This window comes from Nuphar pumila, chromosome 4 (assembly GCF_984573655.1).
Source record: "Nuphar pumila chromosome 4, dmNupPumi1.hap1.1, whole genome shotgun sequence".
Lineage (NCBI taxonomy): Eukaryota > Viridiplantae > Streptophyta > Magnoliopsida > Nymphaeales > Nymphaeaceae > Nuphar > Nuphar pumila.
In genome coordinates, this window is record NC_143252.1 from 36,744,937 (window position 1) to 36,889,115 (window position 144,179).

At 36.9% G+C, this 144,179-nt stretch overlaps 3 protein-coding genes and 1 pseudogene across 6 annotated transcripts; 2 read left to right on the forward strand and 2 right to left on the reverse strand.

Moving 5' to 3' along the window:
- Positions 1 to 24,317: 24,317 nt before the first annotated feature.
- Positions 24,318 to 26,078, reverse strand: LOC149840007 (cytochrome P450 86A22 pseudogene; annotated as a pseudogene).
- Positions 26,079 to 33,931: 7,853 nt separating this feature from the next.
- On the reverse strand, positions 33,932 to 90,844 carry LOC149840008 (sodium-dependent phosphate transport protein 1, chloroplastic-like). 4 transcript variants are annotated; one of them, XM_090002969.1, is made up of 12 exons: positions 90,670 to 90,844; positions 89,232 to 89,731; positions 88,655 to 88,762; positions 58,445 to 58,600; positions 55,520 to 55,735; positions 53,705 to 53,914; positions 50,267 to 50,404; positions 47,736 to 47,837; positions 47,490 to 47,555; positions 37,690 to 37,774; positions 37,435 to 37,609; positions 33,932 to 34,266 (listed from the first exon to the last, which is right to left on the reverse strand). In XM_090002969.1, the coding sequence occupies exons 1-11, from the start codon at positions 90,725 to 90,727 to the stop codon at positions 37,512 to 37,514; spliced, it is 1,737 nt and encodes a 578-aa protein (XP_089859095.1). In that variant the 5' UTR covers positions 90,728 to 90,844; the 3' UTR covers positions 33,932 to 34,266; positions 37,435 to 37,511. The 4 variants fall into 4 exon arrangements, with proteins under 4 accessions (XP_089859095.1, XP_089859096.1, XP_089859098.1 ...); XM_090002970.1 differs by having other exon boundaries at positions 33,932 to 34,361; XM_090002971.1 differs by lacking the exon at positions 33,932 to 34,266 and adding an exon at positions 34,467 to 34,724.
- Positions 90,845 to 127,795: 36,951 nt separating this feature from the next.
- LOC149840009 (putative small nuclear ribonucleoprotein F) lies at positions 127,796 to 134,719 on the forward strand. The gene is made up of 5 exons (XM_090004315.1): positions 127,796 to 127,894; positions 129,317 to 129,404; positions 129,517 to 129,554; positions 129,672 to 129,736; positions 134,413 to 134,719. The coding sequence occupies exons 1-5, from the start codon at positions 127,892 to 127,894 to the stop codon at positions 134,480 to 134,482; spliced, it is 264 nt and encodes an 87-aa protein (XP_089860441.1). The 5' UTR covers positions 127,796 to 127,891; the 3' UTR covers positions 134,483 to 134,719.
- Positions 134,720 to 141,359: 6,640 nt separating this feature from the next.
- On the forward strand, positions 141,360 to 142,692 carry LOC149840010 (uncharacterized). The gene has a single exon (XM_090004316.1). The coding sequence runs from the start codon at positions 141,451 to 141,453 to the stop codon at positions 142,531 to 142,533; it is 1,083 nt and encodes a 360-aa protein (XP_089860442.1). The 5' UTR covers positions 141,360 to 141,450; the 3' UTR covers positions 142,534 to 142,692.
- The last annotated feature ends 1,487 nt before the right edge of the window (positions 142,693 to 144,179 follow it).

A 144,179-nucleotide genomic window follows, 5' to 3' on the forward strand; every position in this document is an offset into this window, starting at 1 on the left:
CGCGCAAGGGCGCTTGAGGCGCAATGTGGCGTTTTGATGGCGCACTTTGCACTTCGCACACTCGCAGCGGTGCGAGGTGAATATGAGGCGCAAATGTCCATTTTGATTTTCGATTTTGAGATATCTGGCCGTTTGAAAGGTTTTAATAACATTTATATTGAGTTTAAGGCGCTTTGTGACTGTTTGACAGTTTTGAAGGCCTTTGATTGACAGTCAAAGGTGGGTGACCATTCAGGTACCTTTTCGTCCTATTTTCAAACTGTCAGATTTATAGCCATTAATCTCATTTATCGCAAAACATTTTGGCCTCTCTAAAAGTCTATAAATATCTTCTATTTTCGTCTTTTGAAAACATCAGAATTTCTGACTCTCCAGTTTTCTCCTTTCTTTCTTCTCGGTTTGGCTTGCAGAGTTCATGTGTGGGAGAGGTCATCAGTTCTTGCGAAACAGTGACTCTCTTGAGGTTCAAGACTTGTTGTATCCTGGGAACTCAGTCGTAACAAAACCCTTTTTCGCATCTTCGGAATTCCCGAAGTGGGGCGATTGAAGTTCTAAAAATAGTGATCTTAAGAACGTGCCTCTAGGCTTGAAGTCTCTTTTCTGAAATCCTTTTTTCACAAGGCTGAAATAACACTCATGTGATTCAAAATCACACTCATGATAATGTGATTTGGAATCACATAAAAAGTAAATAAAATGTCTCCAAATATGACTTCCCCATTTTCTCATGTTTGGTTGCATGTAAGCAATAAGGCAAATGAGAATCTTTCTCTCACAACCTAGAGATAATGATTCTCATTTAAATCAAGCAAACATGCCCTTAGTTATCTTATCTAACTGCGATCTCCATGACTTTACGATGGAAGAGGGAAAGACAGGAGACAGATAATGTCGAGTTAATGGTTAACCTACCTACAACTCAGGCTCCAAGGACTAAGGCGAATATTGTAGAGGGAGAGAAGAAAGAGATCCCCCGCCTGGTATTGGCAACCACAGATTTCTATCCCTAAGAGCTGTTATGAGCAACTCCTAGAGTCACTCAAGTGACTGCAATCGTTGGTTTTTCTGGAGGATTGGGAGACAGAAGCAACTCATACAAATATATGTTCGATGGTCTGCAAGCTCAATGGCCTCCAATGCCCGGCTTGGCTCTATTAACTCTGAAAGACTGCCTCTTTCTCATATCTGTTAAGACTGAAGAACACCATAGAATCATTTTCAGCAAAGGCCCTTGGCGCTTTGCTAGGAAGACCTTGGTCACGAACAGATGGAGACCAGGAGCATCGATTCGCCTAGAGGTAAACTCCACTCTGCCTCTGTGGATTCAATTTCCGGGCCTTTCCCTGGAATTGTGGTCGGAGGATATCTTTGAGAGCATCACAGAGGCTATTGGGGGCGATTATGTTGCTGTTGATGTCTATACCAGGACAAAAGAGAGAAGGCACTATGCCAGAGTCAGAGTGGAGGTGCCTCTTGATTTTTTGCCACAACCTAAGGTAGAAATCAAAATTGAAGGTGTCTCTTAGTGATGGAAATAGTGTATGAAAACAGTATGAAATATTGTTCAAAGTGTTGTTCTATCACACATTTTGCTGATCGTTGTAGTGCACAACCGAAGATAGAAGATAGCCAGGAAAAAACCCCACAACAGGGGTGGTCTCAGGTGTGGGTCTCCCGCTAAATTTGAAAAAAGACAAAGGAGGTGACTCTGAAGGGTATATCTGCAATAGAATAGAACACAAAAACAACAACCAAAAAATAAAACTAATGAAAATGAAATTGTGACAGATTTTTACTTTTTAACTCTCTTTCATCAACAACTACTCCACTAGCTACTCACAGCTAGGGGTGGCAATTTCTGACCTGACCCACCAACCTGCTTCTTAGCTGGGTTCGGGTTTGGCTTAAACGGGTTCGTGTAATAAACGGGTCGACCCGCCTAACCCGTTTATTAAATGGGTCGGTTTCGTGTTAGGGGTATGCCAACCCGTTTAATAAATGGGTTAGGCGGGTCGGGTCAACCCGTTTACCCGAACCCGACCCGCCAACCCGCCCGCTAATCCGCCAACCCACCAACCTGTAAACTTTTCAATGTAAAACCCTGAATCTGACCCGCCAACCCGCCCGCTAACCCGTCAACCCGTTTACCCGACACGACTCGTTTATTAAACGAGTTAACCATGTCGTGTTGGGTTACCCGTTTAATAAACGGGTCGGGTTCGTGTTTGCCACAGCCGACCCGTTTAATAAACGGGTTGGGTTCGTGTTGAGGTATGCTGACCCGCCAACCCGACCCGATTGCCACCCCTACTCACAACACCACTACATTCATCTTTTTTAACTCCACTAAAAACAAACCCCTACTTTTGAGGACTCTAACTTGACATGAACATAGGATGCTTTCATCTACTACGTCCATTACTTGAACATTAACCAACATTTCTCCTCCTTAATGTGAAAGTCCCTGCATACCTACGGATTCTCTAAACACCATAAATTTTGAGGATGACAGGGCTTTTGAGAGACCATCAGCAACTTGTTCATTTGTGGAGCATTGCTTCAGCACCACTTCACCTTTTTCAACTGCATCTCTTATGAAATAATATTTAAGCTCGATGTGCTTTGTTCAATCATAAAAGGCAAGATTTTTTGCAATAGAAATAGTAGATTTATTATCACAGTAAAGCTTAGTTGGAAATTTTTGTTCCACATGCAGATCATTCAAAACACGCCCCATCCAAATCACTTGACAAGTAGCAGTTGTGGCAGCAATATATTCTGCTTCTGAAGATGATAAAGCTATTGAATTTTGCTTCTTTGAACACCATGATACAACGCCTGAACCAAATTCGAACATAAAACCACTTATGCTTTTTCGATTGTCCACCAGAACCTGCTCAATCATTGTCAGTATATCCGGTTAAATTAAAATTACTTATAAAAAATTTCATAGTTGGTTGTTGCCCGAATATAACAAAGAATCCTTTTTGCTGCACCTAGATGTTGCACAATGAATTGTGCATAAATCTTGAGATTAAGCTTACTGAAAACACAATGTCTCGTCAAGTATGCGTTAAATACATCAATCCATCGTCCAAGCTTCTAAAATACCTTTCATTTGCTCTTGTCATTTCTATCTTCTAAACTCAATTTTTTATTAGAATGCATAGGAGTTGTACAAACTTTGCAATTCAACATTTTAGATTTTTTGAGAAGATCCAATGCATACCTCTCTTGAGAGATAAAAATTCCTTCATCAGTTTGCACAACATGGAGGCCAAGAAAGAAATACAATAACCCCAAATCCGATATTTCAAACTCCTTCAGCATACTATTTTTAAATTTTGCAATAAGTTTAGGGGAAGAACCAGTGTCGATAATATCATCTACTTAAACACTGACTACAAGCAACTCTTTCTCATTCACTTTGACATAGAGTGTAGGTTTACTGTCACTCCTTTGAAAATTATTTTGATAAAAGAATTTATCAAGGCGACTATATGATCATGTATACATTTTGCACTTTTATTCATCTTATTTTATGCATAACTCATGTTAAAATCGCTTAACAAACCCATTTTTATCGTTAGTTTGAAAAACTGCATCGAAATTGAATTTATTGAAAAATTCACGTATTTCGAAGCTTTCCCTGCATTTGCTTTAGTGATTTTATTAGTTTAGGATTTTTCTTAATGATATTTTAATTAGATTAGGTTATAAGCCCTTACCTGAATGGAAAGTTGAAAATACTCCTCTCTTCCCCAAAGAGGTGTTTGCAAAACGGAACTTTCGAAGAGAAATTAAGTTTTCGTCAAAACTCTCTATCTCTAGGCTTCTCTTATGGAAAGGCGGACGAAAAACAAAGTTGAGAAAGTATCACAGATGAACGAGTCCATCACACTCTCCCTAGAAGAGGGTCCTCTGTGAAGGGGTTGGCCAAAGATGAGAAAAAATGGGGGCCACAAAAAGAAACGAGCTTCTATCGAAGCTCTCCCTAGAAAAAGGGTTCTTTTATGTAAAGTTGATTGTTGTTTTGCAAACTGTTCGCGAAGAAAATGAGTCCCTTCAAATTCTTCCTGGAAGAGGGTTAGGAATTTGATTTAGTAAAACACAATTTTTTCAAAAAAAGACTTCTTTTAGAAATTGCTAAAATCTTGGGACTTGTTTTGAAAATTTTATTTTAACCTAATATTGTATTATAAATAGTATAGCTCGGAAAAGAGGAGACGTTTTTTTCTTTTTGGAGTTGACGCCCCCTATTCTTGCCCCTTCTCTCTCTCTCTCTCTCTCTCTCTCTCTCTCTCTCTCTCTCTCTCTCTCTCTCTCTCTCTCTCTCCACCGGTTTGCCATCTTCATCTTCTTTTCTTCTTCTTCTTGCATCTCTCTTCGCTGGTGTCTTCTCTTTCGTCGAGAGGTGTTGCACAAAAGGAAAAGCCATATCTCTTCTCAACCAGTCCGTCGGAAGCAGAAAAAAATTCTTCTTCTTCCCTTTTCTCTTTACGGGTTAATCTTTTGTTTTTGCTGAAAAAAATATATATATCCTAAGTTCTGCGTTTTTGTTTTAGGGTTAACGTATGGGTCATAGTTAGATAGAGTTTGATTCTGGTTTTTTGAATCTATGCAATAGCATTAGTTTTATTTCTAAAGTTAACTTGTTTCTTTTGAAGCTTGTTTTAGTTTTTTTTTTTTTACAGCATTTATTAGTGTTCAGTTATTTTTTTTCTTGTGTTTGTTTCTGCATACAGCGTCTTCAGTTGATTTGTTCGTCAACGTTTTCTTGTATTAGCATTTTTAGAATTATTGTGTATCATTTTTTTCTGTAGTAGCGTCTGTTTGTAATTCCAGCAATTTCTAGTTCATTGCCTAGATTAATTTAGGTATAACGTTGTTTTTGGTTCACCCGATTTGACGTCCGTTCGATTATCGCACTCATACTTATTGAATATAGTTGACGTTGCTGAGCAAAATGTAAAATCTGTACTCGGTTCTTAATCCATTTAATCTGCTGTGATTTATTCTTTATGCATGATGAGGATGCTAAGTTTCTTTTCACATCAACTTGCACTTTAGAGTTAACTTAATATTCAATGTTGATAGTCGAGCTACGATAAGTGCGCCTGTCCATATTTTGTTTCTTTGTTTCTATTTTTTTTCAAGTAGATTAGGTTAGGCAGTTTATTGTTTCAACGTCTGGTAGTTAGCTTAGTGGAAATGTCGTACAGCATGTGTTCTTCTTGGCCCATTGTTTTCCAGAGTTATCAATTTTTACATTTGGTTTAATAAATAGCTTTGATTGACTCGGGTAACCTTAGATTAATTGATTTAGGTTTTAATGTTTTGTTGGTTATTAATTAGGTAATATGTGTTAATGTATTTTATTTGGTAGATGTCAGATTAGTGAGTTGTAGTTATTTAATTGGCCAGCCTGGCTTAGGTCTTTAGTGTAATTTAGACCTACCGTATGAGTCTTTGAATCAATTTAAACATTTGGTTTTAGATTAAATAGCTTGTTCCAATTAGCTAGCCATATTTCACCTTGCAAATCTTTTATCCATTATCATTTGGCCAATTTAACATTAGGTGAGTAGAATTGTAAAATCAAGTGTTTTGTTTCCTTTGGTAATTTAGTTAATTTAAGATTCACTCTTGGTTTCTTGTGGTTAATTAGTTGTTACATGTTATTTTATTTTTTTGGTTCAAGTGTTTAAGTAGTTAGTATACATTCACGTTTTCTTGTTCAAGCATTAGTTAGCTTATTTTAATTATTTCAAGTAATTTGTTAGAGACAAACTTTAGTTAGTTATTTCATAGTTTGATTCATTAGTTAATGTGATTGAATTTGTTTCAATTATTTAGTTTGTTCCGCTATTTTGTCTTTTAGTGTTTAAGTTAGTTTGTCATTAGTTCTTGGCTTTTAGTTAGATTATTAGTTAGTTTGTTGCAACTTTGGTTCTTGAATTCTTGTTAGTTAGGTAGTTTTGCTATTTTGTCAATTAGTGTAGGTTGTTACAAGTTGATTTCTTGAAATAGTTAGTTCATGTTTTGTTTTGTTTTGTTTTAGTTAATTCAAATTTGGTTTTTGATAAAAAAATTTAGTCATTAATTAGTAAATTTTTGTTAGTTTTTCTCGTACTGCTCTATTTTGTGTTTTTGTGTTTTGCAGGGAAGCATTGGAACGTGCGGTAGAACCTTTTTCGTGCCCTCAAAGTACCATCTGAGGTCCCCTTAAGCCCTCAGAAGTACCCTCAGGGAGCCCTCAGAAAAGCAAAAGTTCAAAAAAATATACATTACCTCAAGAAGCGGCTACTAAAGACAAAGAGCATTGAAGACCTTTTCTTTTATTTTTAGAATAGGCTTTATTTTATTCAATTCATATGGGGTATGTAATAAGTCATTTTATCATTTGTTTAAGCCCTCTGCGTAGGGCAGTACTCTTTTAGTATTCTTTTATTTAATTAATTCTTTTTATTTTGGCAATAAAGCATAGTTAGATTGTGTGTTGAATATAAAGTATTTTCCGTTCTCTAGATTGACCCGGACTCCACCACTCGTGTGATCCGGTTTTTATAATTTTGATGTATGGCTTTCACATTGTTTTTATATAAAATATCATTTTTAAAAGCGCTTTCATAAAAGTCGCATCACTATACCAAGCATGAGGGGCTTGTTTTAGCCCATATAGGGCATTTTTTAATTTATAAACTTTTTCTTCTTTTCTTTTAACAATAAACCAAGGTGGCTGCTCAACATACACGTATTCATTCAGAAAACCATTTAAGAATACAACTTTAACATCAAATTGATAAACCTTTTATTTAAGTTGAGCCGCAATTGCAAGAACTATTTTAACTATTTCAAATCTTGAAACAGGTGAAAAAGTTTCAGTAAAATCAATTCCATATTTTTGGACAAATCCTCTAGCAACTAACCTTGCTTTTTACTTTCTGACATTTCCATCAGCATCATATTTTACCTTATAGGCCAATTTTACTCCAATTGATTCCTTTTTGGGTGGTAAATTGGAAAGCTCCTATGTGCCATTCTTCTCAATGACTTCCATTTCTTCTCTCATTATATTTATCCAAATTTTATCTGCACATGCTTCATCATACGATGATGGTTCTACTACAACAAAGAGAAAGTACATTTATAGATATCTTTCAAGGAGTGTACCTTTTTGGGAGGAGTCTCATCATCAAGTGTGCACTCAATGTTTTCTATGTTTTGGTCTTTTGAAAATTCATCTTCCATGCTTAATGCTTTTAAAAGTGATGTTGCATTAGCAATAAAATGATTTGATTGTGTTGCAACTTCATCAATTTGCAACTTCAAAGTTTCATTCTTAGCCCATTCCCAACAAGCTTTCTCATAAAAAATGACATCCCACCTTATAATCATTTTTTTTAGTAGTAGGATTCTAAAAATGATACCCTTTAGTCTCACTACTATAGCCAACAAAAATATATTTTTTACTTTTTTTATCTAACTTGGTTCCATCAGAAGAATCAATCAAGGCATATGCTACATATCCAAACACTTTCAACATACTTACATTTAGTTTCTGATTCTACCAAGCCTCATATGGAGTTTTGTTTTGAACCGCCCTTATTGGCGAAATATTGAGAATATGCACTGATATGTTGATGGCTTCTCTCTAAAATTTGTTAGGAAACTATTTTTCATGTAACATGTTGTGTGCCATTTTCACCACTGTATAATTTTTTTCTTTCAGCCACTCTATTTTGTTGTGGGGTCTTTCTTACTGTTAACTGCCTACGAATACCATCACTACAAGAAAAATGTGGATTAACGTCAGACATTTGCGATGGATTTTTTCTGTCGCAAATGTGTGATGGATTAGCGAGAGAAAACTATACATCGCTAACATTCAAAATATTTGCAAAATTAGCGATGAAAATATCTCTCTCGTAATTCCATCGCTAATGAGCGACGAATTAGCGATGGCATTTTTCCATCGCCAAACACTACAACAAAATTTCTTAATTAGCGAGGAAATTATTTCCTCGCTAATCCCTCGCTAATTTTTTATTTAAACCATCCCATTTGAGGCACAAAATTTTCCCTCTCTCCTCGTTCGAAATTTTTTTATTTAAACTGTCTCCCACCACTCCCTTGTGAGGTCCTCCGCTCCTTCAAGGAGCTCCGCCGGCTCTTCATCGAGCTCTCCGACGACAAGCTCGGCGTCGACGACGGCGCCCTCCTCAAGTGGCAGGCTGAGTTCAGGAGCTCACTCGAGAGTTGTGCCATCCTCGCCGCCCCCTCCTTCCGCCAGTGGCTCGCTGCTGGCTACGATCTCCCCATCGATCCCGCCATTGAAGCTGACAGAGATCCGGCATCCCGGAGTCATTTTACATGAACGGCGGACTGAAGTTGTGCATCGTCTGGACGATCACCTTGTTGATCGCCACCTCCGTCGGAGAGCGCGCCAGAGAGCACGCCGAAGAGCATGTCGATTCTGTGTAAAAGACCCCGCAGTGGCGGGCCAGGCCGCTCGGGTGCAATGCATGTGTGGTGCGGTACAAGTTCGGCCTATTGCTGCTGGAATACTGCCTGGCAGGGAGCAATTTTTTTTTTATATTTTTTTAAAAATTTAGCAATAGATTAGCGATGGATTTTTTTTATCGCTAATTTAAAATAGTGACGGACTCACGACGGATAATATTCGTCTCTAATTTAAAATAATGACGTACTCACAACAGATCATGTTCGTCGCTAATCTGTCGCAAATTAGCGACAGACGTAGCGACGGATAAGTTCTATCGCTAATTAGCGACTAGGATTATGTGACGGACGCTATCCATTGTTAATCTGTCGTCAATTCGTCGCTAAACTGTTTAGCGACGGATTAGCGACGAATAGTATTCGTCGCTAATCCACATTTTTCTTGTAGTGCATGGTCTCTACAAAATAAACCAAACTCATCAGATAAAAATCCCTTCCCCCCCCCCCTTCTATCTGTATGCAATATTTTTATAGTTTTTCTTCTTTCATTTTCCACAAGGGACTTGAACTCCTTAAATCTATCAATTGCATGAGATTTATAAGTAAGAAAGTACACCCAACTCATTCTAGTAAAATCGTCAGTGAAAAACAAAAAATATTTGTTATTATTTAATAAAGGGGCTCTCATGGGGCCACAAATGTCAACATGAACTAATTCAAGAGGTTTCTTAGCTCTTCATGCCTTCCTAACTGAGAATGATGATTGGTGTTGTTTACCATAAACACACCCTTCACACACCTCATTTGTGCAATCAATGGCTAGTAAACCAAATACCATATTTTTCTGATGTAAAAGTCATAAAGGTATAGTCATTTATCTTGATTGTTTTAAGTGAAAACATTTTATTTTGGACCATGTTAATTTTTACAAGAACTATACTATTCTTAAATTTAACTTCACAGACATTATTTTCAAATAAAAGAGTATAGCCTTTTTTAACCAATTGCCCCACACTAAGTAAATTATGGGTTAAACTAGGAACATAGTATACATATTGGATGAGTCGTTCTATACCTGATTTTGTTTTGATAGTAACTGCTCATTTGCCATTGACATCCACTTTATTATTGTCCCCGAGCCACACATTCAGTTTCACGGTCTCATCAATACTTTTGAAAAGACTCCTATCACCAGTCATATGGTTACTGCAACTACTGTCTGCTAACCACATTTCACATTTGCAACTATTAACATTCATACATGCAAGAAACAAATTTTAATTTTTATCTGCAAAATTTGTTTGTTGCTTTGCCTTTTTAAAATATTTGGCGTCAATATAACAAAACTTCTTACAAAAATAACATTGCTTTCCTCTAAAATTCTGATTTTGATTACCTTTTTTTGTTGTATCACTCTTTTGAAATGTATCTTCCTCGACCTCTACCCCGTCCATGAATAGTTCCTCTAAAACCTCCTCATCCTCGACCTCTTCCTTCACTCCTTTGATCACCATTGCTATTCTTTTCTTTTAAAATTTCTACCTTAGTTTGAAAACTCTGCTCCTTCATTTTTTTTTATGACCTATTTATGCATTGTTCATGGGCTAGAAGAGACCCCATTAGTTCATCAATAGAGTACCCAGACAAGTCCTTGGACTCTTTAATCGCAATAACATGGTCAAATTTAGAAGGGAGACACCTCAAAACTTTTTCAACTACCTTTTGATCATTTATGACTTCACCAAAAGTCTTCATTTAATTCACAATAGTAGAGAGCCTAGAAAAAAATTTGAATAGACTCACTGATTTTCATAAAAAATGTCTCAAACTCCCTTCGTAAAGTTTGAAGTTTAATCTGTGTGATCTTACACTACAAGAAACCCGTGGATTAGCGACGACCTAAATCCGTCGCTAAACAGCTTAGCAACAGATTAGCGTCAGATTAGAGACAGATAACTTCCATCGTGAATTTTTCGATGCTAATTCACGACGAAATATATTTGTCGTCCATTTTGTCGCTAAGTAGTGACAGAATGTATCTGTCGCCAGTTCCGTTGCTAAGTTGCGACGAAATAATGAATGCCAAAATCCGTGGCAAGGTCATCGTTACTATACGACAACTTTGGTTTTGCGACAGATTTATAGTCATCGCTAATCCGTCGATACATTCAACGGTAATAGTAATTAGCAACGGATAAATCTGTTGCTAATTCATCGCAAACAAGGAAAAAAAATTTAAAAAAAATATTTGAAAATTAAATGTCGAGAAAAATTTTCTCGTGATACAATTTATATTTCTTGTACAATTTATATTTCCTGTGAATAAAAAACAAAGTACACATCAAAATACATATAAAAAAAAACTAAAACAATTAATCAATCCACTGTAAAATTTGCAAGTTTGAATTATTTACAAATCAACATTTACATTTTTGAAACAAAAAGAAGGTAGAACAAATTCAACACATTAATCTAATCATCGCCAAGATTTTGTGCATCCTCTTGTTCATTGTCTTGATCTGTCCCTTCAGCTCCACTATGCTGATTATCGTCAGCAACCTACACAAGAAAAGAAAGGTCAGTATTGATAAACAGAATATATTGAAATAAATTATACTCTATATGTGATTCTATCATCCTCATATGTGTTCTAAGGCAGTAAAAAAACTGTATATGTGATTCTATCATGCTCATATATGTTCTAAGGCAGTAAAAAAAATGTACATGTGATTCTATCATACTCATATATGTTCTTAAGGCAGTAAAAAAAACTTATATGTGATTCAATCATGCTCATATGTGCTCTAAGGCAGTCAAAAAAATGTATATGTGATTCTACCATGCTCATATGTGTTCTAAGGCAGTAAAAAAACTTTATATGTGATTCAATCATGCTCATATGTGTTCTAAGGCAGTAAAAAAATTATATATGTGATTCTATCATGCTCATATGTGTTCTTAAGGCAGTAAAAAAACTTATATGTGATTCAATCATGCTCATATGTGCTCTAAGGCAGTCAAAAAAACCGTATATGTGATTCTATCATGCTCATATGTGCTCTAAGGCAGTCAAAAAACTTTATATGTGATTCTATCATGCTAATATGTGTTCTAAGGCAGACAAAAAACTATATGTGTGATTATATCATGCTCATATGTATTCTAAGGCAGTCCAAAAAACTCTATATGTGATTCTACCATGCTCATATGTGTTCTAAGGCAGTAAAAAAACTTTATATGTGATTCTATTATGCTCATATGTGCTCTAAGGCAGTAAAAAAACTATATATGTGATTCTACCATGCTCATATGTGCTCTAAGGCAGTCAAAAAGTTGTATATGTGATTCTACAATGCTCATATGTGTTCTAAGGCAGGCAAAAAATTGTATATGTGATTTTATTGTACTCATATGTGCTCTAAGGCAGTCAAAAAACTGTATATATAATTCTACCATGCTCATAAGTGCTCTAAGGCAGTCAAAAAACTGTATATGTGATTCTACCATGCTCATATGTGTTCTAAGGCAGTAAAAAACTGTATATGTGATTCTATCATGCTCATATGTGTTCAAAGGCAGTAAAAAAATTGTATATGTGATTCTATCATGCTCATATTGTTCTAAGGCAGTAAAAAAACTGTATATGTGATTCTATTGTTCTCATATGTGTGCAAAGGCAGTAAAAATATTATACTGAAATATTATATAAAAGGTCAGTATTGATAAACAAAATATACTGAAATAAATTATATCCAATGCACTTAAGTTAAGGCAATCAAAGTTATATGAAATCTAATGCATACCTAAGAGGCACCTGCAATCGAAGTTCTTCTATTCTGCAAAAAAACTGTTGAACTCATCTCGGAGAATGCCGGCAATTATTTCATGGACGTAGTCACACATTATGTCCTTAACGATCTGACATACATCATCACTGAAAAAAATAGGATGCTTGGAGCTGATGTTGACGGGAGAAGTCTGTGAGCCATGACTGGAGGAAGCAACGACTAGTGAGGTGTTCATATTACTCCTAAACCCGAACACACGACCCTTTTTTGGTTCACCTGCTGCAGTCACCCATGCTGCAGGATCAAATGATGGATGCTGAGTAGAGTCATTGCCATATCGCTCTACCATCTGTTGCTTATATGCCTCCTACAAAATAATGTTTATAGTATGCATTAATAATTAAGAATTACAATGTTTATGATAACTTGTATATTACAATGATTATTAATACAATAAATGCATACTGTTGTCGTTCTCGCCTTCTCTGATACGAACTCTTCCATGGTCTTATGTTTATGTGTTTCAACAAACACATCCTTGTATGGCATAATGTCTCCTTTTTCTGCTTTCTGCGAAGTGAAATGATAAAAGATTTAGTTAACAGGTTTGCAACAATACTTATAAAATTGACAATATATATATATATATATATATATATATATATATATATATATATATATATATATATATATATATATATATATATATATATATATTAATGAGTTACCATTTTCTTCAGGTGGCTCCCAAAAATCCTAGATCCACCTGTGTGTAGATGGGCTTCAGGCATTTTTGCAAGATTTTGTGCAACCTTCGCTGAGCGGTTTCGAAATGCATCTCCCGCCCACTTGTCGCACATTCCCTCCTAATAATCTCTCATAACAGTAATAGGGTCATGGCCCTTCCACTGTAGTGGATCATCTATTCCACCAGATGTTCTTTTTGTTGCAGTCTTCATATTGTGCAACATGTCTGCAAATCGATTGGCAGCCACCTTCTGCCACACCTTCCTTGCATCATGTTTCTCGTCGTAGTCGCGAAGCGATTCGAAGCGTATATATATTTTCAGAAAGTTAGTAGACATGACTATAACAAAAAATTAAATATGAAACACATTAACTATGACAAACAACTGTATACCATGAATAAGGACCACAATATGTCTATCACCTCTTTTGGATACTCTTTCCATTGAGCGACTGGTTCTGGTAAATATTGAAGTAGTGAATTCCTAATATTGTGTACTACTTCTTGTGGCTCAAACCTCGTGTTGCACATGAATTGGTACATAGTAAATATCAATATATAATATTTATAAGATATGCAATAAGTGAAAATGAAATACTTACGGTCGATTATCGATATACACTATTCGAATGAGTCTTCTTGTGCCACACTGAGAAGACTCAGCATCCTGTGTTGGCTCCTGACTTGTATGATCAACTGGTGTAGGTCGGTCATGTACAGGCGAAACATCATCTGTAAAAAAATACGTTAGAAATTCTCAGAATGCGCATTTCAACTAATCAAGCATCTAATTAGTCAAATGATATACCTATCAAAGGAGCCCGTGAAGATGAAGGCTGAGTCTGGCTACTACTGGATGAACGACCACTGTAAGCTCCACGAACCATACTCTAACAAATAAAAAATGTCATGCAATACATTCAAATTGTTTTAAAGCATTCACATCATTTCAATACATTCAAATAATTCAAATCAAGTATTGCAATACATTCAAATCATTCAAATCATTGGAATACCAGCAAATCATTCACATCATTGCAATACATTCAAATCATTCACATCAAGTATTACAATACATTCAAATCATTCACATCAAGTATTGCAATACATTCAAATAATTCAAATCATTCACATCAAGTATTGCAATATATTCAAATCATTCACATCAAGTATTGCAATACATTCAAATAATTCAAATCATTCACATCAAGTATTACAATACATTCAAATCATTCAAATCATTGAAATACCTGCAAATCATTCACATCATTACAATATATTCAAATCATTCACATCAAGTATTGCAATACATTCAAATCATTCACATCAAGTATTGCAATACATTTAAATAGAGGTTTGTATTATAAGATTTTGCTCACTAACTTGAGAATTCTTCCTCATCACTTGTTTGACTTTCATATTCTTCTTCTTCTTCTTCTTCTTCTTTATTATTTGCCCATCCACTTGGTATATCATTTGGATCACATTCTTCTATGAATGTTTCATCGACCAATGGAGATATGACATGCATATCATGCGCAACATCGTGATCATAAGAGAAGTCATAGATATTATTTGATTGATAGTAATCACTCTCTTCAGTTAACTTGTTCTCCTGTAATTGATCATACTCAGGGTATAGTTTGGACTTCACCTTGTAAACTGTCCACCATTCATTTCTATCTAACTTTTTTGTACTCGGATATGAAGTATAATAAACTTGTTGAGCTTGCGAGGCTAATATGAATGGTATATATGTTCCAAACCTTGATTTATGATCCACCTCCACAATGCCTGAGGCATTATCGACTCTTGTTGCAGTTGGATCAAACCAATGACACTTGAATAAAGTTACCTATTATTTCCATTATTTCCTCTATAACACCGTAGTAATCATGTTCATTTTCACCGTAGCTGCTACCCTTGACACACACGCCACTATTCATCGTTGATTTGTTTATACCATAATCTTTTGTATGGAATCGATAACTATTTACGATGTACATGTTGTAACATTGCACAACTTTGGTCGGACCATTTTGTAAATCGCATATTCCTTGATCTTTAACATCACCATGGTGGACCTACACACAAGCATAAACAATGATTGTGATCACGATCAATTAAGTAACTTAGTGTTGTTTACAAGTACACAATTTATGTGAGCGTCCTTACCAACTCTTTCAACCACTCCACAAACTTAGTTTCACATTCTTTTTGTACTTTTGCATCAGTGAGATGTGAAACTTCTCTTCGCAACTTCAGATCAAATCGTCTGCAAACCACAAATACTTATATTATTGAACCATATATGCACATATAGAACATAAAAGGATTTACAATTGTATTGCGTCTACATATACTTACTCGATGTATGGGTCGATCGCTGAGCAATTAAAAAAAATATAGATGTGTGTTGCATCTTGCTCTCAATCTGCCAAGAGTCTTGATCGGCAACTACCAAATGCATGCCCAAGTGGTTGAAATATCGACAGTTTGTCAACTATAGTTACTTGTTCTCCATCATCGTTACAAGGCGGACATGTGTAACGTGTTGGAATGTGAGGTTCAAAGTATATAGATGAGAAATTTGAAATATCTTCTAAAGTGTACGCCTCACAAATAGAGTCTTCTACTCTTGCTTTTTTACGAACCTTTTTTTTGAAGTCAAACATGCATCTGTCAAAAAAATACATTTCAAATTTGAAATATCTGTCATTGAAGAGACAAATATAAGAAAACATATACCTTTCAAAAGGGTACATCCACTAATATTGCACAGGACCACCAACCCTTAGTTCATACGAAAAATGTATGATCAAATGTTTTATAACATTGAAAAATGTTGGCGAAAAAATCTTTTCTAACAGACAAACAATAGTGATGACAGAGTCCTCGAGATTCTTTACACCAGATACTACGACTTCTGATACGCACAATGTTCTAAAAAAATCCACTCAACTCAGACAATACCCCCCACATAGGTTTGTCTAACATATCATGGAATGTTAGGGGTATCAATCGTTGCATAAAGATATGACAATCATGGCTCTTCAACTCATATAACTGTCCATCGTCAATCTTCATAGCCCGAGCAATGTTAGAGACATATCCATCTGAAAATCTCAATTGTCTCAATCATTGACATACCTGCTTTATTTGATCAGGTCCAAGCATGTACCTTGCCTTTGGTCTCAGTACTTTGTCATTATACTCTTTGAGTTTCAAGTTTGGTCTTTTACATATTACTTTGAAATTCATACGGGCCTTCGGATTATCCTTTGTTTTTCCTTTAACATTCATTACTGTATTGAATACATTATCAAATATATTTTTCTCCACATGCATCACATCCAAATTATGTCGTATCAATAGGGTCGACCAATATGGTAGTTCCCAAAAAATAGATTTTTTTGTCCAATTGTGATCCTTTCAAAATCCAAGAAAGGGTGTCGGACTACGGGCATCTGGAAAGTATCGTAATCTTCTTAAAATCTCTATGCCAGACAATCTTATGGGTGGACCTTCCATTTCAGTTGTGCCTGCTCGAAATGCATTTCTTTATCATCGGAACGGATGGACGCTCGGTAGAAATTGACAATGACACTTAAATCAGCAAGGCCTCCTTCCATGCGTCAATCTAAAAGTTGTTTTTATCCTCCATGCAGTACGGACATGCCAACCTTCCATGTGTGCTTCAACCAGATAACATACCATATGTAGGGAAGTCATTGATTATCCATAGAACAGCGACCTTCATATTAAAATTTTATTTTTTTTGGGCATCATACGTAGTAACACTGTCATCCCACAATACTTTTAGTTCATCAATCAATGGCCTTAAATATACATCAAGATTGTGTCCATGTGAAGTCAGACCAGGGATCAATAGAGATAAGAAAATATTTGGATGCTTCATACACAAGCTTGGTGGAAGGTTGTATGGAGTTATAAATACTGGCCAGCATGAGTATGGAGTTGATCTACCCCCAAATGGATTAAATCCATCTGTACATAGACCGAGTCTAACATTTCTCACTTTCATTGCGAAGTTCTGATAAGTACGATCAAAGTGCTTCCAAGCTTCCGCGTCAACAAGATGCGTGATATTGTCTTCATCATGTCAAACTTTATTTGCATGACATCTCATGTGTTTAGCTATCCTTGAAGACATATACAATCGTTGCAATTTAGGAGTGATAGGAAAGTAGCAGAGCGACTTATATGAAACTTCTTTTGATCTTGTGCTACCATTGTCTCTTGTCTTTAGCTTGAACCGAGGATGCCCACATGATGGGCATGATATGTTATTTTCTTGATCCTTGAAATACAACATGCAGTGATTTGGATAAGCATCTATCTTTTTATACCTCATACCTAGAGCGTTGACTATAACCTTCGCACGATAGAAATTTTATGGCAATTTCTTATCTTTGGGCAACATACTCTTCACAATCATGCACAAACGGTCAAAACATGATTGACTCAAGTTATACTTAGACTTCAAACTCATTAGTTGAAGAACTACAGACAAGATAGTGTGACTCTCGCAACCGTTCCAAAGTGGCTCATCAGCATCTCTAAGTAAATCATAAAATCTACTAGCTGCATCGTTTGGTGATTCTTTATCCACTGCAGTTGTTACATTACTAAGACCCATAGCAAAACCGAGTTCTGTTCCTACGGCATCAAATATCAAATCCATATATGGATTATCGTGTACCATATTCACCCATGCATCAAAATTGTTTCTAAATTCTTCACTATGAAACATCCAATTCTGATAATTGCTCACAAAACCCTTCCTGTATAGGTGATGTCTAACGCCATGAGGTTCTACAAATCGATTGTTCTTACAAATCTTGTAGGGACACCTAATCCAACTTGTATGATCCACTGTACTGACACTTGCCGTTGCAAATTCAATAAAACTTTCAACACTATCCATATATTCATGCGATAACTCATTGTCAACTATCCTACGGTATATTCATTCACGGTTTGTAGTCATTTTGTCGTATGATATTACGAATAGTATCCTAACCAGTTAAAAGAGAATCATCAGAATGTTATGATGAAGAAAATATCAAATTTATCATGCAATATATGATGTCATACAATCACAAGATTTATGATGTATGCATTGATAACTTAATATTTTCATGTGCAAACTATTCATAACATGATACATTCATTTGAAGCATGCTTTTATTATACAATTTCACATGTAAGTCATAATCAAATTGAAAGTAACTACATGCAAGCATGGATACAATTACATCAAACATTGCAATACATCAAAAATATTCATATCAAAAAAATGTCAAACATGTACCTGCGACAAACACACTTCAATATACTGCTAACTACTACCATGCCTAGCATGGAATCCGTACTCCAAAAATAAGAACACTTCTATTCTCATACATTAAAATTGTGCTCAACATGATCTTCAAACTCCAACAAAGCATTCCTAGATATCAACAACTAAGTGAGTGTGTGAACAGTAAAGTGTTGCATCCAATAAATTACATAACATGTGATGCGCTTGCATCACTTACTCACCATGGGTATTTACCCGATTTGCATTATTTTTGTCACTTACTTAGCACGGGTGGCGGGGCACAAGCGGGATCCGTTGAGAAATCTGCAAGAGACACTGTGTTAAAATGAAGTCACCATCTGACAAAAGGAAAAAAATTAAAATAAATATCGAAGTCAGACGAGATTCCAGCGAAGCGGAACGCCTCCCAGGCGTCGACCACCTCTCCATTCGACCAAACAGGTTTTCGAGTTCGGTCGGCCAGTCAGTAGGCCAGCGATCTACGACAACGGCACGAGGTCTTCGAAGACAGTGATCGTCCCCCAGAGCGGCAGGCACGAGGTGATGTCGTGGTTTAGGAACCTAGCGATCGTCGAGAGCCACTTGGCCTGTCGCCCCCCCTGCCGAAAAAAAAATGAGGCATGAGAGGCGACCCCCTGCCAGAAAAAAAAAATGAGGCAAGGAGTCGCCCACCTGCCTGAAAAAAAAAAAAAGCAGGGGCGACCCCTTGCCCGAATAAAAAAATGAGGCAAGGGGAGTGACCCCCTGCCGAAAAAAAAAAGAGGCAGGAGGTCGCCCACCCCCTGTCGAAAAAAAAAGAGGCAGGGGAGCGACCCCCTGCCGAAAAAAAAAATGAGGCAAAGGGCGACCCCCTGCCAGAAAAAAAAATGAGGCAGGGGATCGACCCCCCCTGCAAAAAAAAAGAGGTTGGGGCGACCACCTGCCGAAAAAGCAGGGGGGCGACCCCCCTGTCGGAAATAAAAAATGAGGCAGGGGGCGACCCCCTGCCAGAAATAAAAAATGAGGCAGGTGTCCCCCCTACCGAAAAAAAATGAGGCAGAGAGTCGCCCACCTGCCCAAAAAAAAAGAGGCAGGGAGGCGACCCCTTGCCCGAATAAAAAAATGAGGCAAGGGGGGTCACCCCCTGCCAGAAAAAAAAAAAGAGGTAGGGGGTCGCCCACCCCCTGCCGAAAAAAAAAAAAGAGGCAGTGGGGCGACCCCCTCCCGGAAATAAAAAATGAGGTAGAGGGGCGACCCCCTGCCGAAGGCAGAGGGTCCCCCCCCCCCCCTGCCGAAAAAAAAAAGAGGCCGGGGGGTGACCCCCCCTGCCGGAAATAAAAAATGAGGCAGGGGGCGCCCCCCTGCCAGAAAAAAAATGAGGCAGGAGGGGCGACCCCCTGTCGGAAAAAAAATGAGACAGAGGGTCGCCTCCCTGCCCAAAAAAAAACCAGGGGGGCGATCCCCTGCCAGAAAAGCAGGGGGGGCGACCCCTGTCCGAATAAAAAAATGAGGCAAGGGGGGCGACCCCCTGCCGGAAAAAAAAAAAACAGAGGCAGGGGGTCGCCACCCCCCCCTCTGCCGGATTCTTCGAGCAAAAATAAAAAAACACAGACAAAGAGAGTTTTACCTCAGGGGTCGCGACGGCGGTGGTGACAGTCAACGGAAATCAGGAGAGGGTCCCAAATCCAAAGTAGCCGGAGAGAGGGATGGGGCGGTCGACGGAGAGCGGGAGGGGTGCGGTCGTCGATAGCCGGAGAGAGGGATGGGGCGGTCGACGGAGAGCGGGAGGGGGGCGGTCGCCGGTAGCCGGAGAGAGGGAGGTGTTGGTTGCGGAGAGCGGACAAAAATCGGCACGATGCGGGAGAGAGAGAGAGAGAGAGGCGCGGGTGAGAGTAAAAAAAAATTGATTTCGTGCCCTAGGGGGGGGGGGGTTACATCAACATTTAGCGACGGATGGGCGACAGAAATATTTCGTCGCTACTCCGTAGCTAAGTAGAATCGGCATTTAGCGACGGAATATTTTTGTCGCCCACTCTGTTGCTAAGTAGCGACGGGAAAACTTCCATCGCTACATCTGTCGCTAATGGCGACTGGTTTTGCGACAAAAACTTATGTCGTCAATCCGTCGCGACTTAGCGACGGAGTGAGAGATGAAAATATTTTTGTCGTTGTTTTCGTAAAAAATTCGCAAGTTAGCGACGACTGCTCTTCTCTCGCTAATCCGTCTCAACTTTGCGACGGATTTTTTTCGTCGCAAAGTTCCGTCGCTAACTAACATTTTTCTTGTAGTGTTATCTCCATAATTTTTTTTGCTTCAAGAGTAATCAGGCTTTTTTTGACTTTGTAACACCAATAATTGTTGAAAAGATGGTCTTGGACACAGCCTGCTGTAATACTAACAATGCCTTCACGTCTTTCCTTCAAGCTTTTTTTTCATCAGTTTTTTTGTCAATTTTTTTGTTGCCTTAGTTCCTTCAACATCTGAATAACCATTCTTAACCAACTCTCAAAGGTCTTGTAAGATAAAAAAAATCTTCATTTTAATATTCCAAAATTCATAGTTCTTATCATTAAAAATCGACACTAATAATTGGAATACGTTGAGGGTATTGGAGTTATTTGTCATACTAGTTTGGAGCCTTATTTTACTTAGAGATTATCCTTCCAAACTCTAAGTCTACATGAACTCCTTGCTTTAGCAATGTTCTCTCACTACATTTTGTAACGCCCAACTTTGATTGCAACCTGGCTCTGATACAACAATTTGAAGGGTATATCTGCAATAGAACAGAACACAAAAACAACTAGAGAACACAACATCATTGAAAATGAAATTGCAACAGATTTTTACTTTTTAACTCTCTTTCATTTACATCTGATAATGCAGGTCAAACATATTTTAAAAAACATAGCATAAAGGTATGAACAACAACTACTCCACTACCCACTCACAAAACTATTACATTCATTTTTTTTAAATTTCACTAAAAACAAACCCCTACTTTTGAGGACTCTAACTGGATGTGAGCATAGGATGCTCTCATCCACTACGTCCATTACTTGAACATTAACCAACAGACTCAGCGTCCCCGAGGCTACCAATTTGAGGTGCTTCAGGTTAAGGTGAAGTTGAACTTGAGAGTGAGAAGAAGCTCTAAGTAACCCTCGACAGCTAGAGACGAGTGTTACAACAGGAAATCCTGGAAGAGACAATAGAGGAGGTGAGGACAGTGAGCAATGTTCGCAGAAACAGAAAAGGTATACTCCAGTAGGCACCACCAACAAAAGATAGAGTTGAAAAGCAGGCAAAGAAGTGAGAGAAGCCATCTCTAGCCGGCTAGAACCTTAGAACACAGTCTCATCGAGAGGATGGTCTAGAGATGCAAGATGCCGACATGGAGATGGACACGGTGAACCTGGACTTGGAAAACATTTATGGTGCAAGTACTCAAACATGACGTGGAGACTAGAAGGACAAGGAGCTTTAGCAACAACATTTGTGGCTGCTATTAGTAAAAATGTCATTGTTATTGACTAAATGCGACATTTTTGGCTACATATACCTGACTTTTGTTGCTCTTTATTTGCCAGAAAATTGGGTCATTACTATTGATAGCACTATTAGTAGCCACTTTCCCAGAGTGTCTGTTATTGATTCAGCCAACAACAACCACCCCAATTAACAGCGACATCCTAAGTAGTCACGTGGACTTTAGAAGTGGTTGTTATAGTTAGCAATAGTAGTGACTTTACAAGTGGTTGTCATTATTAGCAATAGCAAGCAGTTTTTATGTGGTTGCTATTGTTAGCAATAGCAGCTATGTCACATGGGTGCGGGTGCGGGTGCGATTGCGGGTGCGGGGATTCGGCACTTCCAAAAAACCCGGGTGCGGGGGTGCGGCAAGGGCAAAAATGTAATATATATATATATATATATATATATATATATATATATATATATATATATATATATATATATATATATATATATATATATATATATATAAAGGGGGTCAGCTGCTGCAGCTGACAGCTGCTGTCAGCATTACTTTTTTTTTTTAAAAAATCGCAGCCCATTTGGGCAATTTTTTTTAAAAAAAAAAATCCAAAACAAGAATGGACCTAAATGATCCTGGGTGCGGTCAATGCATCCAGGATAGGGTTGACCGCACCCGGTGCCGCACACGCACCCGCGTCGAGTCGCGTCGACGCGGGTGCGGCACCCTGCTAGCTGAATCCCTGTGACATAGAATAGCAGAGACAAAAGTGTCGTTGCTATTAATCTATAAGGGTCATGGTTATCTATAAGGGTCATGGTTAAAGTGGCTGCTATAACAACAACAGCCATGTTAATGTGGCTGCTATAAAGTAATAGCAGGGATAAAAGTGTCATCCCTATTGCTCTCTAGAACAGCCATAGCAGAAGTGGCTGTTATTGTTATTAGCAATAAGTGCTATAGCAATAGCAACCATTCGGATGTGGCAGTTATTGTTAGCAATAGCAGCCAGGCAAAAATGTTGCTACTATTGCTTATATACATAAAAATTTGCATTTTTACAGGTGCAGTGCAGGCATCACCCTACTTTCAAAACTTTTTTCTTCAAACCTAATTTGTGTAAAAAATCAGCTAATAATTCTTAAAATTGCATGCTCGAGAAATGTGTTAACGAATATTAGAGGATGTAATGTAACATTTGATAGACAACAATTTCAGCAATCAAGTTTTAACAGTGTATTGAAAGCAAAGCTAACTTTGTAACCTTAGACAAAGACTATTAGACAACCTTCCAAAAACATAGTTGGCAATCTACTTCTCATCCTCTTATATACACAATTTGTTGGGATGTCTCAATTATTGTCTTGTAATTAGTTATGCATTTTATATCCTTACATAAGAGTATTACTAAAATTAAAGACTTGCAAACACAAGATACTATATTCAGATTACATCATCTGCTTAGAATTTTTGTAAATATGTAAGCATAAAAAATTACATTTCTTGTTCCGATTACAATGATCCATTAGTCGATTCCAAGCAAATGGATCACACGGAATGCATATGCAGGGTTAGATTTGCAAAAGAAAACTATGAAAATCTTGGTTCGTACCAGTTTTCATATTTTGTTAGTTTCCATGTTACAGTTTTTCTAGATTCAAGGGTAACTAAAATATGATTTGCATAGTTTTTTTTTCTAAAATTTTACCATATAAATGCGATCTAGATGCATGGTTTTATAGAAACAAACTCCTGGATCATCCAATTAGGATCTTTTAAAGCTTGAAAATCAATGGCTTAAATTTTCATAAATATGCAAGCATAAAATGATACATGCTTCAAGTAAGAGAGAACAATCAAATAATGATATGTCCCCAAGAGGAGTCAGCGTAGTGGGTGGGGTCTTGGCCGCTAGACAGGCAGTCAAGGTTAGATTTTCACGAGTGTTAATCTTTTTTGTGTAAGTGGATGTCCATCGTAGGTGGAGATGGGGGTCATAGCTTTGAAGTTTTACGCCACTGGTATGATGACCATAGGTATAGCAGGCTCAAGCAGGTTTTCCTGCCAGTTGCAGTTTCTTGTTATAAAAATAAATACTAATAATATGTATACATATTCTTTTCACTACCTAAAACATATAGTAAATCCTTCCAAGAATTCCATGTCAGGAAAACATAAAGACCATACACTTTTGAGTATATTTTGGTCAAAAGGGTAGTTCAACAAGCCTAGGCAACAAGGATTTGTTTTACATCTGAACAACCAAGACTAGGTCAAGCTGACCTAGCCTTACTAATTCACCCTGCTGCAAGAAGGTCAGCTTTATCAGCCTGATCCACAAGGTCTGAAACAATTACCAGATCATAAAGATAGGATGCACAAACAACAGAGTTCCTTCTTAATCAACAAACCATCATTTTCATTAGATATCATCCTGCCAAGAAATCCTAATGCATACACAATAATGAGCCCCCTCACGTACATATTGCAACATTCTAATAAATTTTCATGCATATACACATAGAGACAACAAAGTTTTTTTTAATGACAAGGAAGCCTCGCCGAAGCTAGAGAAAACCTCGGGTGAGGCCCACGACCACCCTGAAAGCTAGAAAGCAACATTTATCAGGAACACAAATCATTGCAAGAGGACCCCCCCGGAGGGTAACGGCAACAGTAAAGCAACCAACCAATCAGCATGCAAGCTTCCTAGGGCTTACGTGTACCTTCAGACCATGTTTCATGAAGAGAGTGAGTGACATCTTCTGCACCACCTGGTGGCCGGGGACCAAAGAGAGTCGGTGGCGGAGCAAGACTGCAGCAGCTATCGATTTCATCTGCAGGTAGGCGAGCTCCTTGCCGAGGCAGATCCTCGGCCCGCCATTGAACGACACGAACTTGAACGGGTCCTGCGGCGGCTCGTACTTGTCACCGTTCTTCGATAGCCACCGTTCCGGCCGGAATTCCAGGCAATCCTCCCCCCAAATCCACTCCATCCTCCCCACTGAGTATATCGAGTACGTGACAGACGATCCGGCCGGAACCATCGTTCCGTCAGGCAACACGTCGTCGTTGAGCACGTACTTGAAGTCCTGTGGCACCGATGGGTATAGCCGGAGCGTCTCCGATAATGCAGCTTTCAGGTACACCAACCGGTCGACTTCATCGAAGGTGAGCGGCTCCTTCGTCCACTCGGCCAGATCCTTCCCCCGTGTCTGAGAGAGCACACCGGAGATCTCGGCGATAATCTTGTCTTCAACCCTTGGATTCTGCATGACAAGGTAGAAGAACCAGCTGAGCGCCACCGAGGAAGTGTCCCGACCTGCAAGGACGAAATTCAGTGCTATCTGCCGGAGAGCTGCATTTGAGTAAGCCTTGCCGTAGCCGTCCTTCTTCTTCATGAACCGCGAGAGGAGATCATCGTGTGCGGCCGCCCCGGTCCCTTTCTGAGCCACAATGGATTCCTTCCTTTCTGCAATTATTTCCGAGAGATAGGTCTCCACGATCTTAACGCTCTCCTTCAACGTTACCTCAGTGCCTATTCCCAGGCTCTTCTTCACCTTCCATATGAACTCGGGGAAGAGAAAGCGTTGCAGAGCGGCTTCGGTGGCGCGGTCGAAGGCAGCGCAGAAGGGATTCTCCGGAAGTTCCAGCGATAACGTCTGCGGATCCTTGCCGAAGGCAAGACCGCATATGTTATCAAAGGTTAAACGGAGCAGAATGTCCTGGACATCAACTGCACTTTTCCTGCACTGTGCAGATTCGAGGATGCACCACAGCCGGTGCTTTATAGATCGGCTCACCCACCTAGCCATGGCCTGCCGGAGAGTCCGGGTGGTGAACTCGAGCGCGGCCGTCTTCCGCTGCACCAGCCACGTCTCGCCGTCGCTGTTGAAGATCCCCTCCCCGAGAAGATCGTGGAACGCCACCTGCCATGTCGGGCCCTTCGGGTAGTTGTCGAACCGGAGCTTGAGTATGTGCTCCAAGTTCTTGGGGTTGCAGGTGACTGTTACCAGGCCTTGCTTCCGAGCTAAGAACGGCACCGCACATATGCAGGTCTGGTAGGTAGCGAAGCTCGTCTTCTTCAGGTTATCGGCGATCCAGTCGTGCATGCGCGACGCGTTCCGGATTAGCCCCGGCAAGCTCCCGACTAGCGGCCACACCCGGGGGCCGGAAAGCATCCGGTTCAGAGAAATGAACCAGAGGAAGTAGGAAGAGATGGCTATCATGATCAAGGGGACCACTGTCAACACCTCCATCGCTGCCCAACTGTTGCCTTATACCTATCTCTCTAGTGTATCATGAAGTGTGTAAATGAACACTTGCAGGAGGAAGGAAAGAGGTAGTTTGTTTTGAGAATTTGGGTGATGGTGATGTGGGGGGTCGGGTTGGGAGGTATATAAGAGAGGTGAGAGGAGTGGGGGAGTACTGTGTGTTATCTTCCGTATGTTGGTGACGATTCTTCTGCAGGGAGATTGAGTGAAGGTTTTCAGCTTTGAGGTTTCTCCTTTTGTGAAATGTAGAGAGGGTGGTTGGGAAATTATAGATGGTTGGCCCTCACGATGGTCGTCGTTCGGTTGAACGCACAAATGTGAACCAACGATACGGGTTTCTTGACGTGAAACAAAAAAAGAAAAGAAAAGATAGTCTGATAGGTATCCTTTTCTTGAAACTTTTACTCATCTGTGAGCAAGCATTATTGTTACAAACCACCAGCTAAGCTCGAGTCGGTTTAGGGAATGAACCGAAAAGTGGTTTATAAAGGCCTACATGTCTCAGTTTCGTTCAACATGCTCTACCTCGGGTTGGTCATCAAAGATGAAACATGACCAAGTTCACGAACTCAGCCGTTTCCAACTGGCAGTAAAAGCATCGGATTGGAGTTCATGATCTCGGTCGCACTTCCACTGATGCTGCCCAAACATACTTTAGCAAAAGTCGGGTCAAAATTGCCAGTATTGATAGTTGGCCCCTTCATGAACGGCTTAGAATGGTGAGGTATCTTTTTGTCAAATTGTGACAGGAGACGGTCTCAATCAAGTATGCATTTATCTTTTGAATAACATTATCAACCAACGAAACTCATAGCTTGGACTTCCAACCAGGTGGGTCGAATCGGTTTTGGGTCCTGATCTGTCTTTTTAATATAAGGAGATCTCTGGAGAGAGAGAGAGAGATGAGGTAGGTGGTTAGAAACGGGTAATCTGCCGAATTTCTGTACGCTACTCGCCGGACACGTTTTTTTCTTTTCTAGGGGCGGGTGTCAGAGCGTCCTCTGAAAGTACTACACTTTCAGGCTATAGATACCCAAGAAACATTGATTTCTAGATAGGAAAAGAGTCGTTCTTTTATATATCTCTGTTTTTTTTTTTTTGGGTGGGGGTGGGGGGGGGGGGGTGCGTCTTGGAGCAGAACCATAAATCCATGATCATGTCGTTGTCTTGTCTCACGCAAGAATAACCAAACTACTTGTGAACTTTGGAGAGGGGCTCTTATTATTTCAGTAATGATTCTGCCACATAGCTAGCTGGAATCATGTTGTGGAGAGGCCATTGCACATTGCCATCGCTATCACGTTATTACGTGCTGGACCCACCACGATATCAACATCATCGTGTGGTAACTATATACACTGTCATCACTATATAGAATCATCATCACAGTAAACCAGGGTCCATCATCATGTGAATCATGTGACCATGTGCCAACCACAACACCACATTATTTATGTCCTGCCATCACACCCACCACATCTCCATTAATGAATGTCCATCATATGAGTCCACAACCACGAGGACCATCATCATATCACACCACCATCTGCCGCAATGACAAAGATCACGAGAAATTAACTGAAAGTTAAAACGGAATTTTTTCACTATATAGTCAAAATATCACAATTTTTTTGCAAAACACAAAGATCGCAATTTAAAGTCAATATTTACATTTTTAATGGCTATTTATCATGAAAAAAACATGTTTTTTTTTATTTTTAAACATTTTATTTATATTTTCTTATGAAAATTATTTTTACACATTTTTTATTGCCCAGATTTTGCCAAGAAAATGAGAGATTTTAAAAAAAAAACAAAATCTCATGAGTTTTTTTACTACCGAAAAAATGAGTTTTTAACTTTTGTCACTATGTCATCGGCACCATTTATCAAACTGTTCTTGCCAATATTCATTAATGTGTCATATGCTACATAAACCTCAAGGACCACCAACATCATCATAATCATAATCATCATGCATGGCCACCATGTTAACACATACAATCAACACCTTTATTAAAGTAAAACTCAACACATTCATCACTATGGAAGAGTTAATAGTCCTCTAGTATAAGTGCACTTCAAAATTAGATGGTAAAAATGTCTGAATACATCTCTTGAACAACCATCATGTTTAGTCAATGTTATATAAAGACAATATTTACTTAGTTGCTAGTAAAATTACATGAATTGACAATGTATGTAAAATTAAACAAGTTGAGGATGCATAGTTAAACATTAAGTAAGAATCTTGATGTACAATAATGAAATGATGAAAATTTTGTGGATAATGTACATCAATATCAACCACCAGTTATTGATCTCATTCCTCTAACGAACATCTCATCATTCTCAATAGTTAATGATTGTGAGGATTATTGCAAACGATATGAAACCACTTAGACAAACCAGTGTTGTTGATCTTCATCGCAGAATATTGTATGACACTCAACCTTCTAATGCAGATGACAAATCTGGGTAAAGTATGAAGCTCTTTATAATTTATGCTTGAATTGGAGGTGTTATTTTTTTTTGTTAATCTTAAGAGTTGAAAATGCAGAAATGTTGAATTTTTTAAAGCAAAGAGAGTCATAGATACAGCGTGTTTTGATTTACTATGTGCAATCGATCAATCATTTTGTACTTGCATCTATAGCGATGATTATGAATATACCATGTTCATTGAGTCAGACTCAGAAACGATAGGGATGACCAAATTAATAATGAATTAGAACAAGTATTGGTGAGTGAGAACGATACGCTAATGACATTGAGAAGCCAAACCATTGATTTTTAATGAACGAGTTCTCATTTAACGAAGAGCAATTGAAAATAATTGATGCAGAGGCTTCTCAATTGTATGATGAGTTACACAACAAAAAACTTAATGAATGAAAACATTTTCAATACCTATCAACACAGTCAAGCGATAACGAAATTGTGAAATTGCTTGCAATAAAAGGTTTACTAATCTTAAGTAGTGTAGTAAGTTTTTGAGAGATCGCGTGGTTAGGAATAACCTTAAAACAAAATTTGTGAGGAATTGTATTAACAGAATCGCACTCATATGTATGAAAAAGAACCTAAGAACTATGGTAGATTGCCCCTAGAAGATCCACTACACAAAGATGTGCGAAGCAACGTTCTTTAAAGTGAAGATATATCAAAGCAAGCATACATGTGGTGGATCAGTGAGCAACCTTATTGCAAGAAAAAAGAATTTGAAGTAGATTTCACGTGTTATTCATGGATGCTTACACGTTAACCTGAAGAAGACTTCAAGAGAAATTATGAACAACCTTAGTCGCGATGTAGGTATGGAGGTTTCTTACAAGCAAGCATGGCCTAGACGTGAATTGACTATGCTGGTGCAATATGGTTCATCCGAGGAGTCCTTCATGATGCTTCCTGCTTATTGTCATCATTTGATGATGGCTAACCCTGGATCAGTAGCGTTTATTGAGACTGATATGGACAATAGATTTATATACATGTTTCTATACTTCTGACCATGCATCGAGGGGTTTGTCAAAGGATGCCCTTCACTTCTTATGGTAGACGGCATCTTCCTAAAAGAAAAATGCATGGGTATTTTGTTGTCTATCAACACTATCGATGCTTATTGTAATATATTTCTTTTAGCATTTGAAGTAGTAAATAAGGAGTTGAAAAAGTCATAAAATGTTTTTTTAAGGTATTTGAAGAACTAAATAAATATCTATGATGATAATAAGCTTAAAATTAAATAATAGTTGACAATTATCTTAGATAGGTAAAAAGGACTTTCGTATATTGTTTCTCGCACATGGTGTAACTATCATTATAGATATTGCATAAAGCACTTGACTGAGAACTTTTTGAAAAAATTTGGTGCACTACTTAGTGCATATTGATGGTGCACCGCCAAAACACCCATGAGACGATAGTATCATTTTTATATTTCAAAGATCTGTGAGCAAAGTGAAGAAACATTCAAATATGTTGCTGATAAGATAAAATAGATACATTAGGCTAACATATATTTTTTCGCTAGAAGGTATGGGTGTTTAACCTCTAATGTAGCAGAGTACTTTAATTTGTGCATTCTCTCTATACGTGATAACACTACAAGAAAAATGTTAATTAGCGACGGAAATTTGTGACGGATTTTTTTCGTCGCAAATTTACGACAAATTAGCTAGAAAAAACTTTCATCCTGAATCCGTCGCTAAGTAGCGACGGATTAGCGATGCAAAAATGTTATCGCTAATCCGTCACTACTTAGAGACGGAATAGCGACTCCAATTTTTCATCGCTACTTGTCAATAGAAGAAAAACAAATTAGCGACGAATTCCCTCGCTAAATCCGTCGCTAATTTTTTATTTAAACCGCCCATCAAGAGCGTGAAATTTGCCCTCTCTCCCCGTTCGATATTTAAACCGACCGAGTGATTTAAACCGACTTCCGAACGAATGATATTGAAGTACGGCGACGAGGCAGAGCAGACGGTTGCTGGAGAATGGCAATGCCGGAGAGTGTGCTGGTTCACGGAGGATGACGACGAGGCAGAGGGGCCGGTTGCTGGAGGATGACAACGTCGAAGAGCGCATCGGTTCACAGAGGACGGTGACGAGGCAGACTGTTCGGTTGCTAGAGGACGACGACGACGGAGAGTGTGCCGGTTCACAGAGGACGGCGACGAGGCAGAGTGTTCGGTTGCTAGAGAACAACGACACCGGAGAGTGTGCCGGTTCACAGATGATGACGATGAGGCAGAGCGTCCAATTGTTGGAGGACGGCGACGCCGAAGAGCGCGCCGATTCACAGAGGATAGTGATGCCGAAGAGCGCACCGATTCACGAAGGACGGCATTGCAGATATCGAAGGACGGGCAGTCCCTTTGTAATGCCTGTCGGGTGCGATACAAGTCTGGCTTATTGCTACCGAAATACCGCCCGACAGGGAGCACTTTTTTTTATTTTTTTTTAAAATTTGGCGACGGATACTGTCTGTCACTAATCTATCGCAAATTAACGACGGAAGTAATGACAGATAATTTTGGCGCTAATTAGCGAGCAAAAATTTGCGATGAACGATATCTATCGTTAATCCGTCACCAATCCATCGCTAAACAGTTTAGCGACGGATTAGCGATGGATATCGTCCATCGCTAATCCACGACTTTCTTGTAGTGTAAGCCCTTAATCTCACTTATTGAGAAGTTGCATCTAATGTTGTTAAAACTTTACGAGAAAAAGACTAATCGAGAGAAAATGACTGACATTGTAGTGCCTAAGGTAATTATAAAGATTAAAGAGCGTCAAATAAAAGCATAAAAGCTACGCATGGTAGTAGTGCATTGCCTCCACCATCGTTACGAAGCCCATGAGTGAAAGCACGACTACTATATTGATCTTGAGAGTATGTAATGCTCTCGTAAAGAATGGTAGGTTAGCAAGATTCCTCGTGAGCATGCCATTGCATGCATTTTGTACGAGGGAAATCTTCTAAATAATTACTACGACAAATTCTATACAATTGAATCAAATCGAGTTGCATATGGTACTTATCAATTTTATCTGATAGCTGATAATGTCCCACACATCACTCCTCCAACCCTTATTTTGTCTTACCACCAATGTCAATTAAGAAAGCAGAGCTACCAAAAGTGAAGAGATGGAGAGCGGAACACAAGGAGTGGTGTCATACATGTGCATTGTATGTTACGAGCTTGGCCATATCAAGCGAAAACATGATTAAAAATTAATATATGAGTATTTAATGCACTTACTTAATAGTATATGACATGTTTTTTTGTAGTTTACATAATATTTTTTCAATATTATGCTTCTTTTATTCAATTACTTATTTAGTTTAATGTTGTATTACAAGTTAGTTTGTGGCAACGAAGAGTCTAAGCCGAAGGATGCACATGCGATTGTGGATAAAAGTCGATGAAGGCGACCATTGCGCTTGCGGCAAAGAAAATTAAAGTTTGCTTTTTGTTTTTTGAGGAGAATGAATTGTGTATATGTAATAAAGAATAAAGTTGTTTGATTCTTGCTTTTTTAGTAGGATAAATTATTTATATAAAAGAAGAATAAATTATGTATATAACAGAGAATAAAGTTTTTTTATCATGTTTTTTGTTTGATATGTATTTTTATGTAACAAGTGATTGATTTGTTTATTAGAATCAATTGTATATAATATGTATATAATATGGAATGAACATGTTATGTAAGTGATGATTTTCGTATCAAGAAGGAATTTCATAAGGTATATGCAAATTTCAGTTTACTTTTTTAAAATTAGAAAAAAAAATTGCTTCGATATTGTGAAATTTCTTAATCACATCATGTTGGTATTGCAAAAATCTTTTTTTTTTACGAAATCTCAAAATTCTTTTTACAGAAGATTCACTAAAAAAAATGTTGAAGTGGGCCAAAATTCAGGGTTTGCGAAAACAAGGCATCAGGATGCAAAAAAAGGGTTGAGAAATGAAGCATGCACTTTAAAAAATGAAGTCGCTCATACATTGCATTCATTTCATTTTTCACAAAATAAAGTCGCTTATATATTGCATTGATCTCATTCTTTCACAAAATGAAGTTATTCATATATTGTATTTATTTCATTCTTTTACAAAATGAAGTTGTTCATACATCGCATTCATTTCAATCTTTCACAAAATGAAGTCGCTTATACATTGCATTCATTTCATTCTTTCACAAGAATGTTGGTTCTCACTGCATCTTTGATTAGAAGAAAACAAAGTATTCCACCCATACCACATGATCAAACATTGACTGTGTGATACATCAACTTTGTGTTGATAGGGAGAAAACATATCTATTTAACTATCATAGTTTATTAGAACGGATAGCCTCAAGAATGTTGGATATCTCACCCATACTACGTGATCAAACACTGACTGTGGATTTGATTTTCTATCTCACCCATACCATAAGATACCCTTATCGAAAAAACTCGACATCAATGATTTTTTGCTGATAAAATGTCGCCAATGCTTGGCCATGAAAAAATGACCACAAATTGTTACTGATTGAGGACCACATAAAACCTAGTTTTTGTAAAACCCTAGCTTTGCTTTTATACTATGCGTAGAGAATTTCACAACAAAAAGGAATTTCACAATACCAGTGTGATAATTGTTCTAAATTTCATAAGATACGAACTTTCACAACACTAGAAAGGATTTTTGAAACATGCATTGTGAAACTCGTGACAAGTTTCGCAAATTGTTTGAAATTTCACAGTCTTTTTTAAATTTTGCAACCTCAAATATGATTTTTTGAGGAGTTTCGTGGGTGTATTATTTGAGTGTCAGGATGTGTTAAAATCAGAAATTTGCACCTACGAGGAGTAAAAGCGATAAAAAAAAATAAGAACCTGCAATATTGTCTATTCGACGGATTTGGTAAATTGTGGAGCATTTTCATAAACATGTTATTTTTGTCGTACAGTGCAGTCATTTTCCATTGGGACAATTCAAAAGAGCAAAACTGAAATCCTAAATGAATTGCGGTCAACCTGCATTTTAAGAACTTCTAGAACATCCATGTACCACGCCACTCATGATCAATTTGAAAATAAAAAGGGATATAATCTGGTTTAGAAAATGAACAGATAATCATCAGGGAAAGAAAGCAAGTGATGGCATGAAGCCACAATCATTGTCTTTAATATAATACATGCACTCTTATAGAAAGCTTCCATTGACTCGAAAAGAACTTGCCACTAGCATATTCAGGCCCAACCCACTTGCTTAAGGATTAAACTTAATAACAACAGGCTAGCAGAAAAAGCAATAACCAACCAGAGCTCTTTGATGTGGTATGAGAATAATAAAATTGATATACAATAATACACAAAAATAGCAAAAATAAATTAATACAATATTACATGAGCACCAACAGCAGAAGGGCCTGATTCTAAAATCCCAGAATTATGTTCTTTTACGTAGAATCAGTTGAAAATTTTGCGAAAAGAACGCAGCTTGTACTTGTGATATATGGGGCAAACAGCTAAATATATACCTTGTAACATTCACAAGATCTTACAGTGGATGACTTTACCCTGCTGATTGACCTCACCCTCAAGCACCCCAGATGATAAAAAATTCCAGGTCTTGAGGCCTATCTGTCTGCTGGTTGTGCCACAGAGCAATGACTGCAAGAGCCCATTTCATATTTAGTAGGCCAAGAAAAACCATATTCACATTCTGAGTTAACACCACAAACATCTTTTTGATCTTTAACATGCAACTGCCATAAACAAAATCCAAAAACCTCACCATCAGCATCAAGTGCTATCCCAACTACATGGGGTCTGGTAAACAAAATGCAAAATCTACCGAAGGAAATATTCACAGAGTTTAAATTGAAAGCATTAGATATGGCATGATCCAGATTATGTTCTTTCAAGAATACAGTAGATGTACCCAGATGCTCACACAGACAGATCACAACTCAAAATTCAAAGAGGTGTCCTGATCATAATTAATCTGTACGACAATGGAATCATTTTCTCTTAATGTCCACAAACATTAGTACAAGAACTAATCCAGTTTCTTCATTATTACATTTCAACTAGTACTTCATCATTGGATCCTCAAATGTGGTGCTATACTGCATTGCCAACAACACAGAGATTACTTTTCCATTTATATTTACACATTGAACCCAAGTAAAACTATATCAGATTCCCATTGTCGATTAAAGTGTTTCAGTTTGGAGCACTAATCATGGTTTTACTGTATCATCAATGAACCCAACCTTTTATGACCACCCCAACCATAAGGGCATTAATTATCAAATTGCCTAGAAAACTCTTCCAAAGCCAACCAGTCAATCTTAAGCATGCTTTCATCAATAGAAAATAGTGATGTGCATAGAATGCCATGAATCTATACAAGCTGCAAGCTTCACATGTTTAGAAAATTAAGCATAAAAATTTGTCCATCACCAATAAAAAGTACAACAGTAGCAACTTGTTGGTTGTAGCGTATTGATGGTGAAGTCATAAAATTTTCACTTAAGTGATGATGTTTTAACACTTTGAATTACATAGTGACATTTTTGTTTCTCTTCAACATTATCCATGTCAGTATTTTATTTGTGAAAATCTTGGATAGATAAAGGATTCATCTTTCAGTATTTATGGGACAGCCTATAAGGGTGAATACAAAAGGAAGTTATATTACTTTTCAGTTCTCGTGTTATTTAGTTTGGAATCGTCTCCTTTGTGAAATAAAAAGCCTCAGCTTGCCTATCAAAAAAAAAAAAAAAGAAAGAAAAAACCTAGCCTTTCTTGCATCTTGATGTCTGTTCAGCTTGAAGAATGGAAGTGAGCTTCATTTTGGTTTATCCATGTTTTCTTATAGCAGCATCTGCAGTTAACCTGCCCCCATCCATGAACCATAACCACCAAGACCACATCTCCACAATCACACTGGTTTCCCCAGAAAACTTCATGGACCAACACAGTTTCATGGACCCCAGAAAACCTCAAGAACCAAATGCAGAGGAAATGGTGCAATGGCTGACAGTTATGCGATCAATGGCTGATAAGGTCATTGTTGGACAAATTGAATACTCAAAATCCTATTAAACTCAAAAAATCTGTCCCATACAGACGTGGGTACAGGACATGATACAAATATGGTTTGTACGACACGAGTTTTGTGAAGCTAGGATGCAGGGGACACAACCATACCATATATATATATATATATATATATATATATATATATATATATATATATATATATATATATATTAGGGGTGTCAACGGGTCTGGTTTACCCCGACCCGACCCGAACGAAACCCTATAGGGTCTGGGTATGGTGATAAATAAGAAGACCCGATTAAGACCCAGGCCCGGACCCGAAGGTCCGATTAATACATGGACCAGGGTATAGTTTGTGAAATTTTATACCAGACCGGACCCGACCCGAGTTCTGATTAAGACCCACAATATAGTTTTACCAGGTATGGTCCGGGTTTGTTCATGTAGTTCTTATCGGGTCTGGGTATGGTTTTTCTTATAGTGGACCCGATTAGACCTGGGTCTGGACCTGATACCATACCCAAAAATCTGGTCCACTTGGGTCCAAACCAAACCCGACCCAATGACACCCCTAATATATATATATATATATATATATATAGGGAGAGAGAGAGAAGGTGGTAGCTGCTAAACCACTTTTCTAGCTAACCGGGCTTTTGAAGGGTTTTTCTCATTTTTTTCCTAAATCTGACCGTACACGTGCTCTACATGCTTGATTTTATAGGAATTGGCTCTTGGATCATCTGATTCCGATACACAGGTAGGTTTTTATAAGGTTCAAAGATCAATGGTCTAAGATTTTTATACATATTCACGGCTTACAAAATCATGTTTTTTATCTAAAAAACATGATCCAAATGTCATTTCCTAGTAAACTGACCATGTCAAAAACATCTGTACTGTCAAGTTTGAGGAAAACATGGAAAAAACCCAGTTAGCTAGAGAAGTGGTTAGCACTACCACCGTGTGTGTGTGTGTGTGTGTGTGTGTGTATATATATATATATATATATAATTTATTTAATGTGTATAATTATGTAATTCAAAATCCTTAATCTAAAGTGATAAAACACGAATATCATCTTAAGTGCAAATTCTTGAATACAATTCTGAATCAATAATGATTAAAAATATTAAATGATAAATCCAAACTGAAATTGAAGTAAACTGTAATCAGCAAATTTGTAAAGAAAAGAAGCACACAAGTAAATATAAAATAAACAAAAAATATCATAAAAAGGCATAGATAAAGTTAAGGTAATGACATTGACCTTGTCACCATTAAGTGTTCAGGTCTATGGTATCATGTCCGGTGCTATGATATGCCGACATGGGATATGCATGCCAAATGAAGTGTTTGTGGAACATAGCAAAAACAAATATTAAGAATCCAAATTTGCTTCCTTAACAAGTTGATCAGTTCAAACTGAAAATTTTATTATTCTTAAGGTGACACCAGGACACATCCTTAGTTTCTTTTTGGAGTACAACACCACAGAATTTGTTTCTTAATGTAGGCAGTATTCTAAAGAAGTTGATTTAGTTGGAGCAGTATGCAACAATCAATTTGCATGTCCTTACACAAATGTCCATGAGAACAAGTTGGTTAGTCCAGAAAAAAAGCTACCATCTTTCTGCCATGTATCAATCACCATCTTACTTACATGTCAGAAGCCAACCATGCATAATATCAAGATCATCATCTTTGTGACTTTGGAATAAATCTTGACAAGAACTTCAAGGCAATAGAATGGGCTGTTGGATAACTTACATTTTCCATTCCTTCTCTTCTATATAATTTTCTTCGTTCTGATGTTAGGTACATAAAGTGATCCTATGATGTCTGTATCAATCAAGGATCTTTTCCCCAGTAGAGAAGAGATTCCAGACAACTGTGCCAACAAGATACAGACATACTGATATGTTGAACACATCATCCCATGATCCTGAAAAAACTGATCTGTTAAAAAGAAAAAGCTAATAGTAACTAGCTTTCAATTCCATTTATCACTAAGATGAATCTAACCATTTTGAAGAATGTAGCCTGTTGCTGCTGTCCCAAAGACACCGGCTAGCACACCAGCAGTGTTCGATAAACCTAAAAGTACACCCTGTTCAAAAATATAAACATCTAGAATTAGATAGGACATTTGCAAAAAAAAAAATTAACTGGCATGTTCAAAGACACTCCCATGGCATATAAAAAAGGACATGCACACACATACACATGACAGAGAGAGTTAACTCAGTCCTTTGCATTCATATAATGTTTTTTGTACTATAAGTATGAAGTCTTATACATGAGTAAACTGAAGGAGAAAAGAGGAAGCCGAAAGAAAAGGATGATAAGATAGGTGCCATGATGCATTTCTGTCAGAAAGATCTTGCTGGAAACCATGCATGTTGAGCATCTGTTCTGAACAGAATTTACTGTATGCGTAGGCTTCAACAATTTTCCTTTTTTCTTTCTGTTTTTTTAACCATTATGTATCTAGCTCAGTACGTTAAAAGATGGATACAGGTCTACAAAGTTTCCTTTTTGTTTTTGAAGGAAAGGTCCACAGAGTTTTATAAATACATCACATATATGTATATACTATATAATTATGTGCATGTGTGTAATATGTATATGCAACTAGTAAAAAATTGTTAGAGGACAAACCTTTAGACTTTATACAATTATACTGTGATTACCTGATGCTTCACCAAGAACTTGCTCCCCACATCGAAACTTGATTCCGTGCAAGTTATTGCAGTACCTAGTTTTTCAAATATGCTTCTCATTGTTGGCTATTTCTTCCCTGATGTGACACTTTGATATGCTTCTAATTCCTTCATAAGCTTCCAAAATTTTATGTTTCAACACATCTAACTTCCCATATTCATTTCCCAATATCTAAACAATGCTTCAAGTTCAAAGTGCAAATAAACACCTTCAAATGCAGTTGAACATGTTCTATTTTGCAGGCTAGTTGGACTCTTAATCAGCATGCAAAAGACCATATCATGAATCATGAATTATGAACCATGAACCACGAGTGATGAAAATTTTTCCAGCCAAACCCATGAGATATTATATCTTGCAAATTTTGCTTTCGAGCCTGGCAGATAGGCATTTGCACGAATTACCTATCATGATTCATGTTTAAATATTGTTACATGCAAAGACATTATACAAAATCATCTTCTGATTTCTGACTGACCGTATACAACCTACAAAGTATTCCTGCTATTATCAACTCTTATGGTGTTCAGCCCAAGGTTTGGACTTTTGAGTTTGAGACTTGATTGTCCAATTGTATTTGAAATATGGAACTATGATTTTTGAACTAAACCAATCCCAAAAGCTCTGCAATTATATGAACTAAACAGATTCCAAAATCTCCACATACATGTTTTAGCTTTGAAAAGCTGAAAAAGAAGGTCAGCAGTTCACCTCAATGTGATATGAGATGTGTGCTGGACATTGTGAGCTACATCTTTTGTCACATTTCCTCCATTTGGCTTTGCCTCCAAGGGGGCATTTGATTGCAAAGATTTTCTGTGTTGTGGGATTTTCCTCCAATTTCTGAGTGGGTCCCACGTGTGCATCAAACACACACAATTTATTATCCCTGGTTTTCAAGGGACTTTAACTCAAAAATTGGGGTGTGGGTGGGGGGGGGGGGGTAGAGAGAGAGAGAGAGTCATGGATCCCATCCCGTGGCTATTTCTCAGGGTGAAACTTTCACCCATTTCTCCCTTAAAAAAAACAACAGCCTGGGGAATTTGAGCAGTCAAACACCAAGCACCCCCATCTCCATCATTGACCTGGCAGTAGAGTTCAAGAAAGGAGGAGGTGAGGAAGAGGAGGCCATCACCGGATGATGACAAGAATGCCCCTATGTTACGGACCCACCTGAGCACCGGGTCCGTCCAGCTGGATCCATCCCATCCAAACCTGCCCAGCCGCGGACTCCAGCTAGGGATTGAGCAGAAGAGAGAAAGAGAGCTTCCCAGGACTCTCTCAGAGTGGGACACCCCCTGGAGAATCCCACTTCCTCCAGGACTCCCACTTACCCCAGGACTCTCTAAGAGAGTGGGACGCCCCCTTGGAATCCCATCCAGGGAGGGACTGTGGATGTACAGTTTACCCTAATCTTCCTTTTTGTTCTATAAATAGGCATGTATAATTCATTTTTTCTTTAATGAGATTTATTGAATTCAACTTCTAAGTTTTATTCTGATAATCATATATGAGTTCTCCTTGAGGGAAAGACTCTGCTCCGTCACCTCTAAGTTTCATTCTCCCCTTCCAACCGTGCCCTCGCTTCTACCTCGATTTTCGTTCCCACCAGGTGTAGGTCCTTTTCAGGTTCTGAATCATGCTTTGCAAGGTTGAAACCGATAGAGTCGATCATCTGGGAATCGGGTTCTATCAATTGGTATCAGAGTTGTTCGTCCTACGAACCACACCAACCAAAAGATTGCCTCGATTGATGCAACAAGGACCCATGTCCTTCCTGTTTTCGTTCAGGTACGATTCGACGTGCATATTAAATTCTAAGTTAAAATTTTCAAATCCGTTGTGTCGGATTTTTATCGTGTGGAGTGTTAGGTCAGCTCTACGCTAATGTAGCCCGGATCCGAAGGATTCAGTCACATTCCCCATACCCCGACATGTCTTTGGGTTTTCGTATAGCCGAACGACATTTTTGGCAGCTTCGTAGTCGTGTGAATGATTTTTTCTAGTCTGTACCAAGCCAGATACGTATTTTGGTTCAACGTAGACACTTTTGGGGGTGTCTGATCAACCGTTATGCCGGAGACGTCTGTCTTGTGTGTGGGAGCCCCACGTCTACTCGACCGTGTGCACACTCAGTGCAACCGATACCATTCTGTGACTCTATTTTGTATCCATATCCTACGCAGTAAGGGCTCATACCCTTCTTGATTCCACAATCTGGAAATCCGCGACATGACGAGGTCCCAAGAGTTAGTAGGGGAACTACGTACCGTATTTGATGCTCGGACCGTCAAAGTGGATGGTCAAATTGCCGATGAGTCAGAACGTGAGTGCTCTTAGAGAGACTATGGTAGTGCTCAACGGGAAAGTGGATGAGCGATACCAACAGTAACTCATTATCGTAGAGGATATCCGAAACCAGTTGAATGGACAACACGATCGTCACGGGGAATCCAACTCGAGCGGTCAGTCCTCGGGTTCCTCAAATGGACCCTACTAGGCTCGACAACCAAAGCTAGAGTTCCCTAAGTTTGCCGGAGATGACCCTATGAGTTAGCTATTTCGGGTTGAGCGATATTTTCATATTGTTAGGACGCTCGATGAGGATCGGGTAGCCTTCGTCTCGATTTGCCTCGAGGAAGATGCCATATGCTGGTATCATTGGTTGGTGTCCTAGTTGGAGACACCTACTTGGGAGGGCTTTTCCAAAGCCCTAGTGATATGATTTGGCCCCTCTGCCTACATCAATCACCATGTCTCATTGTCCAAGATACGCCAACAAGGCAACATTATCGACCACCAGGCAGAGTTCGAGAGGTTGAGTAATCTCGTCACCGGGTGGTCTCAAGAGTCGATGATTGTGACCTTTATTGTGGGCCTTAAATCGAACCTACAAATTGATGTTTAGGTTGTGATACCTATATCTTTTATACAGGCTTTCGAATTAGCACGAGTGGCTGAGGAGAAACTGTCACGGATAAACTTGTGTTAGACGGCCAGGTGGATCGCTCTCAACCACCTAGTCAAGCGTCCAAATCAAGACCCAAGATACAAGTGAAACGACTCTCTAGTGAATACATGGCAGAGCACCACAAGAAGGGCCTCTGTTATCACCGCGATGAGATATGGGCCCTAGGCCACAAGTGTAGGCTCTTGCACATGTACATTGTCGATAGTGAGGTCGAGGATGATGATCTCAGTGATCCCGAGTTGGCCGATGCAAGTGATGACGCACTGGAAGAGGTTTCAGAGATATCGTAGCACGCACTAGCCGGCGTGGAGGTGCCCCAAATGATGAGGGTACCTGGTAGAATCGGTCAGTTGGTGATTTCTATGTTAATAGATACCGGTTTGATGAACAACTTTGTGTGTGCTTAGACAGCTAAGAGAGTCAGGCGTGCGACTTCCCCTCAGCAGCCTTTTGAGGTAGTAGTCAGGAACGGTAGCAAACTCAGATGCACCACTCTATGTTCGGGAATTCGTTTGGAGATCCAGAGAACCATCCTGACCATGGATATGTATGTACTTTCGATTAAGGGTGCGAACATTGTTTTAGGAATGAAGTGGCTCAAATCCTTGGGTTTTGTTCAGTGGAACTTCAAGGACAAGATTATGGAGTCCGACTACGAAGTTCATCAGGAGTCGATTTGAGCCCCTTCACGAACACCTGCTTCTTTGACTGAGTCGAAACATCTCACTAAGGTGGTTCGGGAGGGTGTGTCACAAATATTTGTGATAATGGCAAAGTGTGGGGTGCCCATAATCCTAGTAGAGACACAAAACGATTTGGAGGCCATGCTCTAGAAGTTTGGCATGTTGTTCGACGAGCCAAGGGCCAAGTCGGCTAATGTTCGACCCTACAAATATGCACACACACATAGAAGTTGGAGATTGAGTCAGCACATAAGAGAAATCATGCGCCTAGTGTTTGACCCCAAAGGTGACAAGGAGGTCACCTTGGAGCTCTTACCTTGAGGATAAGGTGTGTTTGAGAGGGGTGAATTGTTATGGACCCACCCGAGCAACGGGTCTGCCCAGCTGGATCTGCCTCATCCAACCTCACCCAGCTGAGGATTGTGCAGAAGAGAGAAAGAGAACTTCCCAGGACTCTTCCGATTGCGCAAAAGAGAGAAAGAGAACTTCCTGGGACTCTTTCAAAGTGGGACTCCCCCTGGAGAAACCCACTTCCTCCAGAACTCCCACTTACCCCAGGACTCTCTAAGAGAGTGTGAAGCCCCCTCGGTATCTCATCCAAGGAGGGACTGTAGATGTACAGTTTATCCTAATCTTCCTTTTGTTGCATCTTCTTCTTCTCAGATATCGCAGTCGAGCCCCTGGTTCCTTGATTCTGGTGCTGCCCACCATGCTATAGGTGATACAGGTAAGCTCGTTAATCTTGTCTTGTATTGTGATAAAGGGAAAATTGTCACAGGTAATGGAAAGTCACACTCCATCACTCACATTGGAACTGCCACCGTTCACCGTCCTTCTGGTCCCTTATGTCTTCCCAATACTTTCCTTGTTCCTAATATTACTCGTAAAGTCGTAATTTAGTTTTCATATCTCAGCTAATCGACCAATTTAATTCATGTGTTTCTTTTTCCTCTTCATATGTCTCGGTGAAGGATATTCACACGAATCAAAACCTCATTGAAAGAAAAAGATGAGAAGGTCAAAATGTCATCAATGAAGCTCCTGTCGGTTGTTTTCAAATTCTGGTGTCTAATGTGATTTCCTTCATTGATGATGTCATGTTGTGACACGAACGATTGGGTCACTGCAATTCTGGCTTTCTTGAGATTCTATGTAATAAGGGACTTATTCTTTTGAAAAATAAGTCGTTTAAAGGTTCAGTGTCAAGTTTGTAAGAGTCATGAGCTCCCTTTTAGTACTTCTAATAAAAGAGCTCCATTTCTTTTAGAATTAATCCATTCTGATGTTGGGGTCCTACACCCGTGCAATCCTTGTCCAAATCTAGATACTATGTGACTTTTTTTATGATTTCACTCGATTCACCTAAATCTATTTTTTAAAATCTGAAGACGAGGTATTATGTGTCTTCCAAAAATTCAAAATCCTTGTTGAAAACCAATTTTCTCATAAAATTTTACGCTTCCGTAGTGATGATGGTGGTGAATATATATTTGTGGCATTTTCTAATTACTTAGACGATAATGGGATCAAGTGTGAGTTGTCCTATCCAAATTAAGATTGTGGTCTGAAGCTTTTCATACTGCTGTATTTTTTATCAATTGCACGCCTCTTACCTCTCTCAATGGAAATTCTCCTTACTTCATGTTGTATGGGCAGCAGCCTGACTACTCTCTTAATGATTTTCAGAAGCAGATGTTTTGTACACATTCATGATTCTATGCGTGACAAATTTTCTCCAAAGGCTCAATTATGTAAATTTGTGGGAAATGATGATATATAAAGGTTATCAATGCTAATCCAGACATGTCACGTTTCATGAGGGTGAATTTGATGATAATAATGTTGTCAGCAGCAGCATAGACCTGACTGAAATCATAGTTGGCAAACTTGCGACTCGAGCCCGGATCGGACCCCTACTGGGTCAGAGGGTTGACTCAGTGACTCGGACGAGTCAAGACTCTATATTTTATAGTGTAAGCCATGTCTAAGACATGGAAATAACTAAACTTCAAGCTAATATGTCAATAGATAAGTTACAAAAACATATAATTATACATGATTATTAACTTTTTCATTGAACAATATTAGATTATTCATAAAAAGTGACTTTATATAAGAATTATGCATTAAAATAATAAAATACATGATAAATATATATTTAATGGGTTGAATCGGCAATCCTAAATCGTGACCCAGTTGGGGTCCGATCCGGGTCAACTCGGGCAATTCCTGAGTCGACTTGTTGGGCTTGCCAACCATGCCTGAAATCATCCATGCTTTTTTGGCCGAACAGACATATTATCAATGAGGTAGCTTCAACAAATAATCAGTCAAAAAAAGCAGGAGATAGTAGTGACATCATTAAAGAAAATTATAACAGATCTTAATCTGATTCAGCTGTTGGTTCAGAATCCACCAGGAATGTCTTCGAGTATTACCCCAAGGTATACCATAGACGTAAACAGGCTGAAGTTAGTGAGCCCGAGACCATGATAAAATCCATCCTTTTTCATTGGAAGATTCTTCTCAAACTGCAGACATCTCAGGTGACACCTCATTCAAATCAGATTAAAAAGTCTCAAAGAATAAGGCATCCACTCCAACGATGGGTAAGTTGAGTCCTTTTCAACAGAATTTCAAACATTTGCTTTATCCATTGATTCTGACCAAGAACCAAGATTTTATCATGAAGCAAAGAATAATTCTAAGTGGATAGAGGCATTGAATGAAGAAATTTCTGCACTTCATGAATGTGAAACCTGGGAAGTAGTACCCAGGCCTTTAGATAAAAACATAGTTGGCTGCAGATAGATTTACAAAATTAAGTATAGAGAGGATGGTAGCATTGAGAGGTATAAGGTCAAATTAGTTGCAAAAGGGTATACACAAGAATATGGATTGGATTTTGATGAAACATTCAATCATGTTGTAAAAATAGGTACCTGGGCGAATACCTCAGCTTAAATACATGCTCAGCAAAAGATTTCATATGAAGGATTTAGGTCCTCTCAGGTACTTGGAGTGGAAATTGATTAGTCGAATAACTCCTTGGTTATGACATAGAGAGTATGCTATGAATCTTCTTTCCTGCATTGGTATGCCAGATTGTAAACCATTGCCAATTCCCATTGCAGTAAGCATGAAGCTAACCGATGATGATCCAAGAGATTACCTTCTTAAAAATCCAAAAAAATCAAAAGACTAGTGGGGGCTCTCCAATATCTTACGTTTACTAGGCCTGACTTAGTATTTGCTGTCAACCAAATTTCACGCTTTATGCAATCACCCAAGATCAACCATATGGAAGCAGCTAAAAGAATCCTTAGATGTATTAAAGGCACAATACATTATGGGCTTATTTACAAGATGCATTCCTCAGGATGAAAGGTTGCTGATATGGAATTAGTTGCGCTGGCATACTCAAATATGGATTGGGCTAGTGATCCATCCACTAGAAGGTCATTTACAGGTTATGTTGTTTTTCTAGGATCACATCTAGTTTCTTAGGCAAGTAGAAAGCAAAAAACGATAGCTCACTGACGTACTGAAGTTGAATATAAAGTGATGGCAGCCGTGAAAACAGAAATTTTGTGGACCAGACACCTGTTATACAGCCTTCATCGAAGGCTTTCGAAAGCACATTGTTTTGTGATAACAGGAGTGCTATAGCTATTGCTACCAATCCAGTTCAACATGAAAAAATTAAACATGTGGAGATGGATCAGCATTTTGTTAGAGAAAAGGTTGATAGTCAAGAGATTCATCCACTCTTTCTTAGAGGTGAAGATCAAGTAGCAAATTTGTTGACCAAGCCACTCTCCTCTTTGAGACATTGGTTTTTAAAATGCAAATTATTCATGGTTCTTCAAGAACCCTGTACAGTTTGAGGGGGAGTGTTAGAATATGTTAATATGTGTTATGTATTATAGAGTAGGGGTATATTTGTCCATGTTTACATGTATTATTGTATTTGTATTGAGGGAAGTTGTGTAAATTTGCCATAGAAGCAATTATATTAAAAGGAACGAGGGGCGTGCCTAGGAGAACACGACTTCTATTGTTTCCTTTTTTTTCTCTTTCTTCTTCTCTAACACAGTGCACACACTCCAAGACAGAAGATTTCACATGTTCTACTGTGTCGACATGGGTACAGCTACCTATGTGGAGTGTCCATGTGACATTGACATAGATATGGGCCCTTGGCCCATCTTTTGGACATGCTTCTCTTAAGCATTCAAATCAATAAAATATTTATTTTTATTGGTGTTTTATTGCCACTTTATTGGACAGTGACTATGCTGCCCATTGTGATCTTGTATCAGCCCATAGTGGCTCTTTTGTATTGCCTTAAGTGGCTTTGTATTTGTGTGCCATCTTGTAAGTGTGTAACCCTTTGTGGTCTTCATATTGTGCACTCTTGTATTTGATTACATAGAAAGCCCTTGGATTCTCTCAATTTCAAAGAAAAACTAGATTTGCATGGATTTAGAATGACCAAGAAATTGGGTGCTTTAGAAAACCCTAGAGTTTTGGGGTTTAGAAGGCCTTGGATTTTCTAAATTTCCAGGGAAAACAGATTTTAATTGCTTTCATGAAGACCAAGAATCTTGGTGCTTCAAAAAACCCTAGAATTTAAGGATGTAGAGCACCCAAGGTTCTTCAAATTTCAAGAACAAATGGATTTTGGTTGTTCTGGAATACCCAAAATCTGGGAGTTTCAGGATATATGAGGGTCAGGGTGCCCTTTGTTCTTACAATCATAGGGAATAACACTCTTCACAACAACAACAACAACAACTACGCCTTCATCCCAAAACAATATAGGGAATAACACTCTTGTTTTTATAAATTTTATAATCCATAAGATCAAGGGTTGGAGCAAAATCTTAGTTTTTTCTAATTTGCAATCAAACTTAAGATAAAAAGTTCACATGCTTTTTCCAACATCAATCAAACACAAATTAATTTTTCACTATGACAAACTTCAGGAAGCATTTATCAAGGAAGAAAAAATCCCCAAGGGAGTTTTTGTCTCCAGCAATCAAACACGCCCTAAACATAAGAACAAGAAGGTCGTTGCATTCCATGGAAGTGCCTTTGAGAGTGATAGTCATTAGTATCTATAGAAACACTCAAGATCCCCTAAAGGTGTGAACTAGCAAAGTCCTCTACAAATATTTCTACAATTATACTATTCTTGGAAGTAGAGGAAGTGAAGCAGCTGACTAACCTACCCGTACTATTGAACAATATGAAGAGGTGTCTACCTTATGAGAAAGGCAAACTCAAACAAAACAAGTTTCTAAAACAACTAAAAGTACACTAATAGAAGGGAATGCCTTGAAAGCACTACAAACAGCAGTCATTTTGCAGAGACATTGTTTTATCAAAGGCACTGCCAGTTATTTCATACTAGGACAGAAAACAGAGAAAGTAGCAACACTTACAGCATACCGAGGGCCAATATCTTGATGGTTAGAGTAAAGACCAGATTGTGAGAATGCATCAGTTCCCTGAATCCGCAAAATAAAAAAAAATCAAATAATCTGTCTTATATCCTGAACCAGAGAGTTCTTCAAATATGAAAAACCCATTGTGTGTATAACAGTTAGGGATGAGAAAAATTTTGAAGACAAACCACAGAGAAAACATAAGTAGTTGAGCTACATACATATTTCCCATCAACAACCAACCTGGCTGCATGCCATGCATAAAACTGCCATTGCAGGAGAATGTACATGACTCAACTGAGTGAGAAAAAAAGCTGGACCAAGAAATCCAATTGATTGCATAATCTGCAGAATCAAATTTTTACCAAACAAAAAATGTCAGAAACAGAAATTATCACGTCAAGCAAAATTGTTTACCTTCTAAATATTTAAGAAGGCCATAAATTAATACAAAGCAATAACATTCTTCTTGAAGCCTAACTAATACTTACACCAAGTTCACCAATCAATTGGAAATTGCTTTCATAGCATTGCAACTGACACACAATACAAAGCATAAACAGAAGACAGACCGACAATATATCTGTTAAACAATCCATAGCGACAAAGAAGGCCCCAATAACATGCACAGTGGTCACAACAGAAGTCCAAGAATAGCAAGAATATCCCTTAGGTAGGCAATGCTTTAGCACTACATTTTTAGCATTTGGTGCATTCAGCACCATGTTATTATTCTGAAAACGAATCCGATATGAAAGTGGTGGTCTTTTGTAATAAGGCAGCCATTCCTTCTATTTGTTTATATCCACAAGCTTATTCTTCTTTACTGACCCATGAGAAGACTGGTTATTATCATTGATTCGAAGCATCGCACTTGCTATTACTCAATGCAGGGGTTCTTGCCTAGGGATTGGGAGAGAATGTTACTTTGATCTTATATTGTTTCAACGTGGCGTGTAAACTTTTTTGTATATAATCAAGGATTTAAACCAAAATTCAATTGAACCCTTTAAAATTCAGCACCAGTGACAAATCTCTCTTGTGCCATTGGGAAGCAAGTGTTTCATATGTAATTTTTTAATTTGTTTCCATTGTTTTATTCATTTTATGTCCATAATTGATATCATGTAATACAGGAGGCATTTTGGTACTTTTTGGCACCTATTACTTACTGAAGGCAAATATGTAATTCCTATCACAAGTGAGTAATATAAAAGAAGGCAAGAGGGTGCATGATCCACATTGGGAATCCTGCAGTTCATCCAGCGCCAACTATATTCTTCTTCTCTTCTCAAGTGTGCATGTCCTGCATGAAATCAAAAAGACCCCAAAAGTTAAAATGGTGTCAGAGAGTGGTTGAAGATTTGATCTATCTAAGGAACGTATAGGAATACTGATCTCTAATCTTGTCTTCCAAGTTTCCGCTTTCTCATCTTCTATCTTTCTTGTCTTCACCTTCTTTGTAACCCCTCTTATATTTCTCTCTTTTGCTTCAATCTTTCAACACCTTTGATTTCCAATCAAATCTTTTCACCCAAAACTTGTCTAAAGCTCTTGGATTCACAAAACTGTTAAAATATGTGTATTATCGTCATTTGTAATCTCGTATATATTTATATTCATATATATATAGATACATATACATATATATATATATGTATATGTATATCTATATATATATATGAATATAAATATATATTCTTTATTCACCCAAAAGGGTATTTCTGTAAATTCCTGTTTTGCGCATATTCCACTTTGGAATATTGCTTGTAATTTTCCATTTTTATTTTTTATTTTTCTTCTTTTTTCCCTTTTTAATTTTCGGCTTTTGTGCCACATAGGGAGGCTCCCCAAAGAGTCGTTGGGGAGCCTCCAACGGTCACATATGTGACCGTTGGGGGCTCCCAACGACTCTCTTGGGAGCCCCCTTTGTGGCTCCTTTTCTTGCTTATAAATAGGGGCTCTCCCCTTTGTATTTTCTTAATTCTTGAGGGAGCTTATGCTCCATTGTAATGGGGTTTTTACCCCTTCTCCATTATTCTTCAATGATATGCAACTTATGACTTTATGTCATATTTTTCCCTTTTTATGGGTTTTATGTGTTAGCACATTATGTGCTTATGTTGTTTCCCTTTAATGGGTATATTTGCACTCCACGTGCATAAGTATGGGTTCATTATTGAACCCAATGTATTCCAAGTCACTTTCTAACAAAAACATCATCTCCTTCATCGTGCAGCAGTATATATACAGATTTGAATATGTATTTGCTGCATACCCATTTCTTGGAACTTATCTTCACCAGTTTACCTTTTGGATTTCTTCTAATACCTTGATAACATTTCATATTTCATTGATTTATACTCTTTTACCCAAAGAATCAGCATATTTTTATCCCTTTAATCTCGCTATACACTAGGGCATCTGAGGACATATTTGGGTATTTTGATGTTTTGGTATATTGGACATGGCCCAAGGCCTCAGTCCATGTAAGACCACTATTAAGTAACAAGTATCTTTGCCTTCTGAACTTTTTTCATTTGGACCAACTATTTGTATCTTACTACTTTTACTAATAAACTTTCCTTGACCTCCAAAGAAGAAGTCATGCAATATAATGCAATATGAAATATTAGATTAAAATTTTCTAAGAAGATCAAAACAATAAATATAAGTGAATTCAGGATAACTTTTCAATAGTAGAACAAGAGATATCAAACTGATGTCCTTAGCTTAGAAAACTACATATTGCATTATCAATGGAAACTACATACCTTTCGAACTGATGTTATAGAAAAACCCCTACTCACAAGTGTGTCTGCAATCCACCCTCCTACATTTGCTGAGAATGCCATTGTAAGCCATGGTAAAACACAAAAGAGCCCTGATTCTGTTAGGTTGAACTTCAAAACCTAGAGGAGAAAACAATAGGATCAAATGAGTTTATTCATGTTGCCACATTTACAATATATCAAGCTTTACGAATGTAAGTCAGTGTTGTAAGTATTGTACCGTATCATACGATACGTATTGTTACTTTGGGAAAAAACGATACGACACACCCGTATCTCGATACGCCCCCTATATCGTATGATACGGTACGATACGTATCATTTTTTTTAACCATATTTCATAAACTTGGTTATTTTGTTTATGTTTATGTTTATGTTTATGTTTATGTTTATGTTTATGTTTATGTTTATGTAATATAAAAGTATGAGTCTTGTGGCATTGTTCTTGTGAGATATGCATGCAATATTATCTATGATTCTATATTAGTTGATGTTTGATGATGTCCTATATAGCTCATAGAGACATAAATGTGATTTTATGGTTGTATTTTGTCAATTCATCATTGTTTCATGTGTTATTATTTTTTTAGAATTTTTGCTAATTTTTTCTGATTTTTCTTGATGTTTTTGGATTTTTGGAAACTTTTTATTAAAAATTGATGATACAATATGGTATTACTTTGGGCCCAACCGATATGAGTAACGATATGATACTTACAACCTTGATATAAGCAACTATAATGTATAACATAGATGATGAATTTCAAGGTTATCACTTAAGACAGTAATACTGGACATGTTACTCCAAATGTCCTTAGCTTAGTATGATTTTATAAACAAGCATGAGTTTACATATTTCATAATTCACTTACTAGTGTTTACTGACATGAGAAAAAGAAAAATAAATCCAAGAAAAAAATACTATGAAGAAATGTTTGATCCATTCATGATGCGCCTGAGCTTGGTTAGGTATTTCAACCTGAAGAAAACCATACGACTTATGATACAACTAAAACGTGGATGATATAATATGGCATTGAGATCATCCTAGCTCCTCATAGTCTCCAGTACCCTACAGGCCTATACTGAAAGATAGGGGTGTAACTGGGTCAGGTTTGGCTCGGGACCCGACCCAAACTAATTCAAGTTCAGGTTCAGGTACAGCTGGAAACTGTGGACCTATATGGATGAACGGGTTCGGGTATGCATTGGGTCGGGTATAACCAGGTTCTAGTCTGGGTATGGCTGAAAAAAGTAGACCCATATAGGTTAATGGTTCGGATCTTAAAGGGTTCGGGTATAAGCTCAGATCTCGATATGATTGGTATTCTAGACCTAATTACCCACCAAATACAAATATGTAAATTAATGGAATCAACTGTTTATTAAGAAGATTATATGCTAACAAATTAGAAGCTTATTAACTAGTCTAATCTGAATATAAAAAGAATATATCCACACCAACCAAACATTTTAAGTTGAAACAAAAAAAGCCAATGATATATCATATTCAAAATGTATCAAATTCAATGAGTTCTTGAGTATTATTCTGGGATTCACTTCAATCCGACAATTTTGGCGACAAAAGGGAAGTAGGCAATATCTGCAAAAATGAATTAAAGAGAGAGAGAACCAAATGTAGAAGGCAATAAAATCTTCATTTTCTAGGTCTCTTGGAAAACAAAGTGAAATCTCAACCAATCTAGCAATTTCCTTCTCCAAAAATAATTCTAAAAACCACAATTTTTGGAAACTTTAAGATGGATCGGGTATGAAGCGGGTTTGGGTATGGGTCGGTTTGGGTACAAAGCATGTTTGGGTACAAAATTGGGTCAGTTCGGTATTAAAATATGGAGAATCATTTGGGTTCAGGTACATAATTAGGTCAGGTTCGGGTCTTCATTTACAATACCCAAGACCTGACCTATTTTCACTACGGGTTCATATTTTGGACCCAAACCCATGGGTCCACCAATATCAGTTCAGGTCAGGTATAATCGGTTTGGAACATCGTGTAGGTCGGGTATACCTGACCCAGTTACACCCCTACTGAAAGAGAAAGGTGGCAACATCTATGAAGGACATCTACATAAACAGCGATGCTGGTAAATATTGTCTTCAGAACATTGGAGATATCTGTGAACATCTATACACCCACCTGCTCGCCCACCCCCCTACACACACACACAAACTATGTATGTACATATATACATGCATACATACATGTATACACATGCACACATATATCAATATATATGGGAAAAGATTTGTTATGAGCGTTTGTATGTAAAAACGACTTAGCAAATTTTTTTTTTTTTTGGAAAATCTGATCCTGTAGATATAACATACATGGTATGTTTTGTGAGGACCAACATTTAGACCACCCGATTCCGACATGTGAGTGGTTTTTTCAGGCAATCCAAAATTCTATGGCCATAAACACTTCAAAAGTTCTTAACTCATATTTTTTCATCACACACACACATGATCTATGAGTTAATTCTTAACAAATCAACCATGTTGAACGCATCTACAAGTCAGATTGAGTCAAAATGACTTGCATCATGAGATCTCAACCCAACTAGATTGTACATACAAACAATTGTAGCAAATATATTCCTTATACACACAGACTTCAAACTATCATCAAGGATTTTAAATGTGATTTTGGAAGAAAAGTGGTTTTGAAGGAGATCTATAGGGGATGGCTAGGTAGAAATGGCTCTTGATGGCTTAGATTAGGCTAGAGATGGGTGGATCTAAGCTACATGTAGTAGATGAGTGAAGTTTATTCCCCTAAACAATAGCAAGCTAAGGTCTAAGAGCCCAATTTCTTCAATTGGAGGTGAAGGTCCTCCTTAGAGACTTTAGATGAGTAGAGAACTCTCAAAAGATGTATTTCTTAGATGTCCAAAATACAAGTGGAGACCCGTATTTATAGTCTTGGCTGAGGCTTCGCATACAAGCTATCTATTCCATAGTGGATTCATGATCCAATTACAAAAGAAGTATTCCCAAAATAGAAAGATACAAAGGACCGAACTCAATTACCATGAACCAACCCACAAAAATTATACAAAAGAGGCCTATGTCTCATGGAGTGCATGTAACACAAGCATTATCAGTGCCTTTTTGGAAAATAAAAAACATTTTTTTTTGGATTCTGCATTATAACAATATAAAATTATCGGAGACATACTATCAAGAATAATAAATCTACAGAACTACTACTATCTTATAACTTCTACAACAATCTACATATATAGAAGGTTACAGGTGAGAAATTTGGAGATATATGAAATGGAAGAATGTTAAACAAAGGCAACTACAGAAGTTCAAAATTAGCATTCAGTCCTATCATTAAGCATTGAATATGAATAGGTGTCCATGACTTCACCAGCTTCTATAGAACTAATTTACCTGGTTGTAATATGTTGGCATCCACGTCAATAGAATAAAAGTTCCCCAATTGTGACAGAAATGAGAGATAATCAAAGCCCAAACAGGTGGTTTTGACAGGATCAATCGCCATGGAATTGTAGTAACGGGTTCCTTGGAAACACTGCTGCTTATGATTAGCTGCTTCTCTTCAGGACTAAGTTGGGGATCTTCCAATGGTGAACTGTATGCCTGTTTTATGCATTGCAGCAATACAATACGTTAGTACAAGTAATAGAAATATTCTAATTATTGATAACCACTAAAAATTCACAAGAGTGCAGTTGGTGAATTGTGTGAAAAACAAAGAATGCCACAGCTTTAAATTTGTGAATCAGATGATATAAAAGCAAACTAAAATGCCTTAGGAAACACTCACAGGTGAAAAGTCACTAATAATTAACAAGTACAAATGCATGCATTGCAAGAAAAGAGTCAGCCTACTATGAGGAACTAAAGTTGAGGGTCAAATTTTGTAACTAATTGATTAATGAATTATAAAAGATACTTGAGATCAAGGTTAAAGTATGTTGCCATTTAGTACAAAAGTAGGGGAACTCCAGTTATTGCCCTACTCTCTAAACCAGAGGTCCAGAACTAATTAGCTACTGTAATATAACACATAACACTATATGATATGTAGTTATGTGCCCCATGTGTGCTTGACCTCGTTTATCAATGAGCCTCCATGTCTTCACAATGTGATGGAAAATTCATGTATTCTCCAAATTAAAAATGCACAAAGCTTAAATTAATCATAACTGCACTTTCTAGAAGACTTCAAAGTTAAAACGTTATGCACAAAGAAGTAACATTAGACTCATTCACTTCTTTCCCTCTCCAAAATGTATAATTTGTTGGAAAACATTGAGCACAGAGAAAATTTATGGTGGAAAAGTTCTTTTACAAGAGGGAGGGTACGATACAATTTTGATAGGAAAACCAGTCTGAAAAAACGATCACAGGTCCTCCAAAATTTCTTGACATTTTCCAAGGGCTCCCCTTCTTTTAGGTTTAGTTTTAGTAGGTCATTTTGTTATTTGATAGTCTCGTGTCTCACACGTCAATGAATCAAGGACAAAGCAATCACTAAACAGTATTTTGGGCAGATGACGGACAAGTACTGTAGTAAAAAGGAAAAAATAAAATAAAACACATCAATGAATAAATGGGAAAGTATTCATATTTTCGTGCATCAAGCAAGCTTGCTATATTAATATATAGTATGAACGAGCACCTCTAAAAACATCATAAACAAAATATTAAAATGCAGTCTATGCACATGATAATTAAGAGTTGATCCAGAATAACTAGGGGTGCAATGGGATGGATTCTAATCCGAATCCGAAATGCGAATAGTAGATCAGAATCCGGATCCGAATAAGATCTCAAGAGGTTAGATTGAATCTGAATCCGAACTATATGTGGTATTACTGGATCCAGAAAAAATAGAATAAAACATGCTATTTACATGTAAAAACTGCTTTCGGATCAGATTTTTGTTTGGATCACCTACAGATCCGAATTAAATGCTGATCTGAATCCGACCCGAATCTCAAAGTGATCCGATTGAATAGATCTGAATCTGATCTGAATCCGGATTTTACTTAAAGGATCCATATCTGGAAAAACATCTCAGACTCAATTCGGATATCCGAATATATCCAATTTGTTTGCAGCCCTAAGAATAACCCATAAAAGTGCCTTAAACTTTTGTATCAAAAGTTCACCAAATATTCTTCAGAAAAAAGAAAAAAGAAAATCAAGTAGGTGAATTATAAATGTAAATACTCTCACCTTGTTTAGCCAAAATGCAAACCACACAGTTCCCAGTGAACCAAAAGAGTAAAACACTGATGGCCAGCCAAACTTATGTATCAACAAGGGAGAAAATGCTAACCCAGTTACTGATCCAAGGTACATCCCACTGTAAACCAGTGCAAGAGATCTACTCCTCTCTGCCACTGGGATCCACTTTGACAAAATATTGTTCATCGCAGGCATTGCAACGCCCTGTCAGAACATGAATGTGAATATTGTAGACATGGACACATGCAAAATAGATGCCTAGGTGCATTAAGGATAAAAGGATAATCCAAGACATCTACCAATAGTGATTAAATATAAAAGCCAACATTTCATAAAATAAGAAGATAACAAGCATCAAAAATAGAAATAAAGATTAACAATATATAGAAGGAAAATTGTTTTGTACACTTGAGTGTACCATGATGGTGATACACACTAGCATTTTCCAGCCATATTCCATCATCGGATTGGCTGACACTGACAGGGTGACACCATCCAGCATGGACAATGGGACCCTGACAGTTTCCAGCCAATTTGATGCTGGAATAATGCAAGTCAAGGAGTAACTTTTTCCAGGTCAAACTGAGTCCAAGATTGTCTCAGTTTTTGTAGTGAAAGGCATTAATGAGATTAAATATTCTATGGCCAGATTCAGGCTGTGATAAGGCCGAATATGGGTGCAAGGCATCACACCCTTTCAGATGGTGTTGACTTCGCCAGTTTCCAGTATCACAATGGCGAGAAAACAGTAGAGAATATAGGGCTGCCTATACACTCAAATGAATAGAATCAGCCCCTATATAAAAGTCAAAAGTTTCTGCATCATTCTTCCCATCTTCTTTTATTTTGTTTCCCAGCCTAAATTGTAAGTGCTAAAAAATGCATCCCTACCACGCATTAACTTTGCTAGTATAATCCATAACCCACACCGTATAAAAAAAAGTTCTAAATCCAGTGAACTGTTTAACTAATCAAGAAACAGCTTTGGTTTATTCATGTGCCTCAAATGCTGGGATACAGATCAAATCAGGCTCGATTTTACTCAAGTTCACATATAAATCATATTTGTTCCATTCTGTCAGGATCCGAACCTAATCAATAAGAAAAACACATGGATTTTGACAAAAAAAATTCATATAAACGTCATGCTAGCATAGCGGCCATCCTGACTTTTACCATGTTCCAGTCTCATGATTGATCAGATATCTATGACCAGAACTAAATCATGGTGAGATTCAGATCGATTTAAATGCAACTGAATATTTAATCAGATCACAATGCCAGCATAGTGGTCATCCATGCCTTTTGCCACGTTTTAGTCTCTTGTTTGTCTAATCCGATCAGCTATCTATAACCAGAGCCAGATCATGCTGATTCAGATTGAATCAAATGCAAGTATTCATCCCAATATCCAGTCAGACTACAACATCTAAGGTCGAACACAAAGATAGTTTAATGCGGGTCAGGTAGGTAGCTGACTTGGATGGATAGCATGTACCCTAGCTCAGTTCTTGATGCAGGGCAGGACCCGATTGGGCCCATCGTGCCACTCGATCCACCACACAGGGCAGATGAAGGACCCCGTGAATATGACTCACTTGCAGGGACGGAGCCACGATGCAGGGAGGTACCCCTGCGCACCTACGTCAGGCGTGGTGGAGCTCGCACGCCCCAGAACCAGCTGCAAAAAGATACTGACCCGGGGCGTGGGTCGGATCCAAATCTGGACCCACGACCCGGTCCAGCAAACAGTCTTTAAGAAGACCTGTCTAGGGTTGCGTGAAGGCAGAGAATATTAAAAACTTCAGCCGTCTTCTACCTTCTGCAGTTTTCCTGTTTTTTTTTCTTTCTTTTTGCCTATTGTTTTCTTTTTTTCATTCTTTAGTTGTTATTGAATTTCCTCCTGTTATCGACATTCTTGTTGAGATTAATAAAGGATTCAGCCACTGTCCTCACGGTGGCCATTGTTTCACGCCTCCTCCAAGACAGCTGCATCAGTTCTGCATTCTGCTTGTCATTTACATTCGTTCATCTAATCTTAAGAGTTCATTGCATTCTCATATGTCGTTCTAACCTTGCTACTGTTTGATGATTTAGAGAAATTGTTTCTTTTCTAACTGATATACATAAATTTCTCTTTTTTCCATTTATCTGAGGATACAAGTTTATGATTTTATTCACAGGAACCAAACAGCAAAGGAGAGACAAGCAGTACTAAGCTTCAGTTTTTCAAACCCAGTAGAAAATCCAAACTCTATCAACACATAGGTGTAGAAAACAGTCTAACGCCAATAATCTCATATTGTTTTGGGGCCATAATCCAATCCCATCACTTACATGATTGCATCCTGTCTTTTAGGCACTAAATACTAACCAAAAAACTGTATCTGTAAAAATCAAAACATATAACTGGAGAGACTTTTTGCCTTAGCAACTCTTCTTAGTATGCCATTGCAGAGCATTTTTATCTAAATAGTAAAAACTTCATTTGACCAAGTCAACCTTGGTTTAGCTATGTTTCAAAGAAGTCAACAAACCTAAACTCCTTGGCTGTGTGATAAGCCGAAATCTACCATAACCCATGGACTAGACTAAGCAAGCTCAATTTGACTCTCTGGTGAATTAACCTTGTCTCCTTCATCCAATATCCAATTGGAGCATAGGGGGTTTTGTAAAAGGTCTTGACATGAAATATAACCACGGTCATTAGCAGTTCAGATCTGGCTAGTTCATGAAATTTTTAAAGAAACAAGATTTAGAGTTCTTGCCTCATGTTTTTTTCTTTTTTAATTCCTTTGCTACACTTTGTATATTATTTCTATGTTGCATTGAAAGTCAAAACACAACTGAAATAATAAAGCAAAACAAAGGAAAAGACTAGATGACAACGGAAATTACTAGGAGGAAACCAACCTCGCCAATGCCCATAAAAACACGCACAGCAAGTAAAAATGGCAATCCAATCTTTGCAGCTACAGGTGTGAGGACAGTAGCAATAGACCACCAGACTACACCAAAGCCCAAGACACGCTTACCACCAACTGTATCTGCCCATATACCTCCTGCAATCTAGAGTACTGTAACTAATTAATCATGTCATTCAGCACAGAAAAAAAAGGCCATGAACTTATGAAAATGGCACAATCAAATGTATGTATTGGGCACCAGGACTTTACAAAAGTGTCAGAAAAGAACAAAAAAGATAATATGATATGCATAAGGACATCTCTTTTTTTGTGATCCGTGTTATAATTATGAAATTCAATTGCAATTATGGACACAATTCAACACCCCTCCCCCCTGCACCAACCCCCCCCCACACACACACACACACATACACACACGCGAACAGCTATGTCATAGAGTTAGTCCAACTTAGTCCCGTGTTCTGTCCTCTTATAGAATGCTTTTAATGGAGAACTACACAAAAATAGAATGACACCTGTCCTTTTAACCATGTCTATATCCATGTTACATAAACCTCAGAGGACAGAACATGTTCAAAAGTTCTAAATAAATTAAAATCTATATAACATGTTCAAAAGTTCTAGGATGACAAATAGCATGGTTTTTGAAAAATAAATGGTAACCTGCTTCTACAAGCAGTATTTTCAGGAAGGACAAAATAAAATCAATCAGGTTCAATAGAATGAGTTGGAACTGAAGGAGAAGGGATAAAACCATTGCAGGTACACAAAAACGACATCATGACATCAATATGAAACACACACAAGCTTGTTAAATTGTATCTCATATATATATTTATATATATAGAGAGAGAGAGAGATACATATACATATATTTCATATATATGTATATGTATCTATCTATTTATATATATATAAATATATATATTTTTCCTTTTGTAAATACCCACTAGGGATACAATGGTCTTTTCACTCGTTCACGCATATTCATTTTTGAATATGCCTTTTTCTTCCATCTTTTTCTTCTTTTTCTTTTCTTTTCTTTTTGTTTAATTCAAGGTTGGAGGGGCCTACCATATAGGCGTTGGACCCTCCAACGGTCACATTTTTGGGTTCCCTTTTGCCTGTAAATAATGGGGTCTTCACCCTTGTAATGTAATCCTTTTGTAAGAGGTTCTCTCATTCATCAATAAAGAGATTTAATATTTTTTCATGTCTTTGTGCGTGTATGCTCCTTTGTGAGCTATGTCACATGGGTGCGGGTGCGGGTGCGGGTGCGGGTGCGGGGATTCGGCACTTCCAAAAAACCCGGGTGCGGGGGTGCGGCAGGGGCAAAAATGTAAAAAAAACATTATATATATATATATCATGTATAGTGTATATGTATGAATGTATGGTAGCTGTTAAGGTCCATGACATTTATGCCCAACTTACTTTTTACCATTTTTTTATCTTATATGGTTGTCCCCAAAGATGAAAGTGATGAGTTGTGGAGCCTGATTAATTGTTTTTGCCCTTGCAGGAAGGGGGGTCCGGGGGCTCCCCCCGGCGCGGGTCCCAATAATGACAACATTGCCTTACACTGATCCACACTATTTTTATGATATTAAAATATATTCTTTTACATAAAAATATACGAGAAAAGTGTTCGGGTCAGCTGCATCAGTTAGAATATCCGGTAAAAATCATAGCCCAAACCCGACTTGCGTGTTATGTGGGTTGACCGATATCCAGGTCAGCATTTGCATGAGCACACCCAATAGAATGCCCTAATTTAGCACATGAAGAAAGAGATATCAAAAGAAAACCACCTAGGGATGTCGACTGGTCAGTTTAGGGTTGGAGTCAGACAGAAACTGAATTCAACATAATCGGATTCTGAGTCAGATAAAATAAGATAAAATTGAATTTGAATCCGACTAGTCTAAAACCCAATATACACACTTGATCGGATTCTGATCTTAGTCGGTCGGGTTTTAATTAATGGATTCAGATTCAGAATTCAATGCAAGATTAATACCAAATCCAAATCCCATTTTTACGAAGTCTCACTAGTTGGATTCAGATTCGGGTCAGATATCAGGTTACATCCGACCTGTTGACATCCCTAAAACCACCAATAACTTGGATGCACATAGGGTTTTTTTTCAACCAGAGGCTTGCCAATGTGTGGACAGTGATAGAGGGGTTTTCTATTGGCCTAGAAAAGTAAAATAATAGCAATCTGGACCTCGATGGAGGTATCTTAAAAAATTATGGTGATTTTATAATTTCATTTTGATCCGGTCAAGTATTTAGTTGATCTGCTTGTGGATCCAGTCCTTTTGAGCCTTATCTGGTTCAGAGCATTTATGGCATAGAGCAAATATCGCAATGAAATTTTGAAAATGCCATGATTTTAATGCGATATAGGCCATTATTTTGCCACTAATAATGTGATATTAAAAAAAATACCCACTTTGGAAATATATATCCGGATTTTTTTTACGTGATTCTAATGTGTTAACAACATTCTTTTTATATAATTTAGAATAGTTTTACATTGCTTATATATTTTCTACAAGTTTATATAGTTTTGTAAAGTGCTGATAGATTTTCTCGAGAAAAAGGAGAGCTTGGTTTATGGTAGTCAGATCAGGCCCCGTTAATTTAGTTTTGTTTGCATCGATACGGACTCTTAACAACTTGTCGACACCAATGCCATTATTTCAGCATATTGTACACGCTGACTCAAGCCCAACGTACAAGCGTAAAAGATTGACATATAATAAATGATCATCTTTTTTAGCTTTTAGTATCTATCCCGTTTGACTAAGCCCAACTTGATGGACATGGACTGTGGGTATCAAGAGAACGTCCGATGGTGCGCCCTGCGATGCGGAAATCGCAATAACTTCATTTTTAACAAGCCTTGGAAGCGAAAAACCGTCATTCGCCACATTCACAGAAGCCTGTTATTTTTGTTTCACACCTCATTACTAATAAGAGAACAGGGATGAAAAACAAATTTTGGACAAAAAAAATTGTTTCATAGGGCAAAAAAAATTTTAAAAAATCCAAAAAAAAAATTGGACAAAAATGACCCTGGGTGTGGTCAACGCACCCAGGGTCGGGTTGACCGCACCCGATGCCGCACCCGCACCCGCGTCGACGAGGGTGCGGCACCCTGCTAGCCGAATCCCTGTGACATAGTTTGTGAGTGTTCTTGCCTTTGTGCACATATCAATCCATTGTGAATCTAGTGCCTTTGTGCACATAGCTCTAGTGTGTTGAAGATATTTTTACATGGTATCAAAGCTTGGTCTCTAGAAGAAGAGCTCGGGTATTGCGCTATCTTGGTGGTCGTCTCGAAGAACGTGCCCATATCTCCTTCTCAATCTTTTGGCACAAAAGCTCTTGCAAATCATTTCAAGAAAGGCACAATACATCAAGTAAGCTCCAAGAAGACCCGTTGTGGTAAGATTTCATTTCTTGAAGACTTTTTCTTTCTCATAAAGGCACTTCCATGGGAGAAAAGGATTCTCATTTTTTTCTTGGATTTAAACTCAATGAGTCCAACTATAACGTTTGGGCCAGCAATATGGAAGCCCATATTAAGGGAAAAGGTCTTTGGAGCTATGTCAAAGGCACTATTCTCGAACCCGAACAAAAAATCACCACTATTGAAAAAGGTGAAATTAAGGTTCTTGATAGGGAAGAAAGAGATAAGGCTTTTGAAGAATATAATAAGAAGCATGAAGAATAGGAGATAAAAAATTACAAAATTCTCTCATGGATCTTCTCTTCGATTGAGACTAGGATCAATGCAAATATTTTGAAGTTCAAAAAAGTGTCCTAAGTATGGGAATATCTTGAAATAATGTACACCTCAAGAGATTTGCCCCACAAATATTATCTTCAAAAAAGGGCTTTGACCCTTCAACAAGGTGAATTATCTATTAGAGAATATTTCACCGAATTGTCTTATATTTGGGATGAGTTTGCAATGCTTGAACCAAAGTGGAGTGGAGAAGCCATTGAGCTTCGACACAAACAATTGGAAGATGATCGGTTTTTTAACTTCTTGAATAAGCTTAGACCCGAATTCGAACAAATAAGATCCTCTCTTCTATCTTCTTTTACTTCTCCACCTCTTGAAGATGTTCTTACTAAGTTAAATGGAGAAGAAACCCGTATGAGAATGAGTAAAACCATTCCGAGTGTTCTTGCTATATCTTCAAACAAAGATGAAGATGAAGATGAAGATGAAGAAGCCTATGCCATTTTTAGACCGGGGAATAACTTGAAAATATACAAACCTCCTCATTTTAAAAATCAAAATCAATGAGCAAGAGAAAATGATGGTTAAAGTGGAAGGTCCCAAGGAAGAGATTATAGCAAAATTATATGTCATTTTTGTAAAGAACCGAGATACATTAAACCGGTATATCCAAAATGGAAGAAGATGGAAGTCATGTCTACAACATTTCAACCGCATAAAGAGAAGGGTTCATCTACTTCTACTAATGGAGTTTTATCCCTAAGCCAAATTATGGAAGCTCTTCAACCACTTCTCAAGGGATCCATTTTCGGGACCGCCATGTCAACCTTCTCTCCTCCCGGTAAGACTTCTTGCTTTTAGATTCGGGTGCCTCCTTTCATATGACTCCAAATATTTTTTCTCTTTTCGAATATACAAAAAATTCATCCCCTTCTTTTGTTTCAACTGCGGAAGAAGCTTCTCTTAAAATCAAAGGGATTGAAAATTTTGAAAAACAAAGCTTTTCTATTCCCAAAATTAGATTTATACCAAAATTAAATTTAAATTTGCTTTCAGTCTCTCAACTCTCGGACCATGGATGTGATATTAAATTCTCATTTAATAAATGTTAGATACAGAATTATACTATGTAGATACAGATACGGACCATGATAGTTAATTGGGGAAGGCTTTAGGAAGGGAGAATTATACCATGTAGAATTTCTTCAAATTCCAAAGAACTATTTTTGTAATGTTGCTTAACATAAAGATATAAATGTTTGGCACAAGAGACTTGGACATCCCAATGTCATCAAGCTTTCTTATTTACATTTTGTTAAAGATCTTTGTAAAATGACTTCACTTGTAATAATTGTATTCTTGGAAAAATGAGAAGCTTGTCTTTTGAACAAAGATCTATGTTTTCAATAAAACCATTTGAACTTGTTCATTCGGATGTATGGGGACTGACACCCATTGTATCAAAATGATGGTTTGCATATTATGTTAGCTTTGTTGATGATTACTCTAGATATTGTTGGATTTACTTTCTTAAATATAAGCATGAGGTTTTTGCATTATTTAAGGCATATCACATGATGATTAAGAATCAATTCAATAGAAATTTAAAAATTCTTAGAACCGACACCGGAGGTGAGTATCTCTCTAATGAATTCAAAAGCTATCTTGAAAATTATGGAATTGTTCATCAAAAGTCTTGTCCTAAAACACCCTCAACAAAATGGTTTAGCCAAAAGAAAACATAGGCACATTGTTGAAACTACTAGAACCTTACTTATTTCTCAAAACATTCCAAAAATATTTTGGGTTAAGGCAGCTCTTGCATCCGTTTATCTTATAAATCATCTTCCATCCAAAAACTTAAATAAAATCTCTCCTTTTGAAATTTTATATCAAAAAGAACCCGACTACGATAGGTTGATAGTTTTTTGATGTAAATGTTTTGTCCTTACAGATAAAAACGACAAACTCTCATCAAAAGTCATTATTTGTGCTTTTCTTGGTTATTCCGAAACTCAAAAAGGGTTTAGATGCTACGATGTTAAAAATGATAAATTATGTCTCTAGAAATGTAACTTTTTAAAAAATGTTAGTGGTTTTGAAAAATGTGAACCTCATGAAGAAAATGTAGATTACTCTTTCTTATTCGACTTGTCTAGAAATGATGATATTTTTAGTGATGATGAAATCACGTATAATGATCTTAGTGATAATGAAGTAGAAGAAAATAACAACTCTTCGCATCAATCTACCGATCATCATACTGAAGAAAGAGCATCTAGTGATCCTATCACTTATACATATAGAGATAAAAGCATTTTTAGAAGTGCAATTGAGAAATATAGTGAATCTACCTCTTCACATGATGTAAATCCTCGAAGAACCGAAAGGACAAAGAATTCCTTCTAGGTTTATATCTTATGATTTCTTCTCACTCAAATATAGAGTCTGCCTTAGCGTCATTCACTCGCATGTAGAACCTAAAAACTTTGAAGAAACCAAAAAGATTGTCGAATGGAGAGAAGCTATGGATAATGAACTTAGAGCTCTTAGGAAAACTAAAACATGAGAATTTCAAAAACTTCCTAATGGTAAGAAAACTATAGAGTGTAGATGGGTTTTCAAGGTCAAAACCAAGAGTGATGGGTCTCTTGAAAGGTATAAAGTTCGTCTAGTTACCAAAGGGTATAGTCAAGAATATGGAATAGACTATGATGAAACTTGTCCCCGTTGCGCGTATAGTTACCGTTAGATGTCTTATTATCATTGCTTCAATTAAAAAATAAAATATTTATCAAATGGATGTCAAAAATACTTTTTTAAATGATAATCTTAACGAAGAAGTCTATATGGATGTTCCTCCAGATATGAAGAATCCTAAAGGGAAAGTACTTCGCCTACAAAAAGATCTTTATGGTTTGAAACAAGCCCCTAAGGCTTGGTACGATAGATTTAATAATGTAATGTTGAAAAATAGTTTTTTGTCATGTTTTACTGACAGAGCCTTGTTTGTCAGGAAATCCAATGCAGAGATAGAGATTTTATTATTGTATGTTGATGATATGCTCATAACAGGCAATGATACTAAGAAAATTAAGAGCATAAAATCTATATTAAAAGATAAATTTGAAATGTCCGACTTTGGATTCCTAAGATATTTTTTAGGTATTGAAGTTGTTTATTCTCATAAAAGTTATTTTTTATCTCAAACTAAACTTGCATTTGAGATTATTAACAGATCAGGAATTACAGATGATAAAATTTATGAAACTCGTGAGGTAGTAAGAACAAAGATAAAAATTGATTACGGGATTCTTCTAAAAGATCTCACTCCTTACAAGCAATTTGTTGGATCTCTAATGTATCTTAGTATCACTAGACCTGATATTTACATATTGTTCATATCGCAAGCCAATTCCAACATGCGCCTACATTAATTCATATGAGTGCAATTCTCTAGATAATCAAATATATAAAGAGATCTTTGAATAAGGGAGTATTTTTATCTTCTTCTTATGAATTAAATTTAATAGCTTATACTGACTCTGATTGGGGAGGTGATCCAAATAACCGTCACTTCAGCACTGGTTTTTGTGTGTTTTTAGGAAAATCATTAATTTCTTGAAGATGCAAGAAGCAACAAAAGGTGTTTCTATCATCTACTGAAGACGAATACCGAGTCATGGCAACAACTACTATGGAAATCATTTGGATTCGCCAACTATTGGAAGACATGGGTATTCATGTTCAAGGGCCCACAAAGCGGTGTTGTGATAACAAGAGTATAATCTATATTGCCAAAAATCACACATTTCATAAGCGCACAAAGCATACTCAGATGGATTGTCACTATGTTAGAGAAGAATATCTGAAGAGAGTTATAGATCTTCTTTATGTAATGTCAGAATATCAATTGGGGGACTTCTTCACCAAGGCGCTTTGTTCCCCTAGATTCAACTTTCTCCTTGGCAAACTTTAGGTCATTGCGCCCTAAGTTTGAGGGGGGTTGTTAAATTGTATCTCATATATATATATTTATATATAGAGAGAGATACATATACATATATTTCATATATATATATATATATATATATATGTATCTATCTATTTATATATATAAATATATATTTTTCCTTCGGTAAATACCCACTAGGGGTATAATGGTCTTTTCACTCGATCACGCATATTCATTTTTTAATATGCCTTTTTTCTTCCTACTTCTTTTTCTTTTTTTTCTTTTCTTTTTGTTTATTTCAAGGTTGGAGGGGGCCACCATATAGGCGTTGGACCCTCCAACGGTCACAAATGTGAGAGTTGGAGGGCTCCAATGACTATATGGAGCCCCTCCTTGGGTTCCTTTTTGCCTATAAATAATGGGATCGTCCCCCTTGTAATGTAATCCTTTTGTAAGAGGTTCTCTCATTCATCAATAAAGAGATTTATTATTTTTTCATGCCTTTGTGTATGTATGTTCCTTTGTGAGTGTTCTTCTTGCCTTTGTGCACATATCGATCCATTGTGAATCTAGTGCCTTTGTGCACATAGCTCTAGTGTGTTAAGATATTTTTACAAAGCTATGTTTCCTTACAACAATAAAATCCATGTGATTTGACTAGAAATTTCACTTTGTATCTCAGTACTATCTTCATTGTTTCATGTGTTCAACATATTGTCTTTAGGGTGCAATAGAAAAGTAGCAATACAGACATAAAAACTGCATTATGACCACTATAAGTGCTTATTCAACTAACGAATGGCTGATTCTGACCCACCCTTGGCCAAAGGCGGGCAATGTCGCTACAAGTGACTTTTTTATCATTCATATTAGATATAGTAGGAGTCTCGTCCATGGTGCAACTGAATCAAGTAGGCCTTAAAAACCAGTTTATCATAAACTTTAAGAGTTTCTATTGTATGTTTTGTCCAATATCAAATGCCTTAATTGTTAAGATATATATATATATATAAACCGAAATACCCATCAGGGGTATTTTGGTCTTTTCATTGAATAGGCGTCAACCCATTAGGGGCTGACATTTTATTTTTTTTGTATTTTACCTTTTTTGTATTTTTATCTTTTTTTTTGTTTTTTTGACTTCTGTCATGAAAGGGACAGCTCCATGTGGCTGTTGGAGCTATGTGACCGTTGGGTGCAGCCCCAACGACTACATGGGGCTGCCCCCTTTGGCCTTTCTTTGTATTATAAATAGGCCCTTTGGCCTTGTATTTTCTTCAACTCATTTTATGAGTGTCTCTATGCAATAACAAATTTATTTGACTCTTATGTGGGTGGTTTGATGATTCAATCAAGTATTCTGCTTGATTGAAAGTGTGTTCTTGCATGTTTATTGGATTAAATCAATTTCATTACATGGTATCCGAGCTTTGGTGGTCCAAAAGCAATTTTTTAGAGAAAAGATCATAATAGTATCAAGAGGATCGTGAGCTTGGCGGATACAATGAATCGTGGATTGTTGCATCGGGAAACACACTATCTCTCAAGCAAGTCATGTATTACATTTTCTTTCTCTTACTCTTTCTCTTTCTCTTTCTCCTCTTCTCTTCTCTTTACTCTCTATTTCTCTACCTTTTCTTCACATTATAAAGAAATAGAGAATGAGAAGGAAGTAATAGTCTCCATTCTTGTATGCCTAAATGATACAAACTATGTGATGTGGGCATTCATAGTGAAACACAAAATATGGAAAAAATGACTTTGGGGTTTGGTGGACGGTACCGAAAAAACGCCTAAACTCATTCTTACAAAAATTGAGAATGGGAAGGAAGTTGTTCTTCAAGGAGAAGAAATGGGTAAAGTCGTTTCCGACTATAAAAAAAATAAAAAAAAATGGAAGATGTGTCATTCCAAGATAATTGGATGGCTCATCAATAGTGTAGACATCCACAAGTATTCTAGTTCGGCGAAATTTGATTTCGCTAGTGATGCGTGGAAATATCTTAAAGACATGTATAGTATTAAATATATTGCATACATATGTAATGTTCAAAATAAGGTAAGAACTATGACTCAAAGAGAGATGAGCATCAAGGAATACTACAACGCACTGTCTTTTTTGGGATGAATTGGCTCTTTTTGAGCCAAAATAGCATTGCCCACAAGATGAAGAACTCTGTGAAAACCAAATTAAAATGGAGCATTTCTACCAATTTATTAATAGACTTAGACCCGAATTTGAAGGAACCAAGTCGGCTCTCCTTCGTAGAGGAGGTATACCATCCATAGTAGAAACTCTTGAAGAATTAACTATAGAGGAAAATAGATTGAAGAAGCCTTCCGCTTTAAAAGATAAAGAATTTGTGTTTGCCATGTCAAAGCCCGGTAATCATACTAGAAGCTATAAACCTCCTCATTTTGTAAAAAATGAGAATGGAAAAAACCCCAACAACTATAAGAGAAATGAAAAGAGAGGTGATCATGAATACAAAAAAGGTAGAAAGATAATTTGTTATCATTATTACGAATCGGGACATATCAAGCCTTTTTATCCCAAAAAAAAGAAGGATGATCATAAAGAAAGAGTTGCTTCGATTCAAATGCAATGGTTCGCTCTCTTTGGCTCAACTAATGAAGGCGCTACAACCCATGCTTAAAGCTCAAGCTTCCTCTTTTTCGAGAGCGTCCATATCTACAAGTGGTAACCATGGTAAGACCTCTTGGATCCTTGACTCCGATGCTTCTTTTCATATTGTTCGAATGTAAGTTTAACCCAAATAACTCTTATGTTTCATCTGCCGATAGAACATCCTTGAAAATCAAAAGTTTTGGGATTTTTCAAAAACATCTAATCTTTTACATACAAAATATTAGAGTAGTACCAAAATTAAATTTAAATCTTTTATCGGTTTCTCGAATTACGGATCATGGTTGTAAAGTACTACTTTCATCTAATTATTGTCTAACACAGGATCTTCAATCCGGGAAGCCAATTGGGCAAGGCCATAGAAAATAGGATCTTTATGTCGTGGACAATCTTGAGTTACCAAAACAACTTTTTGTAATTTTGTAAAAAAGAAAGATATATAAATTTGGCACAAAAGACTAGGACATCTTAGCGTGACCAAATTACAATTGTTTTCATTTCTTTCAAATAATAAAGAAAGAGATTTTGTGTGTAAAGATTGCATTCTTGACAAAATGAAGTCTTTGCCCTTTGGACCAAGACATTTTATAACTAAGAACCCATTTGAGTTAGTACATTCGGATGTATGGGGACCGGCGTCAGTCGTATCCAAAAGAGGGGTATCCTATTATATTGTGTTTGTAGATGACTATAGTAGACATTCTTCGATATTTTTTCTAAAATAAAAATCAGAAGTATTTGAGTGTTTTAAAAAATTTCATTGTTATATTAAGAATCAATTTAAAACTAATATTCAAATCTTTAGATCCGATAACGGAAAAGAATTTGTGTCAAAAGAATTCGAAAATTATCTTGGCCTAAATGGGATTATTCATCAAAATTTGTGTTTATACACTCCTCAACAAAATGGACTAGCTGAGAGGAAACATAGACACATTATTGAAACCACTGGAACACTTTTTGTATCTATAAATGTTCGAAAAACTTTTTGGGTCGAAGTCGTCCTTAAGGAAGTCTATTTGATAAATAGAATGCCTTCCAAAAACATTGAAAATATATCTCCTATTGAAAAACTTTTTAAAACATCTCCCGATTATAAAAGGTTAAGGGTCTTTGGATGCAAATGCTTTGTCCTTACTAATAAGAATGACAAATTTTCTTCAAAATCAATCCCTTGTGTTTTTTTAGGCTATGGCGAAAGCCAAGAGGGATATATATGTTATGACATTGAAAGAAACAAATTGTATATTTTTCAAAATGTCACTTTTCTTGAAAATGAAATTGGTTTTTGCATGGAAAAAATTCAAGAAAGTTGTGACTAGTCGTTTTTTTACCTTGTGAATGAACATGAACGGTATGAAAACATTCATGACATACATGAGAGTAGAAATGAAGACACGCATAATGCAATTGAGAGTGTGAATAGGGGTCTTAATGATATAGACTCATCTCACAATGATATACAAACAGATGCTCGACGTACCGAAGATCATTCATCATGTGCTTTAGAAAGATATTCTCAAAATCAAGAAGTAGATTCTTCTAGTCTTAGAAAATCCATAAGAATTTCAAAAGCCCTTAGTAGATTTGTGTCATATGATTCCTTTGAACCAAGGTATAGATCATGCCTAATGGCCATACACTCATATTCTGAATCACAATCTTATCATGAGACTAAGCATCATCTAGAATGGATTAAGGCCATGAATGATGAATTAGAAGCTTTAGAAAAAGCAAAAACTTGATAAATCCAAACATTACCTAAAGGAAGGAAAACTATAGGATATACATGGGTGTACAAGATAAAAACCAAATGTGATGGAACACTAGAACGATACAAAGCTAGGTTAGTAGTCAAGGGATACAGTCAAGAATATGGAATTGACTACGATGAGATGTTCGCCCCAGTTGCACGAATGACAACTGTTAGAACTCTCGTTGCTATAACCTCGATTAAAAAATGGCTTATATTTCAAATGGATGTAAAGAATGTGTTTTTTAATGGTAATCTGGATGAGGAGGTTTACATGGATCCTCCACAACGCTTGAACTTAGCACATGGAAAAATTCTTCGGTTACGCAAAGCCTTATATGGCTTAAAACAAGCTCTCAAAGCTTGGTATAATAGGTTCAGTAATGTGATGACACAACTTTATTTTAAATCTTGTTTTACTGACACTGCATTGTTTGTTAAGTCTTCCAATGCAGGGATGGTGATCTTATTACTTTGCGTAGATGACATGATAATCACAGGAGGTGATACGCAGGGAGTTAATCATATCAAAGACTTTGATATGATAGATCTTGGCTTTTTGCAGTATTTTCTTGAAATAGAAGTTGCCTACTCACCTCGTGGTTATTTTTTGTCAAGACTAAGTATGTAGAAGAGATCATTGAACGATCAGGACTCTCGGATGAAAAAAGGGTTGATACTCTAAAGGTCATAAATGCCAAAATAAAGAAAGATGATGGCGAGTCTCTACAAGATCCAACTCCCTATAGACAAATGATTAGAGCTTTGCCTTATCTTTCTATTACTCGTCCTGATATATCTTAGGTTATTCATTCTGTTAGTCAATTTCAGCATCCTCCCACTATAGTGCATATGAGTGTTGTAATGAGAATTGTCAGATATATTAAGAAATGCATCAATGATAAATTGTTTTTATCATCCTCTTCCTCATTAGAAGACATTGCATATTTTGATTCTGATTTGGTAGGGGATGAAAATGATAGATGTTCAACCACTGGTTTATGTGTGTTTGTAGGTGATTCCTTAATTTCATGGCGCGATGCAAGAAATAGTGAAATGTGTCTCTCCTCCACTGAAACTGAGTATCGTGTCATGGCAACAACCACATCGAAGTTAGTATGGTTGCAAAAACTACTAGAGGACCTGGGAATTCACATTACAGAACCCTCTAGACCAGTGTTGTGAAAAGCGTTGAGGCGTAGCGAGGCGCTCCACCAAAATCTGAGGCGAGGCGTAAGCCTCGAGGCGCAAAGCGTAAGCCTCAAAAAAAAATTATTAAAACTTAAAAAAAAACTATAAAAATTATCTAACATTATAAATAAATAAAAAATGCTTTATTGATGAAGCAACAACCAACGAAAAATAAAAAATCTCAAATAAATACGAAAAAAATATGAGATTAACATGTAAAAGTAATATTAATGCAACAACTTGATCTATGTAAGTATCTAAGAAATAAAATATGAGCAATCATTCAATAAAAAATTAACATTAACAACAAAATGCATATTAGCACTGACAACATCATGTCATAATTAAAAAATGCATGTTAACATTAACAACCAAATGTTAATATATTTATCAAAAACTCTTCAAAATGAAAGTGTTAACATTCATAATTACAACTCAAAGACCCAAAAAACATATAAATGGCCATAGCTCTATAATATGAATTAGGGCCTAGACTCTTCTTGAGTTTCGTCATCATCAATATCTAAGTCTTCAATGTCATTATCTGAGGAATCCATATAAATAGGTTCTTCTTCATCTTCATTCTCTGACTCTTCATCGTCTGCACTTTCTTCATCCACGTCCTCGATAACTTCTTTTGCTTTTCTTTTTCCTTCAATAAAAATTCATGTATTAAATACTTATGTTATGTAATTAAAAAAAATACACTTATATTCATAACAAGGTAAAAGGAATATAGCTTTACCTCGATCTCTTGAAGACCTCTCTTGCCTAGAACCACTTTGTAAATCATGAGGTGAAGTGACCTTTTCAATAGGCACATGCTCAAGGGCATTTATGTCGAAGTTTGGATCCAACCATGAATCCTCCAACCAATTGGGATCACTAGGCAACACTGGATCTTCCTTCTCCACAATCCACTCATTGTCTGAGTCTATATGATCTAGACATATAGGGTCTTTGGTAGCACTCCTCATATTTCTCTCTTAATTTCATATTATACATTACAAAAACCAATGCATTCATCTTCTCTTATTCAAGTCTATTCTTTCGTTTTGTATGTACCTATCATTTCAAATCATTGATAATCAATTATAAGATAATTAAACTTATAAAAATGTATTTCAAAAATAAAATACAAAGTCACAAACCAATGAGAAAGTACTCAAATTCCTCTCACAGCCCGATGCACTGCACGTCAAACTTAGAATTCGAATTGCAAAATTCATCAACTCAGGATTTTCGTGTCCAAATGAAGTCCACCAATCAGCTACATTCAAATAAAACAATAAAAAATAATAAAAACATTAAGAATGTCATAATTAACAAAAACATAAAAAAATTATTGACAAATAACAACATAATTGCAAACTTACCAGGACTTTTTAATTTTCTTGTTGTAACAGTTGCCTCTCTACCAAACAACCCCTTTGCCTTTTTAAATGCATCGATTTGTGTTGTAATTTTCAACCGAATATTTGCATCAGAAACCAATTTTTCAACACAATCATAAAAGTCACTCATCACTTCTCCATCTGGGTTGAAGTTGTCAGCATAATGAAAATGTGGATTTAAATAGTAGGCAGTTGCATGCAAAAGCTTATGAAGTTGCAAGTCCCATCGTCTATCAATGATATCCCAAATAGGTTTAGATTTTCTTTCAACCTTGTCAAGGTTTGATGCAATTTCTTCCTTTGCTCTATCCATTGCCTCATACAAAAATCCCATAGCAGGTTCATCTGCATCAACTAATCGCAACACTTTCACAAGAGACAGTGTAGCTTTAATTGCATATGATATGGCAGCCCAAAACTTATGATCACTAAGAACAATATAAGAAATATTTTTAGCATCAGATTTCTTATAGTAATTAGATGATCTAAAATTTGAAGATAAGAACATCGACTTTAACTCTTTCTTATAACATCCAATACTATGAAGTGTGAGATATGTTGTTGCAAAACGAGTGACGGCAGGACGTAGAAGTTCTTTCTTCTTTGTGAACTTTCTCATTAAATTTAATATTCATGCATGACTATAAATGTATCTTGTAATTTTTTTTTCCTTTTCCACTGTATCTTTAGAAATTGATATCTTTCCAATATCTTCCAGCATAAGATCCAAGCAATGCGCTGCACATAGTGTCCAAAAACATGTTTTTCCTGCTGTTAGCATATTCCCAGCTGCAACATAATTTGGTGCATTATCTGTAATGAATTGCACCACATTACTTTCACCAACTTCTTTAACAACTTCTTCAAACAACTTACACAAATTTGCACCAGCTTTTTCCATGTCGCTTATGTCAAAATACTTCAAAAATATTGTTCCAGATGAGTTGTTCACAAGAAAATTAATTAAGTTTCTTCCTTTTTCATTTGTCCAACCATCTGCCATAATGCTGCAACCAACCTTTGGCCATTCCTTTTTGAACACTTTTAAAATTTCGTGAGTACAATCAACCTCGTCCTTCAAAATCCACGTTCTGATCTCGTGATAAGAAGGTGGTTTGAACCCTCGCCCATAATTTGCAATAGCTTCTACCATTGCACCAAAATATGGACTATTGTAAAGATTAAATGATAAGGCATTTGCATAAAAAAATCTATCAATGGCACGACATACATTTTTTCTTTCATCCCTTTTGAAAGCAGTGTTTATTGTGGTTTGTCGTGTTTCTTTATTCACAAAGAGGTTCATAGGACCACCTGTGTTTGTTTTTGCATCACTACATGATCCACTGGTTTCTTTATTCATATTATCGTCGGTTGATGATCCAAAATAAATACTTCTCCCGATATCCAACTTGTTTTGTTCTTCCTCTTGTTTCTTTTGCTTCTGATCCTTTAGATGATTCTGAAAAAATCTCTTCACATCAAGTGGAACTGTTTCACACATGCTTACACCATGTTTTGTGTCAGCTAAGTGATGTTTTAACCTATAAATGTCTCCCGTAGTCGGTTTATGACAGTAATTGCAAATTACATGTCCTACGAGTTTGGGATCTTTAGTGGGATTTGGAACTTTAACTCCATGATCACATCCTACATCTCTTCTCATTGTTCAACTGCAAAAATACAATAAGAATCAATATATATATATATAAATTGAAAACTAATGGAAACACAAACAAACGAAGTCAGTGAGAACTAGAAAATTGTTAGTTTAAATTTTTTTATTTAGGAACCAATTTGAATTACTTGCCACTAAAAAGAGAACACACGTGCAAAGATCAAATTCCTTCATAGCATGCAACCATGCATGACACACACAGTCACATACACACAGATTTTATAAAATCAATGGCTTTCGATGGACAAATTAAAATGTAAAAAATAGCATCAAGAAAAGAAGAAGAAAGAAAGAACCCATGGAAAAACTAAAAAGGGGAGACAGAAAGTATTTATCTCCCATCTAAATTCAACATAAAAAACAGCTTAAAAGATCAGAGGGAGTAACAGTCCAACATGAATCAACATATTTAAATAATAAAACAGAGTAACAGAATGCAAACTTGAAACAGAGTAACAGTATGCTGATCAAGTTTCCTACAAATAAGCAAATTGATGTCTGTTCATTTGTTCTCTTACCATCATTAGAAGGAAACCTAGATGTCGGGTTAGAATCTTACTTCAAGAAGTCGGTCATTTTAAAGAGCATATTTCTTCCTGCAACAACTTCTGTTGCTTCTTTTTATGTTCCCATAGTTTTTTATATTTCAATGATTAATGTGCTTTGATAAATTCAATGGCTTAAATAACCATGATTAAAAGTGTGTATCAGGATATTTAATTAATTTCAAAATTTCGTGTTTATTTTTTATCCCTATTCTAAATCCATGTCAATTTGGCTTGTATACTCAGTGATCTTTTCCCACTTGTGATGTCAAGCATAAATTTCAATATTTGTGTACTGCAGGACTATACAAAAGTACACAGATTTTAGGCACTGCAATGTTAATTTTGTGTGTGTGTATGTGCCTGTGATATTTGTTGTGTTCTCTTAGATTTAGAACTCTACGAGTTGCTATTTATATGGCCGAGGCTTTGGACTATTGTAGTAGTGAAGGTCATCCATTGTATCATGATCTCAATGCATACAGAGTTCTCTTTGATCAGGTAATAGCGTATGCTTGTCTCAAGTGCAGCAAGAATCCTGTATTAGAAAAGTTTGTTGGTCCCATTTAGTCTGAGTTGTTTAATTGAGAGAACGTGCCCTTCTCTCAACTGGAAGAGGCTGGAAATAGCTGGAAATTTTGGACTTTGTTTATAGCTTGCAGAGTCCCTGTACAGCATCATTGATTTGTTCACAATTTTTTTCTCTAGGAGAAGTGAATTTTAAAATCTCCCTAAGAATTTCTTGAGACCAATGGAGCATGCACAGGTGCACAGGCAACTTCACGACTTGCTCACAATATTTTCCAGGAGAAATGAGTTTTATCCCTAAATACTATCCTGTCAAGAATTTCCTGAGAACATTAGTGGGGCATGCACACATGCACGTACACATGGTTGTGGCTGTGTTTCAGCTTATATTCTTATTTGTACTTGCAGGATGGTGATCCAAGACTTTCTTGCTTTGGTCTTATGAAAAACAGCATAGATGGAAAGAGTTATAGCACGAACCTTGCTTATACACTGCCAAAATATTTACGAACTGGTAGCTGATTTCTTGGCATGGGGTTGTCTAATTGTTGGTTGCTTGCCAACATTTTTCTCAGAATTTATAATTGTTTCCGTAATGCTAGCTAGTGGCTACCGTCATTATGTTGGCATATCGTAGATTTTTTTTATGAGAGACGAGAGAGAGAGAGACAACATACCTATTTTCTGGGCTCAACCACGAGAGAGAGCCTGTGTGTGAACGACGAGAGAGAGAAGTTGTGTGATACACACAGTCACATACATGAGAGACGAGAGAGAGTACAGGCATGTGAAAGAGAACATACCTATTTTCTGGGCTCAACCACGAGAGAGAGCCTGTGTGTGAATGACGAGAGAGAGAGAGAAGTTGCGTGAGAGAGAGAGAGAAACAGAATGCAAAAATAAAACCTTAATTAGGGTCGGGCGCTCTTTGTTTATACCCCAACTTTTAGTCAAATTTGGGCTTTGACCCTAATTTGACCAAAAGCAGTAAAGGCGTATACGCCTCATTTTGAGGCGCGCCTCGCCTCGAGGCGTGCACCTCAAGGCGTATGAGGCGCACGCCTTAGAGTTTTTGCGTTTTATTCATGCGCCTCAAGGCATAAAGCCCCTCGCCTTGAGGCGAGGCGCGTTTTTAATAACACTGCTCTAGACTATGTTTTGACAACAAGAGCGCAGTCTATATTGCAAGCAATCATACATTTCATGAGAGGACAAAACATATTGAAATGGATTGTCACTATGTCCGTGAAGAATTTCTGAAGAAGACCATCACATTGCCTTACGTTCCCTTAGAGTACCAACTAGCGGACTTCTTCACTAAAGCGCTTTTGTTACCTCAATTTCAGTTCTTACTTGGCAAACTCTCGGTTGTCCCACCATGAGTTTGAGGGAGGGTGTTAAGATATGTTAAGATATATATATGTTAAGTAAAATACTATTTTGGTCTTTTCATTAAATAGGTGTCAGCCCATTAGGAGCTGGCATTTTTTTTGTATTTTTTTTTTTTTTTTGACTTTAGTCATGAAAGGGATAGCTCCATGTGGCTTTACCTTATCGAAAGTGTGTTCTTGCATGTTTATTGGATTGGATCCATTTCATTACATTAATATCATTAAACCATTGACAAGTCAAAAAAAATCCCATTTTCAGTGTCATCCATGACTGAATATTTACCAACTCACTTGTAACGAAGTATGCGAAATTGTAAGAACAAAGTGCAAAAGCACATATAAGTCCAAGAGTGGACAATACAAAGGCACAATACAAGCACAAAAGTGCAAAAACATAAGTCCACTATGGGACAATACAAAGAGCCAACAAAGGGTAACACAATCAAGTAAAAAATATATTTTTTATTGAATATATGCTTGAAAAAGCATAATAAGAATAGGGAGAGGACCCCTAATTATATATAAACAAAGACAAGAGAGAGGGAGATCCTTGGAAGCTCCCAAGAGTCGTTGGGAGCTCCCAACGGTCACATTTGTGACCGTAGGGGGGTCCTAACGACTCCATGATAAATGACCATAGAGCCCCCAATGGTCTCGCTAATTTATATTTTAAAAAATAATAAAAGAGAAAAATATTGTTTTTAATAAACAGTATTTGTTACATGTAAAAAGACAAAAATGCCGCTATAGGGCATTTAATTATTACAAAACTGAAAAATAAGTATATGAATATATGTATATATAAATAAGTATATATATATATATACACACGTACATATATTTTAACATCTCCCCTCAAACTTATGACGATGTAACCGAAAGTTTGTTAAGGAGAAAGATAATCCTAGGGGTAGGAAGTGCTTTGGTGAAAAATCAACCAGTTGGTACTCTTATGTAACATATGGCAACTCAATGGTCCCTCTTAAATATTCATTATGAACATAATCATAATCAATCTCAATGTGTTTGGTTCGCTCATGAAAGGTGTGGTTGCTTGCAATATAAATTGCACTCTTATTATCGCAGCACATCTTCGAAGGTTTTGAGATTATTGTCCTCATATCTCTAAAGAGACTTCTTAGCCATACAAGCTCTATAGTCGTTGTAGTCATCGCACGATATTCAACTTTTGTTGAAGATAGGAATACTTTTTTTTGCTTCTTGCATCTCCACGAAATCAAAGAGTCACTTAAAAATACACAAAACCCATAGTTGAGACTCTATCATTAGGATTTTCACCCCAATTAGCATCAATATAAACATGTAAATCTAATGAAGAAGATAAGGATAAGAACACTTTCTTTGTTAAGCATGTTCTGACTACTGTGCACATGAGTGTTATATTAAGAATTGTCAGATATATCAAGAATATTATATCTTTCTTTTAGAATACCATGTGCACAGTGGTCGGAGCATGCTGAAATTGGCTGACAGAGTGAATTGCATGAGCTATATCTGGTAGAGTGGTAGACAAGTAAGTAAGAGACCCAACAAGTTGGCGGTAAGGTGTAGGATCTTCGAGCAAAGACCCATCTTCTAGCCTTAATTTAGCATTCATCACTTCAAGGCTATGTCACATGGGTGCGGGTGCGGGGATGCGGCACTTCCAAAAAACCCGGGTGCGGGGCTGTGGCAAAAATATAAAAAATAATATATATATATATAGTCCAAAAGTTGGACATAAATGACCCTGGGTGCATTGACTGCACCCAGGGTCAGGTTGACCGCATCGAGTGTGAGTGCAGGTGTGGCACCTAGTTGGAGAATCCCTGTGACATATAGGGCAAAAAAAAATTAAGTTTGAAAAATTGGACCAAAATGAACCTGGGTGTGTTGACCGCACCACAAGATCGGGTTGACCGCACCACAAGATCGGGTTGACCACACCAGCGTTGCGTAGCGTTGCGTCGACGCGGGTGCGGCACCCTGCTAGCCGAATCCCTGTGACATAGCTTCAAGTCTACCTTGTTATCATCTAAAATGTCAGTCTTGTGCAAATATTAGCAGCAAGTTTCATTTAAGAAAGAATGTACCCTCTGAGATAGTACATAACTTCAATGCCTAAGAAATATCTTAAAAAGCATAAATCAGACATATCAAAATTTTCTTTTAAAATATTCTTAATATCACTAACTCTTTGCTTGTCACTTCTGGTGATTATCATATCATCTACATAAATTAGAAGAATAACAACTTTAGAACCTGTATTTTTGACAAAAAGAACAGTGTGAGTATAGCAGGAATAAAAAACCAATGAGTCATTACACTACTAAATTTATCATACCAAGCTTTAGGAGTTTGTTTAAGACCATACAAAGCTTTCTTAAGTTTAAGGATTTTACCTTTTTCAATTCAAAACTCCGACGAAGGATCCATATAAAAAACTTCTTTATTTAATTCACCATTTAAAAAAGCATTTTCAACATTTAGTTGGTATATGGGCTATTTTTTAATAGATGCAACGGCTATGAGTGTCCTAACACTAGTCATTCTAGCTACTGGGGCAAAAGTTTTTTCATAGACAATTTTATATTCTTGAGAGTATTCATTGGCAAATAACCTAACTTTATATCTTTCTAGAGTCCCATCACTCTTGGTTTTAACCTTAAAAACCCATCTACATCCTATAGATTTCTTTTCTACGGGTAATGAAGTTATTTTTCATGTTTTAGCATTTTTAAGGGCATTTAGTTTTATATTCATTGCTTCAACCCATTGTGGAATATTTTTGGCTTCATTATAATGTGATGATTCATGATAAGAGCGTAAAACTATTAAACATGCTCTATAATTTGATGTATTGTGTTATAAGATACAAACTTCATCTCCTCCCTTAATAATACAAAGACAAGTTTCTTCTTGGCATATTTCAGCAACTGCGTCTTTCAAATAAAGAGGTTTAGATCGATGGAGGAGAGATCTTGTTAAAATTTGGGCCTAAGCCTATCTAAAAATTGAAAAAAAAGTGCTTTTTTTCATTTATTTCCTTCTTAGCTCAACATCTTCACTAGCGACCCATTTGGGTTCAAGAACGAATAACTCGTCCCATAGAAAACCAAGAGTAATAAAGTAGTCACGGACATTCATGTACTCTTGTTTGATGGTAGGTATTTTTTCTTGTAGAAAAAATTGTCTTGCAAGGTCTTTTTTGGTATACATATCATTCATAAAGAATCACGCCTCATTAGCTTTACAAAATTTAACAATGTTGGCACATATTTTGAGCTTAACATTGTTCATAAACCATATAAGAATTTTTTTATGTTTACTTTCCCAATCTTCTACCTTGGATTGATGATCTTCAATGGCTTTAATTAGACCATCTTCCTCCAATGTTTTTTCTTGATTTCTTTCCAACTTAGTGAGTTTAAATTGAGGCTCCAGAATAGATCCCATCATGTATCTCCAAAGCTTCTTGCCCTTGAGATTATTTTCTATAACGGATGCCCACATCATGTATTTGAAACCATTTAATTTAAAGAAGAAATATATTTTTTATTCATTCTCCATTTTGACTTGATAGAAGAAAGAAGAGAAAATATGGAAGAACATGAAAGAGCCCCTCCACCTTGAGTTCTGCAAGCACCACGAACCCACGAACACTTTTAATGATATCCCACAATCACGATCTTTTAATGGTCATTTTCCCAAAGAACCAAGAGCACTATGGCTTTAATACCATGTAATGAAGTATGTGCAATTGTAAGAAGAAAGTGCAAAAGCACATATAAGTTCAAGAGTGGACAATACAAAAACACGATACAAGCACAAAAGTGCAAAAGCATAAGTCCTGTAATAACCTTAATTTTTAGGTTTTTATTTAAATATATTATGGTATATATTTCATAACAATGTGATTTGGGCCCGGGATCCAAGTCGCGGATCCGGGACCCATAAAGGGGTCTTTATATATGTATTTATCTCGTAAGACATATATGTACTTACATAAGTGCAAAATTTTTAATTAGGCGAATTATTTAAGAGATAACTACGTATATAATGTATATATGAGCTTGGGATCCACATTTCGAATCCAATACCCAGATAGGATCCATATGGATATAGGTAAAATACCCTATATATATTCGTATACCTGATTAAATATATATATATATATATAAAAATATATATTATAGGAGTATTTTTAGGGGATCCACGATTGGATCCATTTGGATCCAATCCGTGGATCCATACCAGGTGGGAGGCAAGGGTCCGGTCGGGTTTGGATCCTGAGCCGCAGGTCGCAGACCCGAACCCGGCCCTCTTGTTAAAAAAAAATTTAAAATTTTAAGTTTAAAAGGCAAGAAGCTCTTGGACCCGGGTCGAACCCGACCCGGATCCATAACCCGATAGGGTTTTTTTTTTAAACCCTACATCGGGCTGCTCTTGTTTTAAAAGGAGGAAGGAGCAAGAATCGTGCCTAGGGCACGATTCCTGCTATTTCCAGAAAGGAAGGGGGGGCTCGGCTGGCGTAACCGATCCCCACCCATCTCGGTGGAAGGGGGGGGATCAAACGATAAAAGGATGTGGCGAGGGGGTCTCTTCCCTCGTCTCCCTCGTGTATCTCTCTCCACTCAGTCCCCCATCTCTCTCTCTCTCTATCCCTCTTCCCTCATTTTTCTCTCTCTCTCGTGTGGGCGAGCTTTGGGGAGGAGGAGGTCGCCGGAAAACAGCACCCACCGCAGCCACGGTGGGTACCCCTGTCACAGCAGCCGCAAGGGACGCGACTACAGCTTCCGATCGCCGGAAAAATCGCCGGAAAACCAGCGAAAAAGGTACGGGTTCTCCTTTTATTTCGAATAGGGTGAGGAGCACATATTTGTATTCTGTGCAATATTTTAGAAAAAAAAAAGATTTCAAGAGAGAAGTAAGTTGAGTACTTACTCCTATAAGAGTTTTGATAGCCCTATCTTTTGAACTATATTTTGGGAAAAATATGTACTTTTGAGGATCTTGTTCGTGGATCCCTAAATCAGGATAGATTCACATTTTTTTTTTCATACGCAAATCAGGTTCAGTTTTAGAATATGTAAGATCGTGGGTGTATGATGCAAGAATGAGCATTAGCATGCATACTTGCTAAGATGCATACAGGAGCATGGGCTATTAGCTTAGAGATTCATGAAATGTATTCCAGATTTTTGATTACTTGTATAGATACATAATAAGAAGAAAACCTGTGTGTTCTGATTTATGCGTGTGGGTAAAACCATAACAGTGTAAGCTATTTCCTGGGTAAACCAGAAATCTTGTCTGTGTTTTATAATTGAGAACATTTGTATTAAGTGGAATGTTTATTTTCTCTTTGGAGTACTTGTAGAAAAAGTTTGGATTCAAAGGCCTATGCAAGCCTGTGGGGCTATGAAGTGTACCCACAACAGTTGTCATGGTTTCGTGTCAGGTGTGCATGATTGGTCATGGTGAATGTCATTGGAGCACCTCGTTTTAGATCACATATTAAAAAGTAGTAGTTTTGGAAACAAATGGGTTGATCTATTGTGCAGGACTGACCTGGCACTGATACTTATTTCCATCGGTTTTATAGTGCATTTTCCCAGTTTATGTTATTCACAATCTTTTATTTTGTTTGAGTCAGGAATTTATTGTTAAAATGTAAACTGCAATATATATATATATATATATATATATATATTATTTAATATTATTATATTTTCTTTTTCTATTTTTTTATTTTCTTTTTTAGCATCTAGTTCAATAGAAACTAGATATTTTGATCCATGGAACTTGACTGTGCAAGTAGCTGTTGGACTGTAGTCCAACAGCTATAATAAATGTTGTTGGACTATAGTCCAACAGCTATAATAATAAATGTTGTTGGACTGTAGTCCAACAGCTATATTAAGAGACGTTGGAATCCAACGTCTCTTTTTGGAGAGCTCAAAATCAGCTCTCCTCTCTCTCCCATTGTTTTGTATATATAGGGGTGAACCCCTTCAATGTATATAACCATGCTTCTTAAGCATTTTGTTCATGAATAAAGTATTATTTATTTTTCAAGTGTTCTTCCCTTTATACCCTTTCAAGGGTCATGCTTGTAGTGTCTCCAATAGACACTTGTTTGTGAGTTATTTGTGCATTTGTTGAAGACCACCATTTTATTACATGGTATCAAAGCTACGAAATCCTTAGATCTTGAAGTGCTTCCGCCTCGATTTCCGTGCCACATTTACAAAAGGTGTTTTGTCACCTTGTTCTTGGCTCAAGAAGATTTGTTTGAAGAAAGGCGAACTTGTGCTACAAAAAAATTTGGTTTTGTATCCTCTCTTATTCCTTTGTCTACTCTTTTTCTTTTCTTTTTATTTTTCTCTCTCTCTCCTCCTATTTATTCCTCTCTTACCCTTGTAAAAGATGGATGACAATGATAAGATCACCATCATTCCTATGAAGCTAAATGATACTAACTATGTAATGTGGGCTTCGATTATGAAGCACCACATTTGGGGAAAAGGTTTATGGGGTATAGTGGATGGTTCCGATTTGGAACCTAAACTATCTCTTACCAAGAAAGAGGGTGATAAAGAGGTTCTTCTAACGGAAGAAGAGAAGAGTAAGGCGTTAGCCACTTATGAAAAGAAATGGAAAGAATGGAGGATAGGGCATGAAAAAATTATGTCATGGCTCATCAATAGCATAGACATTAAAAAATGCTCTAGTCTAGCTAAGTTTGAGCATGCCGATAAGGCTTGGGAATACCTCAAAAACATGTATTCCCTTAAAGATATTGCACATGTATGCAATTTACAAGATAAAGTTCGGACAATGACTCAAAAAGATAAAACTATTCGAGAATATTATAATGAGTTGTCCGAACTTTGGGAAGAGTTGGCTCTTCTTGAGCCCAAATGGCATTGTGCCGAAGACATCGAGCTTCGCCAAAAGCAACTCGATATGGAACATTTCTATCAATTTGTGAATGGTCTAAGGCCGGAGTTTGAATCCACCAAATCGGCCCTTTTACATCGTGGAAAAATTCCTTCTATTGTTGATACTATAGAAGAGCTCACTATGGAGGAAAATAGACTTAGAAAAAGTACTCCAAAAGTTGATGATGACTCCGTTTTAGTTGTATCTAGACCGGGGAATCATACTCGTACTTACAAGCCGCCTCATTTTGGAAGGCAAAACGGCGACTTTGATAAAAGAAAAGTTATTTGTCATCATTGTCATGAACCGGGGCACTATAGGCCTCAATGTCCAAAGTTAAAAAGAAGAGAAGAAAAAAGAGTTGCATCTGTTGAATCTGAGTCAAAAGATCAAGATGCACCTGTGTCTATGGCTCAACTGATGGAAATCCTTCAACCTCTTCTCAAAGGGGTATCCTCCTCAACCGAAGCCTCAACTGGAGCGGCAGTTGCATCTTTCTCCGGTCCAGGTAACTTTTCTTGGCTTTTAGATTCTGGTGCTTCTTTTCATATGACCCCAAATGTTAATAGTCTATCCGAATGTCTTAAAAATGACTCAAGTGTGTCAAAGGTTTTTACAGCCGATGGCACATCTCTCGAAGTAAAAGGAATAGGATGTTTTGAAAATCTTCAAAAATCCAAAAGATTTTTTATCCCAGAAGTTAGATATATCCCTAAACTTAATTTGAATCTCTTATCTGTCTCGCAAATATCTGATTATGGATGTAATATCTCCTTCTCTTCTCATGGTTGTTGGGTACAGGATCGCCAGTCAGGGAAGCTGATTGGGGAAGGCCATAGAGAAGGAGGACTTTATTACATGGACTTTTTGGAATTACCCAAGAATGCATTTTGTTATAATATTCAGAAATTAGAATTGGATTTATGGCACAAAAGGCTTGGCCATCCTCATATGTCTAAAATTCAATATTTTCCAAGTTTGGAAAAATTTTGTAATTCTGAAAATTTTTCTTGTAAAGACTGCATTCTTGGCAAAATGAAAAGGTTACCATTTCTTAGTAGAACTTTTGTTTCCTCACGACCACTTGAGTTAATACATTCGGATGTTTGAGGCCCCACACCAGTTATTTCCAAAGGTGGTTATACATATTATGTCATTTTTGTTGATGACTTTTCTAGACATACTTGGATTTATTTTCTTAAACATAAATCTGATGTCTTTGCTAACTTCCAAATATTTCATAAAATGGTTAAAAATAAGTTTCAAAATGATATTTCTGTTTTTCGCACTGATTCAGGGGGAGAATTTATGTCCAACGAATTCAAAGACTATCTCAATTTACATGGTATTACACATCAAAGATCATGTCCACACACTCCACAACAGAATGGCCTAGCCGAACGCAAACATCGGCACATTATGGAAACTACTAGGACATTGCTAATTGCAAATCAAGTTCCAAAAAGTTTTTGGGCTAAAGCGGTCCTAACTGCCACCTACCTCATTAATAGGATGCCATCTTCCTCATTAAAGAATACAACTCCAATAGAAAAGCTTGTTAATTTAACTCCAGATTATTCTAGATTAAGAGTCTTTGGATGTAAATGTTTTGTTTTCACCAACAGAAATGATAAACTCTCTCCTCGTGCAATCCCATGTGCCTTTTTAGGATATGCTGATAATCAAAAAGGCTACAGGTGTTTCGATTTTCAAAATGACAAATTATATGTGTCAAGAAATGTATCTTTTTTGGAAAAAGAAAGCTTCTTTGAATTTGAAAAATCCAAGGATGTCACTGAATACTCGTTTTTAATTGATCTAACTTCAAAATCCAATGAATGTGATGTTGGATATGACCTTGACAATGATCAAAGTCCTATTGTTGTTGAAAATGATGATAATAAAGAGCAAATCCATAGGGATGTTAGTCTACAATATTCAAGACGTAGAGAGCAAAATCTTCCATGTGCATTACAAAAATACTCTGAAGTCCCACCTAGAAGAACGTCTAGAATCTCTAAACCTCCAGAAAAATTTGTGTCTTATGAATCTTTTTCACCCACGTATAGGGCCGCCATTACATTAATACAATCATATGTTGAACCATCATCCTATTCTCAAGCAAAAAATCATATAGAATGGATAGAAGCCATGAAAATAGAATTGGATGCACTAGAAAAGGCCAATACTTGGACGATACAAGATATTCCTCCGGGTAAGAAACCTATAGGTTGTAGGTGGGTATACAAAGTCAAAACCAAAAGTGATGGGACCCTGGAAAGATATAAGGCCCGTTTAGTAGCAAAAGGATATGCCCAAGAGTATGGCATCGATTATGAAGAAACATTTGCTCCTGTGGCCCGTATGACCACTGTTAGAACTTTAATAGCCTTGGCCTCCATTAGAACATGGCCTATCTTTCAATTAGATGTCAAAAATGCTTTCCTGAATGGGAATCTCGTTGAAGAAGTATACATGGAAGCCCCACCTGGTGATGTGCAAGCTTATGTTATTAATTCTGCATGTAAATTCGCAAATGTAAAAGAAATGAATTAATAACCAGATAAAAGAAAATAAAGAACAGTGTAATTCACTTTCTCCTTGATGTCCCTGCTTTAGCGTGGGAATCTTGGATATTGCGGTTTAGGGGAAACCGTGAGGATACAAAAACTCTGTGTGCGTTTTGTTGCCCCTGAACCCGATATTGAGGTTCTTCTCCTGGCCACGGTTTTAGGGAGAATCCGCCACTTTACCAGGGAGTGGTGTGTTAGTTACAGCTGTGAGTTTGTTTTGGTATACCAAGAAAGTGGCGCCAGTGGATGCTGTTTTCCCTGGTGTCCCCGACTTTGGATGCTGTTTTCCAAGGTTCCGATGGATGGTATTGTTTTCTGATATCGGTCGAGGGCTAAGTTTGGAACCCGGTAATAAAGTACAAATTGTGTGTGAAGTTACCCCGGGAACCCTACTTGACCTCGGGGATTGTACCAGTTTGGTGTATCTGCAGGCAATGATAAATTAAAAAGAGGAACTTAAAGATTGTGTGCATTTAATAGGACATGCATATGGAAAGAGGGGAGCTTAAATGAAAGATAATATGGGTTCATGCATTATAAATCATGCATATTCTTGCTCTGCACTAGTTCATGCATGTTTACCTGTTCACTTGGTTGTTATACATTGATCATTGCATGATGTTGGTCTCCCTTACAGTCAAATGCCTTTATTGATTAAATTATAATCATTGTTACTCACTTAGTGTTCTCTCATGCTTAATGTTTACTTTATTGTTGCATAACTGGTTAATTGCCCTATAAATTGGTTATAATTGTATCCTTCTAAAATATTACATGGATCTTATTTATGCTCTTTTTCTTATTTGATTCATTAGGGAAACCTGTACGCAGAATTCCTCGGATTTCTGACCCTCTCATTTTATTGGTTTTTCCCAGGCACAGGTGATCAGTGAAGTCGACTCGCTTCTGAGGGATACGAGGGTCACATTTGTTTCAAACGGCTTCACTTACGGACAGAGTAGCTCTACTTATGTTTTCTTTTAGTTCTTCTGATTTCCTGTAAATTTGATATTTCACTTTTGACATTGAACATATTACTCTTATTGATTCATTAATAAAAGAGTTCAGTGGATTGGTTATGATTGATAAATGTAAGTTGCTTTGTGGTGTGTGGTTATCCAACTGAAATTGGAACTGTAGGGACCCCAGGTCTCTGGGAAGTTTTCCGCAACTCTTAGAAAAAAAAAATATTCCGCATTTTTCAAAGGTAGGAGTTGGGGTCGTTACAAGTCCACTATAGGATAATACAAAGGGCAACACAAGCAAGTAAAAAATATATTCTTTATTGAATATATGCTTGGAAAAGTACAAGAAGAATAAGGGGGAAGACCCCTATTTATACATAAATAAAGACAAGAGAGTCGTTGGGAGCTCCCAACGGTGTCCCAACGACTCTATGGTCTTAAATGACCATAGAGCCACCAAAGATCTCTCTAATTTATATTTTAGAAAAAGAATAAAATAAAAAATAACAAAAGAGAAAAATATTGTTTTTAATAAATAGTATTTGTTATATGTGAAAAGACAGGAATGTCCCTATAGGGCATTTAACTATTACAAGACTGAAAAATAAGTACATGAATATATGTATATATACATAAGTATATATATACACACATACATATATTTTAACATCACTTTCTCGTATATTGCATAGATTGTTCACTTGCTCATGTGGTGCACAGATTTGAAACTGGACTTTGCTAAACTATTTCAAATATAAGAATTGTGGCCTTTACGAGAAGAATGTGAGACCACAGGTCAGTATTTCCAAAACAGTCACAGAATAGAACTATGAAAAAGAAAAGGGCACACCTTTCCAGCATAGTAACATACCTGGGTAAGAAGGTAACCCCAGAAAAAAGATGACTGGATTAATCCAACAGTGGCAGGGTTCCAGCCAAACTCTGCTGACATAGGTAGGATAGCAATGCTCATATTTACCTGCCAGTACAGCACCAACTTATGTAACTATGACGGAATTAACATAAACTTTCCTTATCTAAGCAGTAATTATATCATGTGGATTTGATCTCTAAAATTCTTGATTTTTTCTCTTAAGCTACCAAATGCAATATTATCTATGTGAGGCTCAAGCACCATGATGGTAAAGACAAGCCAAGCAAATGTTTGCCCGCATATGTTATTCGACCAATATGCACCCAAAGGGCCAGCCACAAGAAGGACTTAAGTGGTGGACAGTCAAATCCCCCAACTAACTATAGATGATAACATGGAGAAGGTCATTCAACCATTCATAGTAAAACCGTCATTGATATGCCTGGATGCATCTTAGAGTAGCAGAAACCACTCATGCATCAAACATCATTTGCAACACAATGAAGTGAAAGCAGTAACATTTTAACATAAATTGATGTGATCATGTAAAACTCAATCAGGGAAAGAAACATACGCGATCCATATTGCACAGGAGAAATGCAGAAAAGCAGAGAATAACTATCACCCAACGCTTTGGGAACTGCTCCAGCAATGAAGACGAACTCTGCAAATCTCCCTCTTGCACATTAACTTCAGTGACTGAGTCCGGGAACTTAACAAAATCAGGTCTGGGCTCTGCAATATCATATGCCTCTGACTGAAGTTTAGTGTGAGCTACGAGTGCTCCAGGTTCAAGGGACCTCTTGAAGTTCACATTAGAAAATCCCAACTTCCTATGCCTTCTCAAAAGTGATGGTTTGCTACTTCTGCGTGAAGAAGAAACATAGCACATACATTTGACCTTCTTTTGGTTCTGAAAATGTGGAACCCAAACACTCTTTTGAAGTACTCTGTCTGACACACTCTTCACACCATTCCTAGTAAAGCAAGTAGCAAGACATGGTCTCCCTCTAACGACACCAAGACAATCAAAGCCAACAGATGAAAGAGCTAATACTCTCAATTTCCCGGGTCCTGCATAAACCACAGTGGACCTTATCATATATGAATCTTTTTTGTGCCATACAAACTGATTGTAAGTGAATACTATGAGTCTGACTCAACGGAATTTGATCAATCAATTTTTTTCTATCGCTAAGATGGAGAAGAAATGAACTAAGAATTCATCCTTCCGTATCATCAACCAAATCACTTACTGCTGCACAGAATTCTACTTGATCATCGATCCAGTCACTGTCCACATATTTCGTATCATTGAAATTGAATATATCTCTTTACTTTTACAACTTGGATGTCTCATATTTCTCGAATAAGTGATTGGATTGATGTGATTTGGCTTGACATTATATGCACAATTCATCAAATTATACAACCCAAAAAAAAATTGTATGATATCAGCTTCTCTTAAAACACGTGCAGACGGGAAAGACACGAAACAAGTATAACAGAACATTGAAAGTAATACAATGCCCATCCAGTTAATCAGCTGAACTGCAAAATACAGCATCCTTGAGCAAACTTGCAACAGAATTGAGATCACATAATCGACTGCAACGTGCTACTTTTGAAGCAGTGCAAGGACATAGAACACGCTATTCTTCTGTAGTTTCACACCAGAAAATTGCACACAACAATACATAACATGAGAGTAAATTTGGAGTGTCCCTGTAACGTAGCATAATTCAATCGCACAGCTAGGTAGCTGTGTGCATAATATACCAGTTCCAAGAGATTCCAACAATTGGGGAACAAAAATCATCGCCGGATTTCATTGCTGGGCACCTCCGACTCCAGCCGAAACAGTTCGGCGATGGATTAGACCATTTAATGAACCAGATTCGCGCTCAACGCATCTCGTACGCGCACAGAAATTCAAGGTTCGGTAGGCAAGAAAATACATAACGTTTTGTTTCGCCGATCCAGCACAAGAGAGTATAAGGAGTGAACCAAACCTTTCAGAGACAACGGATAGACGGGTTGACGAGTGAGAAGCGGGGTAGCGAGTGCCATCCTTCAATCTTCGGTCAGAAAAAAAAAGCATCGAAATTTCTCCTTGCACTTTCTCCCTCTCTTTGTACTGCTCTCTTACTACGAGAAAACGGGAGATTGAGTTCACACAAATAAGGCAGGAAAAGTAAATAGAGAGGCCGATTTTTTTAGGACGATTGCGAGAGTTTGGAGGGAGATCGGGTACGATTATTTTGTGAGGTTTGTGATTGGGGGCGTCAACATCAACGGCTCTGGTGCACGTCTCGACACGTGTCAAGCGGGCCATCCTGCTCCTCCCTCTCTCCCTGAGATTAGGGCTCGCGATTAGTGCTTAATTAGGGTTTAGACGGAGATGATCGACTCGCCAGTGGCCTTGTTCCTGCAATTTCCGTCCGGCTCCGGCGATCTCGAGTTCTCTCCGTTCGCCGGATTTCGCTTCCCGCGCTATGATCACTACTCACTTGGCCGGAAAACCGGAGAGAGGCACCCGGGGGAGGGGGGGTCAAATGAGGAGGATAAGGGCGGCAATTTGGCGTATTTAACAGGGATTTGTTGGTTGGGGTTGGGCCGCGTTTGGAACTCCCATCAGGTGATCGCGATATTTTGTGGGGAATGGAGTTTTAGTGATTTGTACGTTACAAACGAGTCATGGTCTCAATCCACTGTGAAAAAATATCAGGTGTAATATGATTGCACAAATATTTGTGCATTAAGCACCTGATCACCCTCCATCTTGAGGACAGGGCCTGTCAGTTGTGGGGCCCAAAGCCTGATGGAGGGCAATCAGGTGCTTAATGCACAAATATTTGTGCAATCATATTACACCTGGACTCTCAATCCACCGGTCAGCGAGCCCAAACATGCTGTATTGGGTTGGTATTAGGTAATGGTGCGATTGGAATTAATGCGTGAACAGTAATTTTTATTGATTTTTTGTTTTTTTTTTCTACATGTTTTGTTTTATAAAAACTGATTTTGATGCATAAATGAGAATTTTTAAGGCTTTAAAATAAATGTGTCATCGCCTTCATAAATATTCAAGCATTCAAAATTTATATTTTTCATTCAAAATATACTATCCAATGGTTGATTTCTAGCAAAACTCACCATGCCAAACACATCCACATGGTTGGATTTGCAAAAAAAATATTTGAAATGCCTCTCTCTCTCTCTCTCTCTCTCTCTCTCTCTCTCTCTCTCTCTCTATATATATATATATATATATATATATATATATATATATATATATATATATATATATATATATATAGTGAAGCCCAACCCCGTGTAGAGCTGGATAAGCAGATTTCAGCTTGTAAAGAGGTCATTTGAACTTGTGAGATAAGCGGTGACTAGTCATAAATATGTTTTACTTATATTGTATATAATGGACGGTTGAAGTATTTGACTTTCAAGCAATAAGTTTACAGTTAAATCCTAATGGCTACTGCTTTGAAACAATGCATTTACATTGTAAATGAGCTAGTTTGCTTATAGTATCGGCAGAAAAACGATATGATACTAACTTGAATCGGATATTTTTAATAAATATAAAAAGCTTAAAATTATTTTTTAAATAATATTTTAATAGTTTTAACATGTGTCATATTCTGATTGACACAAAATATTTTTTATTTATTTTTTCGCTGATTCAGAACGATTCACCTGAATAGTTGGCCAAAGGATTCGGGGCCGATACCGATACTGACAACATTGGTTTGAACCTGGATATCAATAAGTTTAGCGTCTGATTACTTTTATTTTCAATTTGAAAGTACGTTTTTTTAATGAGTCGTATCAAGTTCGCCACAAGAATGAATCTAGCTGGAACACCTTGTGTGTTCTGTTTAGGGGTGGCAATTTCTGACACGACCCGCCAACCCGCCTCTTAGGCGGGTTCGGGTTGGGCTTAAGCCAACCCGTTTAATAAACGGGTCGACCCGCGTAACCTGTTTATTAAACAGGTCGGGTTCGGGTTGGGGGTATGCCAACCCGCCAACCCGACCTGTCAACCCGCCAACCTGACTACCTGCCAACCCGATCCGTCAACCCGCCAACCCGACCTGCCAACCTGACCTGCGAACCTGAAAACCTGTTTACCCGACCCAACCCACTTATTAAATGGGTTGGCGGGTCGTGTCGGGTTACCCGTTTATTAAACGGGTCGGGTTCGTGTTTGCCACAGCTGACCCGTTTAATAAACGGGTCGGGTTCGGGTTGAGGTATGATGACCCTCCAACCCGACCCGATTGCCACCCCTAGTTCTGTTCGACCAACCCTACTCCCACGTGGTGGGGGATAAAGTTTTGATGATGATTAGTACGAATAGAAGTACTGTACTATCAAATGAAGGAAAAACGTAAAAGCAAGTACTAAGCATCGTACCAACGGGGCTCCGCTTGTCTGGCAGTTTCAGTTAGTGCACGTCATTTTGTGTTGGAACGTTACAAGTTCAAACCTCAAATGGTATATTTGTATAACTCGTAGTGGTCTGTCAAGCCCTAGCTTTCTCTGATTCAAAAGCATATGTTTCTAAATCGCAGGCTGGATAATATTGTATGGAATTACATAAAAAGTGCGTAAGATAACCCCACGAGAAATGGGAAAATGACAAATGGTGATTTCAAACCTCACTGCCTTGTTGTTTCACAGTTGCTTGCACATGAGAAATGGGGAAATGAGAATTGTTTTCTTATGTCATGCTGAAAATTTCACTATTTACCATTATTTGTGTGTTTGCTGTTTGTATTTTTTACTCGAATCATTCTTCCATGTCACAACGGCACGTCGAAAAGGGTTGCATGTCTAGGGAGGTGATGACATGTCACATGTGTGACTGGCTTCCTCTAAGTTGGAAAATTATTTTTTAAATTGAAGTCTCTCGTACACCATGGAAGAATCATTTTCTCACATTTGTATCACAAAAAAAAAAACGATTTCCCTAAGACTCGTCAAAAATTGAGAGAACGATTTCCCAAGATATAAGCAAATGTACTCTAAACATGGTGCCATTAGAATATATGAGAATTAGAGTATGAACTAGGCATTTCAGATTTTATTTTTATTTTTTTTTGCAAATTCTACTTTTCTCATGTATTCAACATGTTCCATTTGCTAGGAACAAACTATTAGAATATGATTTTTCAGCAAAAAAAAAAAATAGTTTTGGATGCTTGCATTCTTTTTTTTTTTGAAAGGCAAACTGGGTTTAGGCAGACCCCTACCAGATATCTCTTAAGCCCCATGTTGCAGAGGGATTTGAACTTGGGCCTTCAGCTTGGCACACGACCCCACTTACCACATAGAATACCACCTTGGCGGTTGGATGCTTGCATATTTTATAAAATTTTGAGCTGTCAATTTTCAAGCCTTAAAAAATCTCAATATGCATTGCAATCACATGTTTCAAGAACTGATCTCTCTCAGACCAACCATGTAGATCACATCTGTAGAAACCAGATTTAAAAAAAAAAAACTCATGAAAAATCTTGATTCACACTAGTTCTCATATTCTAATGGTCTGAATGATTCTTCCACGATATAAGTGAATACTACCAAAATATGGACCCAATGACGAAAATAGCTATTTGAATATGCCTTCTATGATAAGGCTCTATGTGGGAGCGCATCTTGATGAGGAGATGAGAGGAGTATGAAAGTGGAGAAGAAAATGGGAGATACGAGTGGAGTTATCAACTACACTTTTATGAAGATTTAGTTGAAAATGTCCCATCTCTACCACTTCTCCATTCTCAACACTATTCTCATCTCCCAAAACATGGTTCCCAAACACCTGTATTATTAATTGAGATCTCATTAAATTCTATCTGCCTTATGTCTTCATTTTTCAAACAAAGTTTAAATTAGATTTGGATATACATTTCATCATAATATATATATATATATATATATATATATATATATATATATATATATATATATATATATATATATATATATATATATATATATATATATATATATATATATATTCTTGTTTGCTAGGGAACACACCTAGCATTGACCTTGTAATATACTTGAGAATTTTCTATAAATTTTTTATGATTATTAAATAAATAAATATAAATTTAGTCTTAATGGTGGTTTGAAATTGTATTAGATATTTAAATTAGTATTTAATTTTAATTTATATTTAAATTACCCATTTAAAACTTAATTAAATCTAATATGGTACTTAGACATAGTGGAGACCCAAGTGTGGGATGACCCAAACAACGTCATCACTATTCCAACAGAAAATCTGGCTGATTGGTATCTTACCAATTAAATCAAAGTCAACTTTGATGTTTCTCATTTCAAAGTCATCGAAATCGACTATCTACACATCTAAATTAGTGTTGACTTGAGTATTTTATCGTCGGTTAAAGTTCATGCCTAATTGCAAGTCAGAAATTAGCATTTTTCAGTGTTGACTATTTTTTTGGTTGATCTATACATATACGATTGAATCTAAGACCAAATTAATGATCTATATTTTGAGGATTATTAGATCGATTATTTAAATATCGAATTTGATTGAGTCTTCATGTCCGTAGACCTTCCAAAAAGTCACTCTGTCACCAAACCCTACATAGGACTTTATGTGGATATGCCAAGTAACACTCTCATTATATTTTATTAATTGCATACTTAATTATGAGAATTTCAACCTATCTAATTAAAAAAACTCTTGACTGAAATGATAAAGTTTGGGGTGAGGGAGAAGACCCATATTAAAAGAGATTCATTTAGAAACATTGTAAATATAAGGAAGGAAAATCCTTTCATCACATGAACTTGATAATCTCTCTCTTTTCTCTTCCTATCTCCAAATCTTATAGGTCCAGACCTGCATTGAAAGAGCTTGGAGGTCTGTAGCTGATGTGTTTGTACCTTCATAGTGTATAACAAGGAGAACAAATACTTTACAGTGTTGAAATCTCGTTTTAGTGTTCAATATTGCGTTTTTCGCCTTTTCGAGGCATGATCACATTGGCTTCCGTGCGTGCATAGCACCAAGGGTGCATATGCATATCAGATTAAGTTCCAAACCTATATATTAGATGATATCAGTTTAAAAGATGAGTTTGGACCAATATCCCATGATCTTGGAAGGCTACAGGCCGACAGATGGATTTTTATCAAAAATGATTTCTGAAAAACCTTGATTCTTAATCGTAGTTTGTAAAAAACATGTTTCATATTTTTGTAATTTGTTGGATGTATAGTTATTGTGATCAACATGTTGAAATCATATAGAAATTGATATTTAAGATATTTAATCCAATCAAAAAATAAAAACCTAAATATGGAATATCGATTTTGGGATTTCAGGTCTGTTCTTAGAAAATCAAGTTTAAATATTATTTGGTGTTATGATTCATGTTGATATGCGTATATTGAATGTTTTGAACCATGTTTTTGTTCGATTCATGATTTTATGATGGCTGAAATTAAATATCATAAATAAAATTATATAGGTCATACCCATTAGGGTTTATGAGATTTTTTTTTTCAAAAAAATATTAGTTATGTATTTTTATTGATGATATGTATTTGATTTAAGCAGGATCAACCTATGTTTTGTCCATTATATTAGACATGATATTTCGATATTTATTTCGGTGTATGAGAACTTGTTTTAGAACTAAATTGTTTCTTGTGTGTTATGGATTTGATTCCATGCATTAAATTAATTTATTTACAATATAAAATCATGTTGATGCATGTGTAAGTTGTTATTGATCATATTATGATGAATTCAATCATGGAAATCATGTTTTATGGTTTATTTTATAAAAATATGATATATATATATAATTTTTCATAAAAATGCACATTATCTTGATTTTCACGTCTTAAACACTTTTTAAAAACCTTACCATACGCTCAAATGAATTAGCCAAATATTCTCAAATTTTAGAAGATTGTTTTCGACTAATATAGAAAGTTTCAAAAGAAATTTTGGCTATATTCAATTTTGAATGAGAAGTTATGGTTGTCGAAAGTAAAAACATGATTTCTGTCATGATAGACATCTTGTATTTTAATAGTACTATGTTGCCGATTTTACTTCTTTTAATCTGTATAGTGGTTATGGTTGAAAAAGTTATGTTTGTTATATTACATATCAAGAAAGTTTCAATTAAAAATTGGTGCATGGATTTATTACGGTCCATGAGATAAAAATTATGAAAGTTGGATCAGAAACATAAAAAAATTTGTAGTCCTGCATTCCAAGAACCTGAATAGTTGAGGTCCATAAATTTTAATTTATTGCTCCAATAGGGTTTGGATCTAATCATTATAATAGATTATTTTAGATATGTTCCTCTATCTATAATCATTTTTATAGATTTTTTTTTATTTTGTAAGGTTATTGATTTGAGGTTTCTTTTGAGGGATTGAACCAGATAAGTCAGTTGAGGAACAAAAAAATCAATTTCAGTAAAATAATTATTTCTCTAATTTTTTAAATTCAATGAAGGCAAGATTTGTAGCTATGTTTAGCAAACACATCCATGTATCTATGATTAAATTTTTAGATTTTTATTCATTGTAATATGATCGAGACAAAATTTATATCGACTGATAAAATTCAATCCCTGCAGTTTTGAGTTGAAACTCTTGTGGTACATGTGTTTGGGTCCCAAAAGAGGACCAGTTGGACAAGTCTTATTTTCAAAACTGAACCATGATGACACACTAATGGTTAAAGACCAATGTGTGTGAGTTTTGAATGAGGGTTATGATATGTCATGCTATTATTATGCATATTCTAAAGGATATTTGCATATTTTAAAGAGTACATAATATGTTTATGTGCTTATATGAGTATAATATGCAATATATGTTATGACATGATTTATATGAATGCATCATGATAATTAATTATTGTTGTTACATACTATAATACATGATTTGCATGATGCATGATTGATTGCTCTTGTGTGAGTTCACGGTTCAAGGAACTGATTGGTGCCGAAGAGCATCTATTGATGTGTTGTATATACTCATATGGATGTGCCCTGTATATGTGCATGACTATCGGGGGTGCGGTCATATGATATTCTTGTGCTATAAGTCGTGTGTGTGATGTGCAAGCACATGAGATATGTTCAAATGTGCGTAAGAGATTGTGAGAACTCGATTGGGTATTGATTATGCATCAAATTATAAGAATATAAAGATCATTGACCTATGACCTTAATTAAAGACTTCACACTGAATGGTTCATGATACCTAAAAACGATACTTGAATTTTTAAAATCTAGCATCCCGAGTCTACCTTAGAGAGGGTAGAGGATACATATTTCTAGGAAATTGTATTGTTTGGATAGCGAGACATCTTCTTTGGTTCTCTAGTCCCCCAAGTGAGGGAGAACCAAACTACCGTGTGGCCTAGGTGGTAGTTCTTTTGACATACAAAGTCTTTTTACGAGATTAATCATATTTTATGTTGTTATTTGAAGATTTTATCTCGATTGTTAGTCATTCTTCTTTTGGATTATCATTGAGTTAGTCATTCAAGCTATAATAAAATACATAGCATAATAAATGCTCGAATTATCTCTATTAGATGAACATTTTTTTTAATGCCTACAAGATTAAGCAAGAGAAACAATCAATTGGACGATTAAGATCACTTTATGCTATGCAATTATATTTATTTTATTATTTTTATTGAAATCATGCTTATGATGATATGATATTTAATTATGGCATGTTATGATAGTGTGTTTTCCTAAAATTTAACTGTTGACGAGATTCAATTAAATGTCTATTATTATGTGTTGTGTGTTGTTATTGAATACATGCTTATGTATACTTAGTGTTGTGTATGCATGCAACGTTAATGTGTATTCTATTGAGAGTCGGTTAAGAGCTTGACACCTTAACTTTAAAAATTTTAGATAATGAGTGAGTTGAAGAGCAGTTGCGAGATGTTACGCAGGCGCCATGTGAACATGTTCTTCTATTTTATTTAGATTTTATGAATTATACTTTTCTTTTATAATTTTTTATTTAAGTGAATCATTGATATGAATTGTTTAATTATGGAATGAATGGTTTAGAATAGTTTATGTTTTGTTGACACTATTTTAAATACCTATAATTCGCTTGAAATGATTAACCGTTTTCAAAATAATGTTTTCGCTGTGAGTTTTAAATTATATGTGATTTCAAAATAAAAGGTTTTATCACTCGGATGTCTTTTCTCGAATTTAGTTACAGGGAGCTAATATACGTTGATGCTTACACATGCTGACTCCTTAGAGTTCATTCGGTTAAGGCAATGACATAGATGAAACCTCGTATTTAAAAAAAAAAATCTATGTATTTTTTGATTAAAATTTTGGGATGTTACATACCTACCTGCAAAAGACGTACATCTGTGGGTTTTGAACTCACGACGTCTGATCAACCCAATGATATTCATGAAATGCCCCTAGTGGACGATGTTGCTTTTCACTGAAAACCAAATTAAACAAATATGTATTCAACCAAATGTCCAACCCTAGCCCCAATAATTGACATTTGTGATAAGGGTGTAATCGGGTTGAGTATTGTCAGTCTTTTCGTTTTTGCATCAAGCTTAAAAATTAGGCCAAAACTCATTCTAATTTTATTTGAGTATGTGTTCGGGTTTGAATATGGCTAAACTTGAAGACACATATGGGTTAACGGGTTCGGGTGCAAATTGGCTTGTCTTAAGTAGATATCTCTTTTAATTGGGTCCAACAAATAGACCCAATCTCAACCCAATTTGATTTCCAGTTCAGGTTTGTGTGTGATTGAAAACCATGCACCTATATGGGTTAACGAGTTCAAGTAAAAATAAACATGTTGATTTTAACTACTTTGGTCTTGATTTGATTCATGTTTGGGTTGAGTCCAGATACCATCGGGCTGCTCAACGGGCTTTTGGTACCCGACCTCAATCAGGCCAGGCTCAGGCTGAAATGTGCAGCCCGAGCTCGAAGAAAGTTGAATGGGGCCTGACCCGATTAGATATTTGGGCCTTAATTGGGTTGAGCTCATGTAAAAAATGCATGGGGCTCAACAAGCCCGACCCGTTAATTGGGTCATGCTTAAAGAGCCCAACCCGACTTGAACCCAACTGTAACTGGGTTGGGCCAGGCATATGCCTCAATAAGGTTAGCCCTATGGGTTATTCTCCTTTGAAGAAATCAACCAACCCAACTTGGCCAGCAATGACTTGTTAATTTCTTCAAGTCTACTTAAATTGAACCCTCCATGCGGTAAACATACCTCTCTCCATTTGATGAGATGAATGTGACACTGATTTCTTACCTCATTTCACAAGAAGTTTCTCATCATAGCTTTCAGTTGATCCACAATTAATTTGGAGATCTTAAAGCACATCATCCAATAAATAGGAAAAGAACTCAACACCAAGGGTGGGCATCGAGTCAGTCCGTGGCACAACGGGCCAATGTGAAGTGGGCCGGGTCTGACCTGGCCCAACCCAAACCCATTTATTTTCTTTTATTTCCATGATGCAACATGAAAACCTAATTCTTAATTGGTGCAATTAATTGGGTAAGTAATAATTAATAAATAGCAAATTCTCATGTAACTAATTAGTTAAATAGTAATAGTTATCTAAGTTACCACATAATAGTTAATTTTTAAAAATTTTATATTATTAAAAAATTAATAAATAACTCAAGCCCATTGGGCTGGTCGGGTTTCAGCCCGATACCTAATAGGCCCCGGCCTAAAATCATGGCCCAAACCCAGCCCATGACGGGCTGGGCTGGCTTGGCCCATCGGCCACCAAATCCGTTGCCCATCCTTAGTCAACACAACCTTTAAGAGAACAACCCTTCCTGCCATCTACCCAAACCTTTTTCATGGAATCCTCATTTAGAGCCTGAATCCTTTGACAAATGATTCTGCTGCATCGACTGATACAGATACTCAAGTGAATCATTTTGTATCAGCCAAAAAATAATAAATAAAATATTACATGTCATTCAGAACATGACATGTGTTAAAACCATCAAAATAATATTTAAAAATATTTTTAAAAATAAATTCTAATATTTTTTACATTTATTAAAAAGTAGCAGATTCAGGGGTGATGCATATCGATTTTCTGCCAATACGATTCATATCCACCGATACTTACAACATTGCTCAAAACTATTATGCAAATTAGTAGAGGTTGACTCCTTCCGAGAGACTCTCTTCCGCTTGGCTTGCTGCGTTACTAGGCTTAGAAGAAAAAAAAGGTTGGGCTTTCTCTTGCCTACCGATTCACCCCCATTAGAATGATAGGGTGAACTACAAACCAAGCAATAAAAAACCTTGGCCTCATATTCGATCACTTGGATGAACCTCTTACCTTTTTCAACCTGAACTTCCATATCTTTTGAGATCAGAACCAGATGGAACTTCTATGAAGATGTTCCCATAGTGGGTTCTACTTAAGGGAGGGTGGTGTGTGTTCTCCCTTGAAGACGGTCGTTAGCCATAATGTGTGTTCGTGGGTCTCAATGAGCGCCACGTATATAAGCACATGGGGCTTGTATTTTCGTGTGTATCGACATCACTTAGCATTGGAGTCTGGTACGGATGCATAGACATAAATACCCTTTTCTACTATTCTCGCTATGAAATGATGGTTCAAGAAAATGACAAAAACGTCTTTCATTAAAAAAAAATGGTGGTTCGAGAAAAGGACAAAAATGTCCTCCATTCAGAAAGTCGATGATGATGTTAACTTTTCAAAGTCCAAACATTCTGTTTTCGCCTTAAGCAGTAAAATGTTGCACCATCTGCTATAACAGGAGCTCCCTTTGACGATGCAAACTTTGCCACCGAAGTAGCAGCCTTTGCCGTCATCTCGAGTCGAGGTTTCTGCCTTAGTTTTTAGCTTGTGTTACAACACATTGCCGCCTTCTCTTTCCTGCCTTGTGTTACAAAATATTCTCGAGTTCGTGATCGACTAGTTTGATCATTGGTGGGCGTCATAGAGCATTTGTCGGCTATCTCTTTTTACAATCTTCTCTTCTTTTTCGTTGTCGTTAGGCATTATGGAAGAAAGCAATAATGCACAAACATTCCAACAAGTGTCATTAAGGCATCATGAGTACATTTCCATGTCATCATGCTATCATTGAAGAACGTATGTCATTGTGAGTGTCATTAAAGCATTGTTTTATTATTGCAGGTGGATCTTGTCCTTTCGATGGTTGGAAACTTAACGATATTTGTAAGACGCTGGGACCTGTTGACAAGAATGTTTGTTTATAGATGCGAGGAAGGGCCTCTACCCCATCCGGTATCCTCTATTCACTCAGTATATGCAATGTATCACAAATCGCGGTTGTACTAACATACTACCGATTTGTGAGATATTGTTTTGTTTGTTAATATCGATTTATAAGCTATTATGCTGAATTTCCGTATCGATTTGTAATATATTTTGCGATATGTATATCGATTTATAAGATATTATATGTTTTGTAGTGTCAATTTGTAAGCTATTATGCTGAATTACAATATCAATTTGTAATATATTATGCGATATGTATATCAATTTGTAAGATATTATGTGTTTTATAGTATCGATTTGTAAGATATTTATAGAAAGACTTTTAAAATGTGTGCGTGCAGAAATACATTGTTACGCATTTGCGGTGGTGATTTTCGTATTCAAATCACTGCTCATTTAGCAATTTCTATTGAAATTGCTTCACAACATCGTAGATATAATTAAATCGCTATCGTCACAACACATATACGATAAATCGTTTCTTTTATTGGCATGGTAAGTAACAACTCGATGCATAGTATAAGCAAATAACAAATTAGTGTTGCTTTTATATTGTGATTCATTCAATCGTTTTTTTAACTTGCTTAAAACCTTATCGATATCCATTGTTATATGCATCTTGAATAAATCATAATAAACGTATGCGCTTGCTAACGCAAATTGATATCTTGCTTATAACAGTGGTGAGCTTATCATCTAGTTGTAATGAAGATGATTTATCTCAATCATTTGAAAGATATGGAGAAGTGAACATTTGCACTAATGACGCACCTGAAAAAGTGAACATGTGCACTAATAATGCACATGATAACAATGGTGCAGGCATTGGATTCACTCTTGACTTGAATGTTCCAGCAGAAGAAATGCAATTCGATAATGAGGTAGAAGATCGTGACAACACACTTGATAAAGGTGTAGGCATTGAGAATGTACATGATAGTACACCTGACTCTGTTTTCGTAGAAGGAATGCAGTTTAATAATGAGGATGATACATATAAATTTTACAATAATTATGCCTTAAAATTTGGCTTTAGTGTTAGAAGGTATTCTTGGTCAAAAAATGCATAGAGTGTCGTGGTGAGAAAGACATATGTTTGTTCTAAGGAAGGTTGGAAGAAGTCAAGTGAAAATTCAATAAGGAGCATGCTAGAATCAAGATGTGGATGTCTAGCGAGAATGGTGTTAAGAAGACTTTTGAATGGGAAATATGTAGTTCGTACTTTAATCAGTGATCATAACCATGAATTAACAGCTTCACATATGAGTCCTATGTTAAGGTCACATCGTAAAGTAACTGAAGCGCATGTTGCAATTGCTAAAATAGCTGATAGCACCGACATTGCACCAAGGAAGACATACAATTTGTTCACGCACATAGATGGTGGTCGCGAGAATGTGTCATTCACACCTATGGATTTAAGAAACCACTTGAGAAGGAAGATGACAGATAACATGAAGAATGGATAAATATGTTCTTTGGTTGATTACTTAGAGAAGAAATCAAACATTGACCCTGGTTTCTTTAGTGCAATGCAACTGAATGAAGATGAATATGATGTAAACATGTTTTGGGCAGATTCAAAGTCAAGAGTAGATTATGAATGCTTTAATGATGTGCTTGTTTTTTATACGACAGTGAAGATTAATACTGAACAATGGCCATTTACGCAGTTTGTCGGAGTGAACCATCACTCACAAAGTTGTATATTAGGCGACACTTTTTTGTATGACCAGACCAAGGAAAGCTTTGAGTGGTTGTTAAGAGTATTTACATAGGCAATGAAAGGAAAGCAACCTGAAGTTGTACTTACAAATGGTGATCACGCAATTGCGACTGCAGTGTCTCATGTGTGGCCAGATGCACATCATCGCCTATGTTTGTGGCATATCTTTCAAAATGCAACAAAGAACATAGGATACGTGTTTAATCAGAAGACAGGGTTTGACAAAAAGTTTACTAGGTGTGTACTTGAGAGCGTAGACGAGATCACCTTTATGTCTGATTAAGAGGAAATGATTCAGATATACGACATTGAAGACTGTATGTAGTTACACAATTTATATGCAAAAAAAGAGAAGTGAGCATTGGCATATGGAAGACAATACTTTTGTGCAGGTATGATAAGCACACAAAGAGTAAAATCTATGTATGCCACACTAAAGAAAACCTTATATTCATGTTAAATAATGTTTCGCTTCATGGAACAATACGAATGATTTGTAGACGGTCTTAGACAGAATTAGCTTGAACAAGATGTGAAATGCTTCAATACACGTCCTGTAACTTTGGGCATAAAAATATTGATGCGACCTGCAGATCTGTATACACTAACTGTATTTGAATTGATTAAGAAGGAGGTTATACAAATCATGAATTGCAACATAGAAGGATGTGTGCAAATCGAGAATATGCACAAATACCATATTGTATGGGAGGGCGAAGAGCATCAAAAAAAGCAAGAAGCACATGTCACGTACAATGTTGATAACGAAACAGTTGAATATATGTGCAAAAAGTATAAATTCAAAGATATTTTATGTCGTCATGCATTAACGACACTTAATAAAGAGAAGATACGAGAAATACCTGAGTCATATTTAATGCGAAGATGAAGGAGACAAGCAAAGATTGAACTGCTGAATACAGATAATGTCAGTCAATCTGGTGTTGATGAGAAGTGTCACACATCCTCCCATTACCAACAGCTGTGTAGGTCATTTATGCTTGTTGCAGATTTAACATCGAAAAGTGAAGAAACCTATGTATGCATGAGAAAAGCGTCAAGAGAGTTACTTGAAAACGTACAGTTAATTCACTATCAGTCTGTTGCAGCTCATGAAGACCAGCTAAAGAAAATGACAGTGAACAGCGGAGGTAAAAATCATGCTTCCCTTGACACTCTTGAGAAGTTACGTCAAAGCGTAAATATCATTTTCAACAAGTCAGGAGTGAACGTTGTAGATTATGATGGAAAAATTCACCTAGCGAAGGGTATCAAAAAAAAACCTGTCACTGATCGCAATCGTCGGAGGACAAATGGTGGACTAGAATTGGTTCGCAAGAAAAGGTCTAAGAAACAACCAACTTCTAAGCAAAAGCAAGCAAACCCTTCGCATGAACAGATATGTAAGACATTATATTGCTTCCCATGTAAATTGTATTACGTGAAGCAATATCTAACTTATGTAATTTCCAACATACAATAATACCCTACGAACGTAATTTCCAACATGCAATAATACCCTACGAACGTAATTTCCAATGTTGTAACCTTCAATCCTCCCGACCAAATTTTCCAGAATGATAGCTTCAGTTTTACAAGTCTTTTGATATGTAATCAATGTTGGGAGGATGTTTGCATTTCTTGTGAAACTTAATATTGTGTCTTATATTATTTTGTTTCATGACAGACTGAGATCAATTCAAAAGTGAGCTATGAAACACATGAATTGCGTATGCATTATGTTTAAGTCCTACCATAAAGTTAGTTGTCATGCCTCTTTGCATGACCCAATTTCTACATTGTCAAATTTGTTGATAGTTTAACAAAATAGGAGGTGAATATGCTTATACACTGGATGGTCTTATTAAGAAAGAGTTTTTGGATGAAGCCATTTTCATGAATTGTGAGACACAAAAATAGAATTGTATATTTCACATGTATTAAAAATAGAACTTTGTTTAATAATGTATCTTTCACATGTTTAAATCCTTATAATATGTATTATTCGGATATATAAATCGTAGTTAGTGAAAATCGTGAAAATCGGGTATGAAAATCCAGAATTGTATGTGAACTCAATGTTCATACAATTAGTGAAAATTGTTTTCTCATCTAGCCTTCACATATATAAATCATTATATATAAACTGTATCATCCATATTGTATGAGAGGGCCTCTACAACATCCGGTATTGTCCGAGAATAATTCGTTCACAAACAAAGCCACACGATATACAAACTTAGTAAAGAACAAATCACAAATAATTCAACGATACAAATCGGTGTAACTTTATAAATACAATTTGATTTCGTTCACAAAGACTAACAAAGACATATCTTTGTCACAGTAACTTCATAAATACAAATCAATTTCCCAGCCCTGGGTAATTAATGGGAATGGTTTACAATCGATATTATTTACAATCGATAACTTTAAAACTACAAATCGATGTCATTTACAATTGTAATCATTTACCAAAAAACCTAATCTTTTTTACCTGACCATAATGGTTTGGCTTAAATAAAACACATGGCCATCATCATCAACAAAACATATATCACCAGTAGGTAATTAACTAAACGTCTAATTGTATAAAAAAAATAGATATGTCTTTGTTTGTCTGTGTGAACGATATTGATATGTAATATAGCGATTTACTCATAATGTTTTGCAACTGTTAATTGGATTTGTACTTTACCAAGACTACACATCATGTCAATGCCTGTACACGTTCATAAAACCCTGCAAAATGTAAAACCCTAATATAAATCTATATATAAAACTCTACCCGGCCCGACAACTTCTTCTTCTTCTTCTTCTTCTTCTTCTTCTTCTTTCTCCTCCGCCCTCTTCTTCTTCTCTTTCTTCTTCTTCTTCCTTGTATTTTTCTTTCTTCTTGGTTTTTCTGTATTCCTTCTATCTGTGCTTGATAGACAGAGGGGTGGTGCAAATGTCCATCTATTTGATTTATTCCTACTGTCAGACCCTATATTGTTCGCAAACCATACTTCACAGTTGGAAAAATATCTACCTAATCTTTGATATACTTCACGATAAATGCGTAGTGAGCGATCTATCATGTAACCCCTCGGTTCTTGACCTTTGAAGCTTATTATCAAGAACACATCAATGCTAGAGTCTCTAAGAATTGACCTCAGTCTAAGGAAAATGGTGCAGTGGGCTGCCATTACTAACAAGCTTGTTTGCTTGCAGAGGATGTATCCTCAGCATAGAAGGACGTGACGATAAACGATACAGATGTTTTGGTGATCTCTTTTGTAAAAATTTGAGTCTCTAAAAGATAGATATGCGCTTGACAGAATTGTCCTACCGTAGATATTGTAACTAAATACTAATATTTTTTGTATATGAATTTGGTTGTAGATCGTGTAAATTTGTAGTTATGAAGTTACGGTGAGAACGATGCCTTTGTTTATATTTATGAACAAAATCAATTTGTATTTAAGAATTTACTCATTTTGTATCGTTAAAGTAAAACCCCAAATCCTTAAACCCTCAACCCCAATCGCTCGTAAAAGCAATTAAGAAATTTCATTGACATAGACATTGCCCATAAAAGTAAATTGCGATAGCACGTAGCCTTCATGCGTCAATGTGTAAATCGCGATGGTACTTATGGTTCACTTAGAAAAAGTTCATTGTCTTAAAGACAAACTTCATTATGTAAAACACAATGGTTTAACGATTTACACAATGACGTCTATGTCGGTCACAACTGGATAAAAATTGCTCTGTGCATGAGTAAAAATCGTGGTACAAGTGCATTGTCAATGTTTGTGCAACTCGTAATCATTGTTTATGAATGTTTGTGCAAATTGTTTAAGCCTTATATAAATGCTTGTTCGATTTTAATTTACGAAGGCCGATCATTGCAACTATTTGTTCAGTGACATTTATGTGCTGCACTGATTAAAATAGATTTATACACTTATAGAAAGTCACGTTAAAGAAAATTGTTAATGCTTGTGCAAATCGTTTAAGCCTTATATAAATGCTCGTTCGATTTTAATTTGCGAAGGCCGATCATTATAACTATTTGTTCAGTGACATTTGTTTGCTACACTGATTAAAATAAATGTATACACTTATAGAAAGTCACGTTAAAGAAAATTGTCAATGCTTGTGCAAATCGTGATCACCATTTATGAATGTTTGTGCAAATCGTTTAAGCCTTATATAAACACTTGTTCGATTTTAATTTATGAAGGACGATCATTATAACTATTTGTTTAGTGACATTTGTGTGCTACACTGATTAAAATAGATTTATACACTTATGGAAAGTCACATTAAAGAAAACAACTTATTTCTACTTTACACAACGCTAATCGTTTTTACAATTTTCAATTACGAAGACGGAACACAACAACGATTTGCTTTTACTATATAACAGTCCAACTTATTTGTCGTGTTTAGTGAAATTGAAATTTTATTTAGTTCAAGCTAGAGATATTTACATAATTTGTATACAGAGTCATACAAATTTTTTTATACAAAATGTGGTTGTACAGTACATAAAATATGTTAGAAGTCTATATACATTATATTACTCTTGGGGGGGTTGCATCGTTTGTTGCCTTCTAGGTATTCTTGTCGGCTAAAATTTTCTCTTTCGTAATTAGATACTCCATCAATTTTCCACACAGTTTTGTGTAAAATCCAGGCATATCAACCTGCAACAAAAATGTAATGTGACACCAATGTATACATTGAGTCCCCAATAATAGAGGGTAATAAACAACATACAACGTCGAAATCAGGTTCTTATTCATTGTATATTGCTTCAATATACTTCATTATAAATACGCCACAATCAACGCCATTATTTTGTAAAGGAGCATCTTCTGCTGAGCGAAAGATCCACTTGCCAATGTCGACACTCAAAGCATCTTTGACGAATCCCACCTGTGGTTCATGCAGAAGAAAGTAAATTCTTGACCTCCGTACAGGATACAATATCCATATAGATGGAAACTTACGAAATGCAAAACATCACGACGTACACCACTGTATAACTCTAATGAATTGTAGCGCCATAGTTGTTTTTCTTTTAAATCCATCATGTATAAGACCCAATGTGCTTCAGTTTGCCAGAGTGTTGTAATCAATATCTGCAAATCGATAGGACAAATTGTGTGAGAATTGTTATGCTGAAACCTTGCACAAGAGGTTTGTTCACTTACCTTTTCACTTGACAAAAAGTCTCTGCAATGATCATTGTTACCCCAGTATGGTAGTCCATCTTAAAATCTAATGGAGTATGGCAATCGACGAACAATACTCTGTTGGACAAAACAATGATAATAGTAATGTTAAAACATGAAGCAACAAGAGTAAATAAAAAAATAAAATAAACATAAAATATAACCGATCTATCATGAAATAAAGATTGACGATGTGTCTAGTATTGGTTATTGTGTTGCTTTGAATGTACTTGACAAAATTGGATATAGTCTGTTTGAAACAAATATGAACTTGTTAACATACATACTATGGCATACATAAATATATTACTGATAGTGGTTTCATACATATAAAATTACTGGTAGTGTTCCCTTTGCATATTCGTTTTACATTCGTATGATGTTATTTTGAAACTCTTTACTGAGTTTTTGGGCACCGCCTTTTGTGGATGTTCCACTGACATTAACAGAATATTCAAGAAACGATATTGAAATTTCATTATACAGTACACAACACAAATCGCATAAACACCATAAAAGAGATAAATTTTGAACAAAATTGACACGAAGTTTAGACAATATATGCCTGAATCGCCATCATTGGTCGTGTAGTTGTTGTCTTCTCCTTCCTCGTCTCCTTCATTGATAACGATACCACATTTGCGATGAAGCAGGTTATATGTTCGATTCACGAACACGTCGTTTATAAAAGAACTGTCTGTTTGTCTGTTCCTTGTTCACAAAGCAAAGCGAAGCCACACCATCTAGAACTTGTGCGATGTGTCATTCATATATAAAAGAAAGTCATTTCACAGACTGACAGTTTTCAAAATATAATATCAGTTTGCAAAAAGTGCGAGCAACTAAATTGCATTACGCATTAATTAAATTAAAAAATGTCATTTCATCTACCTTTTACAAAACTAATCAATGTGATAGGACGTACCAGTCAAAACACGATAGCATATCTCATGTGGATTTATTTTTTAATCTTTTTTTGGTCTTTTATATGTCATTGTGTAAATCGTGATAGGAAAATTGTTAACTTAGATAAAGCTCATCAAAGCAAATCGTGATAAGACAAATCGTTGCAGCGATATCGATTTGCAACTCTAACTTAAATCGGCATGAAGTTGTAAATTGTGATAGGATATATCGTTCACATAGACAAAGCTCATCACCCTAAACACTAAGCCCAAATACCTAAACCCAAAACCTAAAACACAAAGCTCATCAAATCACAATATTATATATCGCTATCATTATCAAAGACAACGATTGATATATCATTGTCGCAGTAGCTTCTTAACACCTAAAACCCTATACCCTAAACACTAAACCCTAAACCCTAATCCCAAAAGCCTAGACACTAAACTCTAAACCTTAAACCCTACTATCTAAACCCTAAACCCTACTACCTAAACCCTAAATCCATAATATCTAAACCCTAAACCTTAAACCCTAAACCCTACTATCTAAACCCTAAACCCTACTACCTAAACCCTAAATCCATAATATCTAAACCCAAAACCTTAAACCCTAAACCCTAAACCCTACTACCTGAACCCTAAATTCATACTATCTAAACCCTAAACACTAAACCCTACTATCTAAACCCTACTACCTAAACCCTAAATCCATACTATCAAAACCCTAAACCTTAAACCCTAAACCCAACACCATAAACCCTAAACCCTAAACCCTAAACACTGAACCCTAAACCCTACTACCTATACCCTAAACCCTAAACTCTACTACCTAAACCCTAAACCCTAAACCATGAACCATAAACCCTAATACCTAAACTCTAAACACTAAACCCTGCTACCTAAACCCTAATTCATAAAACCTAAAACCTAAAACCTAAACACTAAACCTTAAACCCTAAATCGCTTATGAAAGTTTTTGCATGAGTACACGTTTTTAATCTTTTATAGGACGCTCATTTAGGAAGGGCGAACATTACAAGCCTTTGTACACAACATACATCGCTAATCCTTTTTGCGATTTTCATTCACGTAGGGTGAGCATTACAGCAATTTCTAAACAGTACACATCACTAATCACTTATTGGATTTTCATTTACGAAGGGCGAACATTACAAGCCTTTGTACACCGCATACATCGCTAATCCATTTTGTGATTTTCATTCACGTAGGGTGAGCATTACAACAATTTTTGAATAATACACATCTTTAATCGCTTATTGGATTTTTATTTACAAAGGGTGAACATTACAATCCTTTGTTCACCACATACATCGCTAATCTCTTTTCCAATTTTCATTTACGGAGGGTAAGCGTTACAACGATTTCTATATAAGTACACATCTCTAATTGCTTATAGGATTTTCATTTAGGAAGGACGAACATTACAAGCCTTTGTACACCGCATACATTGCTAATCCCTTTTGCGATTTTCATTCACGTAGAGTGAGCATTACAATGATTTCTGAATAGTACACATCTCTAATCGCTTATTGGATTTTTATTACAAAGGGCAAACATTACAAGCCTTTGTACACCGCATACATCGCTAATCCCTTTTGCGATTTTCATTCACGTAGGGTGAGCATTACAATAATTTCTGAACAATACACATCTCTAATTGCTTATTGGATTTTCATTTACGAAGGGCGAACATTACAAGCCTTTGTTCACTGCATACATCGCTAATCTCTTTTGCGATTTTCATTTACGGAGGGTGAGCGTTACAATGATTTCTGAACACTATACTTCTCTAATCGCTTATAGGATTTTTATTTAGGAAGGGCGAACATTACAAGCCTTTGTTCACTATACACAACAATAATCCTTTTGTGATTTTCATTTACGGAGGGTGAGCATTACAACGATTTTTAAACATTACACATCTCTAATCACTTATAGGATTTTCATTTATGAAGGGCGAACATTACAAGCCTTTGTTCCCTATACACAACGATAATCCCTTTTGTGATTTTTATTTATGTAGAGTGAGCATTACAATAATTTCTGAATAGTACATATCTCTAATCGCTTATAGGATTTCTATTTATGAAGGGCAAACATTACAAGCCTTAACATTATAAGCCTTTATTCACCGCATACATCGCTAATCCCTTTTGCGATAGAGGTGATAAATAATAGTTCAACTTATTCGCGTATTTAGTAAAATTGAAATTTTATTTCAACTCAGAAAGATTTACATAATTTGTATACAGTCTTACAAATTTGTATACAAAATTTGGTTTACACAGTCTACAAAATCTGTTAGAAATCTTTGTACATCATATTAATTTTGAGGGGGTCGCGTCGTTCATTGCCTTGTAAGTACTCTTGCCGGCTGATTCTTTTTCTCTTCCGTATTTAGAAACTCAGTCAATTTTTGGCATAGTTTGGTTCGGAATCCCGGTATATCATCCTGCAACAAAAATGTAATATGACACCAATATATAAATTGAGTCCCTAATCACATAGGATAATAAAGAGTATACAACGTCGAAATTAGGTTCTCGTCCATTGTATATTGCTTCAATATACTTCATTACGAATACGCCACAATCAATGCTATTACTTTGTAAAAGAGCATGGTCTGCACAGAGCAAGCCCACTCTCTAATGTTGACACTCAAAACGTCTTTTAGGAATCCCTCCTGCGGTTAATACAAAATATAGTAAAATTTGGGCCACCGTAAAAGATATGATACACTTATAGACAGAAACTTACCAAATGTATAATGTCACATTGTACACCAGTGTGAAAGTCCAATGAGTTGTAGCACCATAGTTCTTTTTCCTGTAAGTCCATCACGTATAAGATACAATGCTCAACAGTTTTGCCAGAGTGTAGGAATCTATAGCTATGAATCAATACAATATATTAAAAATCGATAGACAAATCATGTTAGGAATGTTAGGCCTAAACCTTAGACAAGATGTTTGTTCACTTACCTTTTCACTTGACCAAAAGTCTTTGTAGTAATCATTGTTACCCCAGCATGGTAGTGCATCTTGAAATCCAATGGTGTATGGCTTTCGACGAACATAAGTCTGTTGAACGAAGGAGTGATAGTAGTAAGGTTAAAACATGAAGCAACAAGAGTAAATCATAAAGGAAAATAAACAAATAAGAGTACCGATATACAATGAAATAAGGGGTGACGATGCATCTAATATTGCTTGTTGTGTTGCTTGTAATATATATGACGAAATCAGATATAGTTTGTTTGCAACAAATATGAACTTGTTAACATACATACTCATTGTATACGCAAATATATAACTGATAGTGGTTTCATACGTACAAAATTACTGATAGTGTTCCCTTCTGCAAATTCATCTTGTAGTCGATTGATGTTCTGTTGGAGATCTTTGCAGCATTTTCGCCCATCTTTTTGTGGATGTTCCACTGACATAAGCAGAATATTCAGTAAACGACATTGAAATTGCTTTCTACAGTATACAACACAAATCTAATATACGTCATAAAAGAGGCAAATATTGCAAAAACTAGTCATGAGGTTTAGAAAATATATGCCTGAATCGCCATCATTGGTCGTGTAGCTATGGTCGTCTCCTTCGTCGCCATCGTTAGCCGCCTAGCTGTCGTCGACGACATTGCTGGCCATGTAGTTGTCATTGTCTCCTTCCTCGATATGGATACCCTCTTTATGACGAAGCGTGTTATATGTTTGTTTCACGAACACGTCATTCTAAAGGAATCACTAGTTCGTTTGTTCCTTAATCACGTAGCAAAATGAAGCGACACCCTCCTGAACTTGTGCGATGTGTCATTCATATATAAAGGAAACGTCATTTCTCCTATCGCCTATTTAAAAAAATTGTGCACAAATTATTTGTATTGCAAATTAATTAAATAAAAAAATATTGTTTCATCTGACTTTTACAAAACTAGTCAACACGATATGATGTATCAGTCTAAACATCGTGTCGATTTGTTTATTGTTTTCTTTTCTGCAATTTATGAATCAATCATTATGTAAATCGTGATAGGACATATCATTCACATTGATAAAGCTCGTAACAACAAATCATAATAGGACAACTATTATAAAATTATGAAACTTAAAGTATTGTGGTTGTAGTGTCGATTTGTATTTATTAAGTTACCTAGATTTGTATTTATTAAATTACCTAGATTTGTAGTCTGAACGTCTCAATTTGTGTGATGGGTTTTTAGGTGGGGGAGTGATCAGACCCCATCCGTTGTCCAAGTGTAAAACCCTAATCTATTTAATCTATCTTCCTCTTTCTTTTTTGTGGCAGAGCAACTTCTTCTTTTTCTTTTTTCTCTTAATCCTTCGTCTTTTTTTTATTTTTCTTCTTCTTCTTCCTTATATTTTTCTTTCTTCTTTGTTCTTCTGTGTTCCTTCTACCTTTGCTTGATGGATGGTGTTTGATGTTGATATCATAGTTGTTTCATGCCGTGCAGAAAGATCTATATAATCTTTAATGATGATTATAATGGTTATCTTTTGTAAGACCCACAAATTTTCTGAGAAAATTATCCAATAGAAGATGAAATTTCATAGTTGTCATTATCTATGTATTTATACATAAATATGTATATGCATATGTATGTGTGTATGTGCTTATATATATATATATATATATATATATATATATATATATATATATATATATATATATATATATATATATATATATATATATATATATATATATCGAAAACCCTAATGTGGATAAGTGTTTATATACATATTGAAATAAATGCATATGCATGCATCGATCATCAAAACCCTAAGTTTTATCCAAATTGCATGAGATCAATCAGATCTCAAATCGAGAAATTTAAACGATGTTAAAACCTCATCATTTTATGTAAATTGATAAGGAATGTAAATTTTAAAGAGGTACGAGTCATACTGAAGATGGTTTTTCATGAAAAATAATAATTTAGAATATATTTTAATATTCAGGTTATATTTAAATTTTTCTCGGGTTTGAGACCAACTAGGGGGGGGGGTGACCTAGCCCATGGTCGACCATAGGTGGACATGGATAACCCTGGAGACCAGCTGGTCAAGTTGACCAAGCTAGGAGGTGGCTATTTTGTAATTTAAGGAAAGACTTTTCTCAGAAATGATTCTGATTGGTTCCAGTCATGGGACACTTCTTGAAAAATTTTAAAGGCAAGAGGGCATAATAAACCTTAATTAATTGCATTCTTGAAAGACTTTTTAGAGAATTCAAATGAAATAAGCATATTGGTGCTAGAAAAGTAGAACTAAAATATTACAAGTATGCCATCACCTAGAAGGGTGTGACATACATCCTAGTCATTCATTTCTAACTTTTAATCTCAGTCATTCACTTAAAACCCTAGCATATTTAACCTTTGAGAAGAGAGAAAAAGTCATTCTCTCCTCTTTTTTCTCTCCCCCTCCTCTCTCCCCCCTCTCTCTCTCCCAAAATTGTGGGGCTCCCACCATAGCCAACCTTCTTTCTCTCCACCTTGCTAGTGTGTAGAGCTGGGTACCACGTGCGACTCCATCCTACACACCCAAGCAAGAGGAGATCCCCTCCAAAATTCTGAAAGCCATTGAATGTGAGATTTCTTTCATTGTCCATTTGTATCTTTTTTTTTCATGAAATCAGATTTCCTAAATGCATGTGTGTGAGTTGCATGTGTATTAGATTTATGTGTTTTTTTCTTATATTCAGTTTATAGCACTTGCGTGAGATGCGTCACGTGAACACACACACTTATATTTCAAAAAAGATATGTATTTTGTCAAAACGAGTTTCTCGAATCTAGAGTTGTCAAAGATACCTTCAAAGATTTAATCATATTTCCCTAAATACTGGTCAGATTTTGGTGTTCTTGAACATTCTGGAAAGTACAGACCCAATCCTATAACTTTGTAGTTGAAGACTATTCGGAATGCAAAGTTCTCTAAAATCTCTGTCAAAAATGTGGTTTTTGCATGCATTGATGCTTTCTCGAATCTAGAGTTGTCAGAGACACCTCTGATAAATCAACTGTATCGCTCTGGATACATATCTGATTTTGGTGTTCTTGGACATTCTCAAAAGCTAAGACGCAAACCTCTAACTTTGTAGTTGAAAGTTTGGTCTGATTCGGTATGCATCATCCTAGAAAAACTTTGTTAAAAATATTATTTTTGCATGCATTGATTCTTTCCCAAATCCAGAGTTGTCAGAGACACCTCTGATAAATCAACTGTATCACTCTGGATACATGTCCAATTTTGGTATTCTTTGATATTCTGGAAAGCTCAAATGCAGACCTCCAACTTTATAGTTGAAAGTTTGGTCTAATTCGGTCTGCATCATCCTAAAAAATCTCGGTTAAAAATGTTGTTTTTGCATACATTGATTTTTTCCCGAATTCAGAGTTGTCAGAGACACCTCTGATAAACTGACTGTATCTCCTTGGATACAGGTCGTATTTTAGTGTTCTTGGACATTTTAGAAAGCCAAGACACAGTCCTCCAACGTTATAGTTGAGGACATTTTTTTATTCAGTCTGCAAGGTCCCCCAAATCCTCTGTCAAAATATACAACATTCAGATTTTTGTTAGTCCTTGTTCAGTCCAGAATGCTCTGAACAATGTTATGTATTTTTGAAGTTTTTTCTGATTCCCTCCATGAAAATTCGATTGGTTTAATTTTGTGGAAAGCTAAGAGATAACTCTATAACTTTTGTGTTTAGGGTCAGGGCTGAATATTTGTTTAAATATATCAAAAATATCAATCTTTCTGCTGATGATAGGAAGTCATGATTTACTTTTAACTCGTTTTAAATATCTCTTCTTTTGGGACCGAGATGGGTACAACCCAGCTGAGACACAAAGTCACTGAACTCAAACGGCCTGATTAAGCTTGTTCACCATCTAATATGGTCAAAATTAAGATTAGCTAACATGTGATATTATGCTCGTATTATTTTGATTTATGTACACTTACACACTACATGAGAACAATGTGACATAAATGTTATAACACGAATAAGTACTTCCACTTGTACATCATGTCACCAAACTTAGAGTAATTGCATGAATTGTATTGATAATTCAAGTGTCCTAGTATTTAATAAATATTTGATTGTGTTTCGTGTACGTTTGCATTGATCACACGATTCACCTTTGGGGCAATTGATCTATCCCGTAAGTATAAAGAGGACTCAAGGCACCTTGTAAGGGTGCATTTATCTGTGAGATTTTATGGAATGCTAAAAACTTCATGGCAAGTTAGTGTGGGCAATGGACCCACCTTGTGAGTTGAGCTCACTTATGTCAGAAATGTGCAGTTACCCGTACTTTCTTTCTTATGAATGTCTCATGCGATATAATTCTAGAGAGTTTTTCCTTAAGTTAGATAATGAAATATTCATTATTGAATGCTAATGTCAATCATGTTAGTTGATTGATCATGATCGTACTGCTTATCTTTGATCATAATGCTAGAGTTGTATCTTTCTTGCTCACTTGCTAGATATTTGATGTTACTGCCTAAGTATGTTAGTGATTGACATTATTGTTTATTTCTTGACATTATTCTCTACTTATTGCAGTTACACTTATTTAATCACTTCAATTATATTAATTATCTCACCATGATGCACATATATGTTCACTTGTATATATGCATTGATTATGATATTTTACCTGTTCTGTCATGATAAATTCACTTGTGCTATTGCTCTGGTTAATTATGTTATTAGATGCATATCATGTTATGAATGCTATGATTTGAATAAATGGATTGTTGTGGTTGATTTCTCACCAACTCGAAAGAGTACTGACCCCGTTTTATGAGAATACAAGTGTTTTACTTCTCGTGATGCGATGAAGCTTGATGTGTGGCAGAGGACTGAACCCACACTTCTAGAATGTCGAAGATCTTGGCAGTTGGTTTTGTAAAAAGGGAAATGTTGTATCATCTTGCAAAATGTGATAAATAAAATGTTTCAGTATGTTGTTCTCTGTAACCCGCCCAGAATTTTTACTTGTTTTCCCTTCCTTGTTTTCCTCTTTGCGCAATGTATTTAAAAAAAATTACTCTAAAAACCTAAAGGATTTTCCAAGCTAAGATTCTGGGGCGTTACATCTTCTGTGGATACATCGATATATTCATAACACATATGACTGTGACGTATTTGTCGTGAAGTATATCGAAGCTTACGCAAAATATAACGACCATAATCATCCTTAATCTTTGTCGTCATACCGGAGCAAGCACAAATATTCTGCATGATAGACAGGTGGGTGCTGATGACAATCTATTTTATCTATTCTTACTATTGGACTCTCAATCGTTCGCAAACCATACTTTTCAGTTGAAAAAATATCTGCTTAATCTTTAATATACTTCATGACAAATATGCTAGTCGTGCAGGCAACATCTTCTCTGCCTGTTGGGATCCATAACTTTATCTGCTGCCAATATATATCGTGACAAAAAACTTGCAAAGAGATAAGGACCTTTATTGGTAGATAGATTTGCCTTCAATCGTTCCTAGTGACTACCGAAGGCCACTGAGTAAACTGAAAGTGCTGTTGATGATGATAATGTTGATGATGTCTGTTTCAAAGCACATTACTATTTGGACGTGAGTTGATGTTGATGATGTTGTATGTTTTCTTTGATGCTGATGATGGTCATGTATTGTTTCTAAGCCAAACCATTGGTCATGAGGTATTGTAACTAAATACACATGTAAATGAATATGGTTGTAATGTATCGTTAAAATTATTTATAATATTGAGTGCTAAATATCTTACGATTATTACTAAGAATGCTAACGATTACAACGACGTACACTAATAAAAGTTAAATGCTAAAGCAATAACGATTTGTACTAAGGAATACAAATTTCTGCAACGATCATTACTTATGAATGTAAACGATTACAATGATTTACAACACTGAAAGTTGAATGCTAAAGCCATAACGATATGTACTAAGGAATACAAAATCTTGCAAAGATCATTACTTAAGAAGGCAAACGATTACTACGATTTACAGTAATGAAAGTTAAATGCGTAAGCGATAACGATTTGTACTAAGGAATACAAAATTCTGCAACGATCATTACTTAAGAATGAAAACGATTACAACAATTTACAGTACTGAAAGATAAATGTTAAAGAGATAATGATTTGTCTAACGAAGAAAAAATCTTGCAGCGATGATTACTTAAGAATGTTAAACATTTCAACGATTTATACTACTGAATGATAAATGCTGAAATGATTGTAAATGATTTTAAACCATTTACCTCATTTAATTGTAGACCATATAAAATGAACTTAGCATTATCTTGCTTTACATTAATTCTAGACCACCAGCTGATCTTTAGGAAAACCACAAATCGTAAGGCAACACTAAGGTCGTAATGCCACAATATGCTCTCACACCAACATAAATATATTAGTAAGACTATAACCTTCAACAATTTTTTCTTTCTACTTTTAAATTTTTTATCAGTCTTTGTGTAATTCACGATAAGACAAATCATTGTACATGTATTGTATCTGAATCATTATATCAGATATTGTCCCAAAGTGATATACACAATGACGTCTGTATCGGTCAAGTTAACTTGATTTGTTCTTTACTAAGTCTAAACATCGTGTCGATTTGTTTATTGTTTCATGCCCGCCATTTTCGAATGTCATTGTATAAATCATGATGAAACATACTGTTCCCTAAGACAAAGCTCATGAAGGAAAACTGCAATAGGACATTCAAACAGATTTAGCTCGATTATTTGATGGGTTTAGGTGAGATGGCTTTATAGATCGTGATAGAATACCTTCTATAAAAAATAAATCACGATCTCTTATATACAACTGATTGCAAGTCAATCGTGATCTCTTATAAAAAATAAATGTGATCACTTTTATTTATGAAGGACGAACATTACACCAATCTATTAAGTGGCACTTGTGTGTTACAATTATTAAAAAAGTAATTAAATAATTAAAGAATGTCATATTACAAAAAATAATTATAGAATTACAACAAAGAATTATAGAATTACAATAAATAATTATCAGGATAAAAATAATCACTATCGTTTATTTTGTGGCACTTAACGACTCATATGGACTATGACATACAAATTGTCTCTTTTTTTTCTTGGTGGATCCTCAGTGGCCTCTTGGTTCCCTCGATCTTATTATAAATACTTGTCATCATCTCTACCAGTGACCGCATTTGTCTTCCCAAATTGCTCACCTCCTTCCGTAAGTCCTTATTCTCCCTCTCCAACATCTCAAACCATGTGCTGGAGACTATGTTCTCTTTTGTGAGTTGTGTCTCCTCCTCATCGTGTATTGTTACTGAGGTAATCGTTATTGTAGCTGAAGGGCGACGATGGACGTGTTTTCTATGCTGGGATGCAATATGATGAGGGACAAGAGGGAGGCATGAGTTCCCAATATTCTCAATCTCCAGATTTTAACGCATGGGTTCCTAATATTTTTGGAAATTGTTGGGATCATACTGTCATTCTTTATAATTATACGCTATGGCATGGACACCTCCTTTGTTTCAGCTATCCAATTGCTCCCTGTAGCGTTCGTGCCAATTCGCGTTCCTGACCCCACCACTATTAATCTTCCTTCTTACTTTCACATGTTGCTTTGGGATACACTGTCCCGAGCCAAATTATAGGAGAACTCGACTACCATGCTGCAACTCGGCTTCATAATTGCTAAACAACCAAATATCACAGTCATACAGTCTCGCACCCTCAGCAACAAGCTCTTAGTCCTCATCCTTCCCATCTCCATACAGTCTTCACACAACCTGTATATTGGAGATTATGGTTTAGGTATAGACGATAATTCATGCTAATGAATGCTAAATATTAAAATTATTTATAATAACGAGTGCTAAATATATTACAACGATTGTTACTAAGAATGCAAATGATTACTATGATTTACAATACTAAAAGATAAATGCTAAAGCGATAATGATTTGTACTAACAAAGATAAATTCCTGCAACGATGATTACTTAAGAATGCTAAATATTTCAACAATTTATACTACCGAATGATAAATGTTGAACCGATTGTAAATGATTTTAAACCATTTACCTCATTTAGTTGCAGACCATCTAAAATGAACTTAGCATTATCCTCCTTGACATTTATTCTAGCCCACCGACCGATCTTTGAAAAACCATAAATCGTAGAGCCACACTAATAATGCAACACGACAATATACTCTCACGCCCAGACCTATAAAAATAATATATTAGTAAGACTACAACCTTCAACGAGCTTAGTGTATAAGTACTAAATATGTAATAAACAAATACCTGAACAAATGGTCAAAACCCCTTGACATTTTTTGTACCCTTACTCGCACGGTAAAGTTGACTGTACAAGTGTGCGAGCATAGCAGCACCTCATGCATAGTTGTCAAGTTTATATAAGTCTTCCAAGAACTGTTGCCATAAGTAACTTATTCTCGAACCAGAACAATCGAAAAATAAAGTAAGACAAAAAAAATAAAGAAGAAAGCCACACATCTCTTGGTCAACTCTTTCAGATGCACATGTCGCGGACCGGCCTTCCCATTTATTACAGAAAGAAGAAACTTTCATCGATGTGGAATTGCTTCTATAAAAAATACATTGACTCCAGTCGTTCATCGACATTGCTAGAAGAACCGTGTATTTTTCTCTTCCATTATAGTTTGAATCCTGTAATAGGACAACACTGCCATGACACCTAAGGCCAGTAATTCACGCCATATCTTCTAGGGTCATGATAATCTCAAAAGAATCAAACTGGAATGTGTTTGTTTGATGGTTTCACTGATTTATCAGGTGAGTCATGATGTTCCAGCACGTTTCAAAAAAATGTTGGTCTAGAAGGCCGTCGAAGTGCATATTTCATAATCGATCATTCTGATATTCACTCAGTTGTCCATACCACGACAGAACTACAGATCACTGACACCTCCCTCCGAGCTTTTTACCCGGCGCTCTATTTCTCTTCTGACCTCCCTATAATACAAAATAACATATTATTTGTATCAATTGTAAATTAGTCTCATTTATAGTTCTACACCTCGTTATAGACTGTAATCGCTATAAATAATAATCATTGCACACACACTATTATAGTAATCGATATCACAGTAATTGTTATACATAATAATACCTATCACAATAAATCATTCATAGTAACCGCTATCACAGTAATCGCTATACATAGTAATCACTGTCACAGTAATACCTATCACAGTAAATCATGACAGACATGATCAATTTATGTACCTTGGTCACAATTTTCTCCTCTTCATCCCCTCCATCCTTCCTCTGCCTTTCTTATTGCTCCGCCACCTCCCACTGCTTTTCTACTTCTTCCATCATTCGCTCCATCGCCTCCCTCCTCTACTTTTCAATTTCTTTAATTCTTTCTCTTTCCTTCTCTTCCTCATACTTTTTCCTTTTCATTCCCTTCTCTTCCTCCTCCTGCTTCTTCGTTTCTCTTTCTTTATCTTTCTCATCCTCTTTCTCCTTTCTTTTCCTCATTCTTCTTCTCCTTTATTTACCTTTTCTTCTCTTCCTCATCCTTCTTCTTCCTTTACCTTTCCTTCTCTTTCTCATCCTGTTGCTTCTTCCTTCGCCTTTCCTCTTCCATCTTCATCATTTGCCTTTCCTTCTCTTCCTCCTTCTTCTTCAATTATCTTTCTCTCTCCTCCTCCTCATTCTTTTTTTGCTTTTCCCTCTCCTCCTCCTTCGCCTCCTTTTTCATTTACCTTATCCGCCTTTGCTTATCAAAATATTCCTACTTCATCAGTTGCCTTTTTTTCTCTTCCTCCTACTTCTTCTTCTTCAATTGCCTTTCCCTCTCCTCCTCCTCCTTATTCTTTTTTTGCCTTTTCCTTTCCTCCTCCTCATTCTTTTTTTGCCTTTCATTCTCCTCCTTCTTTCTTTGCCTTTTTTTCTCCTGCACCTTCTTCCTTTGCCTTTGCTTTTCGTTCTCCTCCTCCTTCTTCCTTTGCTTTTTCTTCTCTTCGTCATCATTCTTCTTATTCTTTATCTTTAGTTCTTTCTCATTCTTCATTTGGTCCTCGGCCTCAATATCTGATGGATAATCCTCCGTATGATACAATTTCAATGCTTTGTCTCTGTCTTTATCATTCTCAATCTTCATTGTATTTTGATACCTTTCATAACACTCATATAGATAGGACTGACAAATAACTTCTCTAATATTCATCCCATAGAATGTCGAGGGATTTCTTGTCTGACGAGCTTTAGACATTGCTAACCTGCACTACACATAAATTTAACCGCATCATTATATGTTACAACCGCTTCCTCAAGTATATAATAATACAAATTATCCCAATCGTTACACAATCACCAACATTACAAATCGTCGCAATATTTGACTTCATAAGTAAACATCGTTGTAAGATTTAGCAAACTTAAGTACAAATCGAGGTAACTTCATAAATACACATCTTTAGTGCTTTAAATGTATAAATCGTTGTTGCTTCAAACTTACAAATCGTTGTATAAATAGCAACCTTCATAAGTATATATTGTTGTAACGTTTGGCTTCATACGTATACATTGTTGTACGATTTATCAAACTTAAGTACAAATCATTGTAGTTTCATTAAATCCTTACTGTTTCAAACGTATAAATCATTGTTGCATTGAACTTATAAATCATTGAAGAAATATAGCTTTTATAAGTACACATCGTTGAAATGTTTGGCCTTCATAAGAATAAATCGTGCTAACTAACTATTTTTTGACGCCCAAAAGGTGGATAAGTATAAATTGATTTGTTTCAGTATGAAAATAGGTGTTATTTAGCATGAATAGTAAAATCAATTGTAAGATTTTGCATTCATATTTACAAATCGATTTGTTTGGATAACGAAACCTTGGTAATACGACAGTGGAAGAGAAACACCCAGAAGATAGACGTAGCCGATGGTGGCAATGATGTTGCCACTGCGTAGACGACGACAAAGGATGCTTTGATGACAGTAGATGACGGAAAATGGTGCTCGAGTGGCAGCAGACAACGAAAAAGGGTGCTCCGACGACAGCAAGCGACGACAAAGGGTGATCCGACGACAACAAAAGATGGTACAATTGCTACTCCGATGGTAGGAGACGACAGCAAAGTTTACGTCATCAAAGGAAGCTCCTGTTATAGCAGGTGGTGCAAAAGTTTACTGCTTAGGGCAAAAATAGAACGTTTGGACTATAAAGAGTTAACATCATTGTCGAACCGGTGTTTCACTTTTTTAGATGGAGGATCTCGAACCGTCATTTCCCTTTTTTTGAATGAAGGACATTTTTGTTATCTTCCAGAACCATTATTTCATGGCAAGAATGGTGGGAAACGGTACTTATGTCTTTGCAATCGCATCAGATTACGATGCTAAGTGATGCTGACAAACATGGGAATACGAGCCACACATGCTTACATACGTGGCGCTCATTGAAACCCCCAAACATGCGATGTAGCTAACGGCAGGAGGGGGGGGGACATATAACCTGCCATGTCTACTTAAAGAATTGGTATGATCATTTATCTCCAAAAATTTGCCGCCAAGATACCTTGCTGCACCCTAAAAAAAGCTGTCTGTCCAAGACTCTTAAAGATAAATCAGGGAGTCGGATCCATAATTGTGATTGTTGTTGTAATCTCAAGCTTTAACTCCATACCTGATTTCCATTGATTTTCCATTAGAGTTCGATCGACAAGCTTCAAAGTTCTGTTTTTTCTTTTTTTTATAGGCAAGTTGGGGTTAGGCAGACCCCTACCAGATATCTCTTAAGCCCCATGTGTCAGAGGGATTCGAACCAGGGCCTTTAGCTTGGTACAGGACCCCACTTAATTACCACATGGGATACCACCTCGGTGGTATAAAATTAAATTCCATATGCTTCCACTTATCCTCAATTCTGATAGGGAATCAGGGAGCGCTTAAGTGTACGTGATGCAGCCAATCACATAATCACATGACAACATTCAATGGGGCCCACAATAGCATATTGCAGGCCCCACGTTAAATGTTGTCATGTGTTTGGCTATGTATAATACTGCCGGCACTCATGGATCTCCTCTCATCAAGGTCGAGTCAAAAGATTTAAACATCTCATTATATCGCTTTTGTGGCACTTATGACCTTCCATTTGTAAAGATCTTATAGGGTCTCCTCTTGGTTGGACTCTCTCTTCCTTAGCCCCACCACTTCTGATCAGGTTCGATGATTTATCACTTGATCTCCATTCAAAGTAGATGATTCAAGATGAACTTTTCCTTCAAAACGAGGAGGGTCACTTGTTTCAGGAAGCTCCTGCAACAAAAACCTTCTCACTCTCTCTTTTCATATTTCCGCCTTCAACTCTCCCTTTCTATCCTAAAGGAGACTTATCTAAGTAATGATAACTCTATTTAATTTTCTCATAATTAGTATACATTAGATTCAAGTTAGGATTGATTTGGATACCAGTTCAGGTTTGGGTGCAAATTGTATAGAACCATTTCGGTCAAGCATGAAAATGTGTGGGTACATACGAAATGGTTTCAGTTATGTGCCAGGTTCATGTTCAATTCACTTTCTGTGTAGAACCATTAGACCTTGTTTGTTTCATGCAACTTACATGAGAAAGTGCTGAGCTGACAACCATAATGTAATCATTTTTCACCGCTAACGAAACAAACATAAAAATCATGGTGCTCAGAAAGTGTCGTGATGACATAAGTGTGCTTCAATTTTCCATCACCTATCACTTTTTGGGGTCGTTTGTTTCATTATCAACAATAAGAAAAGATTTCATGAGAAAGACATCCCATGATCGGAAGGAAAGGCAAAAATGTAGGGATAAATCCATCCGGGGGAGAGTATGGATTTACATAGTAAATGGAGGGTCAAAGTGAAAAAAACTCATGATGACTGTGGACCCCACATAGAGTTGATATGTTTGCTTCACTTGCATATAAAAATGAAGGGTTTCATGTGTAAAACTCCACCTTCATGTGTAAATTGGTTGAAACAAACAACCTCACCCCCTTTATGTGTAAATTCATTCTTATCTCCTCTTTATGAAAGCTTTCACATGTTTTTTTTAGAATTTCGTTTCTGTTAAACTAAAATGAAACAAAAGAGGCCTTAAGGTTGGGTCTTATCTATTTTAGGTCTATATTTTTAATAGTGAGAATCCACATATATTTTAAACACTTTTGGATTTTAAACCCGACCTAAACCCATGAATCTATCAAAAATTCAAAACAGAATTGATTCAGGACAACAGTTCGATTTGGGTATACCCAACCCAGTTGCACCCCTAATTGGAGAAAACTAGGGCTGCAAATGGATCAGACATGGTTGGATATCTGATCCAAGTTTGACATGTTTTTTTCTTTGGATCTGGCTCCTTTAAGTAAAATCCTAATGTGGATTTATATCGGACTGGGATCTATTCAATCAGATCACTTTTCGGTTTGAGTCAGATTCAAATCAGCATTTTAAGTCAGTTCTGGAGTTGATATGAATCAAAATCTGACCCAAATACAAATTTTTTACATGTAAATAGCCTGTTTTGTTTTATTTTTTTTTAATCCAGTATTACCACATGAATTTCAGATTGAGGTTCAATCTATCCTTCTCAGATTTGACTCTGAATCTGGATTCAGATCTACTATTCGAATTTTGGATTCAAATCTGCCCAAACACAAGCAGACCTAGAGAAAACCTACTTCAAGAGTAGGGGTGTCAACAGGTTGGGTTTACCCATACCAAACCCTACAGAGTTAGGGTACGGTGATAAACAAGAAAACCTGATTTAGTCCCTGGTCTGGGCTTGAAGGTACAAGGTACGATTAATACATAGATCCAGGTATAATTTGTGAAATTTTATACCAGACACTCGGGCCCAACCTGAGTTCCAATTAAAGCCCGCAGATTTTCAATGTAAAAATGATAAAAACTATTATTTTACGAGATATGTCTCCGTTCTGGTTCATGTAGTTTTTATCAGATCCGGATATGGTTTTTCTTATGGTGGATCCAATTAGACCAGTGTCAGGACCCGATTCCATTAGGGGTGGCAATCGGGTCGGGTTGGCGGGTCAGAATACCTCAACACGAACATGACCCATTTATTAAACGGGTCGGATGTGACAAACACAAACACGATCCATTTATTAAACGGGTAACCCGACACGACACAGTTAACCCGTTTAATAAACGGGTTGGGTCGACACGACATGATTACACGACATGGCGACCCGTTTATTAAATGGGTCGACACGATAACCGCATAAGCGCACACCGCCACTGGAGAGGAGAGGTCTCGGGCTCTCGGCTGCCGCTGGGTAGGAAGGAGTTAGGTGGGTAACTAAAGTGTAAAGTTAGGAGTTAGGGTTAGATAAGTTAATATATATATATATATATATATATATATATATATATATATATATATATATATATATATATATAAACGGGTTGATGAGTTCGTGTAAACGGGTTGACCCGCCCGTCTAACCCGTTTATTAAACGGGTCAAACGGGTTGGCATACCCTTAACACGAACACGACCCATTTAATAAACGGGTTAGGCGGGTTGACCCGTTTACAACAAGAACCCGTTTAAGCCAAACCCTAACCCGGCTAAGAAGCGGGTTGGCGGGTGGGGTCAGATTTTGCCACCCCTAGATTCCATATCCGAAAATCGGGGCCAGGTCTGGTTCTACCTGGGTCCGAACCAAACCCGACCCGTTGACACCCCGACAGTTGAGTCTTACCGTGAAAATTGGGTCGGGTTTATATCAGCATCTGATCCGATAAATTGGCGCCTTCGGCACCTGACTCCGCGCCTTTTTTGTATTCGGGGAATTTTGGAAACCCTAAGCCCTCGAACTGCATCAGAGCTCGTCTGAAGAGGAGGATCGTCGGAGGCGCAACGATGGTAATTCTTCGCCTCTTCATTTTTCCTCCAATTTATTCCTCTCCCTCGATCAACGTGCTTGTTCTCTCTGTTCCCTGTTTGGCTTCGCTTTTCGTTTGCTTGAATCGCGATTATTTTCGGGATCTTCGTCCTTTTCCTAGTCTCTGATAACTAGCTTTTTCATGAACTTCTAGGGCTTATCGTAGATTGTCCATGATAGGGTGAAGTTCTGGTGTCGCTGATCGTGCTCTTATTTGTTTGTTTGGAGCGTTTCGAGTTCTCATAACTTGAAATTGGTTCCACTATTTTAGTGTTAAGTGAGATTTAAGAAAAGGGAAAAGAAGAGAAACTATGAGTGTTTCGACTTTCGATGCACCCACTTACAGGTCTTCAACGATGAACCCACTTATCCCCAGAATTCGGATAAGTTGGAAAAATTGCTTGCGATTTTGCCGTGCGATTTACCCAACTTATCCTGCTTTTTTTGGGAAAGTAGGCGCATCCAAACAGACACCCGGGGAGGAAGTCTATTTTCGTTAATCGAAGGGGAAACAACATTCCTTGAGACGACAGTGGAGGGGGGGTGTTTTGTGCTTTCTTTAGATCGATTTCAGTAAAAAGAGGTAGAATGCAGCTTCATTTGCCTCAGAGGTGGTTCCTTACTTTTGCTTATGCTTGATTGACCTAATGAGAATCGAAGTAAGGAATAAAATTACCTTTTAATTATAACAATGACATGTATATCTTTTTTTGAGACCATTCGATGCTATACCATTTATTTTTGCTGTCGATTTTCAAGTTTTCTTTTTTGTCTTTTTTTTTTTGGATCAATAAGAATGGATGCTTATCAATATGTTGCACAAGCATTTTTTTGTGGTAGAATTGTTTAGAGATTTGATGTTGGTTGCTCTTAGTTCTCAAGACGTATTGTTGAGTTCTAGACTCGTACATCATCTTAGGGTGTATAAATCAGAATTACAGAAACGTGTTTGAATTCTCCACCAGTTAGTCACCACAAAGGCCCATGTTCTTGTTGCAATGTTTATGGGATCACAGGATCTCTGAAAATTTCCTGGAAACAGAGCATGTGTTGGTGACATCCGTCTATCTTAATAACATAGCTATCATCAATACGAGTGATAAACAGTATTTGTAATTAATCTTACCTCGACAAGGGATTCTCTTCGTTTTTTCGAAATTTGGGACTTCCAAGGATCCTTGATCAGAAGGTTTCTCTTTCTCAGATCAGTTTCAACTTATTAACGGTCATGAGTTTTCTGCTCCATTCTTCATATTTATCGTCCATTTATTTTTCTCATCGTCACATGATAAAATAGTTTTAACAGGCTTTACCTGTTCGTTCATGTTGGCTGCATCAATATTTGTTTGTGGCTTCCATATTTTAATCTTTGGCCATTGAGTTAACAACTGTAGTTGATGCAGGCTGTGCCAGTTAATCCGAAACCCTTTTTGAACAATCTTACAGGGAAACCCATCATAGTGAAGCTAAAGTGGGGGATGGAATACCAAGGTGACTCCTGTTGATTTTCAGTGTTTTTATTATAGTCAGTGGCATGAATATGCTTATGGTAACAGAATGAGCTAACATTGTTTAACTTGATTTTTGTTTTGCCCTTTATCAGGCTATCTTGCTTCAGTAGACTCTTACATGAATTTACAGGTATTATTGGCATTCATCATTTTTCCTGCTCAAGAATCCTGCTGCATCTTCTGTGTCGCTGGCTAGTTTATACCTTTAGACTTGAAATGTTCTCATATGCTAACTCGCTATGTGCAGCTAGCTAATGCCGAGGAGATAATTGATGGGCAGAATGCAGGTCAGCTTGGTGAGATTCTCATCAGGTGGGTCTATTCCAAGTGAAGTTTTCCTTTTCTTTTATAATCAAGCTCAGAGGTAGCCCCTGGAGGAGTTGAAATCTGGTGTTAAGTTGATTCTTTAGTTCTTGCTGAATCTTGGAGATATCTTGTCTCTCAGACATGCATGTGTGTGTGTTGGGTATATAGATATCCGCTGCTTAAAAACATCATGATATCAGCATAGTATCACCATGATACTATTATGATATTTTTCTAGTTATTTAAGCTTTTTTTTATATTCAGTTATTTTATGATTCATTATTTTTCCTATGTTCTTTTTTTTCATTTTCTTTTACACTTGAAAAAAGAAAAACCTATGCCTTCAAAATAAGATTCTATCTAAGAAACATCATAAAACTAGTCCCTGAAAATAAGATAAATAATTTGGGTCGGTTGTGACTTGCTTAAACATTAACACATGGTGGTAGCTTCTTCCCTCCCCCATCATGGAATGTGTTTCAGGTTTTACTCCCATGTATGCATTTCACGGTAACAGTTATTTGGATTTTAATTGATGTCTGGAAATAGGCTGCCAACATCTATTTACTTACTGAAAAATTCTGGTTAATGTAATCTAAGGGCTGATTCATCCTGTCATGATGCTGATTAGCAAACATTTTGGCCGTTTCTAGACTTTCATGTTCTCTACCTTGAAAGAGTGTGGAAGATACTACTGTTTGTCAAGAGATACCCATCCTTATCATACATCTTTGCTGTTACTGCTTACTACCCTTTGGAGGTGTTTGAACTTTGGCCTTCAGTTGTCCTTGGGGATGGGAAAACAATTATGGCATCAGTTGGGAGAGTGTCACACACAACTTCTTTCCAAAGCAATTGCGACTAAACTTTCCATCAGTAGAAATGTTGTCATTATTGTGCTTCTCTAAATGCTTTCTATGTCCATTGGGATTTAGGACATGTCAACACGGCTATCCACATTGCTTTTGTTTTTTAGAATGCCAACTTGGTGTTATCTCTTATGCCATACGGTAGTAAACAATGGTGTCATATTACTGTTGGTGATCGTTAATGAACTGATCAAATGCATCAACTATCGGAAGCTATGTCACATGGGTGCGGCACTTTAAAAAACCTTGGGTGCGGGGGTGCAACAGGGAAAAAATGTAAAAAATTATATAAGTATATATAATTTTAAAATTTTAACAATTAACATTGTCATAATTTAATAGTTAACATTGTCATAATATCATTCATCATGCATGCAATATATCAACCTAAGTATCAATCAAATAAGTAAAGCAATTACATAAATCAACCTAAATATCAATCAAATAAGTAAAGCAGAAAAGAACTAAATTAGATACCAAAAGTATATCCTACAATGTATATGACGATGAAGTAATGGATCTTAATAATTTTCTTCTTCATCAAATGCATCCTTAGAAGGAATACTGGGCTCAGATAAATCCATGTTTGTCATGTTGAAATCATGCTCTCCCTCGAAGTCACACTCTTCTGGGTTTACGTCCCAAAATTTGGATGTTTCTTGTCTGCGTTACAAACCTAATTTGAAAATGTTAAATACATTACAAGTATATTTAAATGAAAAACTAAGAAATAATCAAATAACTAAGAGAGCAAATTAGTACTTATATTCATCATTGGTTCGCGAAAGTAGTCGAAGATTTGAATGAACGTATACTAAATCTTCTGCACGCTTGCTGGTGAGTTTGTTTCTCTTTATGTCGTGGATTTGAGAATATGTGCTCCAATTTCTTTTACAACAAGATGAACTAGCAGACTGCGATAACAATCTTAATGCAAGACGTTGGAGAAGAGGTGTTTCTGATCCAAATGTTGACCATGTGATAGAAACTATATTATCCTCCTCTCTCGCGAATAATGCAGATCCATATAATCTCGAAGATGAAAATTTTTCAAACTCTTGTGTGACTTGATTTAGAAGATATGCTTCTGGAAAAAGTCTTATTATACACATATTTCTATGTCTTGATAACTCTGGGTCTAAATTTGGAGTGACACGACCAATACTGCCTGCTTGCCACTTATTTGCATAATATTTTGGATTAAGAGAATGTGCCATGCAATCCAAATGAGTGTTGCTCTTATTCCATCTTCTGACTAAAATTGAATGAATATGGTTAAAATTTTTTGAATCATCCAATGCAGGATTTTTTTCTTCATGCTTGAAACTACAACTTGTATTTTTTCAATTATATTATCCCACATTTCATAAACTCTATGAAGCATGTGCTCATCCTTATCAACTTCTCTTAACATTTCCCAAATAGGTTGCGTAAATTGGAGGAAGGATATCACTTTGTCTCAAAACTCATCATCAATAATGAAAATCTTAATTTCTTGAGCCTTGACATCATCATCAACACAATAGAATGTCCAATTTTCATCAGTCACAAGCTAACCAAATCATTCTTCACTTTTTTAATCTTCTTCAACATCACAATGATAGACGCAAAACGTGTTTCAACGACCTTTAACAATTTTAGGCTAGAATGCCTATTAAATATAACATTAGCATGATGGTGGTTAACAACAAAATTCCTAATGCTTTTGACATTTCTTTTTAAATCTTCAATCCATGAACATAAAGCATATGCTTGTGAACTTTCTTCTTTTTTAGGGTTGCAGCTACTCTTTAGTGCCAGATTTAAGCTGTGTGCTACTAAGGGAGTCCAAAAAATATGAGGGTACTCACTCTCCACACTCAACGCTGTACTTTTAAAAACATGGACCGTTGTCTGTAATGATTTGTACTATTTTCTGATCACCCACTTCTTTTGTGACTTCTATAAACAACTCCTTCAAATACTCTGCATTTTTATATTCCCCAGATGCATCAACTGCTTTCAAGAATATTGGGCCACTGAGCGAATAAGCAATGAAATTGATCAGTGGACGCCTTTGAATATCTGTCCATTCATAAGAAACATAGAAACTCCATTTTACTCCCATGAATATTTTTTAATCTCCAACAACCTCTCCACATTTGCCCTCTCTTCTGTAAGAAGTGTGGTTCGTAGTTTTTCTGAGCTTGGAGGTACATAGCCACTCAAATTACAATTTGCCAAAGATGTTACTAAATCCTTCCAATAAGGATTTCTAGCCGCATTAAATGAGTGAACTATAATAAAAATACCTCTACTTTTCTATCTATATCCTCCCTTCCATATATATTGAATATTGCTTGTATCATTTCTCTACCTCCTACATTGACTTTTTTTTTTCATCATCTTCTTGGTGGCTTCCAAATGGAACACATGAATCACTCATTATCTTTCCCTTTTCATATTCTTCTTGTATTTTCTTGTATTTTCTTCGCATTGCCTCATCAACTTTTTTGGCATCCTGAAATGTCATGTCCTGGTATCTTCAACAAATGAGCCTTCACTCCTGTGTAAGACCCAACAAAATCTCTTTCAAAGAGCTTTTATCGAAATCTCTTGTTTCCACCACCTCCTTTAATTTTTGCAAGCTTATCTACATGTACCCATAGTGGCCCCACACCATTACTCCCATTGCAACTATCAACAAAACTAACAACAGAATTCACACGTGGGGATGAGGATGACGCTAGTCCTTTCCCTTTATCCGTCATTTTTGTCCTGAAAACACACACAAAAAAATTATATTAAAATCAATTATGCAGACAATCAAGATTTATAATATTGAGTCCAGCTCTCGGCTCACAAAGGAGGGTTGAGGGATAGGATCGGTCTGTTAGGCCGAGCCTAGCTCCCGGCTTGTCTAGGGAAAACGAGGAGGAAGGGGGGAAGGGTTGGGGCCTCGCCCCACCCCTGACTCTCGAAAAAACAGAGAGCAGGGAGGAGCTCACCCCCCTCCCCTGCGAAAACAGGGAAGCAGGGAGGGGGGCTCGACCCCTCCTTTGTCGAAAACAGGGAAGTAGGGAGGGGCTCGACCCCTCCCCTGAAATCAGAGGGAGCAGGGAGGCTCGGCCCCTCAGTTGCCGACAACAGGGAAGCAGGGAGGGCCTCGGCCCCTCCCCTGAATAAGAGGGAGCAGGGGGGGGGGGAGGGTTGGGAAAAGATCAGAAGAAGGAAGGGGACGAGGGAGAGGTTACCTGAGAGAAGAGGAGGTGGCTTCGGGCGTCGTCGGGGTTGCGGGTGGGGTTCACGTCGGCGATCGCCGGAGGTCTACGACGAGGGAGAGGAGGAGGTGGCGTTGGGCTCTCCTGAGAGACATCGGGAGGAGAGGAGGTGAGCGAGAGAGTAGAGTTGCGCAAGAGAGGAAAGGAGAGGAGCAATCTCGCATTTCAGAATTAGCATCCTTCACCAGTTCCATTTGAAAAAAAGGCACTCTTCACCTGTGGAAGTGGTTGATGCTCATTGTGGCTTGAGGGATGCCTTCTTAGCCTACAGAGCCAACACTGATGTAGATTGGATTGGTAGCACTTGATTAGGCTTCCCTTGTGAAAGGGCAACTTTTACACCCATACTTCTGCTTTCTCTTATCCTTTCTCTATTGTTTTACTCCTTCATTTACCAACCATACTTTTCTACCATTGGCTTCTTGAAAGAAAGCTCTTGGGAGTTGCTTGAAAAAAAAAGTGTTCATATTAATACATATAAATTGTTTTGTTTGTTTTCATTGTATTGGAAGCAGGGTCATTAAGTTTATTCGGAACTTTTTGTCAATTGCAGATGCAATAATGTTCTCTATATTCGTGGTGTACCCGAAGATGAAGATATGGAAAATGCTGGGGGTGGCTGACAATCATTAGATTTAGTGACTGGTAGCTCATTTTGCATTGTGTTACTCCTTTCTGACTCTATATCTGTCAGTGCTCGAAAGATATTTCTCTTACGCATTTCTGCTAATCTTCATGCTTGTTTTAAGCTACTGATGACTCGGGCTTAGGGTTCATATGACGGTGACAAATTGGAATGGCTGTACATTATATAACTGTGTGTTGTTTCTGGTCCTAAACTCAATTTTCTTTTTCCTCTAGTTACAAGCTGGAACGAAGAAAATCAAATATAGAAAAAAGCATAACATTTTGACTTAATCTTTATGCATATTTGAAATACTAAAACCATGAAAAATTTCAGTTTTTCTTTTTGGGAAATGTCTACTTTGAAACAAGCATACTACCAAAAACACTTTGCTAAAAGGCATTGTATCATTTCTCAAGCTTTACAATTGTCTGGTTCATGAAGTATTTTTGTCTTTCTGTAATTATTCAGTTGTATGTTGCTGAAAGAGTATGTCGTTTGATTTTTTTTCTATAATTGCATTGTGTGATTATTTAAATATTTAAAGTTTTAAATGCTTATATGGTTATTTGATTGAACGTGCTCTTTTTTTTCCCCGGAAACATTGCAAAAAGAAAAAAGTATTAATTCTACAGTATCATATCTTTCCATGTGGCATTTCAAAATGTTCGCATGGGAATACCCTGAGAGGGTGTTTGATTCACTGAGCGTCCGGACCGCGTTTGTCTCTAGTGGTCATGCATTTGAAATGCACGGGCACTTGGGACATAATGCGTCCTGTGCCACGCATTATAACACTTTAGTTCAGGAGCGTCTGGACAGCGCTTGTCCATCGAATCAAATGCTGCCTGAAGGTAAAAATGATTTAGGGCATTTAGTTTTTGTGTTAAACATCTTCCAGAAACCAAGTTGATAAATCCAACTTGAGATGAAACATCACACAGTTGGGAGTTGGGCCATGAATCGGGTCGGTAAAGAATTGTGGTTGATGCACTCTTCTGTGTTTAACAACACCCTTTTTTGTTGCAGAGGTTTGGGTATGGATTAGTGGGCCCCTCTTTGGATATGCCTTGAGTCTTACTAAAGCAGTGGAGTGGAAACGGGGAAAGGGAATTGAGAAATTTGACTGTACCTTTCCAGGCAGTGCTAGTAGTTGGGGTGTTTCCAATGGGTAGGGTAAGCTGTAGTCGTAATTGCGCTTTACCAGCCATGAGGGTTCAACAAAGTGCACCAAACGGGAAATGAAAAGGGTAAGTGCTCATGTTTACTAGGGAGTTGAATTCGTTCAATTCTCTGGATATAAAACTACTCAATCACTTACCTGGAAGTCTGATCTTTACTTGGTAAATTATTGGTCATGCTGTAGTATCTCAGAGAGGAGAGGAGAAAAAGGGCTGTCCATCTACCAAAATAAGGTGGATGATGGCCTAAAGCCTGTTTCGTTTCACTCAAGTTCGACATAAATTGCCTGTTGGAGGAAAATAGTTCGTATTTATAGGAAAATCTTTCATATTAACCCTGTTCATGAGTATCGCAGTGACAAGAAAAACGCTGCAGCTGCGGCGTGTATGTTTGTAAAAAATCTCTCCAAATTTTCCTTCAAATATACCCCTAATTTCTGTGAATAGCAGCATGATGTAATGGGAACTTCATTTTTTTGGATCCTATCATGAGTGGAAATACAGTCACTGCTGTTTGAGGTGATGGGTCAAAATAAATTTTTTTTTTCGACAGACAGCTGGGGTTTGGTAGACCTCTACCAGTTATACAACCATACCATTTGGGGTTCAAGCTTGCAACGTCCCACCACAAGGTGACGTGCACTAACTGCTCCTGCCATACAAGCGGAGCCCCCCTTGGTGATGGGGGCAAAATACTTAAGCCACACAAAACAAAGAAATTTTTAGGTGCAGCGATTTTATGTGTAAAACACAAATTGTGTACTTTACAAAATACTTGGGCTCGATCACTGGATCTGCTCCTTCATCAAAGTGGCTTTTCATGAGACTTACCATCTCCTCTAGGGAGACATATAGGTGGTGAACAAGGTCCAAGCACCTGTCCACAACATCCCTCGAGGCCCAAGGATTCCTTTTCTACTTAAGCTCTGCTTGGGATGAACTGCAAATCAACCCTGGATCGTTTCCTGTGACAGATGACACCAATCTCGTGGACAATTGACAGTTGGTTCCTTTTGCTTCATGTTAGGTGGCAAAGAAGTTGTACAGCCTTGAACCATGCATGTGCATGTGGTTAGGTCATATCAAGCGTCACCAACGGGTGCTCCTCATGGTTGATAAGAGCTTTACGTCTCCCTGTGGTAGGACATTGCAGGTTCAAAACCCAGTGGTACGTTGAATAACTGGTGAGGTCTACCTAACCCCAGCTTGCCTTGAAAAAGGTCAGATCATGCGTTCCTGGTGTTATACTCGTGTGATAAAAGCCAACGGCCATTTCCCATTATCTTCAACCCTGATTTGGATGACGTGCTGTCAGTGGCAAGTATATCTTTAAGGCCATTCAAGTCCTTTTTTTGTTGTTGTCGTTGCTTGGTTGCAGCCTTCTCTGCGATGACAACAATCAAGCCAAACAATGTGAAACAGTAGAAGGGTGGTATCTGAAGCTTAGAAGAAACCAAGTTGGCAACAAGTTGGTGGTGACAAACAAGCTTCTCTTAGTTGGCTTTGTCCAATGTGGCCGTCCTACTAGTTTTTTTTTTATGACGAGAAACCCTCGCTGAAGCTAAGAAAACTCTGGGTAGGGCCTCATGACCACCCCGCCTTACGTTACCCACCTCTGAAAGCTATGAACACACCTGTACAGCAGCAGGGTTTGATCTGGTACCTTCATCTCAGCACCCTCACAGCCACCCTGCTTGTCAGCCGACCCCAGTGGTGTGGGACACCTGCTTTAGTGTTGGTGATTTGGACTTTCTGTGTGTGTGTGAGAGAGAGAGCTTTACCTAGACCTAGTTCAGGATGTAGTTGGCTTGGCTCAGTCACTAGATACGGGTGTGGTCAATGGACCAAACAAATTGTACAAAATGAGCCAGACTGGGGTGAATGGAAAATCCCTTGACAGGTTGAGACAGATATGATGAGCCCGTCCTAGAGGTATCAGCTTTTGAAAATGTATATGGTTTAGATCCTTTCGTAGAGTCCATACCTTCACAGATAACATGGCCGGTGGTAAATTATGTTTGGATATCCCCACTTATTCAGAAAAGTGAGATAAGCTGGTAAATTGGAATTTTCTTTTACAATTCAAATTTCTAAACTTATCCAACATTTCAAGATAAATGGATGCATCCAAACACCCCATAAGAAGGACAGATTGATAAAATCTTGTTGTCCATGATCCATCCCACGAGCTTATCCAATATCAAACACAAGCACTGGTTAGGTAATCATCATCATGCTGAAAATATCCCAAGGATAACTGCAAGGTTACGTCCTAATGGTTGGATGACAATTTAAAAAAGAGAGAGGATCTGGTCAGAGACATCTCTAACGGTAACACTGTCACAGTCCCCTTGGATGCCATTCATCTTAAAAAATGAAGGACAATCCTCAAATGGTAAATAAGGCTCATTGTGAGCCATTCATTTTAAACCATTCAGACGCCGTCCATCTGGAACACGAATGACATCGAGAAAAAAGTGGGGTACATCCAAGTGATGGGCGTCTCATCCGTACAGGTTTGGATGCCGTTCATCATGAGATCAATGGCATCCAAAGGAACTCTGATGGTATTACACTGACATGATCCCGTCTCTTTTAAAAAAGGTTAAGACAGTAAAACCATATTGTGAAAACATATCAGACACTGACCATTCTACTGCAAAATTGTTCATACTGTACCCAATAAGCATATATATATATATATACTGAACGCAATGATTGAGAAATTTTGGCGTCCATGTCCATCTAATTCATATCCAGAGGGTTACTTAATTAATTTATTTTTTTTATTCCTTTGTTTTTCTATATAAGACTTTGTTCTTCAAAACTAATTAATTGATGCACGCCAGCGAAAATACTATTTCTTTATGGTGCTTTTATATTTAGTACCAATAATTGACACTCTTAAAATATCTACTATGGTTCTTCTTTAGGCTTATTTTTGTGTGTGATATCATGTATATTACAGTTCTACTGCTGGGCGGTTCCTCTCCGGCTTGTTTCTTGCACAACTAGGCTTGGGACTCATTTATGTGCATGGAGCTGTAAAGAGAACCAAATGAACTCAGCTCAGCCCTGAATCATTCCCATTGATTCTAAACTGGGGCTTCAAATGAGTTCCACTCATCCCGGTCTTCTAAACCATTGATTTTTGAATAGCCAAAAAATCCTGCACACAAGTAGGATTTTGGCAATTTAAATGTCAATCTTCACTAAATGAATGTCGTAGATCACATTTATTGAATCAAAATCAGACTCAATAAATGTGATCTATGACATTCATTTAGTGAAGATTGACATTTAAATTGCCGAAATCCGACTTGTGTGCAGGATTTTTTGGTGATTAAAAAATCAATGGTTAAACAAACACAAAATATTGTGATTTAAAAAATCATATTATTTTGTTAAAAAAATACAATCTAAGGGTCGATTCTTATTAAATTGACCATGTTGAATCCATCTATAAGGTTAGATTTGATAAAAAAAAACTCGCATCATAAGATTTAAGAAGGACATGAAGATTGGGAATGCCGTAGGGGATGAGTGGAACTAGACTCATGGGATTTGCTTTCAGTCCACTTGGAACTGAACTTTATGTGATACCCAGCTAGCCTAACTCCCCTGGTTGACTCTACTTGACTCAGATGAACTATCTGCATTGATCAAATCAGACATTGGGGATTTGCCTTGGAGCTGATTTTCCTAAAGCCAAATGCTCGACTTTGGTTGCCCAAGTCTTCACAGTGCCAATCCTGCTCTTGACCGAGTTCTAGGCAGGGTTATATGTTGGCTTAGTAGTCGACCCCACTAGGCTTTCATTATCTAAAGTTGTAGCATAAAACCAACTAGTCTCTCCTTATTAATCACAATGACAATTGGATAATTCTGCACTGGTCATCCTACGTACTATATTCTTGCTCACTAATGTGTGACTAATTACAATGAAATGGATCCGGTTCTTCCTGTTGTGAATCTCTCTCCTAGGTCATAACGAGCTCGGTTCACTCAATTCCTATGTCATCCCTCATCTTCATACCCTTTTTAAATCTTATGATGCAAGTTGTTTTTTTTTTTTTATCAAATCTGACTTTATAGATGGATTCAGCACGGTCATTTTGATAAGAATCGACCCCTGAATGTTTTTTTTTTTTTTTATGAAAAATATGTTTTTTAAATCACAAAATTTTCTGTTTTGTGAACCGTTGATTTTTGAATCACCAAAAAATCTTACACATAAGTCTGATTTTGGTGATTTAAATGTCTATATTCACTAAATTAATGATGTAGATCATATCTTTGGAGTAGGATTTGATCAAAACAACTTGCATCAATGAAATCCCAAGGAGGGGTATGAAGATAGGGATGACATAAGGAATGCGTGGATCTTATTTGGGTCATAGCTTGAAAGTGAAATCCCACTAGTTTCTAGATGGAGACCGTATGTCGATCAGATATGCTGTGAAACTTTTCCTTTAGCTGTGCAAACAACCAGATTTACCATCTTGTACATTTATTGTATACTGCTATTAGTGGCAAAAACAAGCTAAATGTCCAATGCTTTCACCAAACACCAAGAAGCTCACCTATTTTTTATGCCCCAACATCCATAAAATGCCATGGGCAGGGTAGTGCTTTAAAATCGATTGGTGCTACTTTGAAACGGATTTCAATAATTTCACAAGAAAGGTATAGCTCAGCTTTTGTAATTTGTAATATGTTAATCAAAAGAATCTTTTTTAGTATTTGGTTAACATGTTTTGTCAACTCACCAACACAAGGTACCAAGACATTTTTTTCTTTTTTGGTTAAAGAATTGTGGGTACCAAACAGATTTGCGAACCTGTTAATGGGCAATAATTGCAGGAATGCCAATGTGAGTGTGTGCGTGTGTCCCAACTCGTCCAACTTAAACATAGTCTAGTGAGCCATGCAAAAAAGGTTTATTCTCAAATGAATGACTGTGTGCGCGCGTGCACGGGCGTGTACATGTGTGAGTGTCATTAGCTAGATAAGTACACTTTATTCTCAAGTGAATGAGACTTGAATACCCACTCCAACTTCATTCTCAAGTGTAACCTGTCTCGAATGCTGATATTATGTCATCTTTCTGTTATTAGTGTGATTTCTCATCACCGTGTTTATTGTTTTGTTCCTCTAATTTGTTTTGCTATAGAATAAGGTAGTGTTCGTACCGAAAGCTCTTTTCCTACATTGTAGATACTTTGGAAATTAAGATATCTCATCTCTGTTGAGAGATAAGTGGACCTCAGTAGCCATCCTCCACCAAAATCAGCACTTTTTTCACAGCTTTTTATTCTCCTCAATAATTCCGTAATGCTTTGGAAATTAAGATATCTCATCTTTATTAAAAGCTAAGTGGACATCAGTAGCCATCCTCCGCCAACTTTAACACTTCTTTTATAGCTTTTTTATTCTGATCAATAGTTCTCTGTCGGCAGGAAAAAACTCTTTTGGAGTGCAAAGAAAACAGCAGCCCTGCCCCACCTGCACCACCAACCCCCGAAGGAGGATCAGGTGCAACTTGATTGCACACTTCAGGGTGCTGCCGCACCTGATCACCTCACAGCACCTGATCCTCCCCCCCGCCTTCTCTCACTCTCTCAGCAGGGCCGCCCACCCTTTAGGCTATATATGTTTTCACATACGTCCACTTGAGAGAGAGAGAGAGAGAGAGAGAGAGAGAGAGAGAGAGAGAGAGAGAGAGAGAGAGAGAGAGAGAGAGAGAGTTCATGGCTTCTACTGACACCATGAACTGCTTCTAACCATGGCGCCATCAAGGCCTTCATTTAGATCCTTCCTCTACTTGGTTCTCCTCCTCCTGCAATATGGTTCTTGCTTCACCATAAACAAAACATCATGCTTTCAGCCAAGAACAGAGGCAGGGGTTACAAAGAGAAGGAAGGGGGTGTCAAAGAAGGCCATTTTCATCAACCCATGGTCATATTTCAAGAGGGTACTCCTACTCTCCTGCAAGATGAAAAAACCAGCACATCTCAAAAGAGACGACCAAGCTAAATTCAGTTTTCCAACACAAGCAACCAATGTCCATACTGCCATGCTTCCGAAGAGAGAAAACTCTGTGCCTTTACATGAATTCCACAACAAGCCAGTTGCCCAAAAAAAAGAAGCAGTCTCTTCACTTGGAACAAATATCCATCCATGCACAATGTGTGGTGAGGCCTTCTCAAAGCCCCATCTCCTAGACCACCACCAAGCCATCGAACATGCAGTTTCAGAGCTCACTGAAGTAGACTCAGGAAGAAACATAGTTCAGATCATATTCCAAAGCAATTGGATGAAGAGGGAGAGACACCCACAAATCCTAAGGATCCTCAAGATACACAACAGTCCTAAAATCCTCAATAGGTTTGAAGAATATAGAGAGGCAGTGAAGGCAAGAGCATCAAGAGCAGGGAGTAGGAGGCAGCAGAGGTGCTTGGTCGATGGTAATGAGCTCTTAAGGTTTCACTGTTCCACTTTTGCTTGTTCTCTTGGCTATAGAGGAAACTCCAGCCTTTGCAACCAGCAATTTTGCAGTGTTTGTGGGATTATAAGATCTGGGTTCTCTTCAAAATTGGATGGAATTTGCACATATTCAAGCAGTGATAAGGCACACTCATCCATGGCTGAAGATCTAGAGGAGGAGTTTTCCTTCATGAATGCTAAAAGGGCTATTCTAATCTGCAGGGTGATTGCTGGTCGAATTGCGCAAGACCAACAGATTGATTTGAAGGATAGCTATGACTCTGTGGCCAGGCATTGTGGGAATTATTCAGGTTTGGAGGAGTTATATGTGTTTAGTCCAAGAGCCATTCTTCCTTGCTTTGTGATCATATATATTAAGTAACTTTTTTTTTCCTTTTTCCTTTCTCCCTTTCTAAGTGGTTCAGTGATTTCTTTAGCTTTCTATAACCTTGTCATCCATGGTGTAATTCTTAACTGGCCTTCAAGGCATTTGTAAATCAAAGCAAGCAACCTATCTTCAGTTGTCCATTTATTCCAGTTATATATGTGTGAAATATTGGCCACACTAGTGGGTTCTTAACCTCCTAGTTGAAACTCACTGGGTCAGGTCGTGTTGACCCATGGATATTTTTGGCACGGTAAAAAACCGAAGCTTGTGTTGTATATTTTAATGAAAAATATGATTCTTTGAGGAGCAAAACTTCAGTGCATTGTATGCTGTTGATTTTTCATCCCTCGGAAAATCTGACAGATGTGATCGAAGGGCCAGTTTCTACTAATTGCTAAATATGTAGATCACATTTGAAAAAAAAATTCATTCATAAGTTAAAAACTGAGCTAACCAATATTTTCACACATATATATTATATATATATAGAAGGCATTTGGCAGCTTTGTGGATAAATAACTCCTAGTTGGAACTCATAGTGGAAGGTTGTTTTGACCAAATCTAACTCCAAATGTATTCAGCATGATCAAAACAGTAGGATTTAATTTTTTTTGACGTATAATATACGAATTTTATGAGGGTTAAAAACACTACAAGAAAATAGGTGATTAGCGACGAAATTATTCCGTCGCTAGTTAAAGACGGATTAATGAGAGAAATACATCTGTCGCTATAATCAATGAAATTTACGAAAATAGCGACAGAATATATCCCGTCGCAAAATCCGTCCCTAATTAGCGACGGATTTTGCGAGGAAATATTTTGTCGTAATGGACACACCATTTAGCGACATCTTTTGCGACGGAAAATATTCTCTCGCGATTTAGCGAAGGAATTGACGACGGAATATATTCCGTCGCCATTTTCGTATTTTGATTTACGGTGGCTTAGCGAAAAAATTAATCTATCGCTAAGCCGTCGCTAAATGTCGCATAACCCCTAATCCCAACCCTCTTTTTCTTTTCTTCTTTCGTTGCTCCCGCTCCCGCCTGCCACCCTCTCCCTCCTGCTGCCCTCTCTCCGGCCCCCACCATTCGCCGGCTGCCGATCCCCGTTAGCCTTCCGCTGCCGCTCGGAGATGCGAAGGTAATTTCTAAAATTCCAGCAGGGGGTCGACCCCATGCGGTTTCTGGCAGGGGGTCGACCCCCTGCATTCCGCCAGGGGGTCGACTCCCTGCGTTTTCCGGCAGGGGGTAGACCCCATGCGTTTCGGTAGGTCATTGGGTGTTGAGCTTCTCAAGGCTTATGCAAGATGTTTTCAGTTGCCTCAGTTTTTTTTTTTTCCGGCAGGTAGTGACTTCATTTTAAAACAGTGTTTTTTGCAGATTTCTCAATGGAACCCGCTTGTGCTCAACCATCCGTGGTAAGTAAGTGACAAAAACAATGCAAATCGGGTAAATACCCGTGGTGAGTAAGTAATGCAAGCGCATCACAAGTTATTTAATTTATTAGATGTAACACTTTATTGTTCACACACTCACTTAGTTGTTGATATCTAGGGCTGCTTTGTTGGAGTTTGGAGATCATGCTGAGCATGATTTTAATGTATGAGAATAGAAGTGTTCTTATTTTTGGAGTAC

Coding starts and splice junctions, on each gene's coding strand:
- LOC149840008 (XM_090002969.1), bottom strand. CDS start 90,727: ATGGCACTCGCTACCCCGCTTCTCACTCGTCAACCCGTCTATCCGTTG. Junction 58,601..88,654: donor GGGGTTACCTTCTTACCCAG/GTATGTTACTAT, acceptor ACAGTACTCTAG/ATTGCAGGAGGTATATGGGC. Junction 55,736..58,444: donor TTTTTATGGGCATTGGCGAG/GTTGGTTTCCTC, acceptor ATGTTCTGACAG/GGCGTTGCAATGCCTGCGAT.
- LOC149840009 (XM_090004315.1), top strand. Junction 129,555..129,671: donor ACTCTTACATGAATTTACAG/GTATTATTGGCA, acceptor CGCTATGTGCAG/CTAGCTAATGCCGAGGAGAT. Junction 129,737..134,412: donor CTTGGTGAGATTCTCATCAG/GTGGGTCTATTC, acceptor TGTCAATTGCAG/ATGCAATAATGTTCTCTATA.
- LOC149840010 (XM_090004316.1), top strand. CDS start 141,451: ATGGCGCCATCAAGGCCTTCATTTAGATCCTTCCTCTACTTGGTTCTC.